General features: G+C 42.1%; 1 protein-coding gene and 2 long non-coding RNA genes across 5 annotated transcripts; 1 reads left to right on the top strand and 2 right to left on the bottom strand.

The window, feature by feature from the left end:
- Positions 1 to 22,689: 22,689 nt before the first annotated feature.
- On the bottom strand, positions 22,690 to 41,060 carry LOC149467292 (uncharacterized). The gene is made up of 2 exons (XR_016311975.1): positions 41,028 to 41,060; positions 22,690 to 22,989 (listed from the first exon to the last, which is right to left on the bottom strand). It is a non-coding gene; the product is annotated as an uncharacterized LOC149467292 (long non-coding RNA).
- A 14,065-nt stretch (positions 41,061 to 55,125) lies between these two features.
- LOC149467291 (uncharacterized) lies at positions 55,126 to 89,526 on the bottom strand. Its single transcript, XR_016311974.1, has 3 exons — positions 89,457 to 89,526; positions 77,265 to 77,405; positions 55,126 to 55,271 (listed from the first exon to the last, which is right to left on the bottom strand). It is a non-coding gene; the product is annotated as an uncharacterized LOC149467291 (long non-coding RNA).
- Positions 89,527 to 89,657: 131 nt separating this feature from the next.
- FBXO25 (F-box protein 25) lies at positions 89,658 to 141,347 on the top strand. 3 transcript variants are annotated; one of them, XR_016311951.1, is made up of 13 exons: positions 89,658 to 89,808; positions 98,442 to 98,585; positions 101,005 to 101,136; positions 102,252 to 102,352; positions 109,385 to 109,434; positions 112,290 to 112,382; positions 113,736 to 113,829; positions 117,702 to 117,877; positions 117,967 to 118,149; positions 122,549 to 122,692; positions 125,247 to 125,273; positions 133,828 to 134,035; positions 138,728 to 141,347. XR_016311951.1 is itself a non-coding variant. In XM_089671966.1 (12 exons), exons 3-12 carry the CDS (start codon positions 101,012 to 101,014, stop codon positions 133,915 to 133,917), a joined length of 1,083 nt encoding a protein of 360 aa, XP_089528092.1. In that variant the 5' UTR covers positions 89,658 to 89,808; positions 98,442 to 98,585; positions 101,005 to 101,011; the 3' UTR covers positions 133,918 to 141,347. The 3 variants fall into 3 exon arrangements, 2 of the variants coding, with proteins under 2 accessions (XP_089528092.1, XP_089528093.1); XM_089671966.1 differs by having other exon boundaries at positions 133,828 to 141,347; XM_089671967.1 differs by lacking the exon at positions 125,247 to 125,273 and having other exon boundaries at positions 133,828 to 141,347.
- The last annotated feature ends 2,832 nt before the right edge of the window (positions 141,348 to 144,179 follow it).

Below are 144,179 nucleotides of genomic sequence, written 5' to 3'. Positions count from 1 at the left end.
AATCCACCTTGAAGGGGAGCTCTCAATCAAACGAGCCAAAACAGAAATTTGAAATTTGATAACGTGCTAGTGCACAAAACGCATTAGGAAGGAGCCACGTGTTTTAGGCCGGCGGCCATCTTTTATGTCCTTTTCCTTACTGTGAGTGCGCTATGCTTTTTTGGATCTATTTATATGTGGCAATTTTATAATAAATACTACACTATCAAGAAATTTCTGTTTTGGCTTGTTTGATTGCAAGCCCCCCTTCAAGGTGGATTTTGCTGCTGCTTTGTACCTGCCTTTGAGAGAGGTCCCCCTGGTGGCTATGTATGATACCATGGTACAAGGAGTGTGATCCCCCTGGTGGATGGCTGAGTGATTCCTGATCCCTGGAGGCTGATGACCCTACAACTACTTGTCCTTCTGCTGGTTGGCCAGTTGAACTGTGGATGTTCATCATTCTGTTACCAGAGGATCAGGAATGGTTTAAATACTCAAATGCACATTTGTTTGCGCTATTTGGTTAGTGCAATCTACATCTATATATATACATCACCAGTCATGATTTGCACCTTTTTATGGATTTGGGGACTTACGTGCTTATATATTACACTCTACTATTGGAGTTCACTACCTGCACAATATAACGTCCTTTGACGTTCATTGCACTTGATTTCGATTTTAGTGCTTTACAGTGCTGTTATACCAATTCTATTATTTGTGTGTTCTAACATATAGCGTTGCATATTTTTGATTGGAGTGTGTCATTGGCCTATATAGTTGGTGCTATAAAGTGTCCTTCTTTCCCACCTCACAAAGTTGGGAAGTATTGTAATTGTATGGGCAGTTTTGAGTGTTCACTGACCAGTTGACCTAGCAGGGTACTGTCGTATTTAGATTAAAGTATATCTAAACCAAATCACTAACATTTTATATAAGCTCTAATATGTTCATGTAATTTCAAAAGCTGTTTTTAAACTTTTTTAAATATGCTGCTGTCATTAAACAAATAGCTGGTGATCCTGCTATGCTTGTTCAATCATTTTTTTGTTATGGGGTAACAACTGTCTCCCAATCGAGCTCCTCTGCAATCAATCATCCTGTAACACGTGTCCTGAAATGAAAACTAGAAACACCTATGCCAATACTCAATGTGCAAACATGTTTAACTATTAGGAAACTAGTCTTCAGGGTGGACTTGTTCTCTACGTTTTTTGCTCATCTCTTGGCCTTTGTGCCGACCCTTTTAGGTCTGCACAAAGACCAATTTGGAGTTATGATACATCCTGATGATGATGTCCAGAGACATACTTTCCTTGGGTATGGGGAGGCTGGTTAGTGTTTACATACCCCTTTTGACCCCACCAAAGCCATAGAGCACATTTTATTTTATGGGGGCACAGTTCATTCAGCTTACACTTTCAGCCTGTTTCTATATATAAACTGATCTTATATCATTCAGCATTGTAACCATGTACCAAACCTGTATCTCATTTTTCTCCATAAAATTAACTTTGGTAAAAAAATAAAAAACATTTACATCCACTTTAAAGCAAACAAGGGTTTGTCAGCTTGTCATTTGTTTATAATAGCATAGAATGGGAATCTATGATGTGCGGGATTATAGGGTGTCTGAGTCAAATTGCATTGGTAAAGTTGCGTTACCTGATGCCACATTCAGTGACAGTGGTTCAAAGGAAGATGTGCACAATTTATCAAGGGCACTGGAGGTAAAGAGGGTTGCAAATTTGCTACAGAAACTCCCAAAATACTTAGCCTCCTAGACAGGAGGATCTTGTTTCTGCATGTGATTTTCCAACATGTTTTCATACTGAAGACACACGGTTTTTGGGCTTTATCAGCAGATGACCTGGGGAGAGGGTAAAAGATTCCCCTTGGTTGGCAGCTTCCCCATCATTTTCTACATTTTACTCGTCTAAAGCAAACTTAGCAGAACCTCAGCAGAAAAGACTGCTGTACTGGTTGGAGTTAGCTGCTGGCTGAGTACTGCTTCTCTGCAATACAAGAAGTTCTATAGGTGTCTATTGATCAGATAGACATTTGATGGTAGTACAAGAGATCACATGTATATGTGCATCACTGATGTCATATCATTTGAAAAGTGTCCAGTCATGTACTAATGCTTACAGCCACTTCAATAGGTTCACACACATTGAAAACATAAAACTTCAAACCAAGGTGAAGAGATCACTGCTCATTAGAGTTAATCATCTTGGATAGTAGTGAACTCCCAAGTATTGTATTTCATATGGCCACCAACATGTCGCTAGGTAAAGTCTGGTAAAAGAGACAGGAGTGATGGCTAGACACCTCTATCCAGACAGCGTTAAGCCCTGCATATCAATCAAATAACCTGTAGAACTTCTCATTTACAGTGTTTAGGTGCCTGGGGGGACTGTTTGCTTGACTATTTTATGGGTGGGCAGGATATTACACACATGGGAACTGTATCTAAAGATAATATAACATGATAATGTTACCCAACTTTCAAATGATTTCATGCAATGTGACAGAACTGATTGTAGTTTCTTTAACATGTATGCGTCATGTTAATTTGCAAAGCATGTATCAGAAAAGCTTTACTAAAGTAAATACAACAGAATACAACAGAATTCTGATTCACCTTTCCTGTATACCCAAAACAATAAAGTGTATGTAAACCCTAACAAGAAACTTTTAGTACTCGGTCCCTTTTGGTCAAACTATACTAATGAAAGTGTTTTGTTTTGTCTATTTAATAAGCTCAAAAGCACCTGTTGATCCTTCCAAAAACATGACAAGTTCTAATGGTTTCCCACTATATCTAATACATGAAAAACAGTTTTTGTCATGCATACCTTCCAACTTTCTGAAATGATAAAGAGGGACACCTTTTAGCACAAAAAAGTAAGAAGACAAAGGACTTGTCCCTGACATGGCCCTGTTACGCAGAGCACAAAAATCTAATCTACAGAAAATGATTGGCTAAACCACACAAGTACCTTTTTGATGTCTATTTTTCCTTTATGTTGACTTTTAAAAATAACAAATGCAGTAATATAAAATTTTAATAAAAAGTTTAAAAGCATAATACTTTTATTTAGTACATTTTGTATAAAGGGATAACTAAGGATGTATGAATGGCAGTGCGATTTGGTCTCAAAAGAGTCCCTCCAAATGAGACAGCTGAAAGCTATGGACTTGACAAGGGGAGTTCACGCAAAATGACATATACATTGACTATACAATAAGCTGGCCATACTCACAAAGATTGTTTTATTTCAGCCTGTGGGCTAAACAGCGTAGGTGGTCTGAATACCTGACCAGTACCTGCATGTAGATGGATGCAGGCACAGTTCAGCGAACAATTTTTCTGGGCATTGGCAACCCATGGGTCAAATGTCAGCTGGCTCACCATGAATTGGCTGACATTCCGACCATGTGTAGCAGCCTTTACTCATTGAAGAATAATTGTTTGGGCACCTGGTCATTTCTGATGGTTTAACCAGACGGTACTGCTCAATTATGGGCAAATCCTGATATTTGCCTAGTTACAGACTACCAAGTGTATCCTTTGTTTGTGTAGAATGTTCTGCATAGTATTTAATACACAGTGGGCATGCCTAGTTCCTGTAAATGAAGTGAGAATTCTCATTAATATTCATATTTGACTAGATGACAGCATCAGCATTAAAGTATTCATAAAGGATCAAAATTTAAAACAAAAATTACAAACATGTTATATTTACCTGCTCTGTGCGATGGTTTTGCACAGAGCAGCCCCAGTCCTCCTCTTCTTAGGTCTCCCACCAGCGCTCCTCGTTCCTCTTCCCCGATGAGTGCCACTATAGCAAGTTGATTTCTTTGGGGACACTTGTGCAGGCTCGCTCCCAAACACACTTTGTCTGTCCATTGACACACAGAGCACATCTTGGCCCTGCCCCCCCCCCCCCCCACTCCCACATCATTGTCTGTGCTGCTGTCTCTTAGTCAATGAGGAGGGAGAGAGAACCAGAAATGCCTCTGCTCTCATGTACACCACTGAATTGAGATCAGGCTCAGGTATGTGGGGGGAGCTTGGCAGGGGCGCTGCATGCAGAAGGTTTTTTACCTTAATGCAGAGAATGCATTGTCTTTAGAACCACTCTTAGGCCATTGAAAAATACAAAGTAGGATAGTATTGCTGCAAAATGCAGAAATATGCAACACGAGATTGCTGAATGCACCGATCACCCCCTACCGAGATGAGCACAGGGAACAATATTAAAAATCTTCCAACTCTAGGTAGAGCATGGCAACTGTCTAATGGGAGAAAGAGAACATTGTCAGATCTGTCTAATGATGGTTCATTTAAGGTGAAAGAAGAAAGTGAAAAAGATAACAATTGAGAGAGTTTAATGAGATTAGTTACAAAATAATAAAATATATCAGTACAGTATCTGTACTAATCTAGTGATAATGTTCATATACAATGTCAGGAATAGAACTGCAAATTCCCGGGGCTCCTTTTGGCTGTAGCTTCTACATATATTTGAAAATGTATACAACTAAGGGATGACTTATATCAATGCATTTTGGGAATGTGCATGTTACTGCAATTCATGGCAATGTGGATTGCATGCGCTATTGGTACCCTTCAGTCACATGAATTACAATGCTCTGCAATACATGGCAATGCACCATAGTGTGTTGCAGCAAAAATGTTGGGACCTGCCCAAGTTTTGGGTGTTATGATGCATCTGAAGTATATTGATTTCAAGTGGCTACCTTAATGTAACAAATATTAAAGTGGTAGTAAACTCTCTTCTGTAAAACCCACTGACAGGCAGGGTTTTTATGGCACACTTACCTTTGACAGGCTGGACCAGGGGCGGACTGACCATTCGAGCACTCGGGCACTGCCCGAGGGCCCGGAGTCAGTATGGGGCCCCATGAAATGACCCTGGTACCTTTTTATAGGCTTTTTTACATGTGGACAAGGACACAGGGGCCCCATGAGTTGTCAGTCCACCCCTGGGCTGGACTGATGTGAACGGAGTTTGTTTCTAAGATACTTATCAAGAGCTCCCTCTTTGGAATTTGTGTGCCTTGACTACTTTGACTACCATGCTGTCTTTATGGTGACTTACTTACATTGGGTCTGAAGGGTCCCAGTCCATCCCACTGGCTGATATGACTCTATTAAAGATTAAAAGTGGGTTCCAATGTACTGAATCTGTCATGTGTTTTCCTGAAAAAGGATTTCTGAAACGCATTGAGTCCACATGTGAACTGTAATCTGAATCTTTGCATATTGTAAACCTCTATGCGGAGAGTAATTTTTAATGTTGTGTAATAGATTTTTAATGGTATATAATACAGTTGTTTTTCTCTTCTATATGTCCACACAAAGTCAATGACTAAATATACGGTTCATAGTTGTACATGATTTGCTTGAATGTGGACACATAGCACACACCGCCTGGGTTTCTCTCTTGCTATAGATAAAGGAGAACTAAGTCTGCATCTGGGGTGCAAGTGCAAGCCCGCAAAGCTTACTTGCACATTATGGCACACTTACCTTTCAGGATTCCCCTCCTCTAGCAGTGACAGCTCAAAGCTCCGATCGCCACCATCATCTCCTTTATCCTTTCCTCAGTGTCCTGCGGTGACCTTCTTGGTCACTGGATGCCTGCTGACTAGCATGTGCACAGGAATTTCATTGTCCCAGCACCTGGCTCTATTCTCAGAGAGATTGATATTGTAAAAAAAAATGTCAAGAAGTGCTGAATGGTGGTGTTTTCTGGACAACCGGATTCATCTGTCAGTGGAAATGTGAAAGTATAAACCTGAATGATGTGAGTGCTCAACAATAATAGTTGCTCTAACTTTACACCACCATGTAATACACTATGAAACCCATTATTGCAATCTGATTGCAATGGGGGTGGAGCCTGAACATGGCGGCCGAGGAGAGCGAGAGGCAGTAGCTTTCTGCTAGGCTCCACTTCCCAACCTCCCCAGGGACTCTCTGGAGCTAGTGGAAGAAAAGGCAGACTCACCGGAGTGTGGAGGGCCGTAGAGGAGAGGCCGGAGAGCCGGGGATGTGAGCGGACGTGAGGTGGAGAGAGAGGTCGATCCCCCCGGGGCTTCAAGGGACGACGATCAGGGCTGCTGGGAGACGAGGTGACGCGGCGGGACCACGTGACCAGCCGCACAGGATCTCTGGGAGGAAGAGAAGCTGGCCGGCGTCCCAAGGAGAGAAGGAGGTGCCGATTCACTCCTAGCTTAGTTCCCCAGCTGGCTGGCTGGTCCTAGACCCAGGAGACCCAAGAGACCCAGGAGATCCAGCTTGATATCCTAAGGATGGACCCCAAATAAAATGGGGTATAAAGGAAAAGTGCAGGAGACCCAGAGGAATCCCCCCAGGACTGAGCTGTTGAGGAAAGCCATCCAACTGAAGCCCGGAGCCGCTGTCCAGAAAAGGAAGAAAGAGAACGGTGAGTGAGAGTGGCTGGGGCTTTTTGTGTACTGTCACCCTGTGTGGCATAGAGGAGCAAAGGGTGAAGGAGAGGAGGGGGGGGGATTCCCAAGGGTTAAGAAGAGGTGGTGAAGAGAAGAGGACCAAGGAGACTCAGAAAAGCAAAGTAAAAGGAAAAATAGTAAGGCAAGGTTGGGTCACAAAATATAGACATTTGATATATACCTGTCTTGAGAATATAGAAGAAAATAAGACCCATAGAGGACATGAAGAATAAAGGAGCTAAAGGAGGTGGGCTCAAAGGGTCTCAAACGGGTACGATTAAGAAATACACATCCCAAGGAAATATTACTCCAGGAAGTTCCCAAGGCGCAAGTGAAAAAGGTGAAATGGAAACTAGTCTGGGAAATAGCCCTAGATTATCATTGGGCATGAATAGCAGCTGTACTCAACAAATAGTGGATATTATGGAGAAAAAAGAATCTGACAGTGAACTACAAGTACCAAATAAGAAAGAGATGACAGAAATGTTTCAAAGTTTGGAGAAAATGATAAAGCAAGAAATTACAACTATTCTGAATAATTTAGGGCATCTGTTATCGAGAGTGGAAGAAACAGAGGAGAAAGTTAAAAATCAGGCCCAAACCATAGTTAACCTAGAAAAGAAAATAACAAATATGGGGAACACTCAGAAAAAATTGCTTTATAGGATGGAGGTACAAGAAAATAAAGAAAGGAGGAGTAACCTCAGGGTACGAGGAATTCCAGAGTCTGCAAAAGGGGAAACATTGTATGAACTAGTTTGCAGAATTTTAAACTCCATAATGGACATACCTGAACTAGACTTGATTAAATTGGATGGAGTGTTCAGAATATGAAAGCTCAAAACAGGTTACTGGAAAGGAGAGACCGAGAGATACAGTTGTCCAATTTCAAAAGTATGGGGATAAAGATGAGATCTGGAGGAAGATCAAAGGAAGAACAATAATTAAGTATGGAGATAAAGATATCCAGATTTTTGCGGACTTAACACCAGAGACCCTGTGGAGAAGGAGATCCATGAGACCCTTGTTGGAGCAAATGAGAAAGCAGAATGTGCAGTATAGATGGGGAACCCCAGCGTGCCTAATTGGATGGAGAAATGGAGTTACAGCTTACCTGAGATTTCTGGAGGAATTGAGAGACTTTTGTGATAGGTTGGACTTGCATAGAATGAAGATAGTTGGGTGGGAAGAAGAAGAAGGAGAAATAGAAGCTATAAGAAAAGAGGACTGGCAGCGGGTTGGGGGAGGAGGGAGGGTGGGCTTGGGAGGGGGGGGGGAGAGAGAGGAGGGAGAACTAAAACATTTTTTTTTCTCCCTCTCTCTCTCTCTCTTCCTCTTCGTCCCCCTTCTGATGATATGATACCCCCTTCAGAGTTTCCGTTTGGTGGGGGTAGTGGAAATGTTTGGAGTCAATTTGATAGAAAGAGGGGAATCAGGGAGGTTGGAGGAGAGGTGAGCCGTCCATGGGCGGAGGTCAACCCCAAAGTCCTAAATCAAAGGTGGGAATAGACCCACAAATGATTAGCAGGCATTTTACAAGCCTAAAAAGGGGTGGGGTAAAAATTTGAAAGAAGATAGGAGGGGGGAGGGAGGGGAGGGGTAAGGTTGGAGGGGGGAGGGGTTTTATGGTCAATACTGCATGATAGAGGGAGGTATAAAAGCAAGGAAAGAGGAATAGGAGAATTGGAGGAGAGGTAGAGAGAATTAAGAAGAAAGATGGAAGAAATACAGTTTATAATGTATAATGTGAATGGATTGAATTGTCCTGGGAAAAGATTTAGATTATTTAAAGAGTTACATCACAGAGCATCTTCAGTGGTATTTTTGCAGCAGATACATTTTGAGATAGTCAAACGTGAAGTTAAAATCTAAATATTACCCAATATGGTATTATGCCGATTCTCCAATTAAAAGAGCAAAAGGGGTTGCAATACGGTTGGCAAAGAATATAAGATTCGAGCTGGAGGATAGAAAGACTGATCCGGAGGAGAGATTCTTGTTTTTAAAAGGTAAACTACAAGGAATCGAGTGTACATTAGCCAATATATATTGTCCCAATAAGAAGCCGGAGATGTTTTTGAAGGGTGTGTTGAAAAAACTGATGGACTTTAAAAAAGGCTGTTTGATAGTAGTGGGAGATTTTGATTTTTGTATGGACCCACAAAAGGATGCAACCTCTTTTGTGCAGAGGGAGGGGGGTAGGTCTCTGAGAGGTTTGAAAAAGGTGATCCACGAGTACCAACTAGTGGACACCTGGAGATTTAGGCATATGAAAGATAGAGACTATACCTTCTTCTCAAAAGCACATGAGACGTACTCAAGATTGGATTATGTATTATTAGATCACCAACTTCTTGAATTTTTGGTTAAAATAGAAATAGAGGCAAGGACACTCTCGGACCACGCACCTGTCGTAATGAAAATGGGATGGGGAAGGCGGTGGACGGGAGGCTTAAGATGGAAGTTAAATGAGGCACTTCTCCTGGATGAGGATACTGCTCAGAAGATTGGGGAAGAGATTAAGCTATATTTTAAGGAGAACGGGACGGAGGAAGTGTCGATAGCTACAGTGTGGGAGAGCCATAAGGTGTATATATAAGAGGAATCTTGATTGCGATTGGAGCAAAAAAGAAAGAAGAGAGAAAATTAGTGGGCTTCTAAAAGAAATATTAGACCTGGATCAGATATTTAAGAATAAAATAACAAAAGAAACAAGGCAGAAGTTAATAAGTAAGAAAGAACTAGAGACGTTGATGGAAGAGGAGAGGAGAAGAGTATACAATAAAGTTTTAAGTGAGAGATATAGATGGGGAGACAGACCAGGAAATTATTTAATGAGAGCCCTGAGTAAAAAGAAAAATAGGAATTATATAGATAAAATAAAAAGTCCCAAGGGGGAGTTGGTACACTCAACTAAAGAGATTATTAAAGTGTTCATGGAGTACTATAGAAAGTTGTATAACATTAGTCCCCAAGTTTCTTAAAAAGATATTGAAGAGGTTAACATCGAAATAAGGAAGATATATCTACAAAATGCGGGTCTACCGAAATTAAGTGAAGCACAATTGAACTCCTTGGATGCAGAAATTACCCAGGAAGAAATAAAAGCAGCATTAAGGAGTACAGGGGCCGGGAAAAGTCCAGGACCAGATGGTTATACAGTGAAATATTATAAAAAATATAGTGAATTATTGTTACCGAAGTTGAAGAAATATATGAATGCTTTCGGAGGTGGGATGGAGGTGAGGAGAGAATCTTTGCAGGCCCACGTAGTCCTTATTCACAAGGAGGGAAAAGATGCTTCTCAGTGCTCTAGTTATAGACCAATTTCATTACTGAACACTGATACTAAGCTGTACGCAATGGTTTTAGCAAACAGGTTGAAAGATCTAATGCCTGAATGGATACATGGGGACCAGGTGGGCTTTGTCCCAGGGAGGGAGGGTAGAGATAATGGGTTGAGAACTCTGATGCTTATTCAGAAAAGTAGAAAAGGGAAAGCTCCGGTGGTAGTGTTGTCAATTGATGCCGAGAAGGCATTCGATAGAGTGGACTGGGGCTTTATGATGGATAACCTGGAAGTCCTGGGGATAGGAGCGAGAATGCGAGAGTGGATAGGAAAATTATATAGGGAGCCTACCGCAATCATCACGGTAAATGGGGAGAAGTCGGAACCCATTAGGATGTCAAATGGAACAAGACAGGGCTGCCCATTGTCCCCTTTGTTGTATGTTTTGTCATTGGAACCCCTGTTGTCAACGATAAGGAAAAGCAGGGATGTAAAGGGAATTCAGATAGAAACTACATAACATAAAGTAGCGCCCTTTGCGGACGACTTATTGTTGTATGTGGGAACCCCCGGATAACACTTCCAAACATAATGAAGATTTTGAAGGAATATGGAGAACTATCAAGCTTAAAAATTAATCCAACAAAAACGAAGATTCTAAATATTAATTTACCAAGGGGGGAAAAAGAAAAAATACAAAAGGAATTCCCGTTTATATGGAGAGAAAGAGATATAAAATACTTAGGAATAAAACTTACTGCTTCATATAAGTACTTGTATGAACTAAACTATATTTCAATGGTAAATGAGATTAGGGAGGAATTAAAAACATTAGAAGGAGGAAACCCGTCATGGATAGGACGCATAAACCTGGTAAAAATGGTAATTGTACCCAAAACACTGTATAGATTTAAAATGATTCCAATCAAACTCCCAGAGGCTTTTTTTAGGATAATAAAAAGAATGTTAACAAGATATATATGGAGAAATAAAAAAAGAAGAATATCATATGAAACATTGAGTAGGAACATAGAGAAGGGGGGATTGGGACTGCCAGATGTTAAGAGATATTACAAAGCAGTAATTTTAGCAAGAATTTATGACTGGACATTTAATTTAAAAGGGAAAAGTTGGGTGAAAATTTAAACGAACTTAGTGGAACTAGTTTGAGTAAGATTATATGGGTGCCAACACAGTATAGAGGAATTAAAGATAGCACAAGTATTTACACTTTAAATGTCTTAAGGGTGTGGGACAACCTGCACAAAAATATGAAATGGGACTTCAATTCTATGTTAACCGCATGCCGCCCAGCCACTGAACATATAAGGCGGCACTCGCAGGCAAAACCACGTTTTAAAACGTGTGTTTTGTAAACAAATAGGGGGCGCGTGCGAGGCGCGCTGCCGCCCTATTTGTCCTGCGGATCACCGCCGCAGATGTCAGTTGCCGGGTCACAGCCGCTCATTAGTGGCTATGTCCCGGTGATCGGCGGTAAACGGTGACAGAGAGCACAGCTGCAGTAGCTGTGCTGTCTGTCACCTCTCTGTCAGCTCGAGGATGAGCTGATCGAGAAAGAATAGTTTCACTTTCTCGATCAGCCTTGTCCCGCCCAGTACACACCCCAGCCCCCTAGTAAAACACTCCCCTCACTCCTATAACCCTTCCCTGCTAAATAAAGTTAACCCCTTCCTCCCCATTGCCATTAGTACAGTGTCAGTTTTTTTTTTTTGCACTGATCACTCTATTAGTGTTTTTGGGGATGTCAGTGACCCCAAGTCAGTACCCCCCAATGTCAGAATGTCCGCCGCAGTCCCGCCATAAGTCACTGGTCGCTGCCATAAGTTCCTGATCGCCGCCATAATTCGCTGATCACAGCCATTATTAGTATAAATAAACCCCTAAAAATCCCAGTATCTTTCCCGCCATTTGTAAACGCTATAACTTTCACGTAAACCAATTCATTTACACGTATTGGGTTTTTTTTTTAGCAAAGACATGTTGCAGAATGCATTTTGGCAGAAATTTATGACTAAATTTGATTTTTGCATTTTTTTTTAACTGGCCATGTTTTATAGCAAAAAGTCCAAAATATTGTTTTTTTTTTCCCTCAAAATTTTTTTTATAGAGCAAAAAATAAAAACCGCACAGGCAATCAAATACCACCGAAAGAGAGCTCAATTTGTGGGGAAAAAAAGGATGTAAATGTCATTTATGTACCATATTGCATGACCGCGCAATTGTCCGTTAAACTAGCGCAGCATAGCAGAAAAATGGCGTAAATTGCAGTATTTATACCATAGTTTGTAGACGCTATAACTTCCACACAAAGCAATCAATATACACTTATTGGGATTTTTTTTTACCAAAAACATGTAGCAGAATACATTTTGGCCTAAATTTATAACCAACTTTGAGTTTACTATATATTTTTTATAGCTGAAAATAAAAAATATTGTTTTTCTTCAAAATTTTTGGCGTTTTTTTGTTTATAGCGTGAAAAATAAAAAGCACACAGGTGATCAAATTACACCGAAAGAAAGCTCTATTTGTGTGAAAAAAAGGACGTAAATTTCGTTTGGGTGCAGCATTGCATGACCGCGCAATTATCAGTTGAATTAGTGCAGCGCCAAGTAGCAAAAAGAGGCCTGGTCATTAAGGGGGGTAAATCCTCAGGAGCTCAAGTGGTTAATGCCACTAGGAAACACGGAATATTTTCCTCCAGGTAGAGAAGAGATAACAGGGAAATGGTTTAAAAACTTGATGTTCAGTTGAGAGATATTTTGGCAGAGGGGGAATTGAGACCACTTAAAGACTTGGAAGAGAAAAAGGGAGAGATCTTCATTAGGATAGACGAGTGGAGATATCATCAATTAAAATGTTTCATTGGGAGTCTCCCGAAACCCTTGAGATTAAAAAAGGATTGGAATATGTTTGAAAGGTTGTTGGAGTCAAGAGGGGATAGGAAGCACGTATTGCCAAAGTATATAGAATACTCACTGAATTAGACACGAACACAAAGGTAATTTTTATAACAAAATGGGAAAGCGATATGGGGGTGGTTTTAGATGAGGATAAACAGAAAAAGATATTTAGATTGTATCACGAGAATGTAAGCATGAGAGAGGTCTTATCTTATCTTGTTGTAACCATATTTGGTAGACAAAACAGGGATACATTTCCCATGGATTTCTAAGGACAAGCCTGAATTTTTGTTCTGCGACCCCCCCGCCCCGAACAATTTTACTGCTTCTGTACTAGCTTCCATACTGATATACAAAACTGTCTGTCTGTTCCAGCCAACAAAGGTTTGAGTTATATGAGTTATTTTATTTTAGGACAAAGTATGTAAAGATTGGACCTACTCTCCTATAAAGTATAACTGTACTTTCATAGAAATGTGGTAAATAAAACTTTACTCCCTAATCTAATTTGGGCCTGCAGGTATCTTCAATGCCTCTAACATAAATCTTTTCTTTCTCCTGACAGTGAATGCACAGTAGAACCCAACAGATTTCTATGGGCTAATTCCCATGCAGCCTCTGCTGTATCCAGAGGTGTCCCCATAGATGTCTATGGGATTCTATTACGTAGACGCAACCAGTAATTCAATTCAGGTAAGTATACATCTCACACAAGGGATAGGGGAAAAAGTATATCAATACTTTTTAAATAAATACTTTTATGACCCATCATGAAGATAGGAGATTGAATCCCATGATCCACATTGGAAAATTGTGCCATGTACATCCCAGATTTGCTGTGGTCAGTGCTATGACTTGCAAGCTCTTACCTGTAGCAATTTGGTCAATATTTTATAGAGGGTGCAGTGACAGGCATCCTCCAGACACTCATTGTGAGTGAGTCATGGTGAGTCCAACTACCATTCCTTCCTTCCTTCCACCCCTCCCTTCCTTCCACCAACCCCTTTCTCCCTTCCTTCTCTCTCTCCCTTCCTTCCTTCCACCCACCCCTTCCTCCCTTCCTTCCACCTGCTCCTCTGTCCCTCCCTTATACCCACCTCTCCATTCCTCCCTTCCACCCACCCCTTCCTTCCTTCCACCCACCCACCCCTTCCTTCCACCCACCCCTTCCTTCCTTCCACCCACCCCTCCCTCCTTTCCACCCACCCCTCCCTCCTTTCCTCCCACCCCTTCCTTTCTTCCTCCCACCCCTTCCTTTCTTCCTCCCACCCCTTCCTTTCTTCCTCCCACCCCTTCCTTTCTTCCTCCCACCCCTTCCTTTCTTCCTCCCACCCCTCCCTCCTTTCCTCCCACCCCTTCCTTTCTTCCTCCCACCCCTTCCTTCCTTCCTCCCACCCCTCCCTTCCTCCCACCCCTCCCTTCCTTCCACCCCTTCCTTCCCTCCACCCCTCCCTTGTTTCCTTCCACCTACCCTTTCTTCCTTCCACCCACCCCTTCTTTCCTTCCACCGCTCCCTTCCTTTAAGGGGGAGGAGTTGGTGGGGGGAGTGTCTACAGCTCTGTTTCTACCGGTACTCCTTTTGGCCGTCTGATCCTATGTACTCTCTCAATTTTCAGGTTCTCTGTCATCGATCTTCCCATAATTGAATTACAAACTCTCTTTATTTTCTCCTGTAGATCCTCTTTCTGCCCCGTTTCTTCTGGTAAATCCTTAAATGGTTTCTTCTATTGCGGTTCTCCTGGTCTTCTACTATAAATGAAAGCTTTCTTTGTTCTCTATGCATCATCTCCACCTGCGTTTCTAGTTTATTAATTAATTGTGTATATCCCTCCATTCTCCCCTCTACTTCTTCAATTCGAGTTAATATCCAACCTAGGTCATTGCATAATGTCCCGATCTAATTTTTCATGAACATCTCTAGTTTCACGAATATTTCCGCCATTTCAATTTTTGTAAGTGATTGTGACATGGGTCTTTGCTGTTCCATGTTTCCTTGTTCTCTTACACTTTCCCTATTTACAGATTCTTTAATCTGGTTCTCTTCCAGTGTCCCGAATGAAAATCTGGATTGATTTCCGTCACACTTTTTAAAACCTTCATGCTGATTCTCCCGGGTTTGGGTCTCTGGGCTTTTCTCTTTAAACTGTACTGTTTCTCTTGTACTTTCTTATTGTGCTACTGTTTACGTTTCGTTGGAGAGTTTTTGCCCCCCCTCTTTAATCGATCTACTCTTCATTCATTAAATAATCACAGTTAATTTTTCTCTGTTCCAGAAATACTGACCCCAGGATAGCCCTCTTTTTTCTTCTGCTAGAGTCCCAAATACCGCTTTGTATCTTGTTTATAGAGAGAAGTAGACCCACCAACCCCCAAGACCCCCTAGGACCCTCCAATAATGTTCTTCTCCACACAAAAGTCCCAGCAAACAATTATTTACTGAAAAAGCAACAGTTCTTTAAAGATTTTTACCGCTACCTGCGGCAACTCACCATCACCTTTCGTGACGCAAGTGCACGGCTACTCCATCCCTGATCGCTCCTTTCTTTCTGTCTGATCTTCCAGCCAGTGTTCCTAAAGTAGGATATGTGCTGTGGAAGATCTCCACCAGTCAGGGGTCCTGGGGTATCTCCGGGTGTTGGATGTAATACGGGGGTCTCCCTGTATGAACCACCATCTCCTTCTCCTCTGACTTCTTCAGCTCATTTCTGGGGGCTTCAGCCAACGCCACACAGGCAGTCTCATGGGCACTCCCGGTGTCATTCCATCTTTCAGAGGCCCCCACCTCCTATCTCCACTCCCCTCCACTGGGCCTGCAGGACTCTTCCAGCCTCCAACTCCCAGTCCGCGCCGGTCACCTGCAGGTTCCTCGACTTGCAGGCGGGCAGCCAGCACACACCACCTGGGATCCTCCGCTGCACTGGCTGCCAAGAGAGCATGCAGCCACCAGACCAATTGGCCCTCAGACTGCAGCATGGACAGGGCTCACATAGGCTGTAGGGCTTATCCCTCATGGTGCTCATAATGGGCGTCCGGAGCTCCTGCACTGTGCTGCCTCACAGGGCCATGTTTCGGCTCCTCTCCCAGCACCGTGTGTAGTTTTAAATGCAGTAAAGCCCACCTAATACTGAGAAGTGTTAACACAGCATTTTTTTCTCCAAAAACAATATCATTTACAAAGTAATAGAAATGTGTCCATTCTGTAAGTGTAGCACAGTGCTCATCTCCTCAGCATGCTCAGATGCAGGTCCTTTTAACTTGAATTTCCACAACTGCCTGGGTTCCTGGACAGGCTCAGGGAAGATGTGTTTCTCTGCTTCCCTCTCTCAGAAGCTCAGAGAGGCCACACCTGAAGAGGCAGAGGTAGCTGTGAAAATTATTTGCAGCCAGGTGAGAGGTCCTTTAGTGTCAGAACCGACGTGACGGCAGCTTGGCCAGAGTCTAATAGCACACAACATCTCTTGGAGATCCAACTACTGTGGGGAGATCTTTTCAAATTGCTATTAGCACACTTCAGTTCCAGTTGGGTGGCCTGTTGGCCTTGGCCCTCCAGGGACGCTATTTAAAAATGCTTATTGCAAGTAACTGTGTTCTGAACTGTTTTACTGTAGTAGTGATCTTCTGTTGTTGGAGAGGCTTATAGAGTCTAAGCTATGCAGCCACAATACCCTGACTAAGTTACAGAGACATTGCTGTGAGGAGTCCATGTTTGTGTTAATTATTCTGTAGGATATGAATGCTTTTGGTATTTTGAACCTGTTTTTTTTTCATTATTGCTTTTAATTTTACACGTTTTGTATTTAACAGAAGGAATGTTTATTGAAAGCATGCAACAATGTACATGTGAATCACAGTAGAACATAGTAGATCATAAGCTCAAACAATCCATTGAGTTCCATTTTCAAAATCAGCAGCTACACAGATTCCGAGTCAAGCAAATATAGTCATTGGCTTCCATCCTACAATCAGTAAAATCAAAGAATGCAGAAAAGAATCAAATCAAAGGATGCTACAAGAAGTAATATGTAGCACGATCCACCCCTATTCTCCCTATTATAGGGATAGTGGAAAGAGAAGGAGGGACACATGGGACAGGGATAAACAAGAAAGGTTAGAGAAATATAAGGGAGGGGTATAGATGGGGAACCAACTGAGGGAGGGGGGCCAGAACTTTGCACATGTTTGGTAAAAGCAGTATAAAACCCAAAAACAAAAGTTTATTACTGTATATCTCAGTCTACCAATTCTTAAATGTGGTGGCTGCATAAGTTTAAATTTTCTGGTTCTTTTCTATTTATTTTCACCTGGCCATCTGTTAGTCTGTTATTTTTCAACTTCATTTACCAGACTGAACTATATGGCAATTTGAGCGTTCACACAAACCATTTTACAATGACTGGGGTATTTACAATAGTTAGCTTTTATCAATTTATTAAAACCTTTATCCCAAAAGGGAAAAAAATCTGCTATTGCATCTAACATTCCCTTCTCCCAAGGTTGACAATGCTGTTGTTCAAAAGGTGTCTCCGTTGCTCCTCCATCCATAGTGGAGACACCGTAGGACAGGAAGTGTGTTACTCATACATTTTTGTATTTGGGTTTCCTACCACGTAAACTGCAAGTTAGAGTTACTTCCTGTCTGATCATTCAGCTGATTACCTATATTGTTAAAAAGGAACATACAGTCATTAGCCCTGTCTACTATGTTCTTCTCAGGTATTGTTGGACAGGAACTCCTCAGGCAGTGAGGTGAGCCATGGAGAATCCAGTTCTACAAGAAAGAACTAGAGCTGGAGCTGTATTGTATTGAATTGTGATGACAGGTGGAGCAGGGAGGTGCTGGAATGTGGAGGAGAAGCACAGAAGAGAAAGTAAATACAAGGGGATTCCATTGAGATGAGAATGATCCACATATAGTTCTGCTAAGGAGACAATAATGTGCACGAGTGGCTTGATGAATCAGGGACTATGTATACAATTATAAAGCACATGCAGCAAAGTATTTATTGTGTATAGATGCTTGTTATGTAAGTGTATCCACCTTCAAGGAATATGTAAAAAGCATCAGTTAAGCCTCTCACTATTATCTAGATTAGGGCTGCTTCATCTTGGATAAAAGAGCATCAGATGCCTTTCTCCAGCTACAAAAGTACTAAAAACACAGACTATTTCTAGACATGCAATCTCATTTTTTTGCCTGGAGTACTGGAAAGCAGAAGGTTTCAGTTAGACTTAAATTAAATCTACCGGATTTTATGAAAAATAAGCACAGAGCATTGTGACACCCCTACCATCATATCCTTGAAGGACAACCAATCCAGTTTCCTAAACATAAGGGCAGGAGTTCTTACAGGATGTCTGAAGGTCCTTTGCTACCTTTATAATATCCAAAATCCAGCTAGCCCGAGGCTGATTTAAAACAACTCTTTGTTTCTACTTCCAGCCTTTATCAGCAGTAAAGAACACAACGAAAATCAGCCTGTCAGGCATCTTACAACTCAGGTAAAAGTCTAGCAAGGTCTGCTGATATAATTGTTTACATATATGCACAGAGAGATTGTTACATGGCTGTGCTAAAAATGTTCAGTCATGCAACTGTAGAGAGTACACCTGAAGAGGCATACACCAACCAGACATACCTAGAGGAAACATACACCAGACAGACATACCTACAGGGAACATATTGTCAGGGTCCGCCGCGGCTCCGTCCCCGGCGCATGCGCAATAGCGGCGGCTCACGCCGGGACACAGGCACCAGATCCCGGCGGGCCGCGACTGACAGGAGGCCGCGCATGCGCAGTAGAAGCCGCGGGCGCCCCCTACTCCTGAACCCCGCGTTCCCTTACCAGAACGCTTCCGTGGAGACCGAAGCCGCTTCAGGGCTTTCCGGAATGCGTGCATCCTGTTCTTCGACCTGCAGCCCCGCACGTTCACCAACGAGACCGTCAAGGTGGGGTTTATAGTCTCTCTCCTTCAGGATGAGCCCCAGGATTGGGCTCATCGCCTGATGGAGAATCACGACCCCCATCTTGATTCCGTGACTGAATTTTTTAGAGCCATGGCCATACTATATGACGACCCTCAGCGAGCTGCTTCCGCAGAGTCCACCTTGTACTCTCTGCGGCAGGGTCGCCGGGCAGCCGAGGAGTACGCGTCTGAATTCAGACGCTGGATGGGGGACACCCGATGGAACAATGCGGCATTATGTCACCAATTTCGCATCGGGCTATCTGAGTCACTCAAAGACGAGTTAGCACGGGTAGGCCTACCTGACTCCCTAGAGAAGCTAATCGAGCTGGCCATACAAATTGACCGCAGACTGAGAGAACGCCGGCTTGAACGAAGCAACCAGGGTCAAAGGGCGGCTTGGGTACCATCAAGGGGATTATTCCCGCCCACAGGAAGCACTACCCGGAGTTCGGAACCTGAGGACACCTCCGAACCCATGCAACTGGGACTGGCTCGGTCCACATTATCGGCCGAAGAACGTCAGAGGAGACTATCACAGAACCTCTGTCTGTACTGCGCTCCTGTCCTACGAAAAAATGTAAGTCCACTTCTAGTTTTTTTCCGTTATCTGCGGAAAGGGGTGATCAGTCAAGTTATCTGGCCATACCGGTGTCTTTACAGCTCCCAGGAAGAACCTTGACGGTGACAGCTATCATAGATTCGGGGGCATGTAGCTGCTTTATTGATCTCACGTTTGCTCACCAGCAAGGTATCCCACTCCAGACCAAGGAAAGGGGGCTGAACATCTTCCTGGCGGATGGGTCTAGCTTAAAATCGGGAGTGGTGAATCAGGAGACACCCCCTATTTTTCGCCTCAATGGCTGATCATCACCAGGAATTCCTCCATCGCGTCCCCCCTTTTCCCGGTCATTCTGGGGCTTCCTTGGCTGCGAGCCCATAACCCCCAGATTGACTGGGAGAAGGGAACCGTGCAGTTTCGGTCCACATACTGTCTGAAAAGTTGCCACGTCTCAGGGCCCGTGGTCCCCCAATTACTCCTATGCATGGATGGGGATACAGATCTGTCCCAGGTTATTCCCCCGGCCTACCACGACTTTCTGGACGTGTTTAGTAAGCAAGGGGCAGACACACTTCCCCCACACCGATCTTACGACTGTCCCATAGACCTCCTGCCCGGATCTGAAATTTCGTTCGGCCGTATTTTCCCTTTATCAGAGCTCGAGTCAGGGGTTTTGAGGGAATACATAGACGAAAACCTTCAGAAGGGGTTTATTCGCCCTTCCACGTCCCCAGCCGGGGCCGGGCTATTCTTTGTAGAGAAGAAGGACAAGACACTGCGGCCCTGTATAGACTACCACGACCTGAATAGGATCACGGTGAAAAACCGCTACCCGTTACCCCTGGTTCCCGAGCTCCTCCAGAGGTTAAGGTCCGCAATGGTTTTTACTAAGCTAGACTTACGGGGGGCCTACAATCTAGTTCGTATCAGGGAAGGTGATGAATGGAAGACGGCCTTCCGTACGCGATACGGACACTTTGAATACCTGGTCATGCCGTTCGGGCTCTGTAACGCTCCGGCCACCTTCCAACATTTTATAAACGACGTGTTTCGTGATTTCCTTGATATCTTCATGGTTGTCTATTTGGACGACATCTTAATCTTCTCGCCCTCTCTGGAGGCTCATCGAAATCACGTGATGCGGGTGTTGGAACGTTTGCGCCAACACAGGCTATACGCTAAAGCAGACAAATGCTTTTTTGAACAGCATAAGATCACATTCCTGGGATTGGTTCTCTCCCCCGCGGGGGTCGCGATGGACCCCCGGAAAGTCTCGGCAATCCTGGATTGGCCGATACCCACCGATAAGAAGGGCGTGCAGCGTTTTATCGGTTTTGCAAACTTTTATCGAAAATTTATCAAGAACTTCTCCGGACTGGTCTCCCCAATCACGCAACTGACTAAACAGGGGATCCGCTTTAAGTGGTCTACCGAAGCACAAACTGCTTTTGAAGTTCTCAAGAAACTTTTTACCTCTGCTCCGATACTCAGTCATCCCGATTCTTCTCTCCCATACGTGTTGGAAGTGGACGCCTCAGAAAACGCGGTAGGAGCGGTCCTGTCTCAAAGGAACGGCACCAAGGAGCTGCTACATCCTGTAGCGTTCTTCTCCAGGAAATTGACACCTGCCGAGCGAAACTACGACATCGGAGATCGGGAGCTCCTGGCCATAAAGACCGCCCTGGAAGAATGGCGGTACTTGCTGGAAGGAGCTACACACCCCATCCTGATATATACCGATCACAAAAACCTGGAGTATTTGAGGACAGCCAGACGACTGAAGCCACGCCAGGCGAGATGGGCTCTTTTCTTTTCCCGGTTTACCTTCCACATAACTTATCGACCTGGCTCTAAGAACACTAAGCCGGACGCGCTGTCCCGCATGTTTGAGGACCCCGACGATACACCAAGACCTGACACGATCCTACCATCCGGAAATTTCCTCGTCCTACAGACGGAACTCCGCTCCAAACTTCTTGACGCTTCCGTGGGACTACCAGCGCCGCCTGGGACACCTCTCCTGAACCGTGAAGGGTTATTGTGGAAGGAGGGTCGGATCGTAGTACCCGAAGGAGTCCGAACCATGGTCCTGGGCCACTGCCACGACCATCCAATGGCGGGCCATTTCGGAGTTACGAAGACCCTGGAACTTCTGCAGCGCTCATTCTGGTGGCCGAACATGGTCAAGGACTGCGAGCGCTACGTTCAGACTTGTCCTACCTGCCAGAGGAATAAACCCTTCAGAATGTTCACGCTCCCAGGCTCATCCGGGAGTTCTTTCGTGGCCACCCGCGGTGGAGAAATCAGTGGGGCTCCCGGAGGGTGCCCGTAGGGGGGGGGCAATGTCAGGGTCCGCCGCGGCTCCGTGCCCGGCGCATGCGCAATAGCGGCGGCTCACGCCGGGACACAGGCACCAGATCCCGGCGGGCCGCGGCTGACAGGAGGCCGCGCATGCGCAGTAGGAGTCGCGGGCGCGCCTCGGGCGACCAATGACAGCCCGGGGGCGCGTCCTGGGCGGCCAATGGCAGTGCAGGGCGTGATATTTAAAGATGCCCTGCACTGTCATAAATCGCCGCAAGGTCTGATCTGATACCTGTGTTTCCTGTGATTGTGACCCGGATTGTTTGACGTTCTGCCTGCTCCTGCCCTGACCCGGATTATCTGACTACGCTGCCTTCCCCTGTGATTGACCCGGATTGTCCCTGACTACGCTGCCTTCTCCTGTCCCGACCCCCGGCTTGTTTGACCATTCTGCGGACTGACCCCGGTAACTGACCCAGCGTGCGACCTGACCACTCTCTGCCTACTGTCTCGGTACCACGCCATTTCCCACGGTGACAACCGCCGGTTTATCCTGCCAGGTCCTGCCGGCCTCCTCACATCTGACTCTACTCTGTCCTACTTCTATCCACGGAAGCTCCCTCTGCCATGGGTGGTATTGCTCGGAGGTCGTGACCTGGTCCCGGTTCTGCTCCAAGTCCATCCCCATCATCAGGGGCCCTGGTGAAAACGCAGACCGGGACTTAGACCCCACGCTCCGGGTGATTCCGCCTAGTGGGCTGCCAGAGGTGCCACCTGGCGGATCCGTAACACATATACTAGCCAGACATGCCTATAGGAGTCATACACTAGCCAAACATAGAAAGTGATAGGTAGAAAAGCACTTGCTCCACATAGTCATAATCAAAGTATCAAAAAAAGTCCAATAAAGTGTATTTCTCAACACATTCAAAAACAAATAAGTCTTTTTAGGAGGATGCTAAATCATGCCAGTTTTCCAAACCAAACTTCTTCACCACTGGTGTTTAGATAATTAAATTCCACACTCACCAGAAGGTTTTGAACCCCTGTAAGGATGGACAAACAGCACTAGGTCCCCCAAGCATGTTGTCTTGTGAGGTGGATTCCCAGACTCCCCTTCATTCAATATTATCTTTCAAATGGGCTCAATAAAACAACAAATATCCATGAAAAAACATCTAAGTGCAGTATTTATTAAGAACCATGGTTCCAGATAAAATATATTAAAATTCCACTCACATGTGTGATGGATGTTACCACATCTCCTACACTAGCCGGCGTGCATTCCAAGCCTCGATCTGATGAGCCGGACGTGACATCACATGGAACCTGGAAGTGCCGGTCCATGCTTCTACATACATTTCACCTGGCAGAGTCTTCAGGGAGTGATGATCCGCCATTTCCAGGTGTTATATGTAGTGGGCAAGATTGTTTTGATTGGGTGATTACGCCAATATGATGACCTATAGAGAAGTCAAGGATTTATATAGCGCCAACAGTTTGAGCAGTGCTTTACAACATGTACCATGAATAAAATAATTAGATATAATCATAAAATTAAGGATTTAATCCTTATCTGTTCTTCCTTCCTCTTTCTTGTAAGAAGAAAGTTTAATTATTGTAATATTCAGGGGTATAGCTTCCTCAGGACCATATGTAAAACTGTTTTACTTAAAAATACAAGCACAAATAATGGCCACTGCCCAAGTCTATAACTGGCCTTCACAGCAAGGAGCACATGGAAGGGCGATGCATGTCAAACAACAAAAAAGAAAAATTCCCAGCTCTAACTTGCCAGCCAGCTTGCAAATAAACCGAATTAACCTTTCTAACAGTATGCGTTAAATACAAGGGTTTAGTTAGCACACATTTGCAAATACATGCGTAAGCTACAGAGCTTTGTCAAGGCACCTCAGTATTCTGTAGTTCCTAACTCTCCAATTTTAAAAGCCCCATAGTAGAGGCACACGTATTTAATGGATAGACCAAGGGCAAATGGACCTGAGGGAGTCCACCTCTACTTAAAGGTACAGGAGCACACTGCACGTAGCACAATGGCAGCTAAGGTGTCCAGTGTGCCCCCTCAACCAACAATTCAACAGTACAAAAAATGGTCACTGCACCAGTCTATAACTGGCTTTCACTACAAGGAGCACATGGAAGGGTGACGCATGTCAAACAACAAATCCATTAAATACATGTGTCCCTACTATGGGGGCTCTTAAAATTGGAGAATTAGGAAGTACAGAATACTGGGGTGCCGTGACGAGGCTCTGTAGCTTACGCATGTATTTGCAAATGTGTGCTAACTAGACCCCTGTTTTTAACGCATACTGTTAGACAAGTTAATTCGGATTGTTTGCAAGCTGGCTGGCAAGTTAGAACTGGGAGTTTTTTCTTTTTTGTTGTTAAACATACAAGTGTTTATTGACCTTTAAATGCAAGCCAAGCAGCAATACAAAATTCACTTAACTTCAGAAAATATAACAGAAAAGTCTGCTTATCTTCAGCACAACAGCATACAGAAAACATAAAGAAACATAAAGTTCATAGATGGGATTTACTCCAAGGTTAGCCCAGTCCAATTCTGGCTGTTTGGCAGCTCCCAGCACAAGTGCAGCACTCTTGCAAAAAATCCTACTCTCCAAACCTGACATTCAGAGCTTCTGGTTTTTGTGCTGCATCCTGGAGGCTGCTTAACCCCTTAAGAACTGGAGTCCCTGTAGTCAAGAGTGGAGGTTCTTTTCCCACTTGAATCTCACTCCGAACCTCCAAAATTCCAGGTTCCTGAATACATCTCTGCTACTACATAGAGAACTGTGAGTCAGTCTTCTCCTCTACATTTCTACCCCAGAATACCTCACCCAAGACAGGTGAGACCCCTGAATGAACACACACACCTCTGTTTTTCCCCATAAAGGGGCCATAACCCAAATATTGGCACCACATAGCACCCATCCAGGACCCATCCCTGGCATCCTGTACATTATATAATGGAGGAAGGTGCAGCTCTGTGAATATTAGGTTGTGTAGGCCCAGGCCTCTGTGGCTTTTCCACAAAGCCAAGCCTGGCAGTTGATGCAGTGCGCGAATGTATTTCCTCAAGGCCTATTCTCTGATGGAAGATTTATGATGATTTCTAGTAAATGAAATGTGCACTCACAATGAGTCAGAGCTTGTGTAGAAAGGAACTCCCATAACATGTCTTAACAATACCCCCAAGGCCTGGCATTGCCATAACATCATTTGCTCTACCTTCTCTTCATCTTTCCTAACATTCAATAGAATCCTTTAAACTGTCATGATGCCATCCCAGCATATCTCAATTGTGTATAGAAATATTTTTATCCATACATGTCTTTTGTGATGAAGGTGTGAAAATCTACAGAGCAAAAGTAAATAATAAATATCTAAAAAAAATCTGTAAATTACCACTCATTAATATTAATGAAGAAGTATCACTTTATTTTTTAATTCTTCAGGGTTGCTGAACAGGGTGATCGAACAGAACGCTCACAAACCACCACCACTGGCTGACCATGCAGCTAGCAGGGAGATATTTCTAGTAGGGACAAGCATGTGTTTGGCCCAAACTTGGTATCACACTGAACGCAGAATGAAGTTGTCACTGTCACTCGCCACACAATTAGCTGCAGACAGGGCATTCCCCACCCAGGAGTTACATGTGCAAGGGGTGGGGATGCTTGTGACATCATTGACCTAACATGACTACATAACCATATTTGGCCATGTCATGACTTAATATTGCCATATGATCTTTTAGGTCAACGATGTCACAAAAATCACCAACCTTTTGTGCATATGCAGTTGTGGGGAATGCCTTGGCCACAGTTGATTGGCGGCAGTGGGTGGGAGTGACAATTTCCTTCTGGGTTCAGTCCACACCCAAGTTCAGACCACAACTGTGTTCATCCTTAGTCTCTGGCAACAGGCACATGCTAGACTTGAGCACTGCTATTCAGCACACTAGGGAGCAAGGTCAGCACCATTCACAATACAAACAAATGATTATACATTTATCCAGTGCAGTATTTGTTTACTAGCAGCTGCAGATCTATCACACATCCCCGCAGCGCTGGCTGTTTACCATTGAATGAACAGTCATTGCTGGAGGGGCTGTGTGATAGTTTTGCAGCTGTTAGTAAACATACACTGCATCAGCAAATTTATCATATAGTGCTGACTGTTTATTCACTAATACAATAGCACACAAACAGTCAGCCCTCAAGAGGCTGTGTGATAGCTCTTCTGACGAAGATGGTGATTTACTAAAGGCAAATAGACTGTGTGCTTTGCAAATGCAGCTTCCTCAGAGATTAGTAAATGTGGTAAACCTCTGCTGATTTCCATTGTCCAATCATGTGCAATCAAAAATGCATTTTTTAAAATATTCTATTCATCTGTTTGGTATTCTTGACAAAGTGAAGCTTCACCACATTCACTAAGCTTTGGGAAAAAAGAGTGCAACTGCACTTGCAAAGTGCACTGTCTACTTGCTTTTAGTAGATCAACCCCACAGTGTATGTTTACTAGCAGCTGGAGATCTATCACACAGTCCCTTTGTGCATTAACAGCAAATTTTTACTTCTGTTTGAACTGTACTGTAGCTCCACCCAAAGCTGAAACCCAATCTATGGGCATTTCAAATGAGGGCACTACAGAACAGCACTGTAGTCACTGTCCCTCTCAAAGATTCTGCAGATGATTTTGCCTGTAGTCAGCTGTAGACTGTTGCTTCTGTTTGAGATCTTTTCCTGTAGCTACATTTTGAGCCTAAAAGACAATTTTTATCTACATTGTTTTAAGTGGGATTTTTTGGCTTTAGAGAACTTTAGAGCAGGGGTCTCCAAACTATGGCCCTCCTGTTGTTGAGGAACTAGAAGTCCTATGAGGCCTTGAAAGACTCTGACAGCCACAGGCAAGACACCCAGAGGCATGATGGGACTTCAACAGCTGGAGGGCCATAATTTAGAGACCCCTGCTAGAGTTTTGTTTCCTCGTGTCAGAAGCCACTGGTTTAACATCAGATTCACAAGTTTCAGATGGACAATTCAGCAAAGAGAGCCCACGTATTTCCCTTCATAAAATATTTCTTTAAAGCATCTCTTCCTTAAGTAAATGTGGCATGAAAAAGAACTAACTAAAAAGGTTTCTTCCGGGACTGTCATTCTCCAGTATCCTATATTGGGCTCAGTAGTTTCTCCAGCTGACCCTAACACTACTACATTGTTCTGAAAAGATGTGGAGGTTAACGGGAGGGACCAGAGCAGGCCACATGAAGCACAGGAGATCATCACTCCTGGAAATGTTGGTGTATGAAATAAATTTCAGCAGACAATATGTCATGAATGGAGCAGCATTCATTAAGCAAGAACAGCAGGAAAGGTATATACAGTATTTACAATCTTCATGATTTACAAAAAGAACAGAAAGTAACACAATAGAGACATCACCAAATCTCACTCCTAGTCTACTGTAACTAGCAGTCAAAGGTGGCAGTGCCTTAAATCTCACACTGCAGATATACAACACAGGCTCAGGAGTGTCTAGGGACCCTCACATATGAGGAAGCAAACTGTTATTTTTCAGTAGGAATTCCAGACAAAAGGTAAATCTTTCAGGGTTGTGCTTAGGCACAGTCATTTCTAGATAACATGGCAAGTTTTCACTCTTTGAGTTCAGGTTCACTTCGTGCAATTTCTGCTAATGAGTCTGTTGTATTTTTTGTAACTTTTTTTTCCTCTAGCTAACATCAATTCATCTTACAAGAGTGCAAACAAAACAACAAAAGTTGTAGTACAGAGATCACAAGAACTGTCTATTCTGCAAACACCACTCATCAGTAGTCAGAGAGCAGCGACAAACAATCCTATTGTGCCTGCGTACAAAGTGGCACATTCAAGAGTGAAGTGCTTCCTCCTCACTCCATTCATAGCCAATCTTCTATTATTCATTCTCTGTAAATAAAACCACTCATGTACACTCTTATGTATTTTATATGGGGATTATGCCATTTATTGTACAAAGGTGTGTATCATTACCAGGGGAGATTTGTGCCCCGGGAATTGAATGAGGCAGCATATTAATGGATTTTCCTAATGATAGTGAAGAACGTTGCCCAATCCCACTGGCATTACACATGTTAAATTTCTCATTATTTGAGTAAAACAGATGTCTTATCCTAGCAACAGAATAAGCAATTATAGGCTTTGGAAATACTCTATACTTCAACTAGACTTCAATCTTGACAGACGTTCAAAGATAACAAAAGCATCAAACTATGTGTCCACTAATCCACGCATGTTTTAGGAATAGTGTTTTCAACGCAGAGAACAACTGAAAAATCTGCAACTTCTCAACTGTCAAAATGTTCTGTAACACCTAACTCTCTACCTTAAACTAACCTCTTATGGGAGCCCATAATGCTTTTCCCTCTCCTCTCCAGTGGGTTGTCTTCAAAAACATACACATCCAACAAATCCAGCATTGTCTGGTATAACTTGCCTAATCTGCCTCTGCAAGCTGGGTCCCACACCGCCATCTTCTCTTCTTAAATCATCACTTGGCCAGCTGTCTCTTTCTGGTTCTTACAGCCGACCACCTGTTGACAGTCAGTGGCCCATGTGCATTTTGAGTAGATTGCCCAGCGCAGAACCTGTTCAATGCTATAAGGTAGATGACACGTGGGCAATTCTGCTGGTGAAAACAAAACATCAGTGCTAAAAAATGTGCCTCTGTGTCCCAATGGATTTGCTCCTTCTGTAGCCACACACAGCAAAAAGTTGCTCTGCCACTTGCTTGAACATTGCTAAATCTCAATCCCTCCAGGGCACAACTCTCCTGTTAATGATACACATGAATTATTTCACATTTAACTGTTTACAAGAAATAAAAATATTGAGTACTGAACATAAGCACAGAAGGCCAATGAGAATATGCCCAGGTCTCCTACAGTAGTACAAAGGCTGTCAGCCACATGCACAGTACCTTGCACACTGACAATATAGGCTCAGTCTAGGGGCTGTATTTTCTGGATTTTTTTTGCTGAAGAATGAGAGCAGGAGAGGGGTTTAAGGTCACAGGATACTCCAAAACAGAATTTGAAATCAATAGGAGGACAAATGTCTTGTGAAAAATCATTTTATTCATAATGTCCCAGAAGCCATCTGCCACGTGACATCCACAGGTAGATCCTCAGTGAGAGAGATGAAAAATCCTTCTTACGGCCTGGACTGCAGGATAATGCCCTTCAGCAAAAGGTACTTAGCAATCTCCTCCAGGCCCTCAGCCTAGGTCCTACTGAGGCCAAGACTATAATCTCTTGTCTCAATAGCTCTCTCCTAAGGGTAGCAGCCCCAGGAGAACTGGAACCATAACAGGAGAGAACAAAACACTCCACTCAGGCCTCCTGAACATTTATCACCACCCCAGCCACCTTCTGGATGCTTCCTTCCATGAACTGTCTGGAGCATGATAAATGTACATGCTGGCTGTTTGAATCTCCCTATCCTATGGTGTGGAAGCTTCTTACAGAACAAAAACAAGTGAGAGAAATCAAACACCCACCTCAGGAAACCCTGAAAAGACAAAAACTATCAATTGCTGCACTATTGATTACAGTGATGCCAAAAACTAAATTTTACCTAGCAGCCTGACTACTGGAGGGTAATTTATAGTAGATATACGCTCACCGGCCACTGTATTAGATACACCTGTTCAATTGTTTGGTAACACAAATTGCTAATCAACCAATCACATGGCAGCAACTCAATGCATTTAGGCATCTAGATGTGGTGAAGGCGACCTGCTAAAATGCAAACCAAGCATCAGAATGGGGAAGAAAGGGGATTTAAGTGACTTTGAACATGGTATGGTTGTTGGTGCCAGATGGGCTGGTCTGCATATTTCAAAAACTGCTAATCTACTGGGATTTTCATGCACAGCTATTTTTATGGTATACAGAGAATGGCCCGAAAAATAGCCAGTGAGCGGCAGTTGTGTGGACGAAAATGCTTTATTGATGTCAGAGGAGAATGGGCAAACTGGTTCGAGATGATAGGCAACAGTAACTCAAATAACCACTTGTTACAACCAAGGTATGCAGAATACCATCTCTGAATGCACAACACATAGAACCTTGAAGCAAATGGGCTACAGCAGCAGAAGATCACACCGGGTAGTAAGGTGGGGGGGGGGTGTGTGTGTGTGTGTGTGTGTGTGTGTAGCACTAAGCATGCATGCCCATCATCAGGTTTTATATACTTTCTTCCAGATTCCAGAAGACTTTGGATGAGATTGTAACCTCTTGCCAATTATTCTGTGTCATACAGTCTCCTGCCTCAGAACCACCTCCAGTAGCCTAGAGTGACAACCAGTCAAGGACACCAATACTTTTTTCTAAATTATCACGCTTGCTAGCAAATAAAGCAAGATTGCAGTAGGTAAAAATGAGGATCTTAAATTATAGGATATAGCCTCAAGATTCAGTGTTTACAGAAAAAGTGTTTAGCAGCTACCAGAGGTCACTTTAAGGCCCATGTTATCCTTAAAGCGGTTGTAAAGGCTCTTTATTTTATTAAACTAATAAACAGGCATATGCTTAACCTGTCTGTGAATGGTATTGCACATATTGGCCCCAACCCTCCTTTTCTGCGGTCCCCTGCTGGCGCTCTTAACTCCTCCTTTTCTCTGTGCACCACCATAGGAAGCAGCTTCCTATGGGGGAGCACATACAGGCTCACTCCTAAGCTGGGCTGTGTGTGTCTATAGACACACAGCATGCCTTGGCCCCCTCCCCCCACTCAGTGCTCACAGGATTTGATTGACATCAGCAGGAGCCATTGGCTCCCGCTGCTGCCTTTCTGTCCTGTGAGTGAGAGGAGAGAGCCGCTGCAGATGAGCAGAGCGCAGGATCGAGTGAAAAATGTTTTCCCTTTAGAACCACTTTAAATGCACTTGGAATGGTGTATTTAGAGTGTAATTTATATAGCACCACCATACCCCCTTGGAGGCACTTTAGGGACCCCCAAGTGACTTGATTGGCTGAAATTTAACTCAAAGACCTGGATCCTTGAATTTTTGTGGGTCGTGAAAAATTGTGCCAGTCACTTTTGAAAGGTTAACAGAAAAAGGAAACCTGGAAGAACAGTATGCAGACTTACAGTCAATTAAAAAAAGGTTTTAGGCCAGACAGGCGCATTGTATTCTTCTGACTGAGCAAAGGGGTACCCCAACAGAAAGAGGAAGAGGAGCAAAGGAGATTGTAAGTAACAATGAAGGTGCAACAAGATAGGCAGGAGGAAAACCAGGAAAGAGAAGAGTTGCAGAGGCCAACGGAGTGGGGTATATTGACGAGGAGTGGGTGTATGACTGTATCAAAGGCAGCTGAAAGGTCTAAGAGTTTATTAGTGCTTTTTTGCCTTTTTTATTACTACATTTCCTATTTTGAAAAGCTAAGATAAAGGAAAAATGTAGGTAAAAAACGTACTTGTGTGGTTTAGCCAATCATTTTCTGCATATTAAATCTTCGTATATTGTGTAACGGGGCTGTGGCATGTTCTTTACCTACATACTGTGTGCTAAAAGGTGTGTGCCCAGAAAGATATAAATATTCACAACCCAGGCTACTGGATCTGATTACTATAGAGCTAACCCCTGCAAGGGACACTGATTTGTATCTCAGGTTCTTTAACCACTAGTGAAGAAGCAGCCAGGCAAACAGTAACATCCACTACATTGGCTCAATAAACAGTCTAGGGGTTGCCTTTTTCAAAGTTTGTTGCAGATTAACTTGGATGGGGTTTAGGGAAGCTGTGGTGTACTCCAGAATACTGAACAAGAATGTGAGGACACTCTTCCCTTTGCAGCTACTTCTCAGAACGGTCTCTTCAGCAGTAGGTTATAAAGTTGACGGCACTGGGGCACCATTAGCATGTCCCAGGCCAAATAAGCCTTAATATTAGTGCACCAAGGGTTAACAGCAGCAACAGCTACTAGGATCCTTCTGTCAGGTACTCACAGGGCCCCTGGGACTTAGATGTCTCTCTAAAGACTCAGGCAGACAATCTCTTCAGTGAAAACTCCAGACCAGATCCTTGATGAAACCCCTCTTTTAGTTCTCAGGGGATTTGCAGCAGAAGAGACCTCTCTGCTATGCACTGCTGGGACCTCGATGAGACTAACAGAATCTTCAGCTGGACTGCCAGGAAGGACAGCAGCACTCCTGGCTGGGAATCTCCTCACTCAGGAAGAACAGGGCAGCTCCAGCCTTCAGACTATTTATGCTCACTTCCAGCCACCATCTGGGCTCCCTCCCCCAGGGAATGGCTAGGAGCACATAAACATTCTTACTGTATTTGACTTCCCCAGACCACTACTTTCCAAAACTATGAAGAAGGCAAGGGGAAACAGACAAACCCACAGGCTGTAAAACTGAGAGCAGACCAGAGTAATAACATGCAGCTCCACTAAATACAGAATGGTAAAGAACTCAATTTACCTAGCCTAGCACCTAAGAGGAAGCTTCAACAGCAGATGAAAGCAGAGAGTAACCTGAACTGCGAAGAAGACCTACTAGAAACCACACTGTCAATTCAGGGCTAAGCTGACCACAGTCCAGCAATACTGAAATAAGAATTGGGGTGCTACTGTTTTTGGCAGGGCCCCTAAATTTAGTTTTGTTGAGAAGGATAACAAATAATCACTTGTATATAAATGATGCGCATATGAAGGATTTTGGCAAGGTTTCACCATGTCCTTCTCAAAGTGATGGCAGGAGCTGCCTTCATTATCTCCACTTGTGTGATAATGAGGAAAACTGCATGGCTTGTATCCCTTAAAGCGGAGTTCCACCTAAGAAAAATAAAAATAAAAGTCAGCAGCTACAAAAACTGTAGCTGCTGACTTTTAAAATACAGCCACTTACGCTTCCCTCAGTCCAGCGGTGTCTTCATCACGGCTGGCTTCTCTCCTTGGCGCCAGCATCTTCAGTCTGGGCACCCAGCTGTGACAGCTTGCGGCTTCACATCCGGGTGCCCACTGCGCATGTGCGAGAAGCGCTGCGCTTCATGATTGGCCCTGTAGTCTACTGGGACCTGTCACGTGTCCCAGAAGACTACGGGGAGGGAGTGAGGACAACTTCCACTTCTGATCGCCTAGGCAATCGCAGCAAAAGTGGGAGCGGGTACCTGTCAAATTCATGTAGCTGCTCTTCCCCCTGCTCCCCAAAGGTGCCAATCCTTAATGGAGAGCGGAGGACAAAGGCTTAAAGCGGAACTTCCCCTTTTGGGTGGAGCTCCGCTTTAAGAAGCAAATGTGTCTTAAAGTGGGACTAAACTTAACTTGTAAAAAACTGCAAGCAGGCGGCTCTTTATTGCAGAAGAGACATGGGGTGAATTTACTAAAGACAAATACTGTAGATTGTGCACTCTAAGTGCAGTTACACTCATTTTTCCCAGTGCTTAATAATTGTGATAAAGCTCTGCTGATTTCCATCATCCAATCATGTGCAAGCAAATATTTATTTTTTTTGCACCTGATTGGATATTCTTCAGAAAGTGAAGCTTTACCATGTTACATTTACTAAAGAAAGTGAGTGTAACTGCAGGTTGAAGTGCTTGTCTTTAGTAAATCAACACCTATTTCTCTTGGGCAATAACACAAACTTTCCTGCATGTTCACAGTCTTCTAAAAAAAATGTACACTAAACTGCACATGCACAGCTCAGTGCGCATGCACGGCACACTCCGGCTTTAGCAGAATGACTGACTCCCATGTGCATGCGCGGGTTGATATAATTCCTGCACCAGCCAATCAAAAGGCCAAAAACCTGGCATCCAGAAGTAGTCGGGGAAAAGATGACAGTGGCTGGTTAGGGATGTCCCCATTGCATCTCTGGAAGATGGAGGTGAGTATTTTTTTTTTGGGGGGGGGGGTTCTGCTTTAAAGTGGTAGTAAAATTGCTTCTTTGATTTTTACCTATAGGTAAGCCTCTAATAAGGCTTACCTATAGGCACAGTAAATACCTCCTAAATTTGCACCGTTTAGGTGGTATTTACCCTTAGCAGCAGCTGCTGATGTCACCGACGCATATGCACTGGGCTCTGAATGGATTGTGCCGTCCATTCAGAGCTCTTTGCCATGACCGCGACTCCTGCCGGCCCAGCCTGCGAACCCAGAAGGAAGTCTGGGCGAAGATGGAAGCACCTACAGAGGCGACAGTGCACCGCTGGAGGGCTTTGTTTTCAGGTAAGTCTGTCATAATGGGCTGGTATGTGAGGCACACTAGCACAATATGACTTAAGCTACCCGGGGGCTTTTTTATTTTTTTTTGGTGCGGTTTACTATCTCTTTAAGGCTGGTTTACACTATCTGCACACAAAACTATACACTATGCACCACCACCAGTAGGGGTGGACAGACCATTTGGAAACTTGGGCACTGCCCGAGGGCCCAGGGTCAGTAGGGGGCCCCATGAGATGCCCCTGGTACCTTTTTCATAGGCGTTTTTGAGTTTGGGTAAGGACACAGGGGCCCCATGATCCCCTATTGCCCGGGGGCCCCATGAGTTGTCAGTCTGCCCCTGACCACCAGTGCATAAAAGCTGTGACAGAGAACTGCAGAACACTTGAACAAATGCAGAGATGTTACATTTATCTGCTTAGCAATTCTCTGAAGCTGGTGCCTGCATTTTAGTGTGAACAGGACAAGCTTTAGTGAATACCTAACCAAGAATGAAATTTCTCCTGCAGACTAGTTGCAGAAGTCAACATTTTAATCTATTTGGGGTAAATACAGGCGTATGGCCATAGAGGGTAAAATATGCCTTTATTGAGCCTAGGTTCACACTACAGCAGTACGGTAAATCCCATGTGATTCGCACAGGAACTGCACCGCATTCCAGTACAAGTCACATGCGATTTGTATGCGGTGCAATCAGAGCCATACATTTTGTATGATGCTATTCACACCGTACCCCCACCAAAAACGTACAGGACCCTTTTTTGGTCTGCACTAGAATCGGATCGCATAGGTATTCACACCTATGTGATCTGATTCTGCACATCGCACTGCGTTTTGCGGAGCAAAGTCGGGGTGTTGTCAATATACATACCTGCATTCATATGACCGGGGTGCGATTGTGATATGGTGCAGAATTTGCACTGAAAATGCTGAAAATTTCGCACTGCATCAGTGTGAACCAGGACTCACAGTGCCCAAGTGCTCCAGCCGCAGCATATTTCTTCCCATATTACTGTTTTACAAAATACATGTGTCCTTGCAATCTTGTGTCAGTGTGGTATTTTCTTGAATGCACAATTTTCAGGGGTTCACACGAGCCCTTGGAAAACAACATTGTTGCTAATTTTTAGTAACATTAATTTGTAATAATGACTTGTGAAGTGATCTCATATCAATGCTTGTGACCACAGGGTCTCATCGTAAACTATACTCATACTGATCTTTTCCATTCATTTTTATTCCCAGCAGAATAAATCTTTCTTATCAGCTTCATATGTGGCACAAGTGACAAGGAACCTGTTTTCTACCACGCACAGGGTGCAGCTGTCAGAAAAGATACTCCACTCAGTAAATGTATGCTAAATTAAGTGACTGCAAGGAACATTTTAATGACAGCTTTCTGCAAAATGGCACATTCAGACTGAGAGCTAAAAAATGAAAGTGTACATGAAGCAGCCGTGCTCTCCAGATGATACAACTGAGCTGTCATCGGGCAGTCCTAGTAACCAATATAACATCTGGGGGGGGGGTCACTGTAATTCTGGAATCTCATGTATTCTTAATTTTTTCGCAAATATCTAAGGCTGTAGTCACACAAACAAGACAAAAAAATGTCTGCGGAATATATGACCCATCAGCCTGTTCCCTGGGGCGCCAGGTATAGGTGTGAGCCGAGGAGGAAATATTTAGCTGTTACAAGTCCACAGTTATTTTAAGGTAGACAGGTTCAAAGCATTCCATTTCCATGGAAACTAGAAATATTTATTTCTTCTCAACCGTGTGTACATGGCTCTGTATTGTCTGCAGCAATGGTTTACATAGCTAGCGTCTAATGGGTACAATAGGGAATGTAAATATGTTGGTTGTGGGAAAATGTTTGAAATCGTTTTTACACAGATTTTCTGAATATTAAAGCCTTGCCTCAGGTTTTAGTGAAATTTAAAGTGTTACTAAACCCACAACAGTAAAATCAGTCTGTATGCAGTAAAGCATGCTTGTTATACTCACTGTGGAACCTAAGGGGTTAATCATCTGCATTGTGTAAAAAGGCTGTTTGATCCGGTCTTCTCTTATGTGTGTGTTTCTGGAGAGTTTTTTTTTCCTGGGAGGGTGCATGTGATAAGCACAGGACCAATCAGTGCTGTCCAGACAGAGGATCAGGGGTCCTGCAGCCCCATAGGACAATCAGGGGAGAATGAAAACTTCTCATACAAGCTTTAACCAGTGCTTTGCTGGACACTGATAGAAGTTAGATAGAAGTCACAAGACTGCTCTGTGATGAGAATTTAGCAGTTTATATTTACTAAAATAATTGCACTTCCATGTTCTGTGTACTGTGGGAGATCAGATATAGTGAATACAGGGTCCTGGGTTTAATAACACTTTAAGTAGTTAATTTGGACCAAAATGGTCCAAACTAACTATTCAGCTACATACAGTATACAGTAATGTATTCTGGCTGTGAGTGATTGGATGAGGCAGAGATCACCCACAGGTCTCAGCCAATCAGCGGAAGCTTTGTATTCCTAGATTGTAAGCTCGAAAGAGCAGGGCCCTCGATCCCCTCATGTTTTGCATTGTATTGTTACTGTTCTGTCACATGTTCTGTCCCCCTTTGTAATGTACAGCGCAGAGTGAACTATTGGCGCTTTATAAATACTGTATAATAATAATAATAATAATATTCAAAAACATAGCTGAGCATTGCTGAGCCCAACTTTCTTTTGTTCCAGGAGCAGGAGAGGAAGTCCATGTCCTGCTGTTGAAACACAATGCTGCATATTGTACGCAGCTGATGCTACACACAGTTCATACAGTCCTGACACAGTTACCAACATTTCAAAAACATTTTTAGGGACCCTTTTTTCCCCCTGTATGACCAGAAGACAGTGTAGTAAGAGCAGTATGGTTATTAGGGGTGGGGCATTCATTTATGGGTGCGGCCTAACAAGGAAAAGAGAATGGTCCAGCACGAAGCATGCTGCACCAAAAATGGGTGTGGTTTAAAGTATGCTAAATATTGGGCGTGGCATAAAGGGGGTGTGGTTAAACAGTGTCTGAGCTTCTCTTGGGCTCCCTCGCCCCCATGCAATTTTGTTCTCCACCCTAACATCCCAAAAAACACACACATTCATTATCTCAAAAAAACTTAATGCAAACATAAAGAACTGGTTCACACTCACTGTTTGATTGCTAGAGGTTACAGCACATCATTACCACTCACTGATTGGTTTCCAGAGGTTGCTGCAGTTAGTACAGGACTATGGTCTGAGACTGCAGACATAGTAGAGGAGTTAGACAGGGACTGCAGGCGTAGTACAGGAGTTGGTCAGAGACTACAGGCATAGTACAGGACAATGGTCAGAGACTGCAGGCATAGTACAGGAGAGGGTTAGAGGCTGCAGGTGTAGTACAGGAAAGCATCAGAGGCTGCAGACATAGTACAGGAGAAAGTCAGAGGCTGCAGGCGTAGTAAAGGAGAGCGTCATAGGCTGCAGGCGTAGCACAGGAGAGTGTCAGAGGCTGCAAGTGTAGTACAGGAAAGCGTCAGAGGCTGCAGGCGTAGTACAGGAGAGCGTCAGAGGCTGCAAGTGTAGTACAGGAAAGTGTCAGAGGCTGCAAGCATGGTACAGGAGAGGGTCAGAGGCTGCAGGTCTAGTACAGGAGAAGGTCAGAGGTTGCAAGTGTAGTACAGGAAAGTGTCAGAGGCTGCAAGCGTAGTACAGGAGAGCGTCAGAGGCTGCAAGTGTAGTACAGGAAAGCGTCAGAGACTGCAAACGTGGTATAGGAAAGCGTCAGAGGCTGCAGGCATAGTACAGGAAAGTGTCAGAGACTGCAAGCGTGGTACAGGAAAGTGTCAGAGGCTGCAGGCATAGTACAGGAAAGTGTCAGAGGCTGCAGGCATGGTACAGGAAAGGGTCAGAGGCTGCAGGCATGGTACAGGAAAGGGTCAGAGGCTGCAGGCATGGTACAGGAAAGGGTCAGAGGCTGCAGGCATAGTACAGGAGAGGGTCAGAGGCTGCAGGCGTAGTACAGGAGAGGGTCAGATGTTGCAGGCGTAGTACAGGAGAGGGTCAGGGGCTGCAGGCGTAGTACAGGAGAAGGTCCAAGTTTAAAAACTGTGCAAAGCTTTTCACCCAAAAAGGAGCAGAAGCTTCTATTGTGGCACAAGCACGCATAGGACAGCCCATTGAAGTGAATGGGCTGCCCAATGTGCAACATGTGGAAATGTGTGTCAATCTGTGTATGGTGACAGGTACTTACACTGAGCAATGCTGTTCACCAATCTATTCCCTGCTGAAGATTCTGGAGTGATCAAGAGATCATGTCCTTCCTGTGTCTCACGATTTGGGGGGAGACAGTCGCAGATAGTGCTTTGTAGTTCTGCACCAGCCTAGAGCAGTAAAAAAAACCCCCAAAAAACTTTCCTGTTACCATTTGCTATGCGGGAAGGGGGGCCGCAGCAGACTGGGGACAATTTTTTCATTTTCTGGTTCGGCTGACTAATCTGCAGTGCAGAGGAACCTGTTATCCCATCTGTTTCTACATCAATCCGCCGGGGCAATCTGGCGGATTGATACAAAAGTGGCCAGGAATTTCATTAATCATTAAGAAACAGTGGCACTACAGATTAGTCTGCCGGGCCCGAAAATGAAAAAATAGTCCCCAGTCTGCTGTGGCCCCCCCTTTCCACATAGCAAATGGCAACAGGAAAGTTTTAAATTTTTTTCACTGCCCTAGGCTCACACAGAAATAAAAAGTACTGTCTGCTGCTGTCCCTGCCCTGATCGCAGATTTTAGGACATTGGCCAGGACTGAGCAGTGGTGGGACATAATTCAAAATATCGGGACTGTCCCTGGTAATCTGTGACAGTTGTCAACTATGTGCTGACAGCAGCTGCATGTGTTATTTAAGGAAATTGCTAATTTAGACCAAGCTGGTCCACTCAAACATGGAGATAATCCAGACCCTAGATCTCTCCGTTTAAGGGTACCTGTCACTGCCTACTGCTATTGCTAAGGGACAGTGTAAAAATAAAAAAATGTAAAGTGCTCCTAACCCCTGTGCTCATACACAAAGGGGATGCATGCCCTGGATCTGCGTCGGCACGTAGACAGCGATCGCACCAAGCATGTGAGGTATCACTGCAAATGTCAGATCAAAAGCAATAATTCTAGCACCAGACATCCTGTGCAAAGTGGTAACTTGTAAAAGCTTTTATGCATTGCCTAAAGATAATAAAATGTACATAGTTTGTCGCCTTTGCATGTGTGTGAGCAATTTTAACATGTTACATGTTTGGTATCTATTTACTCAGCATAAAATATATACAAATTGGTGTAGCGCTCATACAAAAAATATGAATAAATAATCAAATAATCATGCAAAATTACACAGTGATAACTAAATGCAAATATATAGTGACCTGATCCCCTCTGGAATCTTAAAGTGACACAAAACAGTGGGTGGAAAACTAAAAAATCATGGTCCCAAAATAGACCCAATGTGATAAAACTACACACAAAGTATTCACAAATACCCAGATCCTTAATAAGGATCAGTGGCTGAACCAGGGGCGGACTGACCATTTGGAAACTCAGGCACTGCCCAAGGGCCCGGGGTCAGTAGGGGGCCCCATGAGATGCCCCTGGTACCTTTTTCATAGGCTTTTTTGAGTTTGGGCAAGGACATAGGGGCCCCATGATTCCCAATTGCCCGGGGGCCCCATGCGTTGTCAGTCTGCCCTGGGCTGAACATAGCCTAGCAATCAACTAAAATAAGTGACATATACAAGTGATCCCAGCACTGGGGGATGTATCTTCCAAATACAGTGAATAGTGTTTTGATGTGAGTTATACTACTACTTGGAAGGATACCATTAAAAGGAAATCATACTTGGAGGATCCAGGGGTGATCCCAAAAGCTGTTTGGCGCATTGGGTCACGTTAAGGAGGTGAGGAGGCAATTCAGCTATTTTTTGGATTCATCACCAGCGGTTGCAATGTACATCCACACCACCACTTGCATGTTTTAAATATCTGTGGAACACTGGGTTTACATGCACATTTTTGTGTTGGACTCTTTTTTCATTTTACATTTTATGTGGTTATTTGTATATTTCATTATACGATTTTTTGAGATTAATTTGGGATTTTATTTTTGAGGTTTATTATATGGGGAGGAGATTGTGATGTTATATGGGAATTTTTGGAGTGTTTTTTCACTGAGCACTATTCACTGTATTTGGAAGATACATCCCCCAGTGCTGGGATCACTTGTATATGTCACTTATTTTAGTTGATTGCTAGGCTATGTTCAGCCACTGATCCTTATTAAGGATCTGGGTATTTGTGAGTATTTTAGTTTTCCACCCACTGTTTTGTGTCACTTTAAGATCCCAGAGGGGATCAGGTCACTATATATTTACATTTTATCACTGTGTAATTTATGATTTGATTATTTATTCATATTTTTTGTATGAGCGCTACACCAATTTGTATATATTTTAGCACTATCCACTTATAGGTAATAAGTTGTGGGTGTCAGCAGCCATCATTTTTGATTTGTTATTTACTTCCAAGAGCAGGAGGTGTATACCAAATATTTTTATTTACTCAGCATAACATCATCTTTTATATTTTAGCAAACAATTGGGTATCAGATTGCATTTTTGTGCATTAAAATTCATTAAAGTGTATTTTTCCCAAACAATTGTGTTAGAAAAACACCTTGTGACATAAAAATTTGCAATGCCCACCATTTTATTATCTAGGGCCTCTGCTTTAAAAATATATAATGCGTGGGGCTTTTAAGTAATTTTCTAGAAAAAAATACTGATTTTTACATGTAAATAAATAATTACATTTAATATTTAATTTATAAATAAATATATAAATTCATACACTGCTGGGCTACCACTAAATCACCAGGGCAATGTTTTTTGAGTTACAGTTCTTCATAATGATAAGGAAATGGGAATAGTTTTTTTTAGACTAATGAAAAATTATCACTTGACACTAAAAATAGGTATTGGTAATTGGTATTGGCGAGTACTTGAGAAAAAGTATCTATCTGTACTCATACTCAGTCTGAGTCAAACCGGTATCGGTGCATCCCTAGCGAAAATGCAAACTCCCCATTTGTCTCAGGATCATTGTCAACAGGACAGAAACTAAGGGAGGAAATGAGGTAATGTTCAAAAGGGGGCTCCTATTTGCATGACAACTGCCTCCCCCTTACCTTTCAGAGCTAGCCTCTGACTTCTTGTTGTCACTCTAGAACAGAAAAAGAAAAAAAATCATCTCAATGGGGAGCACACTGAAAGTAAAAAATCAGACAGAGGTTTTAACCATTTTCACTGCATACTAAACCACAAAAAATATTTGTGAGTTTAACTTTAAATGCAAAAAAATAAAAAGCTAAATTGTGTTTTGTGATCCTCGAGGACTGGTCATCAGTGTTACCCTATATCACAGAATGGCCATATCTTGCCGTTTCACATGCCTTTCTATCTGTTGTGTTGACCTAATGCTGTTTGTGGTCTGAACACAGTCATTTCTACCTCTGAATAAAGAGATTTTGTTTCTTAGCAGATGTCTCCTGTATGGCACATATATCATCTATACAGGTGCTCATGGCTCTAAAAATAGTTCAGTCTGTGTGATCTTCAGACAAAATGTCATCTAACCATTAAAGGAGCATAATAGAAGGTACCGTCTTTTTGTTCAATGCTATTATACTCCTAGACACTGTCAAGACTGTCTGGTTCAGAAATGATCTACACTCAAGCAGTGTTGTCATGTTCTGGTGAATGTTTTACACATTACAGGTACATAAACACAGAGGGGAAAAGTTGTTTATATGTGCGTCTATGTGATTTAAATGTCACTTTCCCAAGCAATTGCAGATCCTTTAGTAAACAATTATAAAGGTTACCTTTTTGTCCCAAAATGGCATGGCAAAAGCAATAAAAAGGTGAAAGTATCAGTTACCATCGTGTTGGTCCGTGCTTTAGAACTACAATTACCAGTACATTCAGATACATTGCAAACCTGTATCGCAGTGACAGTCCTCCAGGTACTTTATGTATTAAAGTGCCTGGAGGACTGTCAGTTTTTGTCCACTACAACCAAATTATGTCTATTTTTCTCCATAAATCATTTTTATTCAAGTAATATTCATGCTTCCAAATAAGTTTTAAATATTAAACAACAAAGAGAACAGAATTTGGCTAGTATAACAAGGACAGTGTACATACTGGAGCATACTACAGTTTAGCTTGTCAACAGCCAATCCAGGGTGTGTTGTCCTGTATATAATGTCAAGAGATCTGTGGAAAGGAGTCAAAGTCATCAAAAAACACTACAGCACTCAATCCAAGGTACTTCAGAAAATACTAAGGTGTGCAATGCCTCCTCAGGGGCAGCCCTCCACAGATCGGGAAATCTCCAGTCAACTGTAAAAAACACAAGAGGGCGCAAACTCCTCGTGCATTACCACCATACAATTTATTTAATCTTTAGAGACAAATGGATACTCACAAACGAATAAAAACAGCAGGCATATAATATGGATGTTTCAGCCTTAGATGATACATCCCATCTTGGAACCAACTTGGTCAGAAAGCTAACGCATTTCAGGACTCAAGCCCCTTCCTCAGAGCTGAACCAGGTAGCTTTCAAACCAAGTTGGTTCCAAGATGGGATGCATCGTCTAAGACTGAAACATTCATGATATATGCCTGCTGTTTTTAATCACTTGTGAGTATCCATTACAGTTGAAAGGAGTCAAAGACTAAAGCTGCCAATACGATAACATCACTTGAAAAAAATGTTTTTAGAATGTTAATGGGGTATTATTGATGGCCATCATTGACCATAGTGACAAGGAAAATGGAAAAAGGAGGATGAAGAAAAATCGTATCTATCAAGCATACACAGGTTCATCCTAAAATGGAATGTAGAATTCAAAACAATGGCATGGAAATCCAACAAAATTTATCAAGGTTTTCATACAAAATGTGCCAAGTCCAATTTGGGATCAAATGCTCTGGCAAACGATTTTTCTGAATTTCAATATAAGCATTTGAATGAACTACTAGCGTTTGGCCAGCTTTAGATGTTTTAGGTCTACATGTGATTTACAATACCAGGAACAGGAGAATTTTGGAGATTACTTTGGTGACTCTTCTTCATTCTTTTATACTACTAGACAAGGGCATTCTAGACACGTGGCCCAGTAGTCTCTAGCTGTAAATTGAATTATGAAAACGATGAAACTGTACAATTTTACTGTATATAAATGAGCACTATGAAAGCAGTTAATAAAATCGCATTGTAAAGTCAGTAAAAGTAAGAGTAAAGCCATTCAAAAATATTTCAGGTCTAAAAAGGGTCTGGAGGGCTAAGTCACCCATAGGCCTTTTTGTATGTTTTCAGAATTTCATATATTTTCCAATGCCTCTAATTCAAAATCAGGAGGCAGGTGTAATTCCACAGGACGATATAAACAACTCACTAATGCTGCCCATACAAGTAGTGACACTACTGTACAATCTGACAGTTAAACTGATAAACTATTTAGTATTTTCCCAATTGCAAGGAGCATGGCAAATGGAAACCACCAATCACTGCATTAATAGAAGAGTGATTGAGTGTGCCAGAAAGGGACTGAAATTGCTTTGTTTGCAACTTTTACTAACAACACCAAAATAATAATGCTCATATGTCTTTGGAAAACCAAAAAGGGGAACTCAAGCTGTGCACTTCCAATTGAGAAATCAATTCACCTAAAAATAATGCATCTCTATAGCTTTTTATGCAAAATTACAGATATTCTACCAAAATCCAAATGAAATTGAGAACAGCACTCTTCAGGTTTAGGAAGATGATTGGCTTAGTGATAACTTTAGTCAAGGTCAACATGTTTAATAATGGAGCGAACTCTCTACTAAGGCCATGGACAGCAGTTAAGACCAGAAAGTTCGATGATGTTAGATTTAGACCCAGCATTAATGGATTCGGGTGACCCATGCCAAATTTGTATATCAGTGTTATTCCTGGTATTAAAATTTCTAAAAGTCTTCTGGGGAAAAGGGACCCAAGGCTGCTCCAAAATCTGTATCTGCCCTGGGCAATTTAGCTTGACTATCATGCCAGGTGTCACCTAGTCCCATTCTTCTGTCTTAATATCCCTGGTAGATGTTCACAGATCTCTAATAAAGACCCCACCCCCACCCCACTGAACTCTCTCTAAATGTTCTAAACTGCTGTCAACATAAGAATTGTTTTTACATTTCTGCAATAAACTATGGCATGCAGATAACATACATATCATGAAAATGAAGCTCCATTTCCCAGGAAGTTATTTGGCACATAAACTGGTGGTGACATTTTCAGGCAAGCAGCGAGCAGCTTAGAGAATGTAGAGGAAGGTATGTAACACTAGCAGGGATATCACAGAGTAGAACACTGAACCTCAGGGAAGGTAGCAGAAAGGACGCCAGTCCCGACTTATCACATTCTGTAAAACAAAGGTGCTTATTTTACCCCCTCCGGTCTTTTTCTGGTTAGGTGACAAATAAATGAAAATGGCAGTTCTGTTTGTTCTATACAGGTGTCTACAGCTTTTGTTACGGTCATTGGAACTGAAGAATTAATGGCTTTATGAGAGAGGTTATTCTAGGACATACATGCAATATGTTTTTATAGATGACATAATGATATACAATGGTCTGTTCATAAGCTACCACCACTTTTCTGTGCATTGAGATAATGGTTTCAAAAGCATACAACATAAGGGGCACATGCACACATATTCATTAATATGGGTTGAAAGAATGAGGTCACAAAATTTGTATTGTAATCTGGATACTCTAGTTTAGGCTTTAATATGAAAAAAGACAGACAAATGATGGATGGATGGATGGATGGATGGGCCAACCAACAAACAGAGACACAGGCTAAGGATGGAGTCAGTAACTCACATTCAAACCTGCGTTATTGTAGCTCACATCTTGCTATTATTGTGCATTGAGGTTTCTTGACATATATTCTTACATGGCATCGTAATGCACAAATAAAGAGCAACCACTTACAAATCGCCTGCAATGTACTGTGGACAAGCAGCCTGTGAGGCAAAGTGACATAATGGTATGTCGCTGCCTGTTTCTGGGTTTCTGCCCCCCCCCCTCCCCCCACTGTCACCCGCTGTGATTTTATACAGCCTGAGTCTGTCAGCAAGTCCTGGCCAATGATTCATGTGTCCAATCACAGTCCATAGCTCTGTGTTGACATTCAATACAGGTCTCTGTACAGAGGGATCGATTTTACTCTTTATCATCTTCAAAGCAGGGATGAGAAACAAAGAGTAATAGGAGCACATAATACACACATTACACATTGGTAGGCACGCATTTAACCTCTTGATTGTCCTAGATGTTAAACCCTTCCCAGCCAGTATTATTAGTACAGTGAATGTGTATATTATTATTACTGGCACTGTATTAGTGTCACAGGTGATGTCAGTGGCAGCCAGTCACTTACCCCTTCCCCCCTGGTGTCAGATAGTGTCAGATTGCCCTCCGCACTATAGAAGTTAGTATAAAATAAATAAATACATAAATAAGTAAAAATTCCAGTATATACAGTATACCATAGTTTGTAGATGCTATAACGTTCACGCAAACCAATATACACTTATTGGGATTTTTAAATAACAACCACTTACCTGTCCCAGGATCCAGAGGTTTGTTCATCCCAGCTGGGATCACTGACCATCCTCTGTCCTCGGTGCCAGTATCTTAAGTTTGGGCACCCGGCTGTGACAGCTTGCGGCTTCACAGCCAGGTGCCCACTACACATGCACAAGCAACGCTGCACATTGTGAATGATCCCACAGTCTTCTGGGACCTGTCACTTGTCCCAGAAGACTGCTGGGAGGGAGGAGGAGGAGAACTTCCTCTTTTGTGTGGAGCTCTGCTTTAAGTGGGTAGATTGGGTAGAGAAATGAGAGATGGAATCAGCTGTTCAGAAATTTACAAAGAAAAGGCAAAATAAAATAGCTCTTGCTAGGAAAAGGGGAGAAAAATTAAGGGTTCATTTTAAGCATGCATCCCAAATGTTTCCTATGATCAAAAAAGTTTCAGTTAGTTTATGTGATGAAACGTCCACTGCTGTACATAAAATCATTGAGCAGTGGGACATCTCCCCACCCTAAAATGTATCTTTGCACAACCAGGCTGCATTCAGCTTCCTGGCAGTAGCCTCACCACCCCAGCAGCAGTCTGGGGCCTAACTGACATATATGCGTTTAGGCATTGATGGTCCCCTTCCAGGCTAGAAGGCAACACCCACAAGAATCCTGTTGCCTTTGAGTTATTGGAAATGTGTCAGAATTCTCATCCCCCATTTTTTTAGTCAGCAGCCCAAAAAGATTATAGACACCTCATCATTACAATTAGACTGTCCAGAATGACTGTATATTGCAAATTTATATAGCGTGAAACAATCATGCTGTACTATTAACATTACTAATGATATTCACATGCAACCATTATGTGTGACAGGAATAATACTCTGGCAGACTGTTTAATGCTGCAACAAATACAAGTCTGGACTACAGGCAACTAAATTACAAATATTCAAGGATGCATAAAAACCATGCACTGATCATGTAGTTTCATGGCGTCATTTGTTGTCTTCTATGTACGGCCTGTAGTAGAGTAAATCTTCACATTCTTGTGTTAGATGTCTCTGTTTGTGTAGAACCATGGCACTGCACAGGTTAATGCGCATGGCACTTCCTGTGAAGAAACTATATATCCCCCAATCCTCACTCTAGTGCACTGCAGGTTAGAGCTAAACAGTAATTAGATCTGCAACAGGCACAAACAGGCAGAGCAATTAACAGAGAGCTCACCATGCAGTGCTTCACCATATTAGCATACCCACATTTGTAATACAACACAGAGGAAATGGCAAGGCATGGACTGGATGCTGTGTGACCCGATACAGGAGTTGCCTATTCCTTTAGCAAATAGGGAAAGGGTAGCAGATTTAATACATGGACATAGGGGAGTCAATCAGCCACAACACTACAAACTGTATCTGTAAATCCAATTTTGTTGAGAAAAAAAAATTTCCTCTGGGAGATCAATGTACGCTATTTTGCCAAGAGTATTGGAAAACGTGCCTTTACAACTTTAATGGCATCCCAGTCTTCGTCCGTAGGGTTCAATATTGAGTTGGCCCACCCTTTGCAGCTATAACAGCTTCAACTCTTCTGGGAAGGCTGTCCACAAGGTTTAGGAATTTGTCTATAGGAATGTTTGACCATTCTTCCAGAAGCGCATTTGTGAGGTCAGGCACTGATGTCGGATGAGAAGGCCTGGCTCACAGTCTCCACTCTAATTCATCCCACAGGTGTTCTATCAGGCTGAGGGGTCAGGACTCTGTGCAGGCCAGTCAACTTCCTCCTCCCCAAACTCGCTCATCCATGTCTTTATGGACCTTGCTTTGTGCACTGGTGCGCTGTCATGTTGGAACAGGAAGGGGCCATCCCCAAACTGTTCCCACACAATTGGGAGCATGAAATTGTCCAAAATGTCTTGGTATGCTGACGACTTAAGAGTTCCCTTCACTGGAACTAAGGGTCCAAGTCCAACACCTGAAAAACAACTCTACACCATATTCCCCAATCCACCAAACTTTACACTTGGCACAATGCAGTCAGGCAAGTACCGTTCTCCTGGCAATCACCGAAGCCAGACACATCCATCGGATTGCCAGACAGAGAACCATTACTTGTCACTCCAGAGAACACTTCTCCATTGCTCTAAAGTCCAGTGGCGCTGTGCTTTACACCACTGCATCCAACACTTTGTATTGTATTTGGTGATGTAAGGCTTGGATACAGCTGCTCAGCCATGGAAACCCATTCCATGAATCTCTTTCTATGCACTGTTGTTGTGCTAATCTGAAGGCCACATGAAGTTTGGAGGTCTTTAGCTACTGACTCTGCAGACAGTTGGCAACTTCTGTGCATTGTGCACTTCAGCATGCGCTGACCCTGCTCTTTCATTTTACGTTTCCTACCACTTGGTGGCTGAGTTGCTGTTGTTCTCAGTTGCTTCCACTTTGTTATAATACTACTAACAGTTGACTGTGGAATATTTAGTAGCAAGGAAATTTCAGGGGTGGACTTATTGCACAGGTGACAACCTATCATGGTACCATGCTTGAAATCACTGAGCTCCTGAGAGTGACCCATTCTTTCACAAATATTTGCAGAAGCAGTCTGCATGCCTAGGCGCTTTATTTTATACCCCTGTGGCCATGGTGGTTATTGGGACACCTGAAATCAGTGATTTGGTGGGGTGTCCCAATACTTTTGGCGATGTAGTGTACATTGTAGGGATTTTAACAAACTTTGTTGCAAATTCCTACCTTTTGTTATTCTGAAAAAAAAAGCTGTGTGTTTGTCTGTGTCTATGCGTAAAATAAATGTGAATTGGAGTGATTTTATCATTTTTAATCAGCTGCTCCACTTGCAGGGCTCTATTGAAGAAAGTGGCAGGGTCTGCATCCCTTTAAATGTGATTTCCTTCCCGTTGGCAATATCTCATTTTTGTTGCAGAGGATGTCTGAAATGTAACTTGTATCTTAGTGCAGATTTCATGGAAAATCAATATGCAAGAAATTACATTTCTGGGGGGGCGTTGTTTACACCATCTGTGTACAGAGCTCTTCCAGGTTGCCATATCACATTGCATTTTACAGAAAATTACAGAGCTGCAGTTCAAAAAAATATTTTTTAAAATACTGAATTTGAATATGAATTGTTTAGCAATTGTTTATTATTATTTTATTTTTTTCTTGCTATTTTTTTTCCTGTGATATATTTACCCTACTACTTTTTAAAGAACAACTTGATATGTTTTACAGACCTTATGAGCTGCCTGCCAAAAAGGTAAAGTAGACCTTTAGGTCTCCAGCAGGGGGCATGAAACTCTCACTGTCAATTCTTCAGTGCTGCCTATTTATTTGTATTTATTTTAGGTATTTCTATAGAACTGTCAATTTACGCAGCACTTTACATATTGTACATTCAAAAATACCTCTGTCTTCAAGGAGCTTACAATCTAAGCTCCCTGTTTTACATGCATACACACACACATACTAGGGGTCATTTAAACAGGAGCTATTTGACCAGCATGAGTGTGGCAGGAAAACCAGGGTACCCAGAATCAGGCCCAGACTGGGACGTAAAATAGGTATTTTAGACTGAGCAGGCAAGGCACCGGGGAGGGGGGGTAGAATGGGATGGGTGATGGGCGTTCGTGGAGGTAGTTGGTGATGGGATATTCACGGAGTTGGTCCTCTGCACTGCAATGTAAAGGGGCACTGTATTGATTACAGTGCCCCTTAACAGTGCAGTTCCCCTTACATTACAGTGCCCCTAGCAATCACAGCCCCCCCATCACAGTACCCCTTGCAATTATGCCACCCTCTTCTCTCTAATCAGAGTGCTCCATTTTACTCTCTGCCTCCCCTGCACAGTCCTACTTTCAGCAAAAAGACATCCCCATATATTCAGCAAAAATTCAACAAAGAGACACCCCAATCCAGCAAAAAGAAATCCCCATCCAGCAAAGAGACTTCCCCATCCAGCAAAAAGACATCCCAATCCAGCAAGGAGACATCCCCATATAGCAAAGAGACATCCCAATCCAGCAGAGAGACATCCCACATAGCAATGAGACATCCCCATATAGCAAAGAGACTTCTTCATATAGCAAATGGACATCCCAATCTAGCAAATAGATATTCCCATCCAGCAAATAGACATCCCTATATAGCAAAGAGACAGCCCAATTCAGCAAAGAGACATTCCAATCCAGAAAAGAGACAGCCACATATAGCAAGGAGACATCCCAATCCAGCAAAGAGACGGCCCAATCCAGCAAAGAGACGGCCCAATTCAGCAAAGTGACAGCTCAATCCAGCAAAGAGATAGCCCAATCCAGAAAAGAGACAGCCCAATTCAGCAAAGAGACAGCTCCATATAGCAAAGAGATGATCCAATCCAGCAAAGAGACAGCCCAATCCAGCAAAGAGACAGCTCCATACATAGCAAAGAGATGGCCTTAACCAGCCAAGAGACAGCCCAATCCAGCTAAGAGACATCGCAATCCAGCAAAGAGACAGCTCCATATAGCAAAGGGATGGTCCAATCCAGCAAAGGGACAGCCCAATTCAGCAAAGGGACATCGCAATCCAGCAAAGAGACAGCCCAATTCAAAATAGAGACAGCCAAATCCAGCAGTGCAGTGTATTTCCAGTGGCCTGGTATGTGTCCCCTGCTGGCGCCCTTCTTCTGCACTCCCAGTTTGCCACCGCTGGCCCTGCTGTAGGCATGGCTGCATAGCAGGAGGTGAGCAGCAGCCGCGGTCAGTGTTAGCCATGTCCAGACCACAGCCACTGCTTACCTCCCACTATGCGGCCCAGTCAACAGGCTGCTCTTCTTAGAACACACAGCCCGGTGGCAAATGCTGTGGGTGCTCTATGGCCAGTCCAGGCCTGCCCAGAACAAACCTACACAAGAATGGGGAGAACATGCAAACTCCATGCAGGTAGAACCCTGCATATAATGCAGATGTTATGCTACTAACACACCAAAGCAAAACATACAGCATGGATGGTGATTGCTGATTTGCAGAACCAAATTTGGACTGCATAAAGTGGACAGCATGCAAGCATAATCCACAAAACAGGCATTAGGTCAGGGTAGGCAGCAAAAAAAGATGTAATTCTAGAACAGGCAGAAGATTAGGACAGGCTTCAGGTTGAGGCAGAATCCATGGGTAGTTCAAGTCCTAACCAAAAGCATTTCAAATTACAGACAGACAAACAGCAAACAAAAACATTGGATCAGGCACAGGCTAAATGTACCCATGTTACATTAAAGCCTGTTGGCTGAAACCAGGTGAGAAGCTTGCAGCACAACCATGTCCGCAGTGCTGAGGAATGTTTGGAAGAAGTGAGCTTGCAGCAAAATAATTATATAATGCACATGGTGGAGGTGAACATACAAATCTACCAGAATTAAATCTCCAATGTTCAGCGGGAAAAGAACTAACTGCCCATGACCTGCAAACAAAATGCACCCACTAGCAGATTGTTACACCACCTCAATTATTTCTTACGGTCTGTCAGTAATTTCAAGCTTGGCAACTCTAAGCTGTGCCTCTCAAGCTAGTGAGAACCAAACAGGTTCTCTAAGCCTGTTTTGCATATTGCACCATTGTAGACATTTTTACACTGACAAATGAATTCCAAATTTCTTAAATTATTATTGCGAAATTAGATTTACTGGAAATAATGCTTTGAGCTGTGTGTCTCACACCCTTTTTTTGGAAAAAGATTGTGTTTTGTTACGATATTGTTGTTTTTTAGCACATATACATTCCACAGAATTATCTGAGAAGGTTTAATGTGGCCAGGAGTACACCACACCTTCCTGTGCTGTCAATACCCTGTTGGTTTTGCTGCTGAGTCTCTGCAGGTTTAAAGTCATTAACAACATTTATCTTGGATGACAGTTCATTAGTTTTATGTTTTTCTTGTCTATGTCCTTGTTTAGCTAATGATTTACTGCACTTCAAATTACCATTTCATATTAAAAACAACACGCTCTCACTATCAACCGTCTGCATGTTTCAGACATGGTATATCTGGTATAGAGTATTCTGGGCTGTTGCATGGTAGACATGAAAAAAAGTGGGATCCTCCTTAGTTAATACCCTTATATCCCAATTCAACCCACTCCCTCCTTTAGACACAATAGTTATTGGTATAAAGCTATTTAAAAAAGAAAAAACACAAATCCCACAAGAATATAATAACAAATCTACAACTGTATTGTATCTCTGTTCTGTTGTGATCCAACAGCAAGAGCCTGGATATGAGAAAGATTGGACTGACCATGCATTTAGAGAACTTGATGCATAATTTATTTGCCTACAGCTGTATTTGTAACCTCATTGGTTCTTGTAAATAAAGAATTTGAAAAAAGAAAATCTTCAAAGTGAACCTGTACCTGTGTTCATTACAGATTCACTTTTCCGTGTAGTTCCTAAGTAGCATTTACTTTAGGTGCTGTGATGATTGTGCTGTGATGATTTGGGGGTTTAATAGCTCTTTGGTAGCGCCAAACAGTGAATTTACTCCATAAAAGAGGTACGGTTTAGGGCTTTTCTGCCCACTTTTTTTTAAAACAAAGCAAAAGTTCACAAAAAAGTGTAGCGCCCTCCTAGGTAGCTAGTGGGAGCTAGATTCTAAATTGTTAGTCAAAGGATGAGTAGTAACCTGTGGTAATAGTCAGAGGGAGGTCAAATTCAGGTCAGAGCTGAGAGGCTCTGCAGACCAGCTCTCTGGAATTTCCCCCTGCTTTAGAGTTTTGGAGAAAATTCTAGCAGCAGTGGGAGGCAGTGAGGAGTGACTGGTCTGCACTGTCAGGGGATCTTAGCCAATCCCCAACAGGAGGCTTGGCTTGGGGCCAAGACAACACTTAAGAGTGACCGAACCTGCTCAGCAGGGGGAGAGGTCAGCTGGAAGATGGAGAAGTGAGAAGCTGGAGAACAGGGGCCTGGGAGGGGGCCCAGATGGGAGGGGCTCACCTACAGGCAGAGGAGCTGGTAAGGAGAAAAAGCTCAGGACCTCATCAGTCCCCAGAGTGAGGACCACCTATGCAGCAGGGAAGGAGCGACCAAACAGAAGGTCTGAGAGCAGCCACCAACCCAACAGCTCATAAGAGGAGGACTGAGTAGACCTGCACCCCCTGGGCCAGTATGAGTAAGCAGCACTCTGGTGGGAAACTGGATTAGCTGCTACTGTCTTACCCTTAAAATGAAAGGCACTGGATCCCCTGCCCAGGAATTCACCCAGAACAGCTGAATAGAACAGTATCTGTGGTCTGGGGTGATACAACAGGAGATGCTGGCTAGCTCTCCAGAATAGAAATTTTTGCTGTAAAGACTTGTATATAGTTCCAGGAAGTTTGTCCTCTGTTGCCATTCCCTTGGGCATCCCATACACTCCTTACCCCATGCAAGTTTAAATTCCCGTAAAAAAATCCAAAAACAAACTCAAGAACTGGTTACTGTCACCTGGATGCAAGTCTGAATGGAAAATGCATGTTGCCTGGCTGTGCAGGACTATAGGGGGACCCATCACTTCAGCGACTTCTAAGGGGGTAGTGCTACAATAGGCTTCCCACGCAGGGATTCTCACCATCAATCAAACATAAACAGTATTCAGTCTTGTGGCTCTTTAAGCAGCTTTACAGCTCAGCTTAGCAGTGTTTGTCCTCCTGCACCAACCGCTGTACCTCAGCTCGGTGTCATTTCTGCAGCTATCCAGTTGCTCATGAACTGTTTCCCATATTCACAGGCTCGTGCCTAAAACTGCCCTGGGCTAGACAGGTCAGGTCAGTGTGGATGCACCTCTCTCATTGCTCCCTTGCAGTCACTGACCCCCTCGGGAGGGTGCTGCCCTGAGCTCTGATTCTACCTCCAATATGAAGGAAACACACACCTGTCTCATTAATGTGCTTGTTTCCTTTGGCCTAAACTGCCTAATCATGCAATGGCATGGCCTTGCCCTGCTACAGTACCTTGTGCTCCCTGGAAAATACCTGGTACTTCTGGGTATGGGAGAATACATAACTTAGCCAACCTCCCCCACAATGCAGTGCCTGGTGTCTCTGTAACCAATTGCCAATTGTAACCAATAAACGTGGTGATATCCAAAATCGATATAAGACTGCGCACTCACCAGTCATATCGATTTTGGATATCACCACGTTTATTTATTTGTCAGTAGGGATCCTCATGATCCTCTCAACACTCAACCCACTGGGATATTGTGGACTGGGCACTCACGATTATCTCTGAATTAGTCACGACATAGTGACATATATTATGTGGACTTTAATGTTCTTTGCACTTTAATGTGTTTTGCACTATAATGTATTGTTCACAATAGTTTATGTAGAACGAGATACTGGTTTTAATACTATTTTATTCTATTCGTTCATCTTGGATTCCATAGCGCTGCACCTTTTGTTTACATATGAGTTTTGGAGGTTGATTTGGTACCTTTTGTGTTCAGCGGCTATAGTTACTTCTAGCGCTCACTTATCTGTTTTTTTATGTTGTACTGTAGTAGCTCTAGTTGGTTTAGAAAAACCCTTTCCTTTGCCAAAGTTTTCTGCTGCTAATTCAACTTATGAACAACTCACTGGCACAAGATCAACAAAAATTGCCCCAGTCTGTTCCCAAAGACCCAGCTATTCTCTTATTGGGTTTTGCTATATTCTTGTATAGTGCAAAGAAGGAAAATCCAGGCTGTCAATTACATCTTGTACATCAAAGATGCCTCTGCCTTTCCTGTGACAGTCATGCTCAATGCTTTGTTAGGTAAAGGTGGCCATACATGGATCAAAATTTGGCTGGTTCAGCAGAGACTAGCCAAATTCCAATCCATGTATGGGTAGGCTGGTTGTACAGATATCAATCTACCAATCGACTTCTGAACAACCAGCCTGTTGGGTTTTTCCTGAACGATCAGTGCTGCTGGCTATAGCATGGCAACACTGATCTGTGTATTCTGAGGGCAGGGAAGTCTCCCCACTGTAAGAACACAATAGCAAAGCGGGGATGATTCGCCCATCCACAAAATATATGAATGGGGCAATCAAATCATTTTTTTTTGTTCAGCCCGCTTTTGAACAAAAATGTATGGCCAGCTTAAGTGGCTAGTGGTGTTAGTTAGAGATAGATACGAGACCTTCCTAATGACAAAATGTTAACACTTGCATATCAGTGTTTTGGCTAAGGTAAGTTTTAGGTGGTGTTCACACACTAGTGGTGCATTGTGGTATGTTATTGTGCATTGTGTTAGGTCACCCCATTTTTTTAAATATTTTGCCAATGCATCACAATGCAACTAATTTTTTTTGACACAGCATGTACTTTGTGATGTACAGCAAGAAAGGTGCATGGAATACTGCTGTATAGTGTGTGCTGGGCTGCCAATCAATGCACCGTACTTGGGAGGCACTATGCAACAGTTAGCTTAAATGTGAGGCTAGGTGTTAATGCTTAATTGTAATGATTAAGTGAGATTATAGCTATGGGGTGGTTAAGGGTAATGATCTTTTTCACTATTGATAGTGCCAAAAGCTCTGCATTAAACACTGACACCAAGCTGGTGCCGAGAACACCAGTGAATGCCAGATAAAACTGAAAATGCTGTTTGTAATTGGCATGTTCACTAAATAAATTTGGGACCAAATAATAATTCACAGGACCGTTATAGAATACCACTGTAAGAGTGTCATTATCATTGTACAGTTCAGCGTTTCTCAACCTTTTTTCGGTCACGTCACCCTTTGAAAGTATGCAAATTCTGGAGGCACTCCAGTCTAAAATGTAAAAAAATGTAAAGGTTACTTATCAGTTGGAAACCTGATCCTGGGAACAATGCACACAACTTCCTTGGTGAAATTAACTTCACATAAGAAACCCCCTTCACATCAGTGGTCCCCCATGACATCCAGAGCCCCCCTATCCATTAGAGGCCCCCTATACATGACAGCCTCTCATTACATCAGAGTTGCCCCTATACATGAATCCCTACTTCACACTAGAGTCTTCCTGTCACAGAGCCCTCCGAACACAGAGTTCCCTATTTGCATCAGAGCCCTACTATTGGCTCCAGCAGTGTAGCAGTGGGTGAGAGGTGGAGGAGGTGGACATTTATCTTCTCCTGAATGCTGCGGGCACCCTGCATGCCATCTGCCCTTGATCACTGTCAAGCATTGCCATGGTGCAAGTAAATTGGCTGCCATGACAATAGCAATGAATGATATCTGCGTTCCAGCCCTAAAGCCAGCAACTCATGATGTTGATGCAGGGCAAACTGGGTCCTATACTTACAGCACCCCAGGGAAAACCAATTGGCACCCCAGTTGAGAAACATCTCCTTTAAAAATCTAAAGGAGATTATGACAATATTGGCCAAATTATTCCCCTTTTTTTTTAATCATTTTTGAATTTTGAATCACATTTGTGCTATAAAAAATCCATCTCCATTAGTTTCTTGCACTTGAACTTTTAGTCCGGAAATAATTGTAGAAATTTCAACAACATAAAGCATCAGTATAATTATCGCTTCTCTATCACAAAGGAAATAATCAGCATTCAATAAAAATCAAGGGTATAACACCACTTATCCAAGAGTACTCAGAAAGTGTAATTGTCTATTGTTCCTGCTCTGCAATAGAAAGAACATTATAATTGCAATTTACCACATTTTGGTTTCCTGATCCTTCTATAACTATAATTTACAATGCATGCTTAGTTATTATTTAGGATAACACTGACCAAATATTGGATATTTAAAGCCCAACTCCAGGCAAAACAGTTAAGGAAATTTCACCTCACTTCCTGTTCCTGTGACTTGGAGAGGGCGAGAGCAGCTGGCTCCAGCTATAAACCAAGCACTGAAAGGCTGAGCCAGCCTCCATTCAGGCAACTGGGTGGATCCCAACAATATGATTGGGATTCTTTCACAGCCTGGAGCGATTCCATGACGTAAGCCAACATGGAAAAAGCATGTCCAAAAAAGCTTTGGCCATACTTCTCTTCCAATGTTACTACATATAGGCAGCTGCTTTGTATTGTCACCTACTGTTTAATTGCAATGTATATTGCCTTCTTACAAAATGGTGGAGAATTTCCAACTCACAGATGCAGGAATGTGGAGGATACTTCTTGACCCCCTACAGTCTGGCTTCCACAGAAACTGCCCTAGTAAAACTAACTAATGATTTGCTAACTGCTAAAACTAATGGCCACTAATCCATACTCTTACTTATAGACCTCCCTACAGCCTTTGATACTGTTGACCACGCGCTCCTTCTCAATAAACTCTACTGCTTTGGTCTCTGAGATTTAGCTCTATCCTGGCTCTCCTTCTACCTGTCACAGTGCTCCTTCAGTGTTACCTATAATTCTGTCTCCTCTTTTCCCCTTCCTCTTTCTGTAGGGGTCCCAAAAGGCTCTGTTCTTGGACACCTTCTCTTCTCTATCTACACCTCCTCTCTTGGTCACCTGATAACCTCCCACAGCTTCAAATACCATCTCTATGCCGAAGACACCCAAATCTATTTCTCTACACCTCGCCTCACTCCTTCACTCTCTTCTCGCATTACTTACTAACTGACATATCAGCATGGATGTCGCACCACTTCCTTAACCACTAGCCTACAGGGCCCTTGTACCCCCTTCCTGCCCAGGCCAATTTCCAACTTTCAGCGCTGTTGCACTTTCAATGACAATTGCGCGGTCATGCAACACTGTACCATATGAAATTTTTATCATTCTTTTGTGACAGATAGAGCTTTATTTTGGTGGTATTTAATCACCTCTGGGTTTATTATTTTTTCTTAAAAAAAAACAAGAACTGAAAATTTTGAAAGAAAAACGTTTTTTCTTCGTTTTTGTTATAAAATTTTGTAAATAAGTGATTTTTCTCCTTCACTGATGTGCGCTAATGAGGCTGCACTGATGGGCACTGATAGGCTGCACTGATGGGCACTGATAGGCTGCACTGATGAGGAGGCACTGGTAGTTGGCACTGATGGGCATTGACAGGCATCACTGAAAGGCAGCACTCATATATGGCACTGATAGGCGGCACTGATAGGTCACACTAACTAGCACTGATAGGCGGCACTGATAGGTGGCACTGACGGGCACTGATGCTCACTGTTAGGCGGCACTGACTGGCACTGATAGGTGGCACTGATTGGCATTGATAGGTGGCACTGACTGGCACTGATGGGTGACACTGAAAGGCAGCTCAGATGGGCACTGATATGTGGCATTGATGGGCACTGAAATGTGGCACTGATGGGCACTGGCAGGTGGCATGGATGAGCACTGAGAGCTGGCACTGATGGACACTGACAGGTGGCGCTGCTGGGGCTACACAGATCATCAGGGCACACTGATCATCAGTGCTCTGATGATCTGTGTACATGTCCCCTCCGAGGAATGCCGATTACCGGTTCTCCTCTCCTTATGAGCTGTCAGCATGACAGCTCGTGAGGAGAGAAATGCCGATAACCGGCATTTCCCTGTTTACATGTGATCAGCTGTGATTGGACACAGCTGATCACATGACCGAGCCGACATCTTCGGCTCTTTCCGTGGATGATCCACTGCTAGAGCCTCTCCCATCCTCTGGCACTCTCTCCCTCAATCTGTCCAGCTATCCCCTACTCTGGCTGCCTTTAGGTGGTCCCTGAAAACTCATCTCTTTAGGGAAGCCTATCATACCTCCACATAGATATTTATCACTTCCACCAGCTCATCCCACACAATTGTAACCTTTTGTACCACTTGCCACACCCTATTAGATTGTAAGCTCTTATGAGTAAGGCCCTCTTAATCCTCTTATTTTGATTGTATTGTAGCAGTACTGTCTACATTTATATTGTAAAGTGCAGCACAAACTGTTGGCGCTATATACAGTTGTGTTAAAAATAATAGCAGTGTGTTGAAAAAAGTGAATAAAGCTCAAAATCCTTCTAATAGCTTTTATTTCCATACACACAAATGCATTGGGAACACTACACATTCTATTCCAAATCAAAACATGAAGAAAAATATATCAAATTTGTGTTGTTCCTCTAAAAAAAATTTAGAAAAGTGAATATTAGACTGTTCAAAAAAATAGCAGTGTTTGTATTCTTCTTTACAAACTTAAACATTCACTATATAAACTGAAAAATGTTTGAAGATTTTGCTTTCCTTTGAATCACTTAATGAATATTTAGTTGTATAAGCACTGTTTCTGAGAACTGCTGTACATCTGTGTTGCATGGAGTCAACCAACCTCTGGCACCTGTGAACAGGTATTCCAGCCCAGGATGATTGGACTACATTCCACAGTTCTTCTCTATTTCTTGGTTTTGCCTCAGAAACTGCATTTTTTATGTCACCCCACAAGCTTTCTATGGGATAAAGATCCGGGGATTGGGCTGGCCACTCCATAAAGTCAATCTTGTTGGTCTGGAACCAAGATGTTGCACGTTTACTGATGTGTTTGGGGTCGTTGTCTTGTTGGAACACCCATTTCAAGGGCATTTCCTCTTCAGCATAAGGCAGCATGACCTTTTCAAGTATTCTGATGTATTCAAACTGATCCATGATCCCTGGTATGCGATAAATAGGCCCAATACCGTAGTATGAGAAACATCCCCATATCATGATGCTTGCGCAACCATGCTTCACTGTCTTCACAGTGTACTGTGGCTTGAATTCAGTGTTTGGGGGTCGTCTGACAAACTGTCTCCGGCCACTAGACCCAAAAAGAACAATCTTACTTTCATCAGTCCACAAAATGTTGCGCCATTTCTCTTTAGGCCAGTCAATGTGCTCTTTGGCAAATTGTAACCTCTTCAGCACGTCTTTTTTTCAACAGGGGGACTTTGCGGGGGCTTCTTGCAGATAGCTTGGCTTCACATAGACGTCTTCTAATTGTAACAGTACTCACAGGTAACTTCTTTGATCTTCCTGGAGCTGATTGTTGGCTGAGTCCTTGCCATTTTGGCTATGCTTCTATCCATTCGAATGGTAGTTTTTCGCTTTCTTCCACGTCTTTCAGGTTTTGGTTGCCATTTTAAAGCATTTGCGATCATTTTAGCTGAGCAGCCTATTATTTTCTGCACTTCTTTATATGTTTTCCCCTCTCCAGTCAACTTTTTAATCAAGGTACGCTGTTGTTCTGAACAATGTCTGGAACGACCCATTTTCCTCAGAATTTCAGAGAGAAATGCACTGTAACCAGCATGTACTGTACAACATTTGCTGCCTTCCTTCCTTAAATAAGGGCAATAATTACCACCTGTTTTTCAAAGAATGAATAACCTCACTAATAGAACTCCACACTGCTATTATTTTGAACATGCCCCTTTCAATTAATGATTCAATTACACAGAATGAGCAGCATGCATGTCATGACTGTTGGGTCTGTTGGATTTCTATTGCTCTACTACACCTGCTAGTAAATTATTTGCCATGTAGAAATATCCTTTCTACCAAAAACAGTGATTGATCAGGTTAGTGATGTTTGACTGCTATTATTTTGAACACAACTGTAAGTCCTGTATAATAATAATACATACCTGTGTGTAGTCTCATCTCAGAAAATCTTTGGGGCATTGTAGGGGAGGTTGTGGTTTACCTGGGCACTTAGGGTCCATACACAGCACTGAAGTGCAGTACATGTTATGTGCATTGTGCAAACTTGATGCATGTAGCTACATAGTTACATAGTTAGTCTGCCTGAAAAAAGACAAAAGTCCATCCAATTCAACCATAAAAAAAAAAAAAGTTATAATCCTACACCCACAGTTGATCCAGAGAAAGGCAAAAAACACAGCAAAGCATGATTCATATTCTTCCTGCAGGGGAAAAAATTCCTTCCTGATCCCCTGAGAGGCAATCGGATATTCCCTGGATCAATTTCACCTAAATATGTTAGTAACCAGTTATATTCTGTGTATCCAAGAAAGAATCCAGGCCTTTTTTAAAGCAATCCACTGAGCTGGCCAGAACCAACTCTTGATGGAGTCTATTATATATTTTCACAGCTCTTACTGTGAAGAAACCTTTCCGTATTTGGAGAATACATTTATTTTGCTCCAAACGTAAAGAGTGCCCCCTTGTCCTCTGTGGTGACCTCATGGTGAATAGCTCTACAACGAGTTCACTATATGAACCACTGATGTATTTATACATGTTGATCATATCCCCCCTTAATCTCCTCTTCTCAAGAGAGAATAAATTCAGTTCCTCTAATCTTTCCTCATAGCTGAGCTCCTCCGTGCCTCTTATCAGTTTAGTTGCCCTTCTCTGTACTTTCTCCAGTTCCCCAGTGTTCTTTTTGTGAATTGGTGCCCAAAACTGAACTGCATATTCCAGATGAGGTGTTACTAATGATTTGTACAGGGGAAAAATGATATCTCTCTGGAGTCTATACCTTTTTTAATACGATAGAGGATTTTGCTCGCTTTAGAAACCGCAGCTTGACATTACATGCCATTATTAAGCTTGTGATCTACCAGAACCCCCGAATCCTTCTCCACCATTGATTCCCCTAGTTGTACCCCCCTAGTAGTCCCCAAGTGCATAACCTTACATTTATCAACATTAAACCTCATTTGCCACATAGTTGCCCAATTCAACAGTGCATTGAGATTGGCTTCTAAGTTGGAGACATCCTGTAAGAAAGTTATTCCACTGCACAGCTTGGTGTCATCTGCAAAGACTGAAATGGGATTTTTAATCCCAGACCCTATATCGTTTATAAATATAATAAAAAGTAAGGGTCCCAACACTGAACCTTGGGGTACACCACTGATAACCCTAGACCATTCAGAGTATGAATCATTAACCACTACTCTCGGAATACGATCTTTTAGCCAGTTTTCTTTCCATTTACATACAGATTTTTCCAAGCCTGTAGACTTTACCTTACACATTAGCCGTGTGGGGAACTGTATCAAATGCTTTTGCAAAATCCAAGTATACCACGTCCACCATCACCCATCTGTCCAAGGTTTTGCTCACCCCCTCATAAAAAGAAATCAGATTTGTTTGACAACTTCTGTCTTTCATGAATCTATGCTGTCTGTTGCTCAAAATATTTTTTTTCCAGCAAGAACTCATCTATGTGGTCTTTTATTAAACTCTCCAGTATCTTCCCAACTATAGAAGTTAAACTAACAGGACTATAATTACTTGGTAAAGATTTTGACCCCTTTTTAAATACATTGGCCTTAAGCCAATCCAGTGGTACTATACCAATCATTAAAGAGTCCCTAAAAATTAGAAACAATGGCTTTGAAATGACAGAGTTCAATTCTTTAAGGACCCTTGGGTGTATGCCATCTGGTCCAGGTGCTTTATCCACCGTAATTCTGTCTAAATATTTCTGGATCATATCAATTGTGAGCCAATGTGGATCATCTGTCAATATCATGCCCATTATGGACAAGAGCTCCCCCATGCTCCTTTGTATACACAGAGCTGAAGAAGATATTTAATAAATTTGCCTTCTCTTTGTCCCCAGTCACCCACTCTAGATTATTTTGTAAAGTGCCTACAAGCTCAGACCTGACTTTTTTACTATTAATATATTTTAAGAATTTTTGGGGGTTTGTCCTGCTATCTTTTGCAATCTGTTGTTCGTTTTCAATTTTTGCGACATTTATTTCCTTTTTGCATATTCTGTTATATTCTTTGTATTGTTTAAACGATGATAGTGTTCCTATATTTTTATATTTAATAAAAGCTCTTTTCTTATTATCTATAGATTCATGTCTGATTTTTGTTCCGCTATGGTGCACTGGCAACCCATTCATGCGATTGGGCTGCTTTAACTCAATACACATTAACGTGCATGTGTTGAAAGAAACACCCTGGTATGGATGGGCCCTGAAAGTGATAACCTGATAGAGGTTACAGCCTACCACAATATTACTGAAGGAAATGTGTTTTGTTGCAGTTCTGCTGGAGAAACTTTCCCTAATGTGGACAAAGGATACAACTAAAAATCCAACAGAGGAATGTACTCTAATCCTCTCTGACCAAAACAACTGTTTAGGCAGAAGACAGTCTTTAACGCACCCCTCCTCTTCTCCATCTACACCTCCTCCCTTGGCCAATTGGTAAACTCCCACGGCTTCAACCACCATCTCTATGCTGATGAAACGCAAATCTATCTCTCTACCCCTCACCTCACCCCCTTAGTCTCCAATCGCATCACCAGCCTACAAAGTGACATATCGGACTGGATGTCACTCCATTTCCTCAAACTCAACCTTTCCAAAACCAAGCTCCTAGTATTCCCCCCAACCCGTGCCCTCCCCTGACTTCTCCATCATGATCAACATCAGTCCCACCCCTCACGCCAAGGTACTAGGTCTAATCCTAGACTTCAATCTGTCCTTTCAGCCCCAGGTCCAATCGCTGACAAACTCATGTAGACTTCACCTCCGCAACATCTCCAAGATACGACCGTTCCTAACCACGGAAACCACTCATTCACTCCCTTATTATATCACGCCTCGACTACTGTAACTCCCTCCTCACTGGCCTACCTCATCGCAGGCTATCCCCACTCCAGTCCATCATGAATGCTGCTGCCAGACTCATTCACCTTACTAACCGCTCTGTATCTGCCACCACTCTCTGCCAATCCCTCCACTGGCTTCCAATTGCCCAGCGGATAAAATTCAAAACACTAACACTGACGTATAAAGCCATTCATAACACTGCCCCAAACTACATCACCGATCTTGTCTCCAAATATCACCCAAACTGTACTCTCCGCTCCTCGCAAGACCTCCTAATCTCTAGCTCCCTTGTCTTCTCCTCCCATGCTCATCTCCAGGATTTCTCAGGGGCTTCACCCATCCTCTGGCACTCCCTACCCAAATCTATCAGGCTATCGCCTACTCACTTTTAGGCGCACTCTGAAACCCATCTCTTCAGGGAAGCCTACCCTGACCCCAGCTAATATTGGAATCCTCTACTCTTCCTACCACTCCATCCCCCACAGCTAATTACCTCTTGTACCACTATCTCCTCCCTCCTAGATTATAAACTCCAAGGATCAGGCCCTCTAATCCCTCTTGTATTGAACTGTATTGTTACTGTACTGTCTCCCTCCATAATGTAAACCGCTGAGCAAACTGTTGGCGCTATATAAGTCCTGTATAATAATAATAATGGCAAAATTGGCAGTAGAACCTAAAATTGATTACCTTGGCTGGAGAAACTGATTCTTTGGGATCCAATATCAAGCGATCATGTAATTCTCACTGAAGAAGAGAATCAACTGATCTGAACTCTGTCTTTCCATTTCAGAAGCAATCATTTTATTTATTTATTATAGATATTTATATGGTACCAACAATTTACACAGTGCTTTACACATTGGACAATCACATAAGTCCTGAACGGACTTGCAATTTAGGGCTCATGTACATGAGCAACTGCTAAACTCGAGTTTAGGAGCCTTTTGGCATTTTTTTGCCAAAGCTCCTCAACTCCATAAAAGCCTATGTGTCCATTTACACATAGGCTTTTAGCAGAGTTTAGCAGTTTCCGCATTTAGGTGAGGCTAAACGTACCTCTCTTGAACACAGAAGAATCTCGTTCAGAATAAGAAGCGGGAAAATGCAAAACGCAGTAAAAACCGCAGCAAAACACAGTACCGCTGTTACTGCATTTTGCCATGGTTTTTCCACGATTTACATTTTTCCATGGCCGGCGGTAAGGGTAGGTTCGTGTACATGGAGCCTTAAGGTCTCTATCCGCCATGCATACATAAAAGCACACACATACTAGGGCCAGTTTAGACAGGAGCTAATTAACCTACCAGCATGTGTTTGGAGTGTGGGAGGAAACCGGAGTATCTGGAAGAAATCCATGCAAGCACGCACAGGGAAAACAACAAACTCCATGCAGGTAGTGTCCTGGTTGGGATTTGAACAGAGGACCCTAGTGCTGCAAGGCATGTAATCAAATGGGAAATAATAATCAGTGAAACGCCCTTGGACTCATTATTACCCACCGTGGCATCCCAGAATAGTGGCCTCAGCATCTCAGGAAGTAGGATGAGCAGGAGGCAGTGGAAAATCGTATTTGAACAATTCACCCACTTTACATAAAAAAATGGATCTTTTTCCCAATTTGAAATAGAACATTTTTTTTCTGCAGTGTTGATGTACGACATCACAATCTATCCTACAATATGACAGATTCACATATATATTATATCATAATATATTTTTCTGTAAGGGGCTGTTAATATTCTTCAGATGGCTATTGTGATTAGCGTGGTTCAGCAGTGGTGGCCTGCACATGGCAGGATATAATATATATATATATATATATATATATATAATCATGCATTGCCTGTAACACAGATGGAGTGGCAATGTACACATGATCCTAACGTAAATAAACAGCTGACACATTCTGTATTGCTGATTACGTGTCTAATTTCAGTGAGCACATGCCTAAAGGCTCTTGGCCTATATCTCCAGTCAAGCAGATGGTAAGTTAAATGTTAAAGCAGAATACATTTCAATTTGTCTCATCAAAGTCTGCAGAAAGAGTTAAAAATCCATCCATCAATCTTATATGTTATACTCAATGCAGGTTGTTCTCTACCGTTTTTATCGAAAATGACTAAATAAAATAGCTCCATTATAGCTTCAGCGGAGCTGCAATCATTTCTATGGGAACAAAATGAAGACGCCTCCATTCTTCTGCCAGATAAATGTACAAATATGAATGTTACCTTCTGTCTATCGGTGCTCCTCCTACGTAGCATGTAATAGCTGAAAGTGTACTATCCATGAAGCTTTCTCTACACTTCTGCTGTCAAACATTTTACACAGTGCACATTTCTTTAGGAAAAAAAAATGATGAATACACTTGGCAAGCAGCCTGTCTTGTGAATGTGTATCTCCATTTCTCTGTATTTATCTGTACTATTTAAAAATACCAAAAACATATTCAATGTGCTAAAAACTGACACTTTTTTGGTTTTCCTGAGCATGGTTCCACACCAAACACAAATAACATTTTGATTGCTAACAGCCACATACTAAAATCCAAAAAGCAGGAAAATTAGTTATGATTGCAGAAGACTTGAAGCCAGTCACTTTGGGGGTTATTTACTAAAACTGGAGAGTGCAGAATCTGGTGCAGCTCTTCACAGAAACCAATCAGCTTTCAGGTTTTATTGCCAAAGCTTAATTGAACAAGCTGGAGTAAGACTCTGATTGACCACCATGTACAACTGTACCAGATTCTGATTGCTCCAGTTTTAGTAAATCAACCCCTTAGTGTTGCCTAGGGACCTAGTGTTGTTATACTTGTGTAAAAATATAGCAGAATGCATAGTCATGATTAATGTTCATATTTCTGTGAATTAAGAATTTATATACAGTAGTTCATTTCCTTAGCCATTGTTTATTGACCTCCGTATAATTAATATACTGCCATCTTGTCGTTATTTTGGTTATGGCACCATCTTTTTTCTGTGTTCCTTTCCACATTGTGAAGTACTTCCTTCTTTTTCTTGCAATGCATGATGGGGTAAAGATGGCTGCTAGTCTCGCTACATATCAATTTTCTCTCGTAGGGGAACCCATTACCATGTTTTGACCTGCAAATACCATCCTTTCATTCACCTGTTACATCTTGTTGTCTGCTGTAATCAAGCTGCATTCAATAAAAGACCTTTGTTGATGAGAATAGGGTGTTTGGTGAGTTCAGATATCTGATAAAGACTGTTCTCGGTGAACTTGTATCTGCTTATAATGCCAGGCATAGAGGTCTCAGCAAGGGACTTTAGGTGCAGTATGGGTCAAGTGTGATTGGGAGAGCCTAACTATGTATTGTGGCCAAAATATGTAAGCTCACCACCTGTGCCAAAGGTCCTCATGGCTGGTGAATTGTACAAGTTAAAGAATATGTAAACCCAACATTTCATATTCCTGATGTGTGCCTAGTGTAGCATGCACAGTGGATATAAAGAGTGTACACACCCCTGTTAAAATAACAGGTTTCTGTGATGCAACAAAATGAGACCAAGATAAATCATTTGAGAACTTTTTCCACCTTTAATGTGATCAATAAACTGTACAACTCAGTTGAACAACAAACTGAAATCTTTTAGGTGAAGGGAAGTAAAAATAAAAAACTAAAATAATAGGGTTGCATAAGTGTGCACACCCTTAAACTATTACTTTGTTGAAGAACCTTTTGATTTTATTCCAGCACTCAGTCTTTTTGGGTATGAGTCTATCAGCATGGCACATCTTGACTTGGCAATATTTGCCCACTCTTTCTTGCAAAAACACTCCAAATCTGTCAGATTGCACACAGCCCTCTTCAGATCACCCCACAGATTTTCGATCGGATTCAGGTCTGGGCTCTGGCTGGGCCATTCCAAGACTTTAATCTTCTTTTGGTGAAGCCATTCCTTTGTTGATTTGGGTGTATGCTTTGGGTCATTGTCATGCTGAAAGATGAAGTTCCTCTTCATGTTGAGCTTTCTAGCAGAAGCCTGAAGGTTTTGCGCCAGTATTGACTGGTATTTGGAACTGTTCATAATTCTCTCTACCATGACTAAGGCCCCAGTTCCAGCTGAAGAAAAACAGCTTCAAAGCTGCCACCACCATGCTTCAATGTGAGTATGGTGATCTTTTGGTGATGTGCAGGGTTGTTTTTGTGCCAAACATATATTTTGGAATTATGACCGAAAGTTCAACCTTGGTTTCATCAGGCCATAACACATTTTCCCACATGCTTTTGGGAGACTTCAGTTGTGTTTTTGAATAATTTATCCGGGCTTGGATGTTTTTCTTCATAAGAAAAGGCTTCCGTTTTGCCACTCTAGACATAAGAAGAATACGGGAGATTGTTGTCACATGTACCACACAGCCAGTACTTGCCATGTATTCCTGCAGCTCCTTTAATGTTGCTGTAGGCCTCTTGGCAGCCTTCCAGACCAGTTTTCTTCTCATCAATTTTGGAGGGACATCCAATTCTTGGTAATGTCACTGTTGCGCCATATTTTCTGCACTTGACGATGACTGTCTTCACTGTGTTCCATGGTATATCTAATGTCCTGGAAATTCTTTTGTACCCTTCTCCTGACTGATACCTTTTAACAATGAGATCCCTCTGATGCTTTGGAAGCTCTCTGTGGACCATGGCTTTTGCTGTAGGATGCAACTAAGAAAATGTCAGGAAAGACCTACTAGAACAGCTGATGATGACAGGTACTGATTCTTAGTTAACATGATTTTGAATGTGATTGCTTAATTCTGAACACAGCTACATCCCCGGTTATAAGAGGGTGTGCACACTTATGCAACCACATTATTTTAGTTTTTTATGTTTACTTCCCCCCCTCCCCAATTGAGTTGGACAGTTTATAGGTCACATTAAAGGTGGAAAAAGTTCTGAAATTATTTATCTTTTTCTCAATTTTTACATCACAGAAACCTGACATTTTAACAGGGGTGTGTAGATTTTTTATCCACTGTAATTTTATGAAAAAGTATCCTGTCCTCTGTACATTGCTTCCTTTGTGTGAAATCCCTGGTGTTCCTGCCAGTCACTCTGCTTTCCTATTAAAAGCTTACCACACTAGGCATGAAAGCACAGCTAGGTCAGTTATCTAGCTGTGCTGTGAACTCCAATGATCAGACCCCCCCACCTGCACAGCCATTCACTGGGAAGATCAGTGTAATGCTGTTTATCCTCCCCCCAGCTCTTATGTAGACGGTATGTGATCACATATAAAAAAAAAAAAGGGGGGGGGGTATTTATAATTTTTTTATATCTATACACAAATGTTGTGTCTTTCATTTCTATTTTAAACTGAATGGGTTGTTTTACAAGGTGAGGATTTACAATCACTTTAAGTACAAAAAAAAACCGATGCTTTTAACGGGTTATCTGAACTTAATTCCAGCTGTGTTAGTTGATTGATATCAACAAATGTCTCTTCTCTGCACCACAACCTAACAACCGTGTGAGGTTAGGATTCCATTTCTCTTTCTTAAAATGAATGTCTGCTCTTACAGAACTAGGCACAATGTCTGATGAAAAATGGTTGTATGAATTATGGCATCCTCAACATCTCTTTAGATGTGCATGAAGGTCTCTACAATAAATCTTTTTATTGGGCGTGTTTTCTAAAGTGAGCCCTGATATTTCATCTATAGTAGTATACATTCATTAGAAAGATTTACTGCAATACTAATTAATTGTACAGCTTTTGCAGTAAATGCTTGGCTGTGTTGCATCAAAGAACATATGCAGAACCCAGAACCTCCATCCTTGTACCAGGTCATGCCTCCTCCTTTCTGACTCTACTCACCTGAGCTTAGTCGATTAATTTTTTGATGGGTTTGCTTAAAGCGTATCTATGGCCTATCTATCTATGAAATATCTAATTATTTCTGACCCACTCCTATTAATCTGAACAATATTGATGTCCTTAAACTTTCTTCTTAGCTTCCTGCTATCTACAGAGATACTCCTGCGTAGCCCAGTGTACATTTTTAGCCACCTTTGGTGCCAGGATGGATTAATTTCCATGCACATGCAGAGTAAAGTCAAACCAGGCCACCCAATCAAGATGGCTTAAATGAACTGGATTTTATTTGTGTGTGTTAAAAGAGAAGTAGGGCTTTTTTCCCTATTTATATTTACTTAGCATCAGTCCGAAGTTGCATCTGTCCCCTGCTGGCTGTAAGGGTGAGAACTTAGTGGTCACATGAACGCTGATTGCTGAGTTCTCACCGCAGCTCTGAGCAGAAAGCGGTGATGTCAGTCACCGCTCTCTACTCAGCCCCCCAGTGCTCACTGGAGCACTGGGCTGTGGAGGGGAGGGAGCAGCTGGCTCAGGCTCTCAGTGTTTCACCGGGAGGCTGAGCCAAGTGCCACTCCAGACTCTGGGGATGCCGAGCTTGAAGTCGGGATCTTTCCCCAGCCTAGACCGGCTGAGTGACATCAACTGACAGAGAACTTCAGTCTGTTGTCAGTTGAAAACGGGTCACAGGAGTGCAGAAGGAACTACAATAAAGAGCTTTGGCTGTACTTTTCCTTTATCCTCTTGGCGCTGGTGCCTCCCGGCCCTTTAAGAGTTTCAGAAGCCAGGAGGCGTGGCAGGGATTTAGGGTCATGTGACCGCCGTGATTCGGAAAAGGTCCCAATCGAAAGGGGAGATCGGGACCTTTCTGGGAGTAGCGGACATATGTGCTGGGAGCACGCAGGGCACATATGTACAGTCAGGTCCATAAATATTGGGACATCGACACAATTCTAACATTTTTGGCTCTATACACCACCACAATGGATTTGAAATGAAACGAACAAGATGTGCTTTAACTGCAAACTGTCAGCTTTAATTTGAGGGTATTTACATCAAAATCAGGTGAACGGTGTAGAAATTACAACAGTTTCCATATGTGCCTCCCACTTGTTAAGGGACCGAAAGTAATGGGACAGAATAATAATCATAAATCAAACTTTCACTTTTTAATACTTGGCTGCAAATCCTTTGCAGTCAATTACAGCCTGAAGTCTGGAACGCATAGACATCACCAGACGCTGGGTTTCATTCCCTGGTGATGCTCTGCCAGGCCTCTACTGCAACTGTCTTCAGTTCCTGCTTGTTCTTGGAGCATTTTCCCTTCAGTTTTGTCTTCAGCAAGTGAAATGCATGCTCAATCGGATTCAGGTCAGGTGATTGACTTGGCCATTGCATAACATTCCACTTCTTTCCCTTAAAAAACTCTTTGGTTGCTTTTGCAGTATGCTTTGGGTCATTGTCCATCTGCACTGTGAAGCGTCCAATGAGTTGTGAAGCATTTGGCTGAATATGAGCAGATAATATTGCCCGAAACACTTCAGAATTCATCCTGCTGCTTTTGTTAGCAGTCACATCATCAATAAATACAAGAGAACCAGTTCCATTGGCAGCCATACATGCCCACGCCATGACACTACCACCACCATGCTTCACTGATGAGGTGGTATGCTTAGGATCATGAGCAGTTCCTTTCCTTCTCCATATTCTTCTCTTCCCATCACTCTGGTACAAGTTGATCTTGGTCTCATCTGTCCATAGGATGTGGTTCCAGAACTGTGAAGGCTTTTTTAGATGTCGTTTGGCAAACTCTAATCTGTCCTTCCTGTTTTTGAGGCTCAACAATGGTTTACATCTTGTGCTGAACCCTCTGTATTCACTCTGGTGAAGTCTTCTCTTGATTGGTGACTTTGACACACATACACCTACCTCTTGGAGAGTGTTATTGATCTGGCCAACTGTTGTGAAGGGTGTTTTCTTCACCAGGGAAAGAATTCTTCGGTCATCCACCACAGTTGTTTTCTGTGGTCTTCCGGGTCTTTTGGTGTTGCTGAGCTCACCTGCGTTCCTTCTTTTTAAGAACGTTCCAAACAGTTGTTTTGGCCACGCCTAATGTTTTTGCTATCTCTCTGATGGATTTGTTTTGTTTTTTCAACCTAATGATGGCTTGCTTCACTGATAGTGACAGCTCTTTGGATCTCATCTTGAGAGTTGACAGCAACAGATTCCAAATGCAAATAGCACACTTGAAATGAACTCTGGACCTTTTATCTGCTCATTGTAATTGGGATAATGAGGGAATAACACACACCTGGCCATGGAACAGCTGAGAAGCCAATTGTCCCATTACTTTTGGTCCCTTAACAAGTGGGAGGCACATATGCAAACTGTTGTAATTCCTACACTGTTCACCTGATTTGGATGTAAATACCCTCAAATTAAAGCTGACAGTCTGCAGTTAAAGCACATCTTGTTCGTTTCATTTCAAATCCATTGTGGTGGTGTATAGAGCCAAAAATGTTAGAATTGTGTCGATGTCCCAATATTTATGGACCTGACTGTATTTTCTAATTGCATACAAATATGCGGCTGCTTGGCCTCAAGGCCCAGACGCCGAGAGGCCGCATATTTGCGTGCGATCGGAGTCAAGGGGTTAATGTTATTAGCTACATAGTCATTTAAAGATTTCCATTTTTGTTATTAGTTTTTCATTTGCAGTATTTATCTTATTTAATGTTATGTATTACAGGTATTATATAGCACCATCAATTTACGCAGTGCTTTACATATATGTTGTACATTCACATCAGTCCCTAACCCCCAAAGGGCGTACAATCTAAGGTCCCAAACTTACATTCTTACATATACATACCAGGGCCACTTTAGACAGGAGCCAATTAACCTACCAGCATGTCTTTGAAGTGTGGGAGGAAACCGGAGTACCCAGAGAAAACCCACCAAGGCACAGGAAGAACATGCAAACTCCAGGCAGGTGGTGCCCTGGTTGGGATTCGAACCAACGACCCTAGTACTGCCAGGGGGAAGTGCTAACCATTTATGGTGATGATTCCCCAAAGTGTGTACAAATTGAAGTTGGTGGTTCATGTCCTCACTTATAATAATACAGGGAGAAACCAATGTAAACATTTATCTGTAAGTCTCAAGTTTGCCATGCACACAACTGTCATATCATGTTAGACTTTAGCAAAGCTTAGCAACAATCTCAGGGACTAGGGTTGTGAAATGTTATGGTTTGGGGTATAAATCAGTTGCATCCAGTACCTTGGAGGGTAATGACAAGGTACCAGTAGAAAAGCTAATAGAGGGTTTTCCAGCGCCATCTAGTGTTAAACAGTGAGTGCGACTAAACATTGTATATATGTACCGCCCCTGCCTGATTACACTTTGCTCAAGAGAAGTGAACCATAATTTATAGCACTGACTGCTGTTTGCTTAGTGAAAAGCATTTTCTTTAATACTGAATATTGAACTGATTTCAGTTTTTAAAGGATCACTATTGTGGAAAATATTTTAAAATCAGAAATGAATGAGGATAATACACATAATGATTATAATCAAGCTACATATCCATATGATTGTATAAAGTGTATCTGATGAGTTAAAGTTTATATGCTTTACCAAGAAACAAAAAGGACCTAATTTTTTTCTAGTTCTAAAACAGAGGTCTTTTTTGCATATAAACTGCTCCAAAGAATTAAAGGAACACTTTTTAATCAGAGTATAGCATCAAGTCAATTAAACTCCTGGGATATTGATCTGGTCAGTTAAGTAGCAGAGGGGGTTGTTAATCAGTTTCAGCTGCTTTGGTGTGAAATTAACAACAGGTGCACTAGATGGGCAACAAAGAGACGACCCCAACAACAGGAATGGTTTTACAGGTGGAGGCCACTGACATTTTTTCCCTACTCATCTTTTCTGACTGTTTTCACTAGTTTTGCATTTGGCTAGGGTCAGTGTCACTATTGGTAGCATTAGGCCATACCTGGACCCTACAGAGGTTGCACAGGCAGTCCAACTCCTCCAGGATGGCACATCAATACATGTCATTGCCAGAAGGGTTGCTGTGTCTCCCAGAACAGTCTCAAGAGCATGCAGGGGATTCCAGGAGACAGGCAGTTACTGTAGGAAAGCTGTACAGGGCTGTAGAAGGTCCTTAACCCATCAGCAGGACCAGTATCTGCTTCTTTGTGAAAGGAGGAACAGGATGAGCACTGCCAGAGCCCTACAAAATGACCTCCAGCAGGCCACTGGTGTGAATGTCTCTGTGTCTCTGACCAAACAATCAGAAACAGACTTCATGAGGGTGGCCTGAGGGCCCAACATCCTCTAGTGGGCCCTGTGCTCAATGCCTGCACCATAGAGTTTGAATGACATTTGCATTTGAACACCAGAATTGGCAGGTCCGCCACTAGCACCCTGTGCTTTTCACAGAGGAGAGCAGGTTCACCCTGAGCACATGTGACAGACGTGAAAGGGTCTGGAGAAGCCATGGAGAATGTTATGCTGCCTATAACATCGTTCAGCATGACTGTATTGGTGGTGGGTCAGTGATGTTCTGGGGAGGCATATCCATGGAGGGATGCACAGACCTCTACAGGCTAGACAATGGTACACTGACTGCCATTAGGTATCGGGATGAAATCCTTGGACCCATTGTGAGACTCTACACTGGTGCAGTGGGTTCTGGGTTCCTCCTGGTGCACAACAATGCCTGGCCTCGTGTGATGAGAGTATGCAGGCAGTTTGCTGGAGGATGAATGAATTCATACCATTGAATGACCCCATGCTCGTCTAACCTAAATCCAATAGAACACCTCTGGGATATTATGTTTCGGTCCGTCCGACATCGCCAGACTGTCCAGGAAGTCAGTGATGCCCTGGTCCAGATCTGGGAGGAACTACCCCAGGACACCATCTGTCATCTCATTATGAGCCTGCCCTGACGTCAGACATGCATACAAGCACGTAGGGGGCATACAAAACTACTGACTACCATTTTGAGTTGCTGCAATGAAATTTCGTCAAAATGGACTAGCCTAATGCTCCATTTTTTCACTTTGATTTTCGTGGTGTCTTTGATTGAAGTCCTCTGTAGGTTGATCATTTTTATTTCCATCAAACGTTGGGGCATCCTTCCATTCCTAACACATTACCCAGTCCATATCAGTATAGATATCCAGCATGATATTTTTCACCATTGAGATCTGATGTGTTTTTAAAGTGTTCCTTTAATTCTTTTGAGCAGTGTATTTACAAATATATGCAGAAGCTGCAAGACTGCATCAAGGCTCTTTTGTAACATGCAGTCCTGCTCTAATGAAAAACTGGCAACAGTTACAAAATCACTGCAGTTTGTAGCTATCCAGCTAGACAGAAGTAACCCCCAAATGCCATGGACATCTACTACCATGTATTATTATGTTGGTATAACAGCTACTATACATAAAATGATGCCCTTGCAAAGTTTAAAGCTGAACTCCTATAACCTCAATCAAACTTTGAGTATGAAAACCCAACTTTTCATATTCCTGATATGTGCCTGCTATACCATGTACTTATATGAAAAAAGTATTCTTTTCTCCTTGAATTGCCTCCTTTGTGTGAATTCCCTGGTGTTCCTGCCAGTCCTTCTGCTTTCCTAATAAAAACTGACCACACTAAGCGGGAGAACACACCATGGTCAGTTCTCTAGCTATGCTGGGAACTCAGCCTGCTCTGCTACAATGATCAGGCTTGTCTTGGATCCCCCCCCCCCACTGGAGTCTTCAGGACCCAGAAAGATAACCCTCAATGATTAACGGATGGGAAGTTTCCATGTTATTCGGTTGTAACATTGGAACCTGAAGAAAGACCCTCACACTCATCAAATCAGAAGAAAGAATAATCAGGAACCAGCATGTCATGGGACCACAGATTCACAGAACTATTTGGACTGTTTAGATTAGTATTTTTTTGAATGATGGATGTGTTATGTGACACATCTGTACAAATCTCAGGACTGGATGGGCAGGAATACAGATTTCAGCTGTGTCTTTAGCTGTTTGCCCGGAGTTCAGTCTTAACTGTGAACTGGTTATCTCAAAACACTCATTCATTTCTTTGTGGTAGGAAAATGGAACTGGCACTGAAAAAAACTTGATGAAAACCACTACTTTTTTTCTGCTTGTCACCAGTGTGGCCTCAGCCTATATTGGAAATGCTGCTGCAATTTCTAGGAATATTTCAAATGGAGCCTAAATTCCACCACTAATTGTAGGTAGCAATAAAACTGCAAACAACAGTTCACTGTGGTCAGACTGGGTGGGCTTGTGCTGAATGGGAGAGGGATTAAATTAAAAGTCTTCGAATATACAAGAGATTGATACCACAGAGCAATTCCTTCGAAGTCATCTCATTTTTTTTTCATTTCCTCCCATCATTATGCTAACAAGCCACCTTCCCCAAGCTATTCTATTAGTTCTGACAAGACCTTGACACAGAGCAGAGGTAAGAGGAAACAGGTGTCCCTTTCTTCTCTTACATATAGAGTTTAAACTGTCAAAAAGACAAATACCCAGTTCTCACTCTCTAATGTGATTGCTGGGTTTTGTGTTACATTGTTTTGTCCTAAATGAACTGCAAGAAAACACAGTGAAATACTTACATTTCAGCATTACAGATAGCAAACATAAGATAATTGAATGCTTCGTAATAGCAACTGCCAGTATTAATTTTACTTGCATATATTCATTTATTTTATATTGTTTAGTTTTTAGCATCTGATACATAAGGCTGTTAATGAAGCTATATCTGTGCAATGCAGATGTCATCAGCTTGTCACCTGCACATTTAGAAAAGAAAGGAAGAAGGTTTTTAGAGCTGTCTGAATACTAATGAAAAGCAGCCTGTCCGTTTATTCCAACTAGAATGACATGACATGGAACACAAGAACAGCTTGAGGCTGAGCTTTCGAAAAGTCCTAGTAAACTGATAAAAGTAATAATGGCTATGCCCGTAAAATAATGCTTCCATGGTGGGTAAGAGACAGCTCAGTGTACATTCTCAGTAGACCTTAGTGCAGGACTAAATTAACTCAGGTGTGCATGTGCAGGGGTTGCGTCATTCCCATCGCCCAATCCAGAACACCAAAGAACCGGCACCCGGAACAGGCCAAAGAGAAGATGCTGACACTGGGGAAGTGAGGTGACTATGAGTAACCAGAAACACTTGTACCTGTTGACAATACTATAAAATACACGTCTATGGGATTAAAAATACCGTTTCAGTCTTTGCAGATGACAACAAGCTGTGCAGTGGAATAACGTCCTTACAGGATGTCTCCAACTTACAAGCTGACCTCAATGCACTGTTTAATTGGGCAACTATGTGGCAAATGAGGTTTAATGTTGATAAATGTAAGGTTATGCACTTGGGGGCTAAGAATATGCATGCATCATACATACTAGGGGGGTACAACTGGGGGAATCAATGGTGGAGAAGGATCTGGGAGTTCTGGTAGATCACAAGCTTAATAATGGCATGCAATGCCAAGCTGCGGTTTCTAAAGCGAGCAAAATCCTCTCTTGTATTAAAAGAGGTATAAACTCCAGAGAGAGAGATATATTACCCCTGTACAAATCATTAGTAAGACCGCATCTGAAATATGCAGTTCAGTTTTGGGCACCAATTCACAAAAAGAACATTGGAGAACTGGAGAAAGTACAGAGAAGGGCAACCAAACTGATAAGAGGCATGGAGGAGCTCAGCTATGAAGAAAGATTAGAGGAACTGAATTTATTCTGTCCTCAGAAGAGGAGATTAAGGGGGGATATGATCAACTTGTATAAATACATCAGTGGTTCATATAGTGAACTCGGCGTAGAGTTATTCACCCTGAGGTCATCACAGCGGACAAGGGGGCACTCTTTACGTCTGGAGGAAAAGAGATTTAATCTCCAAATATGGTTTCTTCACAGTAAAAGCTGTGAAAATTGGGAATAGACCCTAAAGAGTTGATTCTGGCCAACTCAATGGATTGCTTTAAAAAAGGCCTGGATTCTTTCCTAGATACACATAATATAACTGGATACCAACATTTATAGGTAAAGTTGATCCAGGGAATATCTGATTGCCTCTCGGGGGATTAGGAAGGAATTTTTTTTTCCCTGCAGGAGCAAGTTGGTTAATGCTTTGCTGGGGGTTTTTTTGCCTTCCTCTGGATCAACTATGGGTATAGGATTATTTTTTTTTTATGGTTGAACTAGATGGACGTTTGATTTTTGCAGCCAGACTAACTATGTAACATAAGAATCCTAAACTGGAAACAGTCTCTTAGTGAATATCTATCAGTAATACAAGAATTTTATAGAGATCCTGTAAGGGGGTTAAGTAAATTGAAAAAGCAACATATAGTAAAGAAAATAAAAAGCATTTTACTTACCCATCCATCAGCCATTTTACAGAAACTTTACACACTTTCAGATGCATGGAGTATACCTTGCTTGCCACTGTGTCCTGCAGTGACAAGGAATCAACAGGAGAAACCACTTCAGTCAGTGCAGGGACCCTCTATTTGATTAGCCTAAAAATTGAAAAGGATCAATGCTGGGAGTTTTGCTATAGAGCAAGGTTTCTGAAAAACACTGAACAAACAGGTAAGTATGAAGCCATTTTATTCACAGGGTACTATTTAACCCCTAGAGAGGGTCACTTTAAATTGTCTACATTGCCTGTGTGGCACCTACAATGGCCCTGTTCTGATCTAGAACTATTGGAGCACCGCCATACCAATGTGAAACAAAGCAGCTAAACCCCTTTCCTGGTTCAAATTACCACTGCTCAGTGGCATAACAAGGCTACCAAGATGGTGTGGCTCCTAGTTGATAAGGGCCTTATCTAACAGCCAGCACACTGGGGACTTAGAGCAATTGCCCCATCCACCTCCTGATGACACACAACAACCACTGAGGAAGGCAACTCCAGCTGACTGCCCTTCCATATACAGCCATGTTAAACAGAATTTAAAAAGCGTGAAAAAGATAGTACCACCTTACAGGAGATGGGCCTCCATACACAGGCTGTACAGAACTCCCCAGCTCATCATTTGATTGAAAATTTCCTTGTGGCCAGCCAGTCCATATCACCTGACCATGAAAGAAATGCTAATCAAATGCCCTCAAATCCCTCTTGTATTGAACTGTATTGTTACTGTATTGTCTCCCGTTATATTGTAAAGCGCTGAGCAAACTGTTGGCGCTATATAAATCCTGTATAATAATAATAATTTCCCAAACCATTCCCTATATCACGATATGACTAAAATGATATCTAAACTTGATGCGACTATCCAGGACTTTGAAGAGAGGATCAATCACCTGGAGAATTTTCCATAGTACATAATCCTCTAGTAGATGCACATAATCCTCTAGTAGATTCACACAATGAGCAGGATGCAGAAATCACCTGGCTGAAAACTAAACTCGTTAACCTTGAAGATCGCTCTGGGTGCAACAACATAACATTTTGCGGAATCCCTCAACTTCAGGTATTTCTAAAACAACTTCTGCAAGATCTGCTCAGGGACACTTAATTATTAGAGCACATAGAATGCCAAAACTGAAATTCTTATCTAGAGATGTCCTGGTAAGAATACACTTTTACCACATCAAGAAAGTAGCTGCTGAAAAAAATCCATCCTTTTTCGGCAAATTTTCTGAAATCACGTTATTTGTTGACCTCCCCCAACATACTATACAAAGCAGGAAAGCTCTTCTACCATTTACAAAGTTCACCATAAATGGGGCTACCCTACTTAAACTAATCAATCACCAAAAGAAAAGAAAATTTCAAACCAAGTCTAAAATTGCTAGAAGAATTGGGACCTCTATCTGAAGACACCCCCACATCTGGGAAATCACCTTTCGAACAAAGTATAACCAGGCTGGACATAAAACTCTCTCTTCTATCTGCAATTCAAGGAAGACCTATTTACACTACACTTTGTAGGCCCACTAGATGGAGCCATAGTGCCTCTACTTATTGAACTGTTCCACTTAAATGATAAATTCACATTTTTTTATTATTATTATACAGGATTTATATAGCGCCAACAGTTTGCACAGCGCTTTACAATATAACGAGAGACAATACAGCAACAATACAGTTCAATAGAAGAGGGAAAGGAGGGCCCTGCTCCTTGGAGATTACAATCTAGGAGGGACATTTAGGGCTCTCTCACTTGGATGTTCCGATCGGGTCCGCCTGCCCATTTTTCAGGCAGACCAGCTCGGAACCTCCATTCTCCTCTATGGAGTGGTGGATATAAATGGACACGTATCTGTTTACACCCACCGACATCCGATCCGCCAAAAAGGGATGGATGGGGATCCAATTCCCCTTCCGTCCGTCGGATAGGATGAAAAAGGACAGGTGGTCCGTTTTCATCCAATCACCCATTGAGGAGAGCAGGCTTCACTGTGTCTGCTCTGCAGCAGCGGAGCAGAAACAAAGCTGTCATCCGCTTGCTCAGTGGGAATCAGCGGAGAGATCCCCCGTTGAGCAAGCGAATTCGCTAAACGGGTCTGCTCCGTGTGAAAGGGCCCTTGCAAAAAAAATGCACATATTTTGCAGATAAAAAAATATGCATTTATTATTTTTTTTTGTTAGGGACCTGTAAAGCATTGCACCTATGATCAGCAGATTGTAGTTGTAATGCCACGATCCTGCAGACTGTCTGTGTATCTGTCTGCCCCTACCTCTGATACAGGCAGGCAGCTACACAATGAGAGGAAGCTTATTTAAATACGTAGAGCAGGGGTGGCGAACAAGTTAGACACAAAGAGCCAAAATTTTAAACTGTGAAAGTCAGAGAGCCACACCACGCAATGACCTGCCAAAACAGACAAACACTCACACAAAAACACATAATTAAAACCATATTATTCACCATAACACTTTCCTCCCCTTACAAAACACAGGGATGACCAGAGACTGCGGACAGCACAGGGATGACCAGAGACTGCGGACAGCACAGGGATGACCAGAGACTGCGGACAGTACAGGGATGACCAGAGACTGCGGACAGCACAGGGATGACCAGAGACTGCGGACAGCACAGGGATGACCAGAGACTGCGGACAGCACAGGGATGACCAGAGACTGCGGACAGTACAGATGACTGCTGACCTTTGGGGAGGTGGGGAGCAGGTACCTGAATTTGACAGGTACCCGCTCTTACTTCCGCAGAGTTTTTGTTTGATCTTACCTGTTCCTCGATCCAGCCGTGCGCTGTCTTCCCGGCTTCTGTAATGGCGCTCAGCATGACAGCCAGAGTGCCCAGTGCGCATGAGCGAGAAGCACTTGCGCTTTGTGATTGGTCCGGCGACTTCTGGGATCTGTCATGTGTCCCAGGTACCGCCTTACCATTCACAAAAAGCACCGCTTCTTGCGCATGCGCACTTGGCACCCGGCTGTCATGCCCAGTGCCTACACTACAGAAGCCGGAAGACAGCGCGCCGCTGGATAGAGGAACAGGTAAGATCAAAGAAGTAAGAGCAAAGAGCCGCATTCATTTTGGCCGGGAGCCACATGCGGCTCGAGAGCCGCGTGTTCGCCACCCCTGATGTAGAGCAACAGTGCCCTGGTAGTTCATTGAGAACTATAAGCCGACAGCTGCAAAGAATTCTGTGAATGGATGACAGTCGGGCGAGTGGAGCCCCGCACGGCTGCATTTTTTCCAATTGTTACAGCTAGAGGGAGGAGAAGACCTAGGTGTCACAACGGGGATCAGGGGAGGGGTGCGGGGGCCAGTGTGTTTGCAACATGTTAAACCCTGAATATCCTTTATAATAGTTGTACCAGACAGAGCTGCCCCCATCCCCACTTATATTCACATTGAAGCTTGGGTCTTGCTAAAAGCTTTTACTTTTTTAACCGCCTCCCACCCGCCATATAAGGAAATGACAGGCACAAGGTGGTACTCTCGTTCTGGGAGGACGTCATATAACGTCCTCCAACTCTAACCGCGCATGCGCACCCCGGCGATCCATGGTGTGCTGTGTCCCTGGGACATCGGCATTACTCAGAGGGGACATCTACACTGATCATCAGGGAACTGATGATCAGTATGCCCTAATGATCAGTGTAGCCCCAGCAGTGCCACCTGTCAGTGCCCATCAATGCCACCTGTCATTGCCCATCAATGCAACCTGCCAGTACCCATCAGTGCCTACCCGTGCACATCAATGCCACATATCAGTGCCCATCTGAGCTGCCTTTCAGTGCCACCTATCAATGCCAGTCAGTGCCCGCCTATCAGTGCCACCTATGAGTGACAGTCAGTGCCACCTATCAGTGCCACCCAACAGTGCAAGTCAGTGCCGCCTATCAGTGCCATATATGAGTGCTGCCTTTCAGTGCCCATCAGTGATGCCTCTCAATCCCCATCAGTGCCACCTACCAGTGCCTCCTCATCAGTGCCCATCAGTGCAGCCTATCAGTGCCCATCACTGCAGCCTCATTAGCGCACATCAGTGAAGGAGAAAAATCACTTATTTACAAAATGTTATAACAGAAACAAAGAAAAAAAAATTTTTTTTTCAAAATTTTCAGTTGTTTTTGGTTTGTTTAGCAAAAAATAAAAAACCCAGGAGGTGATTAAATACCATGAAAATAAAGCTCTATCGGTCTCAAAAAAATTATAAAAATTTCATATGGGTACAGTGTTGCATGACCGTGCAATTGTCATTCAAAGTGCAACAGCGCTGAAAGCTGAAAATTGGTCTGGGCAGGAAGGGAGTATAAGTGCCCTGTAGGCAAGTGGTTAAATCACTTTTTAAATAGCATTTTTTTCCTTCCTTTCCTTGTCTTCCTTCAGTCTGCTAATTAAGGGGAGGGGTTAATTGGTCACAGGTGATACAGGCCCTATATAACTTGCTGTAGAGCACACATTTGTGTCTGGCATTTTTTGCTCCTTAAGAATCAATTTAAAGAACTAGGCTGCAATTTGAAGGGAGGGACCTCCAAGGTAATATTCTCTGAAGTATTACCTGTGCCATACGCAACTCAGGAAGACGGGGAGATTAGGGAACTAAATGCATGGCTGAAGACCTGGTGTAAGAAGGAAGGATTTTGGGTTTCTAGAGCACTGGGCTGGCTTTTCATTGGGGTGCAACCTATATGCTAGAGATGGTTTGCACCTAAATGGAAGGGAATCTGCTGTGCTAGGGTAGAGGTTTATGGGAAGGCTGGAGGAGTATTTAAACTAGGATCAAGGGGGGAGGGAGAATGAGATTATAATGGGGTAGACAGATCAGAAAGGGGTCAGTACTTGTTGGTGGGCAGAATGGGGAAAGATGGGGGGAAGGCTATGGCAGATAAGAAGGTTCCCATGTTACAAACAACCAGTGGAATTAGTACCATTTGTATGAAAATAAAAAATATGCAAAATACGTGTGAACAAGGTGTCAATGAATTAAAGTGTTTGTTCACTAATGCCAGAGTTCTGCCAAGCAAAATAGTTGAGTTGGAAGCTTTGGTGTATGAAGAGAACTGTGATTTAATTGGTATTGCTGAATCTTGGCTTCACTCTTCACATGACTGGGCCATTAATATTCTTGGTTATGTTCTCTTTCGGAGAGACAGGCTAAATAGGAAAGATGGTGGTGTCCATCTGTATGTGAGAAGTGATCTCAGAGTGAGTGTGAAAGAGGACCTAGTTGATGGAGAGTGTGATGAGGCTGAAGTATTATGGGTGGAACTGCACATGGGGGTGCGTACTACAAAGGTAATCATTGGAGTTTGTTATAAGCCTCCCAGTGTTGAGGAGGTGGAGACTCAGCTCCTTGCGCAGATCGAAAGGGCTGTAACAGTGATAATAATGGGGGATTTTAACTACTTGGAAATTGACTGGAGTAATGGTACTGCAGGAACAGTTAAAGGGCAAACATTTTTAAACCTGCTACAGGACAATTTTATGGTATAGTTCATAGAGGCCCCTACTTGGAATGATGCTCTGCTGGACCTGGTAATCTCAAACCATGCAGAGCTTATTACGAATGTCCATATAAAAACATCTAGGTAGCAGTGACCATAACATGATTTCATTTATTGTAAACAGCGAGCACATACGGGAAAAATAAAAATGCTCAATATTAAGAGAGCTAATTTTTCAAGGTTGAGAGCTGCTCTCCAAGACTTAGACTGGGAGGGAAAATTGGCATCAATGAACACAACACAGTAATGGGAGTTCTTCAAAAAGACTATATGTGAACACACTGCAAAATATATTTCCATGGGCAACAAGTTTAAAATGCTAAAAATCAAACCTATGTGGCTTACGGGCAAAGTTAAAAAAGCTAATAGATAATAAGAAAAGAGCTTTTATTCAATATAAAAATGAAGGAACACTATCATCGTTTAAACATTACAAAGAATATAACAGAATATGCAAAAAGGAAATAAAGGCCGCAAAAATTGAAAACAAACGATAGATTGCAAAAGATAGCAGGACCAACCCCCAAAAATTCTTCAAATATACTAATAACAAAAAGGTCCGGTCCGAGCATGTAGGAACTTTACAAAATAATCTAGAGTGGGTGACTGGGGACAAAGAGAAGGCAAATTTATTAAATACCTTCTTCAGCTCTGTGTATACAAAGGAGCATGGGGGAGCTCTTGTCCATAATGAGCATGGTATTGACACAGCTCCAGATGATTCACATTGGCTCACAATTGGTATGATCCATAAATATTTAGACTGAGTAAAGGTGAATAAAGCACCTTGATCGGAGGGCATACACCCACGGGTCCTTAAAAAATTGAGCTCTGTCATTTCAAAGCCTTTTAGGGACTTTTTAATGACTGTCATAGTACCACTGGATTGGCGTAAGGCCAATGTGGTGCCTATATTTAAAAAAAAGGGTCAAAATCTTTACCAAGTAATTATAGACCTGTTAATTTAACTTCTATAGTTGAGAAGATACTGGAGAGTTTAATGAAAGACCACATAGATAAGTCCTTGTTGGAAAAAAATATTTTAAGCAACAGACAGCATGGATTCATGAAAGACAGAAGTTGTCAAACAAATCTGATTTCTTTTTTGAGGTGAGCAAAACCTTGGGACAGAGGGGTGGCGGTGGACGTGGTATACTTGGATGTTGCAAAAGCGTTTGACACAGTTCCCCACACATGGCTAATGTGTAAAGTCTACAGGCTTGGAAAAATCTGTATGTAAATGGATAGAAAACTGGCTAAAATATTGTATTCAAAGAATAGTGGTTAATGATTCATACTCTAAATGGTCTGGGGTCATCAGTGGTGTACCCCAAGGTTCAGTGTTGGAACCCTTACATTTTTAATATATTTATAAATGATATAGGGTCTGGGATTAAAAATCCCATTTCAGTATTTGCAGCTGATACCAAGCTGTGCAGTGGAATAACGTCCTTACAGGATGTCTCCAATTTACAAGCTGACCTCAATGCACTGTTTAATTGGGCAATTATGTGGCAAATGAGATTTAATGTTGATAAATTTAAGGTTATGCACTTGGGGGCTAAGAATATGCATGCATCATACATACTAGGGGGAGTACAACTGGGGGAATCAATGGTGGAGAAGGATCTGGGAGTTCTGGTAGATCACAAGCTTAATAATGGCATGCAATGCCAAGCTGCAGTTTCTAAAGCGAGCAAAATCCTCTCTTGTATTAAAAGAGGTATAGACTCCAGAGAGAGATATCATATTACCCCTGTACAAATCATTAGTAATGCCTCATCTGGAATATGGGCACTATTCTGGGCAATAATTCACAAAACGAACATTGGGGAACAGGAGAAAGTACAGAGAAGGGCAACCAAATTGATAAGAGGCATGGAGGAGCTCAGCTATGAGGAAAGAGTAGAGGAACTGAATTGATTCTCTTGAGAAGAGGAGATTAAGGGGGGATATGATCAACATGTATAAATACATCAGTGGTTGATATGGTGAGCTTGGTGTAGAGCAATTCACCCTGAGGTCATCACAGAGGACAAGGGGGCACTCGTTATGTTTGGAGGAAAAGAAATGTAATTTCCAAACACGGAAAGGTTTCTTCACAGTAAGAGCTGTGAACATGTGGACTAGACTCCCTCAAGGTTGGTTCTGGCCAGCTCAGTTGATTGCTTTAAAAAAGGCCTGCATTATTTTTTTTTAATGGCTGAACTGGATGGACTTTTGTCTTTTTTCAGCCAGACTATGTAACTAAGTACAGGTTGGATGTAATCTTTTATTTACACAAGACAGTGGTTTTACAGTGATTATGTTATGAAATTGCCATCACACAGCTTTTATATAGACTCTCTTTGGAAGCAGGATTTATTCTTTTATTCTTTACAGTCATGGACACCCTCTGCTTATGAGTGCACAGCATAAGCTTGAGCTCTGCAGAGCTACAGTGCTTACAAAAGTGACAGCGACTGCGGAGACAGAGGAACCCGATACGCTGTCATAGGAGGGGGGTTTGGGGGTGGGAAGTGGGTTCCCACTTGACGTTGAATGTATGAGACCGCCGCTCTGTTGTCCAGTCGTAGCAGCACTGGCCTGTTTTTGATTTGAAACACCAGAACTGTCATTGCAAGGTAGGCTGCTCAAATCTCCAAGATATTTGAGATGATTTCTGCTGCATGGAAAGCCCATCTTCCCTGAATTGAGACATGGTTGCAGTGTGCCCCCAAGCCAATTGCACTGGTGTCTGTGGTAACATGGGTCCAGAAGATGTGCCCTAATGGATGTAACCTCATAAGCATTTCTTTCTTTGTCCACCAATGCAGTGCCCTGTGCATCAGACTTGTTAGCTGTAAGGACTGGGACAGATAGTGTGCCACTGCCTTAGAAACTCCAGCTTAAAATGCCTCAGGTGCCAGTGGGCCCATAGAAGCATTGGGACGCATGCGGACATGACCCCTATCAAGCTCAAGCAGTTTGAGGTCATCAGACAAGACCATGTCCTCACTCTCTTCATTTTCTGAATGATGGTCATCATCTTCTGAGGTAGGAAACTGTCCCCTTTGAGGTGTCGAACAGATAAATAATTTGCTGTGTTGGGGTAAGGACATTTTGCATGATTTATCATCCAACCGACTCTGCCAGGGTTGAAAAGTAGAATCACTGTGTTCTGCTAGTTGGAATGGATTCTCTGGTAGTAGTAAAACATTGTCCAGGTAGTGATATACCCTGAGGACCACCTTTTCACAGAGGGGCCAGTACTGAAATGGCAGGAGTATAGATATGGGTAGGTAGACATTTTGAGAATAAAAAGACAATATCCAGTCCCCAGGTTGGACAGCATGGATAATAGTCTGCCGAGACTCCATCTTGAAGCTTTCCAAGAGTATGTAATGATTTAATTTTTAAGGTCTATTACAGGCCTCCAACCGACATTCCTTTTGGAAACCAAAAAAAGGTTTGAGTAGAAACTCGAAAATCTTCCCAACGTTGGAACCGGAATTGCCACTTGCAGAGCCTGCAGAGAATCTAGAAATTTAATTGCTTCTGCAGAAATGTCCAAACCGGACTGTCGAGACCACCCAGGGATTCTTGCATTTTCGCATCCAAATCTTTGTGAAATGCTGTAGCCTGGCTCCTGTCTTGGGGTAGTAGGCTTGCTTTCCCCCTGTAACCTGGGAGATGGCCTTCTCCAATCTCTCTCCAAACAGTGCCTTGCCGTCAAAAGGGATTCTGCACCAATTTCTTTAACACTCTGTTCGCCGCCCACGGCTTTAACCATAAGGCTCTCTTTGCCATCATGGTATGTAGCATCGCCCTTGTAGAGCATCTGATCATATCGATTGCCAGTGAAGTCTGCTGAAAGTTTGAACTCAACTAGAGCCTTGATTATGTCTTCCTTGTGGACTCCCTGCTGAATAGAAGCCTCTATATGGTCGGTCTATACCCATACAGTTTTGGACACAGACATCAATGCAATCGCTGGCTTACAGGCATTCCCGGCTATCTGAAAAGCCTTCGAGATTGAGGTCTATTCATCTGTCTAGGGAGTTCTTCAACAAGGTTGAGTCATCCATGGGAAGCGTCACGTTTTTTGCTGAACGGACCACCGCTGCATCCACTGCTCGAGGACCATCTAACATTCTGGAGTCTGCTTCTGATTGTGGATATAGCTTGCCCACTCAATTAAGAGAAAATCTTTTCTCCATCTTTCTCCACTCTTCTTTTATAACATCTCTGATTTAATCCATCAGAAGAAAGAAATATATTTGTTTCCTAAGAAAAGAGAAGTAACTCTTAGATTTCTTCATTGAGGATTTGGACTCTTCCCAACCAATGGCAAGTTTGATTGCCTGGACATAAGGCTGTACAAGAGAAAAACTGAACCCCAAGTGGTTAGAATCTTCTGATGGATCGATATCGCCCCTCTGTTTGGATTGATGATTTGCCATGGGGTGAAAAGGTTTGCCAATGGAAGGGCCTAGAAGCACTGTGTCTGCTATTTCTTCCTGAGGAAGCTGCATTCGTTTCTGCGTCAGTATAGCTGCTACTGGTTCCACCTGCAAATCCTTAACAACTTTTTTAAGTAGGCCAGCCACCTGCGGCCTTCCAAATCCCTTTCTGTGGCAGTCCCTGAAACAGTCTTTGCAGACTAATTTATCTGGTAAAGAGGTGGCCCTGCATTCCAGGCATTTCTGAGGTCTGAGACTTGGGAAGCGTGATGGCCGCTGTCTCTTTGTGGATGAATGCTCACCATTAGAATAATATTTGGATCTAGAGGATCAATCTTGGCTTAGGCTGCCTTCATTGGATTCCTCATGGCGCCTGGATGTCCTCTTAGACCTCTTCTGGTGTACAAGGCTAAAATACAAAAATGTACCAGTGTAAGGACACTTTTTGTTTTTTATTAAATACCCAGCCAAAGGCCCTTACCTTAAAAGTAAAGGAGTGTCCTGTTCGGGCGGGGAACAGCTCATGTTCAGTGAAGAACTGAAGGAGCAGCTACAAGAAAGATAAAGGTAAAATTGCTCTCCCAAAAAGAGACACAAAAGATGGGAGAAAGGAGAAAAAAGATACTGCAGGTGGATGCCTTTGTACTTCCAGGAGCTCTCAGGCACAGTCAACCTTTCCCAAGACAGCAGGAGGCCATACTTTTACTTCTGGGGAATACATTGTGGAGAGGGGTGGAGAAAAGTGGATAATGTCCACCTCTCTCAAAGAAAATTGCAGTAAGGGCAAAAAAGGGGTACATTTGCCCTTATCAAAGGTGTCTACCATGACCTCTGGCTGCATCACGCATGTGCCAATTGGTGGTGCTAGGTCCCAGCTACCTGTCTGAACTCAGGACGCCTGTGCACCATGGGCAGGAAGATGCTGAGGACACAAGTGCGGGCGTGTAACACGCACCGGCCCCTATAAAGACATTGAACAGGTAAGACAGACACAAGAAAAAGAAGGCACAGTGGTCTTTCAACAAGTGGAGAAGGAGAAAAAAAAACAAAAAAACAATAGAGCTTAAGAAAGAAGCCACAAGAAATAGGAAGGAAAAAATGGAACAGAAAAGGAAAAATAGTAAAAGGAAAGGCATGGCTGCTCCTTCTGTCCCAGGCTCCTGCGGACGCCCTGTACACGTTAACAGGCATGGTGTTCTAGGTTAAGAAACATCTTCTGTCCCAAAACACCCTCAGAAGGGACTCCCTATAGTTTTAGCCTGTTTAGCTGCCCAAGAATAGGGACTGCGACTCGGAGAGGCTGAACCCAGACAGAAGCTGCTCACGGCAGAGGTAAGGACGTTCGACCTCCATTCACTGACCATGAGGTAAGAGGGGAAAAAAAGGAGAATGCTGGGGGACCCTTTAGTCTTTCTTTTATAATATTCACAGGTCCTGAGGGAGGAGCTCAAGGCGGAGCTTATCACAGGTATGCTGCCATGGGGGCATCAGCAAAAGGTTCAACTTTCATTTCACTCTGTGGGTACAGTCTTTCTCCTTCTTGGTGTAAGGTACAGAGATGTAATCAGTGTTCAGCAGTCTGGGTAGTACAATCCACCCTACATCACCCTATAGGCCGTAGCTGTATTGCAATGATGTCCTCTTAGGCTAGGCTCACACCTACGCAGTTTGCGTTTGATCCATTTCTGCAGTGCTTTTTGTGGTGTGTTTTTGCACATGCGTTTTGTGGGGGTTTTTTTCCCTCACTTTGTTGCTGGGCAGAATAAAATGCAAAACACACTACATGCACCTCCATTGAATTATACAGAACCAAAAATACGTTTCGTGTCTAACCCCCGGTTCACATATATGCGGCCGTGCTGGCTGCGTTTTGCACGGGCACGAGAGCCCATTCATTTGAATGGACTCCCGTGTCATGACACGCAGAGAAGAAGTCCCTGCACTTCTTTTGAAAACACAGCCCGCACAGGAACCTTGGTTCTCAGTATGGTTGCGTTTTCCAATGCCATTCCTCTGCACGGATTTTCGAGCGGATCCGCAGCAGCAGCACCACCCGCACAGATGTGAACCTAGAATGAAAGGGTCCCTGGCCCTTTCCAACAAACGCACTGGATAAAAACGCTGAGATGTGAACCTGTCCTATAGGAAATCATGTTAAATGCGTTTCTGCAAATGCATAGATGTGAACCTAGACTTACACCGAGGCGCCTCCTCACCCTCATGTGGGCGGTAAAAAGAGCAACCCTTCCCCTCCATCCTCATCATGGCGCCCGCTCCTCCCCAACCCCTCCCGTGCCACATCAGCTGCTCGGGGTCCGCAAAATCAAAACAAACACACGTGGTCTGAGTCACCTGACTATGACTCTCCGCCAATCCTCTCCGAGCTCTCGAGCATCTGCGGGTGGCTGGGTCGCGTCATTCCCTGACCACCAATGGGCACAATAATGGGCGGGGAAAGTGGCATCTTTAGCATATTGTGTGAGAAACAGAAAGACTTCCGGCAACAAGCGGTGAGGAGCGATCGTAAGTGCGGAGGAGAGAGGAGTGCGGGTAAGGAGGTGACTGGGTAGAGGGCAGGGACTGCTGTGCTGGCTCATGATGGTACTACACGGTCCTTGGCACCAGTGTACCTCAGGAACCCCTGATCCAGTGGTGGGAGGCTGTTCTGCCCAGTGATGGGGGAGATAGACTGATATATTGGAATATTCCACTCCTGTCAGTGACATCCATGATCTGTGATTGGCAGACACACAGGGATTACACGGCTGAAGGCTAAGCTTCTTTTTCCCTAAGGAGGGTTATAACCCCTGTCTTTTTTACACTCTGTGTTTCATGGAGGAGATTTCCCTTCACTTCCTGGCCTATAGCTGCAACAGAAAGTGAGAGGAGATCCCTCCAATGTGAGTTCCCACAACTAGGGTCCCCATTGGACGATTTCTGCTCTGATCACTGTTCTCACCACCCCTGCCCGCAGTGACTGTCAGTTACCGCTCTCTGCTCTAACTGGAGCACTGGGCTGTGAAGGGTGCAGCTGTCTCAGGCTCTCAGCAGATCACTGACAGGCTGAGCCAGGTTCTGCTCCAGACTCTGGTGTGGATCCCGACTTTAAATCAGGATCTTTCCCCAGCAGCCTGGACCAGCTGAGTGACGTCAGCCAACAGCGGGCTTCAATCCACTGTCAGCTGAAAATGGGTCACAGGAATGCAGAACAAACTGAACTCGTGATCCACAGGAGGAATATAGCCAAAAGGGCTTTGTCTGCACTTCTCCTTTAAACCCAATACCCAAAATGTAATATATTGCAGATTACCAATCAATAGATGTGGTGTCCACATTAGTTTTTCTTTTTTTTTAGGATTTTTTTCTCCCCCTCTGTTATCACCTGGTGATCTGGCCAGTGATACACCTCCTGTATTAGAGCAACAGACACCTTTGGACAGCAGCATTGTCTGTCTCGTGGGAGGGGAGTGTTAGTGGTTTGTCCAATCCACTGACACATTCTGCTGGAGAATTTGTTCTTTTGAAAAACCACAGACTTACTGGTTGGATCACCAGATGAAAATAGAGCCTAAAAAAAAGAAAACTAATACAGCTATCACAGCTAAGAAATGGTAAGCTGCAATACAATAAATGTTTGCTTTTGGGTTTATTACCGCTTTCTGTTCTACTTTAACCGCTTACCGCCCGCAATGTACTACGGCAGAGCGGCAGCTACAGGCAAAGCGACGTACCCATCGCTCTGGCTGTACTAACACAGGGGGACACTGTGCACCCAAGAGGGGCGTGCAGCGCTCCCCCCTCGCAACTACTGTGTCCCGGTGATCATGTGATCACGTAGCAAGCAAAGCTGTTATGAATCAATATCTATCATAACCGCTTTGCTCCTTTTCCTAGTGAGCTGTGATTGGCCCACAGCTGTTACATGATACATGGGGCCAATCACAGCACCCTGTACCATGTGACCAGTTCCAGCCAATCACAGACCACTATCCTGAGCTGTCAAAACTTAAATCATTCATGACAGTTCAGTTTATTTCTCCTGCAAAGCGAAGTATAAAAAACAAAAATCCCTGATCACCCCCCACAGTAGTTCAATGTTACTATGGTGACATTGTACTATTCTGATAAAAATATAATTAAAAAAAAATTTAAAATACCATATTGAGAATTTAAAAAAAAAAGTTTTAAGAGTTTTTTTTAAACTACTTGCCAACCACTTACCTGCATTTTGCGGGCGAGCAGCAGCTCTTGGCAAAGCTACGTAATCTTGCGTCACTTCCTATTTTGGGGTGTGCGTCTGCGCCCCCCACTGCCCCCACCCGTCGGTCCAAAGAAAAGAACACGGAGTCGAGTAAAAGCATTAAATTTTACACACACACACACACGTTAGAGTAGCACATTTAACCCTTTGATCGCCCTATTAACCCTTTGATCACCCCGTCATCCAACCAGTGCCATTAGTACAGTGTCAGTATATAGAATTTTTCACTGATCACTGCATTGCTGCCACTAGCAACATCAGATAGCGTCAGGGTCAGTAAGCACCCCTCCCAGCCAGGGTCAGCTAGTGTTAGATTGCCCGCACAACATTACACTCACGCTATAGGTCGCTGATCACCCCCATTACTAGTATAGAGTTTGTACGGATCAATATATTGATCACGTACAGAACTATACTAGTGCCTCCTTTGTATAGTGTCCCCAAAAACGTAAAGTTATCAGGATCGGCCCCGTTCACTGCCAGCACTAGTGTTTAGCCCCTCTGCTGTTTTTCACAGAAGAGTTGTATCAATTGGTTGTGGGCCAAAGCAATTTATACACACAACGGTACATGGCCTCCCACCCAAATTCAGCTCTTTCCAGACAATTCACATGTAAATCTATCACGGTTTCTGAATGTAAAACTCTTTTGGGCCTAACCCTCAACATGGGCATTACCAATAAAGAATGAATTGCGGTCATATTGATCCACAGAGCCAATTCATTGTATGCCCGTGTTCTCTGCTGTTACATATATGCCTAATACAGACCAGCAATGTACTGGTACTTCGCTGGACTTTGAGTGGTTATACTGAAATCATGCCTGCAGCTACAGGCATAAGCCTGGAACTGTTTTTTTTCAGCTGGCAGTCGGCCTTCATTTAAAAGCAAACCCAGTGGCCAGTTACCTGCTGAATTGTTTTTACGAGCAGCGGGAAGGGACATATCCCCCTCTCCTGCTGCCTTCCACAGTTTTCTTTGGCTCTCCTGCCCACAGGGGAATCCGAGAATGCAGCTGGCAGTTCCGCTGGCTGAATATAGAGCTGGTCAGATACCCGAATGACTTCAATCATCTCTATAGTCTAAGAAATCAGAAGCTATTAGTATTTCATCACTTCAGTTTTGCAGGATATAAACAGTGCCATTTGTAAATTGGGAAAGCATTTGATCACACTGATCTTGGTGAGATTAGATAATGTAAGGGCAGAGGAGATATCTAGAGTCTGATAGACCCCAGATTTCTCAAAAAAGAATATGTGACAATGATATTTGCATTCCCTGTGATAGCATTAAAAGTGATTAAAAAAAAGGGACAGTGTAAAAATAATAAAAAAAATCTAACTAAAAAAAAGCGCCCTTGCACCCCTGCGCGCGCGCACCTGTGTTGACCCTGTTCAAATATGTAAACAGCAGCTGCCCCATACATGTGAGGTATCGCTGCGAATGTCAGAGCGAGGGCAGTAATTCTAGCACTAGATCTCCTCTGCAAATAAAAATTGGTGACCTGTAAAGGCTTTTAAATCATCACCTATAGATAATAAAAATGTATGTACTTTGTTGCCATTGCACAGGCATGCGCAATTTTAAAGCATGTCATGTTTAGTATCTATTTACTCAGCGTAACATCATCTTTTATATTTTATCAAACAATTGGGCAATATATTGTGTTTATGTGCATTCAAATTCTAAAGAGTGTATTTTTCCCAAAAGGTTTGCTTTTGAAAAATCGCTGCGCAAATACTGTGTGACGTAAATAATTTCAACACCCACCGTTTTATTCTCTAGAGCCCCTGCTTTAAAAAAATATATAATGTTTTGGGGTTCAAAGTAATTTTCTAGCAAAAAAAAGTTTTTTCATGTGCTTCTCTTTTGGGTATTTTGGAGTCTAGTCCATGTGGCTTTCATCCTCAGCAGGAATCTAATAATGTCCAGTGACCATAGAATGGGAATCAACCCCCCCCCCCCTTTCAAAATTTCATGGCATTAACCTCCCTGGCGGTATTCCCGAGTGTAGCTCGGGGTAAAGTTTCAGTACCACAAGTGGTAACCCCGAGCTACATTCGGGCTTACCATGCGGCGTTGCTCCGCGATCCCTCGATCACTTACCTTGTCCTGCGCTCCCGTGGTGTCCCCCCTCCAGTGTCCCCGGCAATGTAATCCGGTGGATGCCAGCATCTGTCATCTGGGTTCGTCCCCTGAAAGCGTCGGAACGTACGGGGACGGAGCGGCGGGAAATTTGAAAATGACAAAAAGTGATATTCACTAAAATCACATAGTAAAACATTCCTGTATCAAACCATTTCACATACATTTTGTCCCGAGTGTTTTGTCCTGTGCCCTGCCTGCATTTTTACTGTTCTTTCTACCTGGAAACTGAGAAATGTCCATGGCGTCCAAAAGAGTCCCTTTAGGTCAAAAGCGGTTTGAGAACAGTGATAGTAAATCAGAACCACTTGCAGAATTGAGTGATAATGATTCGTGGGGAAATTCGTCATCAGACACTGAAAACGATTTTGCGACTTTGTGATGTGCGAACTTGGCGCTATATTTCAAATTTCAGTGTTTTTGGTTTGATTATATTATTGAATTAAATTTATTATATTATTATTATTGTTTATGATTATTTATTAAATTATAATTTATGATTTTGTGTTTCAAATTTTATCATACCCGGGATGTTTACTAGACTCTTGTTCAGACAGATTTCAGTGAGTTATTCCTAAGAATTACAGGCCTACAATATAAAACGCCAAATTTCCATGCAAAATAATGGTACCGCTTTCAGCACCAAAAATCTGAAATAATCATACCGCCAGGGAGGTTAAGGTGGAAGTGATGGGCAAAGTAGGTGTGCATTTAGTTTGAATTGATTAGTTTATAGTCAAGGAAAGTTTTTGGCAGGGTTCAGAGAAGTTTCCCTGATGGGGTCCCAAAATATTTGGTCTTTTGCTGACTGGACACATCAGCATTTCTGTAATACAGAGTTTTTAATGGATTCTCAGCTTCCTTACACAAAGACTTTCCATGATTACGTATGCTTTGTTAATAAGTAACTGGTGAGAGGTGATGTTAATGTTAACATGTAATAAAGGGTAATATCCATGAACAGAGCAGGGAGTGGAGTCTACTGGATGAGGATGAGCACAATTGTGTTCGGGATCATAGTCTGAACTCACCTGAGTGAGCCCGCCAGGAATCTGTTCCTGTACTGGGCCAATCATAAGTAGGTCAAGGCATGCCCAGCTGCTGCATGTATATGTGTGGGGCGGGAAATGCAGCGGCCTCAGATGATTGACTGTGTCTGTACACAGTGACAGTTTTCTGGACGAGTTTGCTTGTTTGGGTTCAGACTAGGATCTTTACATAGAAAGGATAAAACCCTCCTGCACTGTCAGGATCGGATCTTGCATATGTGGAAAAATCTTTGTGAATCGATGTATCAATTCAGGTCAGTCTGACAAAGCTGTAGTCACAAACACTAAGTAATATCAAGCATGTCATGACCCTCAATGGTCTATAGTTAGGAGTGCTGTGCGAGTCCCATACATGGAGATGGACATTCAGAGCATGGCTGATGCTTTGGCTCTGAGAAAGAGGGGATCTTCCCTCGAAATGTGTCAGCCATGATCTGAATGTTTATCTCTGTGTATGGGACTCGCACAGCACTCCGGACTATAGACCATTGAGAGTCATGACATGCTTGATTTTACTTGGCGTTTGTGAGTACACATTTTATTTTTCAAATAAAAGATTTTGTGTAAGGTAATGCACAAAGCTTACACGTCCTTTTCTTTTTCTTATCTTCCAGTAGGATCTTTACATGCCTGATACATCCAGGCACCAGTGTAGTCCCTTTTATCTCCTGCAAGGATTTCCTCTCTCTGTAGCTTGGGAAGATTTGTCTCTTAAAGTGGTTCTAAAGTTTAGGCGAAAAAGTATACCTTATGGCACCGCTCCGAGCTATGGATGGAAGGAAAAAGATCACCCCACCAGCAAGTGAGAAGAGGGGAGCATGTGTCTGAGTGATTCCAGTGTCAGCCTATACAAATGAAGAGATGGACGCTGCTTGACCCAAGGAGTCCAATGTTGAGTTATGGCCACAGCCACTGATCTGGCCATACCGGCTGACTCTTGGGGGTTTATTTACTAAACCTGGTTGACTCAGAATCTTGGGCACCTGTGCATGGTAGCCAATCAGCTTCTAACCTCAGCATGTTCAGTTAAGCTTCAGCAATAAAACCTGGAAGCTGATTGGTTTTTATGCAGAAGTGGACAAGATTCTGAGTCAACCAGGTTTAGTAAATAAACCCCTTGGTGTTGGCTGAGCAGTGTCCATCTCTTCACTTCTAAAGTCTAGGTGTTTTTTTTGTTTTGATTACCTTGAAGGAGAAGTATAGCCAAAGCTCTTTTGGCTTTACTTCTCCTCTGGATCACAGGAGTGCAATTCATTTTGCACTCCTGTGACCTGTTTTCAACTGGCAGCAGGCTAATGCCTGCTGTCCGTTAATGACACAGAGCCAGTCCAGGCTGAGGAAAGATTGCGACCATATGGTCGGGATCCACCCAGAAGCCTGGACTGGTGCCTAAGCCAGCCATTCCAGTGAACGCTGGGGGGGCAGAGCAGACAGTGATGACTGACTGTCACCTCTCTCTGCTAAGAGCGCCTGGGAGAATGAGCGATCTGCTACATGTTGACCGCACAGTTCTCACCCTTAGAGCTGGTGGGGGACAGATGCAGTATCAAATCGATGCTGCATCCATCTAGATCAGGGGTGGGCTACTGTGGCCCTCCAGCTGTTGGTGAACTACAAGTCCCATCATGCCTCTGCCTTTGGGAGTCATGCTTGTAACTGTCAGTTTTGCAATGCCTCATGGGACTTGTAGTTCTACAACAGCTGGAGGGCCACAGTTGCCCACCCCTGATCTAGATAATTATGATTTAAAAAAATACTTCTCTGTTAATGCATTCCCTGGAGGATGACGCCACCATAGATGACCTGTCAACCATAGGAAAATCAGGATCTTCAGCACACTATGGTATAGCGATCATCTTGTCCAGGCCCAGTGATGCCTCTTATTCTATTATTCTATGTGAATAAAGAACAAGATGATCACCATACCAAGATGTGCTGGTGAAGATCCTTATTTTCCTAGTTTGTGGTAGCAACACATCATTAGTTTTGATAAGTACTTAACCCATTTGTCATTACAAGAAATAACCTGTTCTTAAATATTACTCAACCTAATCCTATTAAGCTATGACTACCTTTTGTACAGCACTTGTGACCATATATAGAAAATTTCACCATGGGCACATTTCCCAAATTCTGACATGGCAAGCAGAGAAGTTGTTTGGCTCCAGATTTTTCCTGTCAAAGGACACGCCTTAAAACCGATCATCGCTCTAAAATTAAAGTTGCTTCCTCTCCACGCCTCCTCCCCTCTGCTGTGCAAATAGGGTTTTTTATTTACCTTTTTAATACCCCCCCCCCCCCTCCAATGCACACCTCTTCCCCTTTGCTGTTCAAATTGGGCTTTTTAAAATTATTTTAATCTACCGGTACTTTTCTTTTTTTTTAAATAAAAAAGCTCTGGATCCCCCTCCCCCATGAACTTCACCCGCTTAGGCGAATGACATGCACTTTGCCTGCTCTTCCCCCTGGAATATGTACCTCACATATCCCGGGAGGCATAGTCCTTGTTGGGAAAGGAGTAGAGGGGTGCCACCATGCAATCATAGGAACATAAGGATCTTCACCAGAACAGCCTGGTATAGTGATCATCTCGTCCAAGCCCTTTGATGCCTGTTACTCTATGTGAATAAAGGACAAGATGATCACTATACCAAGGTGTGCTGGTTTAGATCCTTATTTTCCTAGATAACAACATATCAGTAGGTTGGCAAGTACTAAACCCATCTGTCATTACAAGAAATAACCTCTTATTAAATATTAACAATACAATCATAATTCCATGGTTATTTATTTACAGAACATAGATCTGTCTGGAAGTTATGAACCTCTTACACAATATCAGTGAAAATACCTACTCCGATTAAGCCACGACAACCTTTTCTACAGCACTTGTGACCATATATAGGAAATTTCACCAGATGTTCCCTTCATCATGGGTTCCCCCCCCCCCCCCCCCATGCACATCGCTCACCTAGGCAAATGACATACACTTTGCCCGCTGTGTTTTCTGTGATATGTACGTCAAATATCCCAGGAGGTATATTGAGAAAGGAGGAGGGGGGCAGGCCTAGCTACTCCTTATCAGGAGACCAGCAGCTAAAACTGGAAGAGCTGGCAGCTTCTGAATGACATCATGCAAGAAGATGGTGGTAGAGGACCTAGTGGGGGACTGAAGAGAAGAGGATCTCTGCAAGACAATGCTGGATCTGCTGGGCGGGTGAGTATCTTAACTATGCAGGAGCCGCAATCAGGTAGACAGGGGTTAAAAAAAAAATGGGGAGGCCTGTGTGAAGATCCACCTTAAGCTGGGTATATATGTTCAGTTTTTGAACTCGGTGCATTTAAAAAAAAAAAAAAATGTAATGCCAGACCCCCGTGTCAACACAGAGATGTGTTATGTGCGGTCTCTCCCGCTGTGCAGTTGTACTCTGACCCACCCCCGCCATCCCCCGGCCTCCTTTTGATACCTGTGCTCCAGGTTTTGCCCACCATTTCAAATAAGTGGACAATTTGCAGTTAAAGTGGAACTCCAGCCAAAGCCGTTTTTAGGGGAAGGATACACCCTCTTGTCAAAGTTTTTTTGCTGACTGCGGTTCCATTTGCTGCAATTAGTTTTCCACAATAATGACAACATTATCGGTGGGACAAAAAATGAGTGAAAATGTTTCTGTCAGTGACATAAAAATTTGTAATCCTTTTTTTCTTTTTTTGTTCCTTTTGTTTTTCCAGTAATAGAAAGGCAGGCTACAACCTTCATCCATTTTCTATTGTTGTCTGTATCCCTGAGACCGGAAGAGGGGAAGCGTTCCCAACAAGACTGCCATTAAAACGAATAGGCTGTCAATGCACTAGAAAAGACTTTAAAAAAAAAAGGTTTGTGGCATTTTTTCAGACAGTTTACCACAATGCAAGGTACTATGTGAGACATTCATTGGAGTTGCTTTGCCGTGAGTTGGACTGCCATTAATTAAGAAAACACAACAATAAATAGTGAAATAAAGCCCCAAAAGTGAAATCAAGCTAACAAAAATCCCTTTCACATCCAGAAGGTGATAAGTGCTCTGTGCTCCCCGCCCGTGTGCCCCCTCACTCACCAACGAGTTTCAGCTTTGGAGCTTTGTGGAACACTAGTGACCTACTATTGTACACTTGAAGATTCATGCCTGTTGTATCTGGAAACATGTGAGTGCAATACCAGTGTATCTGCTTTTACTAATAAATGGAATTACCCTATTTTGGATGACTCTCTCCATTCCTTTCATGTATATACCTATTGGCTCTACATTTGAATCACTGGGAATGACAAGCAACATTTAATCAGAAGGACTACAAGCTCCAGCATGAGTTCCTATGCCCCACCAAAAGCGTGAAAGACTCTTATTTCACCATTAAAGTTGGTGAGTGAGGGGCACTCAGGCGGGGAGCACAGAGCACTTATCACCTTGTGAAGGGGATTTTTGTTCACTTTATTTCACTATTTATTGTTCTGTGTTCATTATTTAAGCATGTTTTTCATGTCTTATAACATACATTGAGACAGCGTTCCTGCAATTTTGTGTATTATGTTGTTAAGGTTGTACCTTTTTTATAGGAGCAGCAGCCCTGTTTTTGTTTAATATTGAGTGTGTGCTATTGATTGGTGTGTCCTAAGCACAGGTGATCATTATCTATCATTAAAAAAGAAAGTCCCTACAACATGCTACTGCATGTAACATGCATTAAACTACATTGCAGTAATGGCCATGTTAGTGCAACACACCTTAACTGTTAGATGTAAATGGATTATTGATGTGACAGGTTACAGCAGGTACGCTAAAGAAGTGTGGAACCTAATAAAGCTAATTTACTAAAGGAGTTGAGAATCTTCCCACAATAAATTGTGATTTTTTTTTTTTTTTTTTTTTTTTTTTTTTTTTTTTTTTACAACTTCTCTATTCATGTGCAGATACAATAAGAAAACATGGATTTGCTTTTCACCTGGTTGGATAATTAAAGTAAATTATCAGGGTATTGTGGGAACATTCTCAACACTTCTAGTAAATCAGCCTTGATATTGTTATTTTTATGTGGTCTGAAACCTGTTTTTTGCTTTGCAGCCCTGGTTCACACCAGTGCGACTTGTCATGCAATTTGACAGTTTCAAATCACATGACAAGTTGCACCCTATTGTCTGTAGTGGAACCATTCAAATCGGTGCAACTCTGACTTTGTCGGAGTTGCACTGATTCTGAAAGTAGTTCCTGCACTAGGAACACTTTGCAATTTCAGGGCTCAAAAGTAATCTGAATGTCAAGAACCCCATTAAAATGACCATTAGCAACATAAAATTGTTTCTGTTTAATCTGTGTTTCCTACTTTAGCTTTTTTAAATGAACAAAATATTTGGAAATATTGGTTGTGTTAAAGGGCTTGAGCTTATTTCAACTTGGCAATACAGACTGCCAAACTGTTAAAACAACTTTGGTCTTGCAGACTTCTATCTGTGTTAGATATGTAATGTCACAGATCTCTCTCCCAGTATGTAGTCTCACCCAGGGCAACCTTAAACAAGGGAGTGATTAAACTAATCATACACTCACCGGCCACTTTATTAGGTACACCTTGCTACTACCAGGGTGGACCCCTTTTGCCTTCAGAACTGCATAGATTCAACAAGGTGTTGGAAACATTCCTCAGAGATTTTGGTCCATATTGACATGAGGTACTGTTGCCTTTCTATCATCTCGAACCAGTCTGCCCATTCTCCTCTGACATCAGCAAAGAATTTTTTTTTATCCACACAACTGCCGCTCACTGAATATTTTCTTTTTTTTTCGGACCATTCTCTGTAAACCCTAGAGATGGTTGTGCATGAAAATCAAAGTAGATCATCAGTTTTTGAAGTACTCAGACCAGCCCATCTGGCACCAACAACTATGTCACAATCAAAGCCACTTAAATCCCCTTTCTTCCCCATTCTGATGCTCGGTTTGAAATTTAAGTTGTCTTCACCACGTGTAGATGCCTATTGAGTTGCTGCCAAGTGATTGATTAGCAATTTGTGTTACCAAGCAATTGAACAGGTGTACCTAATAATGTGGCCAGTGAGTGTATATAGTAGCTCCACAGTACAGCCTACACAAATAAAGGACGGTGTGTCTTTAGGAATATAGTGTTACCAGCAACTCTGCTAACAAAGTAAAACGAAATTGTTCTATAAATGATTGCTGTGTAAGAGAATACCTGTTAGTAATCCATTATGACACGACTGGTTCAGAAGGATCTGATGGTAATCTATTGCTCTGATCAACAGGATAGTCATGCCATTTTTGGGTCAAGACTGGCGTTCTCCAGGCTGGACCTGGATAAAAACTGAAGATGGGTGGAAAAGATGGGAGTTTTGTGGAGATGATCTTGAGGAAAACGACAACATTAATCTCCAGCTGTAAGTACACGAACACCCATTTTTTAATATTGGAATATTAAAGGCATTAGAAACCTTCCTACCTGCACTTTTTCCCCTACATAAGATGTGCATTGATCACGTAGTTTCATGGTGACATTTGTTGCCCTGTAAACACAGCCTATAATAGAGCAATTCTTCACATTCCAGTATGAGAATTTTTGTTTTTGTTCAAACATGAGGCATGCGGCATGGCACTGCGCAGATTATTGCATGTCTGCAATCTAAAAACTGACACTTCCTGTGAAGAACCTACATGTCCCACAGTCCCTGGGTTTCTTGGTCTAGCACTGGTGCAGGTGAGAGCTAATAGTAATTATATCTGACACATACACAAACAGACTGATCACCATGCTGGAAGAGATGTGTTTTCATGATATTAGCACTCCCTCATTTGTGATGCAACACAGAGAAAATGGCAAGGCATGGATCGGACAATGTGTGACCTGGAACCAGAAGTTGCCTGTCCCTTTAGTGAATAGTAACCAGCTAGGTGAATGAATAAATACATGAACATAGGGAGATCAGTCAGCCATGACCCTACAAACTGCAACCATGACATGTGAGCCTGTCAAGGAAAGGCAAACAAATGACACAGAGAATATGACTAAGCTAATTCCTAGTTAAACAACAAAAACATTTGAAAGTGTACAATGCAGCTTCCTGGAAGAGCAGTGCACCTTTGTGTCACCTCTTCTCCTTAGGTCTTCTCATTGTACACTGGAGCATCATCAGCATCATCACCTTTGACTGGTGAGCAGAGGCTGGCTCAGGCAATAGTAATGCCAAACCAAGAAAGGACAAAGTGGTGTGTGTGTGTGTTGGGAATGGCTGGAAAATATAACAAATCTTTTGACAGGTATACCAGGAAACATACTGTATGTGTATTCAACTGCATATTTGGTGTGCATGCGGTTTTTCATATGGGAAAATGTGATATGGCACAATCATGAAAAAAGGTTTCTTACTTTAATTTAAATATGTGTGCTTATTTACAGTAGCTATACTAGTTTAGAAGTTGAAAAGGAATCCAAAAACATCATGTAAACTGCCTATAAAAACATTTTTTGTCTCTTATACTTAATTTTGTTTCCCAGATTAAATCTAGATGATCAGGAACCTTACACACCTGAAAATTGTGCATTCTCTGCTAACAAAACGGAAAAGGAGGAATTTAACAACGTTGCAAAGACACAGTGTAAGTGCATTGCATGTGTTAAAGCTGACATCCAGGCAAACTGTTATGAGCTGTTTTACCTACCGGAGGATTTGCATTTCTGTTTAATTATTACTGATCTTTACAAATCCCTCACAGCACAACCAGGTTAATGACTCTACTTACAAGTTAGCAGAACTGCAGGTGCAATGGTTTTGTGATCTGTAGTGTGTATGAAAAATGAAAGGGTGTCCTATGTCTGGATCACTGCTGTGTAGTGTAAAATCAGTTTCATTCATGCATGAAGGTACAGCTAGTGCGGTACTCATCAGCTCTTACAAAGTAAAGGGGTCTTGTTTACTCTCCCTATCCTCTACCCTTGTCCATTCACAGAACGCCTTGTATTCTGTTCCAGGAAACCAAGGTGTTCTATGAATTGACAAGGAGCGAGGAGGAGAGAATAGACTACAGGAATTCTTCATTCTGAGAGTCATGGGTCTTGTCCATTCACAGTACAGGGACAAGGTGAGGGGAAAGGAAAGGTAAACAACACTATCTCATATCCACAGTGCTGGAAGTGCAGCCCTAGCTGTAATTTCTGCCATAAAGGAAACGGATCTCCTCCCTTTTTTTTTTTTTTTTTTTACACTACACAGCAGCGATCCAGGTGTAGGATATACATCATTAAAGGTAACTTTCTTGTGCATACTACATATCACACAACTGTTCTGCCTGGAGTTCCCTTTTAAGTACAGTACAGTGATGTCCTCACCTCCCGCCTTCTGACCAAACAGTGAGGTTTTATTTACACTGTTTATTGTGCGTTGCATAATACCTTGCAGTGATATGTGTTTCCCTTCTACACTAAACTGCAGTGCGCAGATGTGAACCAACCTCCTAGGAAGTAATAGGATTTTTCCTTGAAATGTTTTTTGAGTTGCTGCATCAAACCAGACAATTGTGAATAAGACTTTTAAGAACAGTACTGATGAGGCCATCTTTGTTGACTCTGCTTTCTTCTCCATGTCAACAGATTTGCATTAATCGCACATTAGTGGCTTCCAGTCCTGCCCCTCCTATTCCCAGTCCAAGTACTGTTGTGAAAGGGATTTAAAGAGGGTTATAGCAAGTCAAATTCAGGTACACCCTGGTCACATTACAAAATTAAAATCTTTTCCCACTCTCTAATCTTGCTCTAAAAAAACGTATGGTGCCATACACAGTATTGTGCAGTAAAAGCAGGTACCTTTTGTTGGTTTAGCTTCATTGTTTGGCTGTGTTACTGTAGATTGTATACTGATCTATTTGTCTTATTTAAAGTGTCACTAAACCCTCATAAAAAAAATATCAATTAACGCTGTATTACATGCTGTTCATACTCATTCAGTCACTATGAGATTTGTTTTCTGTATTCTACAAAAAACCTGGTTGATCCTGCTGCTGCTCTCTATCTCTGCTTTCTGTTCATGTCCCCAATTCAGCTAGGGATTTTGCAGCTGTAGAGGCAACTCTGCACGTGCTCGGTTTTCAGTAAGGTTCTATGCTGATCATTTCCTCCCTATCATATATGAGCAGCCTGTGTGACTATAGAGTCACACATGGGCGTATGCACGGTGATAAATGACAGCCCACTCCCTCCCTCCTCCTTCATGCCCACTAACCAGCTAAATAAAAGGGGGGGGATGTTACAACTTGATTGATGGAGGCTTTACTTCCCTATTCTTCTAAGACACGATCTGGAGGGGTGTGACACAGCCTTTGACTGGAAGAAATCCATCCACATGTTATTGCTAAAAATAATAAATATTTCAATGCAAATATATATTTGGTGATTTTAAAACTGTTTTTTGATATTATTTATCTCCAGTCATCTTCCAGGCACACCTGAGATAACTAGCTCCACCTGACAGGAAACACAATCAAAAATTAAATTCCCTGCCCTTTCCTCCCCTCCTCAGTTTTTTTTTTTTTTTTTTTTTTTAATTGTGTTTTTGTTTCCTTGCAGCAAAACCTTTTTGTTATTTTTTTATGACCGAAGACCTGGAGCTGGAAGGTCCTCTCTAGGTATCCGGGGTCACTTACCCACTCCAGGGGTTCCCAATGCAGTGGAATTCTCCAGGCACCAGGAAAGAGTGCCTGGTCTTCCTGGGATGAGCATCCTTCCTCCCTCTTCTGGGGCAGCGGGAAGGTCTGCCGAGGAGAGGACCAGGCCGCCAGGTGGCTCTCGTGGCTATGGGGATCGCTGTCTGGCATTTCTTGAGCGGTGTGTCCCTGTTGGGTGACGGGGCGGCCTCAATGGAGTCCACGGCTAGTCTGCCTGAAGCCCAGTGGGCAAAGGGCAGAGAGAGCAGGACCAGAAGTAGGAGCGGGGTTGCATTCCAAGCCTCTCTCCCAGAACTCTTCCGGTGAGGGCGGGACTTCCGCCCTAAAGATCGTGGTTCCAGTCGGCATTCTCTCTTCCTCTAGGAGGACGGTGGGGAACCTCCAGGATTTACCCCTGGAAACGGACCCAGCGCCTGGCGAAGGTAACGCAGTCCCAAAGAGCCCTGCTGAGGATGGAAGAGAAGGCAGTGGCTGCAGCCAGGGAGAAGTCTTACTCGGCTGGTGGGGAGGAGAGGAGGGGAGGTAGGTCCTTACCCACTCCCCTACAGGTGTGCCTAGGGGGGAGGATAAACCATTTAAATGGGCCCCTTGTTTTTTTTTCCCTAGAGTCGTGTGAAACCGCTCAAAAGAGAACCCACAAGACACCTAAGGATAAAGCCCTCTCGCCCCTGCTCCAAACAGTGTGGTTATTGCAGTGATAAAGTTCTGCAAGACCATGCCAGACACTTCTGTTACAAATGTATCCACCATGTTGGTGCAAACAGAGATGTTAGCAACCTTACAATCCTTCAAGACGGCCATGACATCTAGAGAGGTGGGGAGGCCCTGTCTTCCCTGGAGGGGACTCGGGCGGGGAAGCAGTGGTGGGGTTCAGGGCCTTCATCCTCGCAGGCCACAGAGGAGGAAGACCTGGAGGAGGTGGAGGTTTCTGATCAAAGCTCCCTGGATGAGGGGGAAGAATTGGAAGGTGGTAGCCAGGCTAGTGAGGAGTCTAGACCAGGTAGACACCTTTTTGCAGCGGGTGAAATGGAGGTGCTCCTAAGAGCTATTTACGCCTTAGAAGACATCCTGGAACAGCCTGTGCAAGCCTCAGCTGAGGATAAGCTGTATAGGGGGTTGGTGAAGCCACAAACTAGGGTACTACCCGTACACCAAACTCTCAAAGATATTGTCTTGAGAGAATGGAAGGATCCCGAGAGGAGAGTCTTAAAATTTAAAAACCTGGAAAAGACGGTACCCCTTTGGGAAAGAGGAGAAAGAGAAATTCTTCAAGACCCCCAGATTAGACTCCGTGCTTTCGCAAGTGTCTAAAAAGTCAGACCTGTCCTTTTTGAGGACTTGGGTAACATCAAGGATCCGATGGATCATAGGTCTGAGACACTGTTACGTAGAGCCTGGGGGTTTCTGGGGACCAGGGAAAGAGTGACCCCTATTAAGATTGATTTCCAGCTTGGGATCTAACGCTGGTGTTAGAGGCGTTAACCAAGCCACCATTTGAGCCAGTGGCAGAGACTTTAGTTAGGATGTTATCTTTTAAGTTAGCCGTCACTACGGCAAGGAGGATAGGCGACCTCCAGAGCCTGGCAATCAAGGAACCCTTCCTGGTAGAGGACAAGGTAGTGCTTAGACAGGATCCCCTTTATTTGCCCAAAGTAACATCTCGATTTCACAGGACACAAGAGATTGTACTACTGTATTTTTCTCAGGAAGTCAAGTCACCTTTTTGATTTTTCTTAGCGGCCTGAGGAAGGGTCAGCAAACATCTGAACCGACAATAGTTAGATGGATCAGACAAGCCATCTCCTTAGCTTATGCGCAATCAGGGGTTTCAGTTCCTTTCCACCTGAGAGCTCACTCTACTAGATCGCTGGTGACCTCTTGGGCAGAGAGGGCAGGAGTATCGACTGAACGGATCTGCTGAGCAGCCACATGGACAAGCCAGGACACCTTCAAGAGACACTACAGTGTAGAGCTGTTTGTCCACACAGGACCTGGTGTTCAGCAGGAAGGTATTACAGGCAGTAGAAAAAAGTATCAGTTACACTTACTGGTAACGGTGTTTCTGGGAAATCTTCCCACCCGTATCTGGTATGGATTAAATTGAGGTAGAATACCTTTTATGCATCGGGGTGCAGGAATACTCTTGCATAAACTGAGGGGGGGGGGGAGAAAAGGACTGGGGAATTTGAACTCTGTCAATTTTGCATTGTGAATATGAATATGCTAATACCAATATTCCCAAAAGTATATATCACACAAATACAGTGAGGAACAGAAGTATTTGAACACCCTGCGATTTTTGCAAGTTCTCCCACTTAGAAATCATGGAGGGGTCTGAAATCACATTGTAGGTGCATTCCCACTCTGAGAGACAGAATTAAAAAAAAAATTCAGGAAATCACATTGTATGATTTTTAAAGAATGTATTTGTCTTGCACTTATGAACATAAGTATTTGAACACCTGAGAAAATCAGTGTTAATATTTGGTAGAGAAGCCTTTGTTTGCAATTACAGAGGTCAAACGTTTCCTGTAGTTCTTGACCACTCCTCCACACAGATCTCCTCTAGATCTGTCAGTTTCGGGGCTGTCGCTGAGCAATATGGAGTTTCAGCTCCCTCCAAAGATGTTCTATTGGATTTAGGTCTGGAGACTGGCTAGGCCACTCCAGAAACTTGATATGCTTCTTACGGAGCCACTCCTTGGTTATCCTGGCTGTGTGCTTCAGGTCGTTGTCATGTTGGAAGACCCATCTTCAATGCTCTGACTGAGGGAAGGAGGTTGTTGCTCAAAATCTCACAATAAATGGCCCCATTCATCCTCTCCTTAATACAGTGCAGTCGTCCTGTCCCCTTTGCAGAAAAGCACCCCCAAAGCATGATGTTACCACCCCCATGCTTCACAGTAGGGATGGTGTTCTTGGGATGCAACTCATCCTTATTTTTCCTCCAAACACGACGAGTGAAGTTTAGACCAAAAAGTTCTACTTTGATCTCATTTGACCACATGACTTTCTCCCATGCCTCCTCTGGATCATCCAGATAGTCATTGGGAAACTTCAGACGGGCCTGGACATGTGATGACTTGAGCAGGGGAACCTTGCGTGCAATGCATGATTTGAAACCATGACGGCATAGTGTTCTACTGACAGTGACCTTTGAAACTGTGGTCCCAGCTCTCTTCATGTTATTGACCAGCTCCTCCCTTGTAGTTCTTGGCTGATTCCTCACCTTTCTTATCATCAGTGATACCCCACGAGGTGAGATCTTGCATGGAGCCCCAGTCCGAGGGAGACTGACAGTCGTCTTTAGCCTCTTCCATTTTCTAACAGTTGCTCCAACAGTTGATTTATTTTCACCAAGCTGCTTGGTAATTGCCCCGTAGCCCTTTCCAGCCTTGTGCAGGTCCACAATTTTGTCTCTGGTGTCTTTTGACAGCTCTTTGGTCTTGCCCATGGTAGTAGTTGGCGTTTGACTGTGTTCAGCAGTGCAAGACAAATAAATTCTTTAAAAATCATACAATGTGATTTCCTGAATTTGTTTTTTAAATTCTGCCTCTCAGAGTGGGAATGCACCTACAATGTGAATTTCAGACCCCTCCATGATTTCTAAGTGAGAGAACTTGCAAAATCGCAGGGTGTTCAAATACTTCTGTTCCTCACTGCATATTAAAAAAAAAAAAGTCCAAAAAAAGGATAAGAATTAAAATAAATATAATATTATAAAAAGTCACTCTATGCCAACTTCAATCATCAATCTTCATATTCAGCCTTTCAATGGCTCACAAAGAAACCTCAACATAAAAAGAAAAATCACATTTGGGTGGCACAGTGGCTTAGTGGTTAGCACGTCTGCCTTGCAGTAAATGGGTTATGGGTTAGATTCCCGACCATGGTGCCTCCTGCATGGAGTTTTCATGTTCTCCCTGTGCTTGCGTGGGTTTCCTCTGGGTGCTCCAGTTTCCTCCCACACTCCAAAGACATGCTGGTAGGTTAATTGGATCTTGACTAAATTGGCCCTAATATGTGTATGTATGAATGTGAGTTAGGGACCTTAGATTGTACACCTCTTGAGGGTTAGGGACTGATGTGAATGTTCAATATATATATATATGTGTGTGTAAAGCGCTGCGTAAATTGACAGTGCTATATAAGTACCTGAAATAAATAAATAAATTTGCCAGATTCTAAAATGGCCTTATGATTAAGTCAGGTGACGAAACATGTCAAGGGAAGTGATGTCAGATGCACATAGGAACTGGAAGTGATCCAGCGGCCATTTTAGAATCTGGCAAAACCTCATGGAAGTTCACGTGGAGGAACCAGGAAACTCTGAAAGGTTTGGATATCCTGATAAAGGCTTTTATAATATTATATTTATTTTACTTTTATTTCTTATCCTTTTTTTGGATTTTTTTTTTTTCAATATATTTGTGTGATATATACTTTTGGGAATATTGGTATTAGCATATTCATATTCACAGTTTTTTACACTTTTTGGGGAAAGTGTATCTTTATGCTATTGTATTGAATGATTTAAGGGATACCGTAAAATTTACATATATTATAATTTGTCATTGTGTTCCCTGCTCGGTGGAGCTTGCCAAAGGCTCTTTTTTTTTTTTTTTTTTGAACATGTGACCAGCAGCAGAGGACTAAATGCTCCTCCTGCTTATGTTTCCCTTCAGACAGGCTGAGAAAAGATTTGAGTCATATGACAGCTGTATATTGATTAGGTAAAAGGTACTTAGATTTTTTTTTCTATTAAAATAACTACAGTGTCATCATCCCACATACAGAAAGAGAAGGAGCAATGTAAATTAAACAATTTGTGTGTTTATCACTTTAAAACCCTACATTGTTTGTTTTCAGAGATATACTGTAAATGTGGACTTTTGTTTAAATTCTGTACTTTTTTTGAGGTTTTTGTGTTTTGTGGTTTTGTTTCTAGCATTGTTTTTTTTCTTTCATCAGATTTTTATCGCGATAAGTGGATTTATGTTCAGAAAGGGAGTACACGAGAAGTAAGTATATTCTGTACCTGCCAAAAGAAATCTCTGTAGACATCAGGTGAGCAGCTAGCACCAGAAGACAACATGTTTTAAAGTATAACTAAAGGCAAAACTTAATTTAGTTATGGATAGTGCACATAGGGATTAGAGACCCTTGTTTGTTTTTATTGCCGTATGTGCCCCTGCTAAAGAGATTCATCCTCTCTTGTTTGTTCTATTTACCATTATCATTGAAAATCCAAAATTTTTGGTTGTCTGCAGAAAAGTAATAAAGGGGAAATCTTCCAATGGGGACACTAGTTCTGGTGACCTGGGGTTCCCCTTAATTTGGAAGTAATTCAGTATGTGTATGTATGAATGTAAGTTAGGGACCTTTTGAGATTGTACGCCCCTTGAGGGTTAGGGACTGATGAATGTATAATATATGTAAAGCACTGCATAAATTGATGGCTCTATATAAGTACCTGTAATAAATAAATAAAATACATTTCATAGTTGGTCTGGCTGAAAAAAGACAAAAATCCATCTATTTCCTCTCACTTCCTGTTTGTCTATGGGGCAGGAATTGAAAGTGAATCTCCCCAGTGGGACAAAGATGGCAAAACAAATTCTGACAAGGGTTATACTTACTCTATCCAAAATGGAGAAAAAAAGTTTTGCCTATAGTTCTACTTTTAATACCTGATGTTTTTATTATTTGGTGCCACTGCTTACACTTTTTAGTTCTTGTTTTTAAGCTGATGCAGTCTCTTAATGGTTTCACAAGGCATGTTTGTGTTCTTCATATGTGTGGAATGCTTCCTACTATTGGCAGTCAATAAACCTGGACAGTTATTAGTTATAACTGTTCTGCCCATACCACTGGAACATTACAAACTGGTCACTGTTATTCAGTGTGTTGAAGTGGTGCAATAAGTCAAGATTATTCAGTGTATTGATTAGAAAGAAATCTGAGTACATAACATTGTACTATGATGCTTATTTTAGAAAAAAATACATTTATAGACTACTTTTGTTAGCATAATTGAAAGACAAATACCACTAAGCAATATCTTTAATTCTACTGTATACTTCATAACCAGTCAACCATGAAAAAAAGGGGCAAAGAAAAAAACTTAGGCTAAATTGTCCTTCCTATTATCCTAACTGCAGGAGGGATGCTGAGGGGATGTGTTTTAGGTCCTACAGAACCTCTTATGCATCCCTAAGTTAACCCCCCCCCCCAATTATATGCTTTGATAGTCTTTTCGTAAATACCAACTTGTGGCTTGCTGAATGAGGCAGCAGGAAGCTTGGAGAAGAGCTTCATCTTCCAGCTATCCCATGCATCTTGTTTAGGAGTTGCTAAAAGGTCCAGCACTCTTGTGGCCATGTGTCAATGTTACCCCCCCTCAACAACCAAGGAGTTGCATCACATGACTGGTTTGTACTTTAGGGTGTTTTACAAGTGGCAACATGATGTAGTGTGAGACTTGGGAGCAGTGTCTAATGTTACAGCATGTTGTTTAGAGTGACTGTGTACTATCCTCCTGTATGTACATTTTAGTGCAGGCATTAAGAGGTCAGTTGCAGAAAGCCCCAGGAAATCAAAAGCCTATGAATCCTCAATGCATATACCAATGTCCTACTAGGAATTTGGTGCTTTGCACCTCACCTTTTTCTTTCTCAGCGTTGTCCCATTGATGTTATAGGTGGGAGTAAGCCAAGGTGTAACCTCATAATGGAAGTTGGTATTGGCATATGAGCCGTCCCTGGGTTTTTGGGTGCCCACGATGCAGTTAAAGTTTAACTGAGATGTTTGCTCACCTCTGGGGTACCTAAACTAAGGTGCTGCTGAGCCCCCTTTACCAGTTGACCATTACTCAGTTATTTGAGCTTCTGTCTGTATGTCTGAAGAGTAAAAGCCATGCATATGCTAAAGGCACCGTTGCATCCAAAGCCAGTATGAACAAAGCATGTTTTTCAAAATTAAGCTTAACATTTTACAAGCCATTATTCTAAAGCTGTGTCAATAGACTGGAAATACAGAGCTGCTGTATTGGTTTTAATTCTGTTAGCCAAGCCAATATACAGTGTTTATATTAGATGAAAACCTTTTTTAGATTCTAAAGTGCCGATAAATCAGTCGAAGTTGTCAGCTATGGTTGAATGCTTTCACCAGTACAATATATACATTTGAAGGGAACGTATTATTTTATTTTTTTTTATCCTCTTCTTCAGTACTTTTCATTTTATCAAGTAACTTTAAATATGACATAACTTTTATGTTTACCACTTTTTACTGGCAGATGGTAAGCTCTAAACAGGAACATCAACTATTTATACCAGGAGTAAGCAACCTCGGCATTCCAGCTGTGTTGAAACTACAAATTCTATCACGCCTGTGACTCCGGGATTCATGTCTGTGGCTGTCAGTCTTGCAATGGCTCATTGGATTTGTAGTTTCACCACAACTGGTATGCTGAAGTTGTCTACTCCTGATATAGAAGCTCATTTACAGTGGAGTAGTGAAATGGATATGAAAATCGATGTGATTACACAAACCGTGGTTCATTAAAGCAGTGATTGTGTCTGCAATACTATTCCAAAGGCATATTTTATTGGACATTAGACCAATGAGCTTGTCTGTGACCATATTGGAGGACATTGAATTAAAAAAAAAAAAATAGAATCACAAAAAAGCACTCTTCAAAAAAAACCAAAAAAATAAAAAAATATTTTATTGTCTCAATCCATTAAATAGGTTGTTTTTAGAGAGTAGTATACAAATACACTGTTGTTTGCCTTAGTTGACCATGGGATTGTATTTTGTTGCATATTGTTACAACATATATAAAGTCTGACTTATTTACCTGTTTCTGTAACAGAGACATGGCTATTGCACCTTGGGTGAAGCATTTAATCGTTTAGACTTTTCAAGTGCAATTCAGGATATCCGAAAATGTAATTACGTTGTCAGAGTAAGTGTTTTATTGCTCTATATTTTATCAATGAACATGCTGATGAATTGTCATATATAAACATTAATTGAATCCTTCTTTTACACTGTTTTAAGATATGTTAACTGCTTTTACTTTTTGTTCTTTACTTAAAGTGAATCTTACAGAGGGGTGGATAGCATGTGTTACACTTCCAGGAAGGCTTGGAAGGGGAGTTCCAAGCAGTGCGCAGGGTTTTAGAGCCCAACTCCAGCTTCACTTGTCTCTGTGCATGCCTATTCTGTGTCTGGATGTTATTGAATCAATCCAGCCCTCCTGAATTGTACCACTATCTGCTGTAGCCCTGTAAACTATACATAATTGGTATGGAGCTGCTGCAGATCCAGTCTGCAGAACACCCAGTGTCACGCAAGACTGTTCGCAGCTTCCACAGTGTCCTACACACCCTGCTCTTCTGAATTTGACATTAACGTACACAGTGTACACTATATATATGCTTGCATGGTTAATGTCCGGGGGCTGTCAAACCCCCATCATGGTGGAGAATGGTATGGGATGAGAGATTGACCTGCGTTCAGAAGCTGTAATCATCGTGAAGTGTGCATGTCTTTTGCACTTCATCAAACATAAGTAGCAAAAAAACAGATCAGCCCCCATTTCCAAACCTCCAGAAATGTGGTTATATGCATTGCTTGGAAACGGCATATAACGTCAAAGGGGTGATCTGTTCAAAAAATAAAAACCTCAAGTGGTATAAACCTGACAGGGCCTCTAATGTGTTGCAGTTCTTTAACTTGGAAACGCATATCCTCACTCTAGCATGTTCTTCTACTGATCAAGTATCCTTGGAACGTTTCCTGGAAAGACTCCAGGACAGTGAATGCTATTTGTAGACAAGCACCTGATGGCAATACTGCTTATGTAGCCTGCATGTGTTGCACCTGAAAGTACATTACGGAACCACTATGTAGGTACTGAGAGAGTGGAGGGTTTCAGGGGTGCTGACTTATGGGAGCTGAAAGAAAGAGCTCTAGACCAAGTCCTGGCCAGGCACACTTGTTTTAATCTGAATTTAAGATGCACATTTATTTCAGCTGTGATTCTATGAAGTGATCTGAAAATCTTTGAGGGACAAAATATAGGCAGTTTCTTATTTATCATAATTGTAAAATTGGTGACTGAAATAGTTTTTCTGTGCATTTTCTTAGAAGCATTATTATCTGTCAGAGCTAGTGTATGTGAAGTTACACTGTATAGAATTAGGTGTGTTAGGTCTCCAAGCCCAGGGGATGGGCATGTTCTACTGAAATTGTCTCTACAAATGGATAAAATGATTTTGTCTTAGTCTCTTAATATCCTTCTCTCCATCCACAGCTCCTCCAGCTGATAGCAAAGTCTCAGCTTACATCACTAAGTGGTGCAGCACAGAAGAATTATTTCAATGTTTTGGAAAAAATTGTCAAAAAAGGTAATATGCACAATATTATCACTGTGGATACATAGGAGCACTGGTGTTGCAGAATTTTCAGTTAAAGTAAATGTTAACATAATTAACAAACTGTTTAAATCCGTGGCTTCTTAAAAGCTGTTCGACTATCGCCTATACTGAATTCACTTATAATTTTTAGGGCTCTTCATTGTGGAAATTTGGATGAACACTTGCATGTTGGCGCACCGTCCTTGTACCATGCTAGATGACAGATGAGGCCATCCATCTCCTTTGATCACCAATAGGTAGTTTGAGGAACTGGATTAGAGAAACCATGTTTGCGCCATGGTTTAGATTTCCCAAGGCACTCTGGAAATAAAGAGAGAAGGGTGAAAGAGAGGTGCCTCTAAGTGTAGACATTTAAAACAGATTTATTGTACAATTGGCAAAAATAGATCATAAAAGGCAGATCTGTATCCATCAAAGGGGAAGACAGCCATGGTTGTGGGATAATCAGAATGCCATGTTTCCACACCGTCCTTCTTGCATTGGTTGCAGGAAGCCGGCTGGCAAGCTGGAGGGGATTTGAAGGCGAGGGCTGGAATGCTCATGAAGTGCAACGTAGGCACGATTACATGAGCTGAAGAAAGTCAGAGCTGTAACAGCGTATACCCAGAGATGGACGCGGTTCAACCATTTTGGTTTCAACCTCCATCTTGGTAAAGTGGTTAACTGTCCTGACACATATATTTCTCCCTTATCTTTCCCCCACCCCTCTCTCTCACTGAGAGGAGACATCTGGCCAGTGTGTGTGTACTGTTTATGGGTCACTGGCCGGGCAAGGCATTTCTAACTAGGTGCCGAGCTGTCTGTGAAAGCTGTATCCTTTCTCACCTTGGAAGAGATAGGACCAGTTTTCCCAAGAGAGCTGGAGTCTCACTGGCCAAAGTACCTGTGTAATTTCACACCTCGTAACAAGATTAACAGCCTTCCCAGGAGTTGAAAGGGACTCTGAGCTAATAAACCTAGCTCAGCGTAGGTGACAGAATTAGATGAACACTTCTCAAATAAATTCTTCCCCTATGTCTCATATCTTGGAATATGAAAGACTTACATAAAAACCGGACACCTCGTCAGATGGCCAATGAGCAGGAGAACAGTTTGATGGGTCACTCGCTTATCTCGGACCATCAGGGAAGCCGAAACATAGAACTCGTGAACCGTGTACTATATAATTTCATAATTCATATCTAAATAATCCTCAGACTTGTCTGCATAATAATATACCCGCGGGTTGACTGTCGCTTGCGCAGATGAAAAGTTATGACCAGAATATGAATTATGAAAGATGTTGGTTCCAGTTTAGGGTTCCGCCTGACGATCCCTCCCTAAACAGGAGATTGGTCTGTTACTTCAGAACCACCCCCTGCTGGGAAACTTTAAAGCAGGCTGTCAAGCCTAAGAAAGTTAAGTTTGAAGACATTTCCCATTCTTAACATCAGTATACCACCTGGGGGGACCTTTCGCTCTGAAATGTGATCTGCTTCCATCCAAGGCTTTATGGCAAGTAACTTAATCCTTTAACTTCTCCCTGTTATCTCTTTGCTGTGCTGTTTTCTATATATATATATATATATATATATATATATATATATATAATATATATATCTTAGTTACATCTTCTCTGTAAATATTTTTACTGCACCTGTTTGACCCTTTTAGTAATAAATCTTTCTTCTGAAAGTGTTGAACTGTTTCTACAGCTCTTAATTGCAATTTACGAATCCCTGCCTTTAAAGAGACGCTACTGTTGGTTTAACTCTCTGTATAACCGGCCTGTGTCAATGACCGGGTTATGCCTACGATTATTTCAATTATTATAGTGTTATAGCGATATTGCAAGTTTCCTCTTTCTCTGAACAAGAAAGAGGTGGTGGCAGTGTGAAGGGGTTAATTGCGTAATAAACCTGACCCAGTAACAATCGATTCAGGCTGCTGGCACTTCGATCGGTATCCATTAGCTGGAAAATCGTTGTGCTGGGTGTGGCGTTGTTACGCACGTCACATCACGGTTTTAGATCGGCCAGTCCTTCGGTCACGAGTTTGGTGAGAAGGTCTAAGGTCTGGGGTCTGACGCCGCGATCATGACAAGAGCCTGTCCCATTTCCAGGCTGGATGACATCCATCATCATCTAGTCTTTTACAGTCTGACCTTTCTGTCCCTGGCCCACCCCTTTTATTCATTGGATTTCAGCTCTTGCAAACATGTAGGCATAGCATCACATTGTGGGTGTTACCCAGGGAAGTCTGCTTAATCCCTTCTCGTCGGCCACCTCTCGGCCCTTTTAAGAGTTCTAAAAGCTGGGAGGCAGGCATTTGGGTCATGTGACAGCTGTGATTGGCTGTCACATTTATTGACTGTCACAGCACACACGATTGGAAAGCTCCTGATTGTAAGTAAATCACTGCTGGCTACCTTGCAGGGAGAGCGCGCTCAGCACAGTAAGTTGTTGAGTACAAATTCTGGTGCAAGCCAATCTACGTCCCGGTTTTATTGTCAAAGCTTAGTTGAACAAACTGAAGTTAGAAGCTGATTGGTTACCATGCACAGCTGCACCAGATTCTGAGTAGTGGGGCACCGAAATGAAAATTCTGGTGCCGAAACCAAAAATTAAGGATACACTTGTCCGAAAACCGAAACCAAAATGGACGGTTTTTAAAAGTTAATATATTTTTTTTGGAAAAAAATACACTTTAATGATTAATAAAAACCACAATCTATACCCAAATTTCTTTGTAAAATATGAAAGATGATGTTACGGCGAGTAAATAGATACCCAACAGGTCATGCTTTAAAATTGCGCACGCTCGTTGAATGGCGTCAAACTACGGTACTTAAAAATCTCCATAAGTGACTCTTTAAAAATTTCTACAGTGTAAAGTTACAGAGGAAGTGTAGTGCAAGAATTATTGCTCTTGCTCTGACGTTCGTGGCGATACCTCACGTGTGTGGTTTGAACACCGTTTACATATGTGGGCGTGGCCTACATATGCGTTTACCACTACGTGAAAAAATTTTATCACTTTTATTCCTATCACAAGGAATGCAAGCATCCCTTTTGATAGAAATAAGCAGTGACAGGTTCTCTTTATGGAGAGATATGGGGTCAATAAGACCCCACATCTCTCCTCTACAATGTAAAGCAGATCAAAAAAAGTATTAATGTAGTGCTTTTAAAAAAAAAAAAAAACAAAGGTCTTCTTTACAAGGCCTTGAAACCGGAAGTGACATCGCTCCTGTCCTCCAAGGGCATAGAGATGAGTGGAGGCCATCTTTCCACTCATCTCTATGCCCAACGCCGGGATTGTTCGGTAGTTTCTCAGTTAAGGCTGAGAATCACTGAGCGGTTGGCAGCAGCGGCGGGCAGATGGTAGCGAGGGGGCGGGGTTATTTTTGGCACCTATATCAGTGCTTATTTTCATATCGGCCAATGGCTGATAGGGGTGTTTTTAGCTGAAACATTTCGACCACCGAAATTTTGGTGCACTTCTAATTCTGAGTGCACCAGTTTTAGTAAAACTCCCCCAACTATGATGGTCTAATATAAGGTGTGTAATGAAAATGGAAAGGTATTATTTAAAAATGTATTTGGCATCTTAATAAAGTAGCAGGTGGGGGGACCATAAAAGGCAAAATATAAACAGGTTAAACTTCAGCTCTAAAAATTAGAGTTTGTGTTGCTTCTGGGGCAGTAGCCTATATAGACAATAGACCTTGTGGAAAATGGAACCCTGCCAACTCCACCCAATATGGAAAAAGCATCTTGTTTGTTTATGCTTTTACTACTTCATAAAATATGTATATCTGTCAGCTATGGCCAAGTTTTGCAATCTTTCTACATTTCTTTCAGTGGTAAAAGATCAGTACAATCCACGTTTAATACGAGAGCTTCTTCATGACCTAAGTGCCACACTCTGCATGCTACTGGAGAGATTTATATTGGTAGGAAATGTCAATATCTGGATTTGTCGCTTAGAGGCTATCCTTTCTTGGCAGGAGCAACTGATGAGTCTGCAGATCAATCCGGTATGGCCACTTTGTTGGTATTTCTCTTTATGATGGAGGAATCTATTATAGATATTTCTAATGACTTCCTGTTTTGCTTCGTTCTCCAGCAACTTGGCAATGGCCTTAACTTCTGTGATATGCCATTGCACATGCAAAACAACATTTTCCACAGGTTTTCAGATGCCTGGGACATCATCAACCTTGGCCAGCTGAATAAAACTTTGCATGTTCTAAGTGAAGACAGTCATCTCTGGAAAACACTGTGCAAGTATCACTTTACTGAGAAAATGGTAAATAATTTACTAAACAATACAAATTGTATCCTGTACTGTTCTAGCTTTTGCTTTTAATCCACTTTCAGCCTGCAGTCTATCGATCAGCATTCTTCAGCATGGTGCTAAGACTGTGTGCTGTGGGAAACAACCACTAACTCTGATCATGGTGTTTACATGGATTTGTTTACAAAACAATCATGCTGGCTCAGCTGTCACAAATTTGTGTGAACAAAACCTCTGTTTATAATGCAAACTGTAAGACAGGGCTTAATTGGTTGTCTCACATGCTGGCTGGTAAGTGTTGCTGGGAAATCCTTTGTTTTGTGATGTGCATTGCCCTTCCATGTGCACCTTACTGGTAAAGCAGGTTACACAAAAATGGCAACTGTGCCAATCTTTAGTCAGCTATCACTATGCCTGTCACAAATTGAGATACATTGAAGGGAATTTTATCAAAATTGTTGGGAGACAGAATCTGGAGCTGCTGTTCATAGCATCCAATCAGATTCTATCTTCAGATAAGCTTGGAAAAAGAAAGATATAAGCTGATTGGTTACCATGCACAGTTGCTCAAGGTTTTCTATAAAATTGTACCACTGATGGCTGAAAAGGGGGACAAGATACAGCTGCTGCAGTGTGGTACTGTCTGCTTAAAAAAATATATAATAATTTTAGAAAAATAAGGGAATTTTATTTTAACAATGTATTAAATAAATAAAGGTTGTATATTTCCTTAAGAAATGTAAAAATCTGGAAGATGTGAAAAGTAGCTCAAGGAATAGGTTTTTGTTTTTTACTTTCAGGTCCATTGGCTCCTAGGATTTGCCCAGCATTGTGTTAAGATGTCTTTACTCCCTCCTTCTTATGGTTTCCCATATTCTTTCCTTTTTAATATTTTTTTTTTGGGGGGGGATGTTTATTCCTATAGTTTTTATATTTTGAGTTCTTTTTAAATTGCCACTTTCTTACACCATTATCAGCACAGTTGCCATTATCTCAGTTTGCACTGCTTGTGTTTTATCTTTCAGTTACCCCAGCAGCTGGCTATACAAAACAGAACTTGAATGCACAATGCTGATAATGGTGGTGCAGTTATGTGATAAAGTTGTTGTTTTTATTATTATTATTATTATTATTATTTTATTATTTATAGGGCACAAATTATATCCACAGAGGATCTCTGAGGACCAATATAGAAGATTTGACAAATTCTAATATTTTGTTTCAGTTACTAGCTGTGTTTGTTGATGTAGCAGATTAAGATGGTGCCGGAGTGTACTATTTTGAGAACAACTGTTTCCCTGAGGGTATTGAACCCTCAGTATTTTTGCTTAATGCACTGGGCACAGTTAAATAAACATTCCAAAGTAAACTATTTTGTTAAATTCTTACTCCAGCACTTGCAGTTTTACTTTGCTTTCCTAAATGTCCGGTCTTCACAGGAAAGAGTTGCGCAGTGCAGTCTCCATTCTGCAAGGGCACAGGGAAAACAGTTGTTCTCTATGTGTCCTGTTCACACCACAAAACGCACATGAGAACTGATGTAAGGCCTTTAGGTCTTGTACATACCATACATCCAGAAAAACTGATGGGGAAAAATGCGTAGATTTCACTTGCAAAGGCACATGTTTACATCAGTTTTCATGCATGTTTCAGTGAATTTTATACACGTTGCAAATTCCTGCACAGAAAAAATTTGCAGTGTTGTGGTGTGAACAAAGCACATAGAGAACAATTGTTTTCTTCGTGCCCTTGCACAACGCATGCAGAAAAATTGACATCTTTGCATATAGCATGAACAAAGCCTTATAGTCCAATGAGTAGATTGGAGGAAAGGTGACATGGGAAGCTGCATTGCTCAACTAAGAAATAAATGTGTCAGCTTCCTGACTGTTAATTGGGAAAGAAGTGGGTAGGTGGCTGGATCTCTTTTAAAGGTGAATCCCTGACCCAGTTCTACTCCATTTGCTGCACTCCCTCATTGATTTTTGTTTTTTTTGGTCCATCTGAGCTGCCCAAAAAATATCTGGTGCTTCTGGGGATAGGGGAACATGTGATCTCTTCCCGTTATAGTGCTCAAGACTAAGCAGCCAGTCACCAGGCTGGAACACTGTCTCATGATAGAGGGGATGACATCATCATCCAGGACAAGGAGCTGATGCAGGGTTAGGACTGCAAAGTAATGACACAAAGGAGTATATGGGGATGGTGAGTATAAATAGGTTGGGCTATTAATAGACCTGAGCAAGGAAATAGACAGATTTTCTTTAAGTTTTGTATGTAACAGTTAAGTTCTTTTTGGTTTTTTTTTGTTAACAAATTTGAAAATATAAGGTGGCTTTAAATGGTGATTGTGTATTACAATTTTCCTGACAATTTGTTCTGCCCTGTTTTCTCTGCAGGATTTGTGTTACTATGTGTAATTTGAACTGGGTGCCCAAACTTTTGTTAATGGCTTTCAATCCTCCCTTGGCAGCCTCACATTTAACTTCTTAATAAAAATGAATGAGTCATGTTCAGTGAACCACTGTAGTACACACTGTAGTTCTCCAAATATAGAGTGTCACAAGCTTAGTAAGCCTTGTAGGCTTTTCAGGCCAATAAAGCTTAGTACAGCTAACTTTAAGCAGGGATCCGTGTGCACTGTCTAAGCAGAGTTTTTAAGTTCATGTACTGTCCTGTCCATTGTAATGCTGAGCAAGCATGCCGGAACAAAACATTTTAGAGTTAATGAAGAGGTACAGATCACCTATGTATGACCTGAAGCGTGTGTTTTTTTGTTTTCTTCTTCCTCCTCTTCTTCCCTTTTTTTTTTTTTAAATTGATGGTCTTTCTTTTGTTTATTATGGATGAGGAGTAAAAAAAAAAAAAACCTTGGTCCATTCAAATCATTGCTCTGTGATAATGTGCATGTTTGGTGATTTAGAATGGTTCCCATTGCACCTTCCTAGCTCACCTGCAGTACACTGCACTGCTGCAAATGTTACATGTACAATTTGTGGTCTATTGTGGTTCATTAGGCTGCCCATTTAACTAAATGGGCTGCCCTAACTCATGGCACATAAAACAGAATTCCAACCAGACAGCCTTTTCTGGTTTCTGTTCTGTAAAAGAAAAAAAAGTTACTGAGGTGTAGACTGGCTAGATCACTGCTCTTTACAGTAAAAATCATACTTTTGTTCATGCTGGAGAGTCCAGCTTTCCCTTTGTTTCCTGCCTGCTTTGACTATGAGAGCTGTGTCTAATACTATTGATTTCTATCTGCCTCTCCTCTTCTCTTGTCTAGTCTCCTTTTTTCTTTTGTGAATAATATAAAGAATAAAAAGTGTACTGTAAATTGACAAATAAATGACACTAGCGTGCGTCCAGCTCTTATAGCTGCACCAGCCAAGGAAAGTTGTACCATCCGTTGTGAATAAAGATGTGACTTTTGCTGCAAAGAACAGAGATCCAGATTTGGAATAAATCTCAACAGAGGTAAAATGTGTTAAATGCACTGCAGTGGAACCAGCTAGTGTGAAACTGCCCTAAATGTTTCTTCTTTCTGACAAATGCTGCAAAGCAAATTGTTTTGTATAAGCCCTAGTGCTCCAGTACTACAAATAAATATTTAATACAGGACAATAATTGTAGAGATGGTGAAAAACAAATAAAAAGCAAGATAGAAAAAATATGTTTATAAACTTAAGTGCTTAAATTTTGTTGTGTGTTTTTTGTTTTTTTTTGTTTTTCTTTTGTGGGTGGGAGGGTCCTTGGCTAAAGCTTATAAAACACCAATTCGGTTAAGGTCTTGAAACATTTACATTTGTACTTTTTGAATCTCTTAAGTTATATTATATACATACTGTATACCCCATGAAGTAACTAGCTTCAGGTGATACACAGAGATGAAACAAATCCTCCTTCATAAGTTGTACTTGTTTATCTGCAGTTTTCTCTTCTCTACAACCATAGTCAAAGTTCAGAATTTATAAAGCTTGTCTGAGCTGGTAGAAAACAGGATGGAGAGCTGAAGTTAACCCCTGCAGAGCTCAGCGAGGAGAGCTCTGGGAGCTGATTGTAGGGAATGGACACACCCACGTCACACAGTAACAGAGCTGAGGCTTTCAATCACAGAATATGTGCTGGAGATCACTCCCCTGTCACCTTTATCTCTTGGTGTCAGGAAAACTTATCAGAAGTGATTCATGCTGATAGCGGAGAAAGGAAGCAGCAGAAAGAAATGACACTTAGTGCTCTGAATAGACATGTACACACTATAATATACTTTGTACATTTTTCATGTCTAAGGTTAACAACCATTTAAATGTTAGCCAAGTTGCTTTTATTGCATTCTTCAATATTACTTGTACTAGACATATACATTTTTTTTTTATATAGAGGTACACATGTTTAGTTTTTTCCCTTTTTTCAGTTTCACCAGCACTTGATCTTGACTGAAAATGGTCTTGTTGACTGGAAACAGATGTTCTTCAGACTCCAAAAGTTTTATCCAAAAAGGGAAGAATATGGAGATACACTACACTTATGTCGTCACTGCAGCATTCTGTTTTGGAAGGTAAAAGATTTATTAGCCATTTTATTGTAACAAATGGGTTTTAATGGTTGGATTCTCACAAAGTACAAACGCACAATCAGTACTTACACAAATAATTGGTACTTTATATGGCTCACTTGAGCTCAGGCCCAAATAACACCCTGGTGACACTAGACCTTGCTACAATAAAAATACTGGTGAATGTGATCAGAGACTAAGCTCTGATGACCCTTATAAAGTACAAACTAATGGTTTATGGTTTCTACATGTTTGGTGTTTTTGGAGTGAGATTTAGGACACCAGTCTATTTAATGGATAACTCCGATGGCAGTAAAATAATGTGCTTGAACATCATGCAGCCATAATTAAAGGAAAATTATGATGGTGTTCTTTTAATTGTATTTAGTTTACAGCAGCCATAAACCATGCACAAGATAACGACACCCAGGAGCATTTTATTTTTATGCAATTTATTGTAGCAAGACAGCAGACCAGCAGAAACAGTCTTAATGGAGGAGGGCTTTGTACAGCAGGCCAATAGCATAAAACAAGCAAAACATGATCCAAGCTACTAACTAAAATCGGGTCAGTTCCTGACTGCCATGGTGTACCCTAATGGGTTCCCCAAAACAGCTGTCAGCATTTTCATCCAGTTACAGAGAAAGCGAGAAACCTGAGCATCAGTCAGTTCACATACACTATATGATCAAAAGTTTGTGGACACCTGACCATCACACTTACATAATACAAATTTGTTAAATATGCCATTCCAAAACCTTGAGCATTGATACACAACTGAACAACATTTTGGGGCTATAGCAGGTTCTACTGGAAAGTGTGTCTGTGGGAGTTTGGCCTATTTAGTAAAAAGAGCATTTGTGAGGTCTAGTTCTGAGATTGAACGAGAAGGTCTGGCACGCAATAGGCATTTGACTATATCCCAAAGATTTTCAATAGGGTTGAGATCAAGGCTCTGTGAAGGCAACTCAGGTTCCTCCACACCAAGCTCATCAAACCATATCATTTTGGACCTGACTTTTGGGCACGGTCAGGTCCTAAAACTGTCATCCCAAGGTTGGAAGCACACCGTTATTATTCCTTTGTATGCTGTAACATTAACAAGAACTTTCACTGGAAACACCTGCACTCCGTAATTAGGAGGGGTGTCACATACAGTCATTTTTACCATATAGTATGTGAGATTATCAAGTGTCCACAAACTTTTGATCTCATAGTGTATATAAAGGACTCTTCAGAGCTTAGAATAAAGCTGGTCACACATACAGATTTTTGCAGATGGAATAGAAAAAAATCTACACAGCTCGCACTGCACAGGATGAATATCACGCTGCAGGTATTGCATTTTGACAGCCAGTCCTAGCTGTCAAAATACCCGAACATCACCAACTACAATTTTGCCCCTGGTTCCTTCAATTTTTTTCCTTGGGAAAGTTGAAAGGGCTACCCACTGATCGAATTTGTAATGGCTCCTTAACAACCTGACAAAATTTGAGCAGTGTATGGCCCTAAAACTATACAAAGCTTTTGGGCTCCAGGACCCTAAATAGAAATTAAAATCTGAGAAAACAAAAGTCTGGTTTTCTTCACATCAGCCATGTGGATGGAGCCTCTCACCATGTGTATGTGAGAAACCTAGGTGACAAATACACACAGTCCACAATCCTGCCAGCCAATGCTTCACAATAAATAGAAAAAATAGATTTTTGATTTTTTAATAGCTCATCCATAACATTTAGAAAATATATCTAATTATAGAGCGCTATTCATCAGACCAAGATGGACAATTGAAAGGCCAAAGGGCAGTGGATTTGATCCCAAACAAGGGACAGTGGGAGCTATGATCATATTGTTGGGTGCCTAAATAGTTGTTTTATTATACTTCATACACGTAATACTGGCAACAGGAAAGAAATTCTGAAGAAACATAAAACTGATAGGATAACTAAATTAATTAGTGTTTTGCTTTATACACCTGCTGAATGTATGGCTGTAACTCTCACTGTATTCAGCAACTAGTAGGGAGACCACAGGGCTGAAGGAGGATAGGCTGTTACTCCTGTTTTCCTTCTCTTTGCAACAACTGACCTCTCCGTCATGTATTAATAAATATATTTTATTTATTTTTATATATATATATATATATATATATATATATATATATATATATCACACACACACATTGTATATTTGTGTTTTTCCTGATGTGCTCTGCTCTGCTTAGTGACCAGAAAAGCAAATAGGTGCCTGTAAAATGTGTCAGTCATGTACAAGGCTTAGTTTTGTAGGGTAGAGTAGTATTATTGTAGACCACCTAAAAGTTTATCAAATCAACTATCCATCGACTTGACTACTGAAGAGGAGAACATACATATTCCATGCAGATCATGTCATCCGCTGGGTCTTGAAACCAGGAGCCCAGTACTGCAAGGTACTATTGCTTATTACTTAGCCACCCTCTGATCTTAAATGGTAATCTATTACAGCCTTATAATTTAAAATTATAATATGAAGGTTCTCATCGTTCCTTCTCTGCTTGTCTTCTTTATTTGTAAAGGACTGTCAGCTAGCGCTTATATTTAAGGTATTTGGTGCATGTTTCTATCAGGATATTCCATGGGATGTATGTTTCATATATGTTTAAATCCTTATGAGTGAAAGTTTCTAAACTGATAACTGTCAGAGGGGCTCCTAGCAACCAGCATGCTTCTCCTTTTCATTTTCTAACCTGATTTTCAAGCATAAAGGGGAAAGAATGATGTAAGCAAGATTTCAGAGCAAAAATGCTCATCCAGGAAAGTCACATTGCTTTCTCAGTGTTTTCTGAATACTGTGGACTACAGCCCATTTTATTCTCCAGTTCAAAGTGGAAGTAAGGCCAAAACTTTTTTTTTTTTTTTGGTTACGCAATGGTTTCAGAGGCATTAAACCCCAAACCAAAAATTTAATAGTATGTAATGTATAAATGTAATATATTGCAGCTTACCATTCATTAGCGGTGTCTGCAGAAGTTTTCTCTTTTTTTAGGATTTTTTTCCCTTTGTTTTCATTTGGTGATCTGGCCAGTAACACACCTCCTGTATTAGAGTGGAGTGCCCCCACTCTGGATGAAGGAGCACAGGGGCATCTTTTGGACAGCAGTATTGCCAGTTTGAACGGGAGGGGAGTGTTAGATGTATTAGCAGATTTACAGTGTAAATACCCCATCAGGCTAAGTTCACAGAAAATCACGCACATTCCCACAACGCAGGAAAAATGTGCATCCTATTTGCAGGTGTACGGCAGTGTTATTCATTCTTAATGACGCCCCAGTGCACCTTGGTAATGTGCCAAAGTGCATGGTAACTTAGTATTTTTGTGCAACGCAATTTTAGAAAAAGGGTCATGCACTTTTTTTTTTTTTGTGATCTTTCGCTCAAAGGTCAGCCGATTGAAATGAATGGGTTGTCCTACCCTAAAAGCAACATGTGACATCACACAGAAAAATGGGTGCTTGCTGTCACACCTGCATTGGTGTGGACGGAGCCATAGAGCTCTTTCACTTTCTGTACCAGAGACACTGCTGGAAGTAAGAGGAAATCTCCAGAGCAAGACAATGTCCCTACTTACATAGTTGTCATTGGAAAAAGTTTTCACATTGGGAGATTTCTCCTCTTATCCTATTATGGTGACAACTTAAACATTTGGAATGTTTCCTCCAGTTCTGTCACCCATACTAAAGGTGACTCCATCACCTTTCACATCCTATACAAAAGTTTTGGCTTTACATTCACTTTAATTACATATTTTTGTTTCTGTTATGAAGCCTATTGGTTTGCTAGCTTTGCCTGTAATTAAAGACATTAATAAGCTTCCAAATGCATGTTTGTATCTTGTTTACATGATGGAGCCTCATTTTCATGCATTTCTATCATTTTGTCTGAGTTCAGTTCACATAGGGTTAGTTGAATCTTGCTTAAACTCCTCCAAACACTGAAATTGGTACCTAACCCCATTAGGTCTATGGGAGTCGAATCCTGTCCCTTGGTTTGTCAGTTTGCTTTATAGTCAAGAGTGAGTCTTTTTATGTTGCAAAAGAACAACATTAAAACACACACATTCTTTAATCACATGCTTGTGGAATGCCTTAAAGCTGAAATGGCCAAATTTACTAAAGAAAGTGTACAGGTGTTTACTGCAACAATTAGGAGATCACAGATGGCACAGCAGTTTAAAATTGGTCAGCAGCAAAACAGTTTTAAATATTAATTTTAGACTCAAATTTACTGGGGACAAATATTTTACTACAAGAATTAAGAGACTACAGGTCATATAGCAGTTTAAAATTGACCAGTAGAAGTTTTAATGTTGGATAATTAGCCTAACTCTAGAAGTAGCCTAAAGTAGAACGGTAGGCAAAACTTCTTTTTTTTTTTTTTCATTTTGGAAAAAGTAAGGGAGGGTTATGATACCTGCCAGTTTATTATTTGCCATCTGTGTCCAGTTGGGGAAATTTCCCTTCAGTTCCTGTCCCATAGCCAAACAGGAAGTGAGAGAAAATCCCTGCAAATTAAAGGAATCCCTTGGGGCCCCCCCAGGTCACCAGGACTGTCCCCATTGGAAGATTTTCCCTCGTACTTTTCTGGGAACAATTATCTTTTACTATTACTTTCAGTGATAATTGTAAATGGGATAAGTAGAGAGGGGGAATCCTCCTAATGGGGGCACAGACTGCACTCTATCCAAAACTGAAAAAATTGGATTTTTTTCTACATACTTGCCTGTAAAATCCATTTCTTGGGAGTACATCACGGGACACAGAGCAGGCTATAATCATTACTATCTGGGTTATGCGCCACCTATAGGTGAATGGATACTGAAACAGACAGGAAGTCCTCCCCTATGTAATTCCTGCTACACAGGAAGTACCCCAGTTTTGTAGCAAGCGAAGAAATTCCACAAAGAGGGGAGGGATCTCATGGCCCGTGATGTACTCCAAGAGGTGGATTTTACAGGTAAGTATGTAGAAAATATCCAATTTTCTTTATTGTATATCACGGAACACAGAGCAGGCTATAATCATTGCTATCTGGGATGTCCCAAAGCAATACATTTGAGGAGAGGGAGACACTCTTATCACCCCAAAGACCTACTCCGCCACCTGTAACACACTGCTGCCAAAAGCAGCATCCTCTGTAGCTCTAACATCCCACTTGGTAGAACCTTGTGTATGTATGCACTGAAGACCAGGTGGGGGCCTTGCCAACCTTAGTCACTGACTCCTGATGGCGAATTTCCCAAGAGGCTCAAACAATTCTGGTAGAGTGCGCCCTTACCCGACAGGATGGGACCTTGCCCTTCAAACTATAGGCTTCAATGATTAACTGGCTGATCCAATGAGAAATAGTTGCCTTAGATGCTGCTTGCCCTTTCCTGGGCCCTTCTGGTAGCACAAATAAGGAATTGGACCTTCTGATTAGTGCCGACCTTTTAGGATACTCTAATGGCTTGCACTACATCCAAAGAATGTGGCAATTTCTCTCCTGACGAATAAGGATTCGGAAAAAGAGAGGCTTGAAGTTCTGATTCAAGTGAAAGCTAGAAACCACTTTAGACAAGAAGGCTGGAGGAGGGCGCAATACCACCTTATCATGGTGTAAGATTAAAAATGGCTCCTTGCAAGAAAGAGCCACCAGCTCCAACAACTGTCTTGCCAAACTGATTGCAATAAAAAAAAAACGCCTTTCGAGCCAAAAGGACTAGTGGAATATCACCAATAGGTTCAAATGGCTGCTTCCACAAGATAGCCAACACTAAATTTAATTCCCAGGGGCACAAGGGTAGCCTCATAGGAGAGACTGTACGAATCACCCCCTGCAGAAAAGCCCGAACCAAGGAGTGCGAAGCAATAGGCCTTTGAAAAAAATAAGGACAAAGCTAAAAATCTGACCCTTAATGGTGCCCAAGGCCAACCTCATTTCCAAACCTGACTGGAGAAAAGAAAGAATCCTCCTAGTCACATATTTCCTGGGATGTCGACCTTTTGGACTCACACCAGGAAATGTAAGACTTACAGACTCTGTAATAGATTTTCCTGGAATCTGCCTTCCTAGCATTCAACATTGTAGAAATAACTGGACCTGATACCCCTCGGTCTCTCAAGATCCTGGCTTCAATAGCCACACAGTCAAATTTAGCAAATGTGAAGCAGGGTGCCATGTTGGGCCCTGAGACAATAAGTCTGGCTGGACTGGAAGAGATCATGGACTGTCTACAGCTATCTTTACTATATCTGTGTACCAAGCCCTCCTGGGCAAGGCCTTCACTGAGGTGCAGCAGAAGATGAATCTGGAGGGAGCAAGCATACATTAGGGAGAACTGATCCCAAGAAGTCACCAGAGCATCCACCCTGAACGTGAGCGGGTCCCTTGTTCTGGACACGAACTTGTCCACCTTGTTGAACTTGTCTGAATTGTTTGTCTACTTGCTGTTTTCTGTGCCTGGACAGCGCATGGGTACGGTTGTGTACGTATATGACTATGTGTGACTGTTGGTTGGAAATGTGTTGTTTTTCCTCTTGTGGTTGGCTGCAGTACTGGTTAACATGTGTGATATTCCTGCATTTATTATCTTACGGTCATGGCTGGCCCGTAATTATGGCATCAGTTTCCATGTCTTGTATTTGTTTATTGGGCTCTGCACAGCCGACCTTTTGCCATCGCTTGTGTTAGATGGCTTCTGTTTTGTTACTATAAGTTAAAAGAAAAAAAAAAAAAAAGTTTACAAATAAACACCTTTTTTTTAATAAAAAAAAAGACTGTCATCTGTGGTTACTATTTTCCAAACCACCGGAAAAAAATTTCCAGATTCCGAGCCACCAACCACTAATTCAGACTCTGCCTTACCCTGGGGAACAGAGATATGTGACAATCCAATACTTGGACCTTTTTGTTCCAGACAGACAGAATGTTTCTCTGCAATGGTCTGGTGTGGAACTGTGTATAGGGCACTGCCTCGAATTCGGATACCATCATCCTCAACAACCTCATGCAGAGATGTATAGATGGATACCTTTTTTCTCCTCACATCGTGCACCTGATCTCTCAGAGCACAGATCTTTCCTGGAAGCAGGAACACTTTTGTCTGCAATGTATCTAGGACCAACCCCAAATATTGCAGGCTTTGAACCAGCGATACTTGAAGTTTAAGATCCAGCCTAGTTGTTCTATAACGTGAACTGCAGGAGCCACAGTTCGCCTTAAGCTCGGAACAGACTGCGCCCTGAGTAATTGGTCATCCAAATACCCTAGTATCCAATACTGGAGCCAGAACCTTTGTGAAAACTTGATTGGCCGTGGCAAGGCCAAAGGGCAAAACCACAGACTGAAAATGATGACCTTCCACTGCAAACCGCAGAAACCTTTTTTAATGAGGTTGGAATATTCGTACATGAAGGTGTGAGTCATTGGTGTCTATGGATGCTAGAACAATTCCCTATCTTCAGGAGGGGGGGTGTGCAAATGGATTGCATTCATCCAAAATGAATGAACAAATAGAAATCAGTTCAGAGCCTTGACATCTAGTATAGGCCTCATGTCTCCATTTGGTTTAAGAACCGTATACAGGTTCGAGTAGAAGCCCTTGAACCTCTCCCTTGACAGCACTTCCGCAATTACCCCTTGGAACAGCAATCAATCAAGTGCTTGAAATAAAGAATTTCTCTTTTAGCTGGCTTGTGGGTTCATTGGACTTTAAAAACCAGGGAGGGTTAAGAACCCGAAAGTTCAGTCTGCACCCCTGAGAAATCGTGGAAATTACCCACTTGTCTTGGATCACCTCTTCCCAGGCATTTCAAAACTGCAACCTCCTCCACCCCCCACGTAGCAGACCCAGCAAGAGCAAAAGAAGCCTTATCAGCTGGGACCTTAAACACTTGGGCATTGTCCACTGGACAAGTACAATTTTTATCCAGGGAAGTACTGTTGCATCAACCGCCGGCATTCTCCATTTCTTAACAAATTTTTCCTTCAGGGGAAACAGCAGTGAAAACCTTTTGGGAGGAACAAATACTTTATCTGGGTGACCCTAGTCAGCATATACCACCTGCTGTAAGAGTGGGTGCAGTGAAAAGGCTTGAGCATTCTGCGGAGGCCACATCAAACCCAAAGAGGAGTAGGAGGTCTCTGAAGCCTTCAGTGGAGGCAATTTGAATCCACAGCGGACCATTTCTGTAAGAGATTGGACTAACAATCTCTAGGACTGAGAGGCTGAAAACGCTTGTCCCTCCTCAAGCACTGACTGCCTAGAAGTAGAGTCTTCCGCCTGACCTTCCTCCAGATCTTCATCAGCCACTTCCTCCATATCCTCTACCAACTCCGGATCCAAAACATGAGGATCTGGGGAGGGGGATCTTTCCCACTTACCTCCCTGCATAACAGAGGACATCATGTCAGCTATATTATTCTCCAGTCCAGCCAAGGCTGTGCTAGATCATTCTTAGTAATGTATGCTGAAGCAAACATAGGTAGCAGCCACAGTGCCAGACAAGTAAAGTGGCTCCGATTGCCCAGTCCCCTCTGGTGTTTCAGGGGAAGTCACCACAGTGAAACTTTGACTAGGCTCCTCAGGACCTGACGATGGTGCACATGTGCCCCTTCCTTCTGTGGTTCCCCCACTTTGCTTTCTAGAAGACATTGCTTATTCCAAAGCCAATTTACAACAATGCAACTGGGGCTTGTGACAATAAATACTTAACCCACCAGTACAGCACCCCACCATACAAGACTGTTATCCAGCATTTAACAGCTATCACAGCCTAGAACGCAAACAGATGTAGCACTAAAGCAGGAGCCAGTCCAGACTGCCACCTGTGACCATACACCCATCAAGGACTCGCATGTCCAAAGGATAGTCTGCTCTGTGTTCCTTCCAGCAGCCTCACAGGAGCACCACGTGTTAGACACTATCCACCTAAGTAAGATGGCTGCCCGTAGCTTCCGGACGCAACTGCTCATACCCGGTGTGCCACGTGCACACCCGCCATGCGCGCCTGCGAAGCAAACCGTTGCTGCGCATGCATGGCGTGCCACATGTATGCCTGTCTTGCAGGACCCAACCACGTTCTCATAGAGAAGTGAACATTAGTGACTATCACCTTCCAGACACTGGTGAAAAAACTGAGTTACTTCCTGTGTAGTAGGCATTATATAAGGAAGTACTCCTGTCTTTTCGTCAGCCAGCATCCATTCACCTATAGGTGACACATAACTCTGGTAGTAATGATTATAGCCTATGATGTATGATAAAGAAAGTTTTTTTGCTTTTTAGTTGTACTTTAAACCTAACTTTATCTAGGGGGTTAGGGAGATGCATTGAATTTGAAAGATCTAATATGAGGTGTTTAAGGTGCACTTCCTTATATTTTTAAAAAACGATGGAGATGGTTTGCAACATATGAATACTGTGTTTCTAGCATCCCAAAGTTAACAAAGAAATCTGCAAAATCCCACCCCCAAAATGAAAGTCTGCTCCCTTGTTTTTTATTTTTCATTTTATTTTTTTTTTGGGGGGGAGGGGCAGTTTACAAAATAAACAGCCATTTCAACAATCCAATATATCCCCAAAATAAAGGAAAACCCCCTGAGACAAAAGTCAACTTTAAAGCAGGCCTTCACCCACAAATAGCAGTTCTCTTCTGTCTCCTCCCCATCCATCTTACCCAAGTAGATTTTTTTATTTTTTTTTAACATAAAGTATTTTTATTTTTTAATGAATGCACTTTTTGAATCCTCACTTAGGCAAGAATGATGTGTCCAGCTTCCTGCTGTCTCCTGGGATATCTAGGTCTTCTTCTAGGAGACATTCCAATGTGAGATATCATTTATAGCAGGGGGTAGCACATAACAAAGGCATCATTATTGGCACATCTAAGAAAGCTGACATACGTTCAGAGGCCCTTGTAGTGCGTTATTTTTGCAAAGAATTTTGATGGTTGAACTACTGCCTTTAGTTCACCAGACTGCAAACCTTGAACAGGCTGGGCTTGCCTCTAACCTATGGTATGCTCGAACCTCATGCCAACTCAGGAGTTTGTTTTTGAAGAGCTGCGGGCTTCTTCCTACCCAATCCATGTAGTCTGGTGGCCCTATCACTGTTTTTATTACCTTCCACTTACATCCTTACATTTCACTATTTTCCCCAAACTGATCCTTTTGCCACTTTTTTCATGCCCCTTGCCAATGTATGCTAGGAGGGGGGTACATAAAGCAATACCCCCAGATGCCCCAGCAGGCTAGAAAAGATGTAGCCTTGGTTAAACTGGCAGCTAAATTATTCTACTTGTTGCCTAAAGTCATTCTTTAATCCCATTGTCATCTGTCACTTTTTTTTTAAAACTGTAGCATATTAACTGCATGCTTTATGTTTACAGTTATGTTTAATTGGTCTCCCCCCCCAATTTATGTTTGCAATGCGTGATGTGTCCCCTTTCATCTCTCCCAAATGGAATTTATTGGCTGCCATGGATAAAGAATTCATCCAGTGTAAAAGCCCTTAGTTGTACCCACTGTTACTGCTGATTATGCAGACTGAAGCTCATCACTGGCTCGGAAAGAATACCGGCACAGGAAGATGTTTTTGTTAGGGATCTTCTTGCAAAACAATAGAAGCAGAGGAAATGTTAACTGAAGAGTCATATAAAGTTTTACAATTATAAAAATCAGTTTTGTTTTTTTTTAATTTTCTGTATAATCAAATTAGCCTTTCTTAGCCAGTGATCTATGGAACCCTAGGAATGTTTCTCCAGAGGTTGCAGTGAGTTCTTTTTTTTGTAACTATGTTTTAAGGAGGGTATTTTTTCCACTGACCACCAATGTAGGTAGGTGGTTCTTTCTTCCACGGACCACCAATGAAACGTGGCACTTCACCATTGACCACCAATGAAAGGAGGCCCTTCACCAATGACCACCAAAGAAATGGGGTGCTTCACCAGTGCCTAACCATGTAGGGGAACTAAAATATTTAGTGTCTCTGAGACCTGGTTCCTCAAGGGGTGTAAAGGTTGAGAAAGGCTAAATAAAAGACATTTGTTGGGCTTTATCTTTAGGAAGGCACAGCTGTTCACATTTTATGTTTTTTGATGGTTTTCTTTTTCCTGTCAGGACTCTGGACATCCTTGCACGGCTAATGATCCCAGTAGCTGTCTTACGCCGGTCTCTCCACAGCACTTCATCGACCTTTTCCAGTTCTGAATGAAGTCCGTTGTTATATTAGTAATTTGTGTATGAATGATGTAGGGTATTTTTAAAGGACCTTTGCTAGTAGTTGAAATGTTTATGGGAACCATATCTCTGCTGGACTATGGTACAGGTGAGAAGACCAAGTATGTTTTATCTGGACCTTACTATTATTGTTTTGTTGTTTTCCCTGTTTCTTTACACTAAATTATGTGCATATAGATATAATAGATGGTTTTGTACTGTAAATATATGGTACTACAGACTTCGAGTTCTAGAATATTATTGCACACCTCACTTTTACTTATGTGCACTTTTTATTATTAAATCTTGGTATTCAGGGTGAAAATATTTATCAGAGGACTCATGAGTTGCTCGAAGTTCCTCTAGGTGTAGGACTTTTAAAAGGGATACTGAACACTATACTCAAAGCCTATATTTCACTTTTTTAGGAATGTGGCCAGGTTAAATCAGTAACTTCACACCTGTGTGCTGCATTAACACATGCACACTAACTCGTGTTGGGTTTATTGTGCTGCCAAACTACCCCAGCACACCAAAAACTGAACTTGATCTTTTTTCAGCAACACGGGGCACAACCGCAGTAATACATTACAGCCACATTAGGTTAATGGGCAGCATCACAACCCAGGAACGTGTGCATGGTGCTATACTGTGTGTTCCTTTATTGTGGCCGTTACCACACCACAAAGGTGTAAACCCAGTCTTAGTCCTCATTTATAAATATCACATAGGTGTGAAAATATTTATTTTTTATTATTTATCCCTATAATGCTGATATTACTCATGAATTATGTTATCTTCCGCTACAAGGAGCATTTTCTTCTCTACTTAGCAGACACCTCATAGAACCACACATTTTTTTTCTACAGTCTAAAGGCAGTGGCATTTTATTTGCTACTCTATTTAATAAAAAATTATTTTAAAAAAAGATAGCTTTATTTAGATTTGTACTGGTTCTGGATGGTGCAAAATGTATTTATTACCTATGAATTCCAAGACTCTATATTTCAAAACCTTCTGTTTCCCCTACTGAATATCTGTGGTCTCTAGGTGCAGTTGCCCATGCCCTTTAGAGCAGAGCAGCCACTGATACACTCCCATGTCTTGATTACCGACCTTGGAATGGGCATCCATGAGTGGGTGAGCATGAAAATTGTGTTTCCTTAAATCTCTCTCCAAAATGAGGGTCTACATCGTGACTCAGTAGTCATATAGCATGACAGGAGCCAGTTCTTTACAAGAAACAGAAGCCAGTAAAACATGTTGAAATACAGTGGGGCAAAAAAGTATTTAGTCAGCTGCCAATTGTGCAGGCTCTCCCTCTTAAAAAGATGAGAGAGGCCTGTAATTAGCATCATAGGTAGACCTCAACTATGAGAGACAAAATGAGAAAAAAAATCCAGACAATCACATTGGCTGATTTGGAAAGAATTTATTTGCAAATTATGGTGGAAAATAAGTATTTGGTCAATATCAAAAATTAATCTCAATACTTTGTTATAAATCCTTTGTTGGCAATGACAGAGGTCAAACGTTTCCTGTAAGTCTTCACAAGGTTGGCACACACTGTTGCTGGTATGTTGGCCCATTCCTCCATGCAGATCTCCTCTATAGCAGTGATGTTTTGGGGCTGTCGCTGGGCAACACGGACTTTCAGCTCCCTCCAAAGGTTTTCTATGGGGTTGAGATCTGGAGACTGGCTAGGTCACTCCAGGACCTTGAAATGCTTCTTACGAAGCCACTCCTTCATTGCCCGGGCAGTATGTTTGGGATCATTGTCATGTTGGAAGACCCAGCCACGTTTCATCTTCAATGCCCTTGCTGATAGAACTTGCACTCAAAATCTCACAATACATGGCCCCATTCATTCTGTCCTGTACATGGATCAGTCGTCCTGGTCCCTTTGCGGAGAAACAGCCCCAAATCATGATGTTGCCACCCCCATGCTTCACAGTAGGTATGGTGTTCTTTGGATCCAACTCAGCATTCTCTCTCCTCCAAACACGACGAGTTGTGTTTCTACCAATCAGTTCTATTTTGGTTTCATCTGACCACATGACATTCTCCCAATCCTCTTCTGGATCATCCAAATGCTCTCTAGCAAACTTCAGACGGGCCCGGACATGTACTGGCTTAAGCAGGGGGACACTGCAGGATCTGAGTCCCTGACGGTGTAGTGTGTTACTGATGGTAGCCTTTATTACGTTGGTCCCAGCTCTTTGCAGGTCATTCACTAGGTCCCCCCGTGTGGTCCTGGCATTTTTGCTCATCTTTCTTGTGATCATTTTGACTCCACGGGGTGAGATCTTGCGTGGGGCCCCAGATCGAGGGGAGATTATCAGTGGTCTTGTATGTCTTCCATTTTCTAATTATTGCTCCCACAGTTGAGTTGTTCACACCAAGCTGCTTGCCTATTGCATATTCAGTCTTCCCAGCCTGGTGCAGGTCTACAATTTTGTTTCTGGTGTCCTTCGACAGCTCTTTGGTCTTCACCATAGTGGAGTTTGGAGTGTGACTGTTTGAGGTTGTGGACAGGTGTCTTTTTTACTGATAAAAAAGTTCAAACAGGTGCCATTGATACAGGTAATGAGTGCTGGACAGAGGAGCCTCTTAAAGAAGAAGGTACAGGTCTGTGAGAGCCAGAAATCTTGTTTGTTTGTAGGTGACCAAATACTTATTTTCCACCATAATTTGCAAATAAATTATTTCCAAATCAGCCAATGTGATGGGGATATATTATCCAGCTGTTTGTGACTTCTGTCCCAGTGACAACCACTCCCCCCGTTTTCTTATTAGGGGAAACATTTTCGTAGTGGGGCACAGACAAAAATGTTAACTTCTACACTTTAAAAGAGAAGTTTGGGAATAATAAAAAAAAAAAAAATCTATACTCGCCTAGGTGGATGCAGCATTGGTTCGCTACTGCATCTGTCCCCCGCCATTTCTAAGACTGAGAACTGAGCAATCAAAGACTGCTGCTCTCAGTCTTCAGTGAGTAGAGAGCCTCTGCTCCGTCCCTCCAGCACTCACTAGCGCACCGGGCTGTGGAGGGGGCGGGAGTGACTGTCTGAGAGGTTGATTCAGTTGTCTGTCCAGGCATCTGAGTGGATCTTCACTTTAAAGTTGCGATCTGTCGAGAGTGTGGACCAGCTCTGTGACGTCAGCCAACAGACAATAAAAATGCTGCATGTTATGCTTTAAAAAAAAAAATTTTTTTTTTGGGGGGGGGGGTTGTTTGGAGGTCAGCCATCTTGATTGGCCAGCCTGGGTGTACAGGCGTTAATTCATCTTGGCAAGGAATGTTAACATTGCACATTTTGCAAGTTTGCTAGCAGACAGATAGGACACTTTTGTTACAGATAAGTCTCTTTTACAATGCAAAGCTTTGCTAATAGCAATTGCACTTAAAAGAGAAGCAGTCATGGGCTTGTGCAAGGATTTAAATACCAGTCCTAAGCAGCCCACAGATGTCTTCTTTCTTTTTTTTAATCTTTTTTTTTTTTTTTTTTTTTCTTTCAACTAACTCCATGTGGATGGGAGAATCCTCCTCCCACCGAGCTATAGTTTTCTGACAATGGGGAGACTTTCCTGCTGTCAGAGTACACTGATCAGAGCTGCTGACTATAGCCTCAAGCGGGGAAAACCCAACAGGGTGGTTAGACTTCTGTACAACATTGTTCAAAATTTGTCCGGTCCCTGCAGAACTGGCTGAATTTTGATCCATGCATTGCCAGCTTTAAAGCAGACTTAACCTATTCAAGAAATCACAGTACCTTGACAGTGCCTTGTTTTCCACCCAGAAGGGCACAGTGATTATTGGTTAAGGTGAGCATATACTTTCTGGACTTTAATGCTGGCCCATAGATGATCCAGTGCCTTTGCAGTGGCTTTTTTTTTTATACATGTCTGTGTATGCAAGTCATACAGAGCTCATCTGCACAACCTGGGACCAGCCATTGTAAAAATCCATCCCACCCACACAGCTCAGTCTTTCTGCTGCCTCTGACTCTGATTGGCCAATATAAAAATCTATCATAGCCTCCTACCTTGTGATCTACCATAGCACGATACTGGTCACTGTGGGAGGGGAAACTAAGAAAAAGCATCTTCCTGTCATTAGCAAGCTGATTACATAATTTTTAATGATTTTATTTTTTGTACTGTTTCTGTTTATTGTGTCAGGCCAAGACTCACGCAGACTTGTAAAACTGCTGGTCAATTCACTTTAAAGTGATACTAAAGGCTTGTGGTTTTTTTTTTGGTTTTTTTGAAATAACAAACCTGTTATTCATACCTGCTTCTTGCAATGGTTTTGCATGGAACAGCGCTGATCCTCTTCTTTTAGGGTCCCCTGCATGCGCTCCAGGCTCCTCACCCCAATCGGTTGCCCCTAATAGCAAGCCTTATGCTGTGGAGGCACTGCATGCTCGCTCCTGAGCCACGCTTCTGTAAATGGACCTTGTCCATTCTCACACACACACACCCTCTCTCCTCATTAGCTTACTGGCTGTGGTTGACAACAGCATTAGCCAATGACTCCCACTGTTGTGTGAGCCAATGGGGGGGAGAGACCTGGGAGAGCTGCTACTCTCATGCACATTGCTGGACAATATGGGGCTCAGGTAGGTATAAGGGGGAGGGGGAGCTGCACCCAGAAGGTTTTTTTTTTTACCTTAAAGTGGAACTTCACTCTCTCAATCAACATTTACTATTTTTAAACCTTATGCTGCTAGTATTAGTAAATAAATAGGGATGCATATCATATTTACTTTGTTTTGAATTGTTTTTTACATTTCTTTAGTTACCTCCTGGTTTCCATGCCAAGGCAAATGATGTCATACATCCCAGGAGTCTTCAGGAGGGGCTTTCTCATCTAAGCACACCTGCCTGCATGCCTGAGCTAAAGGAAGATGAATTCCAGAAAATACTACATGAATCATCTGTCCTTACTCAAGATGGCCATGGCCAGAAATACTAGGGGGTGTTTTTGTTAGTGATCTCTCAACAAAATAAAGCATGGAGATATGGATGGAGGAGTTTGCTTTGCATATTAAAAGTAAATTAAATAGTGCTTTTGGTTTGTGGTGCTCAGAGTGTAGTTCCACTTTAACGCATAGAATACATTACGATAAAAAAACCGTCTGCCTTTAGAACCACTTTAAGTTGTTATAACTGTGCAGATTGACTTAAATTCACCCCTTTATTAAGTAGCTCTATTCACTTTGTCTGAGCATGACTCGGATAAGTATGTAATCCTATATATTAAAAGATTACATGTGTACAAGTACACATACAGTATGTCTAAATAAAATCTATTTGCATTTTATTTGCACATCTGTTTTTTTTTTTTTTGTTTTTTTTTTTTAGCTTAAAAAAATTATTTTGCACTTGAACTTGGCTAAGCTATGTTTGTGTCTGAGCTTGCCAAATATAAAAACCAGACTATAATTTTTTAAAACCTAGAATTTTTTTTGTGTAGGAAATAAGGTTTTTTTTTTTCTGATTTTCTATTGGAAAGTATGAGGTTCTTTAGCCATTTCTCCACAGATTTTGTCAGGAGCTGAACCTCAGTCATACATAGCCCATTACAAGGAAATCATGAGAAATGGTTACCTGATTTTTAGTTTAAACTGGTGTTTCTTTTAAATTCCATCTCGTAGCATGGCCTGGGAAGCCTTCTTTGATCTGCATAGACTGTGTTTGGTTCTTCCAAAATTAAAAACTAAAATTTAATATATTGCAGTTTACCAATCCCTTAGGGCTTAGTTCACATTGCTGCAACCCCCAATGTACCCCCAATGTACTGCTATTTGCACTGTGACTTGCTTATGACTTTAATGCAGCTTGAGAAGTCTATGGCTCTCAAGTTGCATGAAAGTCGCATCAAAGTAGTGTAGGAACCTTTTTAAAAGTCGTTGCGATTTGAGTTGGATTGGAGTGTCGCAGTTGAAATAAATGGGTTTTTAATTGCATGCAACTTGTGACACAAAGTCACATTTCAAAGTCCCAGCAGTGTGAACCAGGGCTCAGCGTGGGGCTGCAATCATTTTTTCTTTTTTTCTTTTTTTTTTAGAATTTTTTTTCTCCATTATTTTTACCTGTTGATCCTATCAGTGACATACTTCCTGCCCTATGGTGACAACGGTCACTCACTGTATATGTATGGAGAACCAGCATAGTCACCACTGGCTGCTCACTCCCATTTGACTGCAGGCTGATGCAGACACCTACACATTCAATCTGCATCCATAGGGTAAACCTGAAGAAGAGCCAGCCTGCAGTATCATTAGGAGACATGCACCTGCATGTAGAGATAACCTGCCAGAAAAGCAGCATTGATTTCAAGGAACAAAAAAAGAAAACCAACAAATTAAAAAAAAAAGTTGTATCCTATCAAGACCAAATCCTATACATTTTTGCTTGAGGTTTAAATCTATTGTAAGCATTTAAATTGAATGTGATCACAATCTGATGTATAGGCTTGGGGTTGTACATTATTTTCAAGTTGAATTGTTCAGATAATTCAGATTGTACACCTTTTTATTACACTTATAAGGTTGACTATTTAGGCACATTTTAAATGTAGTTTATAGTTGATGTGTCATTTCCCAAAAACCAATGGATGGATTTATGCATTATAAGTAGGATTAACTGGTCCTAAATGTGCCCTGTGTGTGAGCAGTGGTAATGCAGTGTTTTGCAACAGCTGTGACTATGAAAAATGGGGTAGGATGTCATGAACCATGCTTACAACATGTATGAAATGTTGCCTAACAATTCAAATGTCCAATGCCCAACCTGTAGCTCTGAACAGAGTGCAGAAAAAATTGCACAATGGGTTGATTTCGCATTTGATATATACTGTTTGTTAGAAGGTCACTGTACTGCAGCAGGTTATAAGAATGAGCATTTCATAGATCAGCCCCAGTAAACCTAGTAAACCATGAATGCTTATTTTACCAAAAATGAGGTTGCACATCTGTATTGCAGAATATTAGGAGCTGCTTCCCTGGCATAGTAACTCATAATCATGGCTCTCAGCACTGCCGTCTACTGGCAGACTTGGAAGCAAGTGTTAAAATGCACAGTAGGTGACCAATAAAATGTTGTATTCTTTGTTCTAAGGGGCAATGCTTCTTTAATGATATTACTAAAATACTATTTTTTTTTCAGAATTAATTTTGGAAAATGTGCTTTATTCTCTTGTTTTCACAGTAAAAAGTATAAAATGTGATTTGGATTCAAAATTGTGCTGTTGCATATGTTATGTAGGAAGGTACTACCTGGTAAAAGTCATTACAAAGAACTGCTTGTAAAATGTTTAACATGTGTATTTAGGAATGTAAAACACATGCATTGTGTCTGCTGATTTATGTCTATTGAAGGAACATTTTTTTAATAAAATATTTGTTAATTATAAAGCTTTGTGTAATTACTGCTGTTTTCACAGATTTCAAAGTGGTTGTGTATAGTAAATAAGGTCCTCTGTAAGCAACTGTCTGCAGATGCTGGAGCCCCGATAAATCACGTCCTGATAATTTGCATCAGCATCTGTTTATCAGCTCACATATTAAGTGGATATAAGAAGTCTACACACCCATGTTAAAATGTCAGGTTTCTGTGATGTAAAAAAATGCAACAAAGATAAATCATTACAGAATTTGTTCTACCTTTTTATATGTGACCTATAAACTGTACAACTCAATTGAAAAACAAACTGAAATATTTTAGGGGGGGGGGAGTAAACATAAAAAAACTAAAATAATTTGGTTGCTTAAGTGTGCACACCCTCTTATAACTGGGGATGTAGCTGTGTTCAGAATTAAGCAATCACATTCAAAATCATGTTAAATAGGAGTCAGTACACACCTGCCATCATTTTAAAGTGCCTCTAATTAACCCCAAATAAAGTTAAGCTGTTCTAGTAGGTCTTTCCTGACATTTTTTTAGTCGCATCCTACAGAAAAAGCCATTGTCCACAGAGAGCTTCCAAAGTGATCTCATTGTTAAAAGGTATCAGTCAGGAGAAGGGTGCAAAAGAATTTCCAAGGCATTAGATATACCATGGAACACAGTGAGTCATCAAGTGGAGAAAATATGGCGTACCAGTGACATTACCAAGAACTGAACATCCCTCCAAAATAGATGAAAAGACGAGAAGAAAACTGGTCTGGCAGGCTGCCAAGAGGCCTACAGCAACATTAAAGGAGCTGCAGGAATATCTGGCAAGTACTGGCTGTGTAGTACATGTGACAACAATCTCCCGTATTCTTCATATGTCTGGGCTATGGGGTAGAGTGACAAGCCTTTTCTTACAAAAAAAAACATCCAAGCCCGGCTAAATTTTGCAAAAACACATCTGAAGTCTCCCAAAAGCATGCTGGAAAATGTGTTCTGGTCTGATGAAACCAAGGTTGAACTTTTTGGCCATCATTCCAAAAGATTTTTGGCGCAAAAACAGCACTGCACATCACCAAAAGAACACCATACCCACAGTGAAGCATGGTGGGGGCAGCATCATGCTTTGGGGCTGTTTTTCTTCAGCTGGAACTGGGGCCTTAGTCAACGTAGAGGGAATTATGAACAGTTCCAAATACCAGTCAATATTGGCACAAAACCTTCAGGCTTCTGCTAGAAAGCCGAACATGAAGAGCAACTTCATCTTTCAGCATGACAATGACCCAAAGCATACATCCAAATAAACATCCAACAAAGTATTAGTTTAAGGGCGTGCACACCTATGCAACTATATTATTTTAGTTTTTCATTTTTACTTCCCCACCAAAAAGATTTCAGTTTTTTGTTCAACTGAGTTGTATAGTTTATAGATTACATTAAAGGTGGAAAAAGTTCTGAAATGATTTATCTTTGTCTCATTTTTTTACATCACAGAAACCTGACATTTTAACAGGGTTGGGTAGACTTTTTCTATCCACTGTAGATAGTAGGGGACCTGCCTGTAAGTTCAGTCAAATGATTGCAGCTTCATATATTGCCTGCAAGTGATGGGGCAAGACTTAATGGCAAGTGCCCATTTTATTAAAGCATTACAGTGCAAGTCATTCCAAACTTCCATCTGATGCTCTTTTTTTAAAAAAAATTCAAATTTTCGTAACATTAAAGATAAAGCAAATAATATACAGGAATGGAAATACTTTGTGCTTTTGTGAAATGAGGATTAGAAAAGTCCAGCCACTTTTCTTAAAGCAGTTAGATACTAGATCCCTTGAAACATATAAGAGTGTGAAATCTGTGCATGGTAGCCAATGCCATGCAACCATTACTTGTGTCTGTGAAATCTGCAGCAACAAATGATTGAGGAAAAAAGTTAAAGAATGTACTTTATTTAAAAAGGCAATTATTTAGAATACATAGGGATTGATTTACTAAAACTGGAGAGTGCAAAATCTAGTGCAGTTGTACATGGTATCCAATCCGCCTCTAACTTCAGCTTCTTCAATTAAGCTTGGACTGTAAAACCTGGAAGCTGATTGGTCTGAACCAGATGTTGCACTCTTCGTTTTAGTAAATTAACCCCATAGACTTTTCTGATGACTTGTTTATATAATAATATTATAGGACACATTTTTATTGAAGGCAAGCTGAACAAAATATTTAGGCTGCCATTGCTGTCCTTTCCTAAAAATGTTAGTTGGCTGTTTCAAACCTAAAGGTTTCTGACCTTTTAACCTAGTACAAATTTCTATACCAGTAATATATATATATATATATATATATATATATATATATATATATATATATATATATAATTTTTTTTTTTTTTGCACTTTTATTGCAGTTAAGGATATTAAATGTAGTGAGCTAACATATATGGACATTTTACATTAATATACAGGCCCTAGAATGAACATTTTTGTGCAGCACTTTATAAAATAAAGGTAGGCAGAACAGTTAACATTTAAAATTCAATACAAAAGGAGGGTCAATGGTAAAAAAGCTAATTAAATGTGAGAGATGAGCTGATGCAGAAGGTAGAAGTACAGTTTTTAGATTGACGTAGGAGAGGCTTGCCTGAAAAGATGAATTTATTTAGACATTGCCTAAAGGTATAGGAGATAACAGATTGGGGTAAGGAGTTCCATCAAGGAAACACTCTGGAAAAGTCCTGGGGCAAGCATAGAGGGAGATGACAAGGGAGCTTGAGGCTCCATTTACACTTCATAATTTAGGATAATGAGTAGAAACCCTGCGATTCTGCCCCAAATTACACAACGCACTGCATTATCCTTTTA

The sequence above is a fragment of the Staurois parvus genome, unplaced genomic scaffold (assembly GCF_062004578.1).
Source record: "Staurois parvus isolate SC_StPar_1 unplaced genomic scaffold, SC_StPar_1.0 ptg000116l, whole genome shotgun sequence".
NCBI lineage: Eukaryota > Metazoa > Chordata > Amphibia > Anura > Ranidae > Staurois > Staurois parvus.
Note: the sequence above shows the minus strand (reverse complement) of the source record. Positions and strands in the feature narration are given on the sequence as shown.

Coding starts and splice junctions, on each gene's coding strand:
- FBXO25 (XM_089671966.1), top strand. CDS start 101,012: ATGCCATTTTTGGGTCAAGACTGGCGTTCTCCAGGCTGGACCTGGATA. Junction 102,353..109,384: donor CAACGTTGCAAAGACACAGT/GTAAGTGCATTG, acceptor TTCTTTCATCAG/ATTTTTATCGCGATAAGTGG. Junction 118,150..122,548: donor ATCACTTTACTGAGAAAATG/GTAAATAATTTA, acceptor CCCTTTTTTCAG/TTTCACCAGCACTTGATCTT.